Source organism: Crocodylus siamensis, chromosome 3 (assembly GCF_052110815.1).
Source record: "Crocodylus siamensis isolate JL-2025a chromosome 3, ASM5211081v1, whole genome shotgun sequence".
Taxonomy (NCBI): Eukaryota; Metazoa; Chordata; order Crocodylia; family Crocodylidae; genus Crocodylus; species Crocodylus siamensis.
In genome coordinates this window covers 115,834,759-115,978,477 of record NC_143397.1, presented here as the reverse complement: position 1 = coordinate 115,978,477, position 143,719 = coordinate 115,834,759, and the positions used below count along the sequence as shown (strand labels likewise).

Genomic DNA, 143,719 nt, shown 5'->3' with positions numbered 1-143,719 from the left:
CTCTCTGTTGAGATGCTCATCTTTATTTGTTTAGTTTGACAAGTTCACGCACTTGTTCTCTCATTAGCAAGTTCCAACTTGTACTTTTGTAGCTGCTGTTTTCATATGCTCTTTAATGTCTTTCTGCTCATTAATGTGTTTTTATTTTTTTAAGTATTTTACTGGGTCATCCAGCAGTCAGGAGGCCCCTTTCTCCCATCCTGCTTTTCAGCATTGTAGCTTAGCGTAGCTTAGCATGACTGGAATTCTTAGCTTGAGGTCATTTCTCCTAGTCCTGTCTCTTATAGCCACAGAGAAAAGCCAATCTTCTCTCTGTAATCACCCTTTGGGTATTTGAAGACTTATCAAATCCCTCCTCAGTCTTCTCTGCTTCAGACTAAATGATCTTAGTTCTTCCAGCCTCTCCTCATAAGTCTTGATTCCCATGCTCCTAATCATCCTTGTCACTTTACGTTGGGCTTTTGACAATCTGTCCACATCTTTCTTAAAGTTTGCAGCCCAAAACTGGACACAGTACTCTAGACAAGGCCTTACTAGTGCTGAATAGAGTGGCTGTTTTTTTTGCAACGAGTTTACCATTAGCTCATGTTCAGTTTCTGGTCTGTTGTAACCCTAAGGTCCTCCAACTCATGCCACACCCTAGCCAGTCATTCGCTAGTCTGTATTTGTGCCTGCAATTATTTTGTTCCAAGTGCAGAACTTCACATGTGTCCTTGTTGAATTCCATCTGCTTGATTGTGGACCACTTCTCCAATCCATCCAGGACATAGATCCTAGCCCAGAGCAGCTGTAACCCCACTCAACTTCTTGTTACCTACAAAGTTGCTAAGCATGCATTCAATCCCATCTTCCAATTCATTAATGAAGATGTTGAACAATACCAGACCTAGGACAGACTGCTAGGGAACTTCACTTGTTACTACCTCAAAACTAAACATTCAGCCACTGATGGCTGCTAGCTGAGTGCAATGATCCAGCAGCCAGTTAGGTACCCACCTTATTATATTTTCATTTAGTATGCATTTTCTTAACATGTTAATGACAGTTAACCAGTGCTGTGGTAGATGGTGTCAAAAGCCTTGCTAAAATCACAGTATATCACATTTACTGCACCCTACTCTGCCCCCAACAATCCACAGAGCCTGTCACCTGACCATAGAAGGAAATCAGGTTGATCAGACATGACTGCAGCAGCTGGAGCAGAGCGTGGAGCCCAGTTCCCCCTTCCCCACAGGTGGCATGGCTGGAGCAGAGCCTCTGGTGAGGGGTGGATCGGGGCTGCCTGCTGCAGGCTCAGGACTTCCCACCCTGCTGCCCTTCCCCTGGGAGTCTCCATGACCCAGCGGGCAGGACCCAGTGTGGCAGAGCAGAGAAGGGAGGCTTAGTGCTGCCACCAGGAACCCTGTGCTGCCATGGTGAGGTGCCCCCTGCCCACCCAGCGGCAGTGGGAGGCACAACTCCAGCCCACCACCCCCACTGCTGCTTGGTGGGCAGGAGATGCCTCACCATGGTGGTGCAGGGCCTGGCAGCAGCACTGAGCTTCTATATATACATATAATGGCATTTCATTTTAATCATGGAAAAAAATGCAGATTTGGGTTTTTAAATCAGAGAATTTGTGATTTTGAAACACAGAAAACCAGGATCCCTGCTCCTCAGAACCAAATATTCCACTGCTCAATAGATGACAAGTGGGAAACAGCCTTGCATTAACAGTAGATGCTTAAATCAGGAATGGGCAGTTATTTCACCAGATGGGCCTCTTAATGAGTTTTGGTGAGCTGTCAAGGTCTGCACACACAAAATCTTTCAGAAGATATCATTTTAACAAATTATAGCTAAAAAAAACACATCATATACTAAAAATCAAACATCTATTGTAACATTTAAATTTTATTAAAATAATATTTGTCTTGATGTATATTTTTGAGTAGTATATATACAGGTGATTGCATAATAGCTCATAATAAAGTCTTATATATTGGAGGTGGAGGAGTATAGGTGCATGTGGGGGGGTGTCGGGGGGTGGTTGTGCACATGTGTTGGAAGGGCTGACCACACATTAGGTTCCAGGAGTCAGCTGAGCATGGGAGGAGCAGGGGACATATGGAGCAGAGTTCACCTGTGCGGTGCAGGTGTGGTCCAATCCCCCCCACATCCCTCCTCCTTCCCACCTCAGCCTGCAGCTGCCTGCACAGCACTCTATATGGGGCTGAGTTCTGCCAGCTGCCATCCAGGGCAGCCCATGCCATGCTTCTGCCTGCATCCATGCCCACCAGTGGCACCATCCTGGCCCTGACCAGCGTGCACAGCTTCTTGGCAGGGGCTGCCTTCCACCCACTCCGCAGCTCGCAGGTGGCTGCTTATCATACTGGGCGGATGAAGTGAATGGAAGGCAGCTGAAGTTGGAGCTCTGCATGTTGGTGTAGGAGCCAGCCGGCTACATTCCTCCACCTGGCTGGATGTGTGGTGCCCAGCATGCACCTGCATGGCCACCACCACTTCCCTGTGCTACCCGCTGCTTAGAGCGGCACAGCAGCAGCAGGAGGAGCCACTTGAGGCAGGGGAGCTGAGCAGTACCTGAGTGGCTGCAGCAGCAGTGGCATCAGCCCTGCCCAGAAGCTGTGCTCGCTGGCCAGGGCCAGGGCCAGGGCCAGGGCTGGTTTGTAGGTGGGAGCGTGGTGGGGCTCAGCTCCATGCTGAGCACCATGGGGTTAACCACCAGTCAGATGCAGTCAATTGGCAGACCATATTTTACCCACCCCTGGCTTAAATTATTTCCTTATCTCCACTGCTACTGCATGCAGCACACCCTCCACAACAAAACCCTCAGAATCCATAGATCCTACATAAGCCTTTCCCAAAATGTAATATATCTGATCCAAAGAACTGGATGGCATAAAATGACAGACTGAAAAATGGTTGCAATGGAAAACAGAAGCGAAAATCTTCTGACTAGAGGACCTTGGGTGGGGAAAGGAAAAGGATGTTGTAAGCCTTTTTTGGCAAAACTGAGGAAAAGAAGGAAGGATCTGAAAGCCGTTAGAGCCAAAAATGAATTGGAATAGAAGAGAGCGTGAAAGTGTTGAAAGTGGCGGTGGGGTTTTATAAAGAGTTGTACAAAAGAAGAGGAGTGGATGAAAGAAAAATGAAGGTGTTCTTGAAGGGATAAAGATAGGAAAAGAAGATGGAAAGAACAAAAATTGGAGAAGTATGAGAGAGGTGGAGAACTGCTTAAAAGCTTGCAAGAGAGGGGAAGCACTGGGAAGGGAGAGACTTCCAGTGGAATGCTATGAAAAATGTTGGCAACGGCTGGGGACAGATATAATAAAGTTATACCAGGAAATAATGGAGGGTGGGGAAATAGGGGAGAATTTTGCAGAGGGTGTGGTCATTTTGATATTCAAGAAGGGAACAAAAGATGTGTTAGTCAACTGGAGGCCAATAACCTTTTTAAATGTAGACTGCAAATTGATAGCAAACATACTGGCTGAAAGAATCTTTAACAGATGTGATATAAGAAGAACAAACACGTGCCATTCCTGAGAGGAAGATATACCAAATCCTATGGTTAATGAGAAATGACATATTGGATGTGCAGGAGAGAAAAAGAAATACAATAATAATGAATTTAGACCTGGAAAAAGGTTATGATAGGGTTGAACATGATTTCATGTTTGAAATATTGTGGAGGATGGGGTTTCTGGTGAAGACGATTGGGTGATCAAAGTGCTATACAGTAAAGCAGGAAGTCGAGTACTAGTAAATGGTTATTTGAGCAAAGCATCCCCCATACAAACAGGGATAAGACAGGGATGTCAGCTGTCCCCCTATCTCTTTGTGCATATGATGGAGCCATTGGCACAGAGAATGTGTGATGATAAGTTGATAAGTGGTGTGAAGAAACCAGAAGTTAAATATATATTATACATGGATGATGTGAACATAGTGGCTCAGGACAACATATCAATCAAGAGGGTATTGAAGCATACTGAGGACTGCAGTGAAGTGTCAGGGGTGAAATTAAGTAAGATTAAAAGTACATTAATGGGTGTGAGGAATTGGGAGAATTTACATAAGTTCAGGCTGTGGGTGGTAGAGGGTCTAATCAAGATCTTGGGAATCCCAATGGACACCAAAGAGAAAGGAACAAAGGTGTGGGAGAAATTAGAGATAAGAGTGAGACAGATCTTGGCATTGTGGAGTGGTAGAACATTATCTTTCAAGGGTAAAGTGGATGCAATGAAAACAGTACTCTTGCTGATCATCCTTTACATGGGAGTAAACTGATCCACTATCATGGCAAGACATAAGAAGGCTACAGAGGCAGATATTCATTTTGAGGGGAGAAGTAAAAGAGAAAGTGTAGACAGAATGGAGCTATACAAAACCAGGGAATTAGGAGGATAGGGAATGCCAGATTTGGAAAACTTTGTGTATACTTACTTTGTAAATATGTTTTGTAAAGAGATAACAGAAGGGGTGGGAATGACTGTATGTATCTGCCATTACCAGGCAGGAAGAACATTAAGAAGACGTATGGGGGAGACTGGACAAAACTGAGTGTGGCAGCCACTGACCCTTTATCCAAAGATAGAGAGGTTTGCATGGGTAAATAAACCTGAGGAAGTGAGATTACAGTTTTTTAACTTCCTGCCTGCCATCTGACACATTCAGGGAAGCAGTTCTACCTGATCAACACATCAAAGAGCTACTCAACACAGCTCGCAAAGAGGGACAGCCTTCCATCAACTACTGCTTTCTCTGGAAGTGAGTTAATGCCTCTACCTGGTTCCAGGAGCTCCTCTTTGGGCTTCTGGCCTCAGGCTCCTTGCTCAGACCATCAGATCCCCAACTACTGTTACCTTATCTTTCTTATCATATTAATCACCTTATGGTCTTTCACACAAAAAAACTAGAACTCTTGGTTCCAAAATGATACATTTTATTAGACCAACTGGAAAATGGCAAGAAAGCTTTTCTGCAAGTTTTAGAGATCAAAGTCCCTTTGTCAGACTCTGGGAAAAGTATAGATGGTACAAGATGGTAAAAAGTCCCCATAGGTAGGAAGTAAACTTCATTTTTGCACAGAGGGAGCTGAAGATGGAAGAAAACTGAACTCCTGAATGAGTATTTTGCCTTGGTATTTCACCGGGCTGAGGGGAAAATCGTGCCAGGTTGGGTATAGAATGAGCAGGGTAACAATGACCACCTTCCTACTATTGCCACAGAATTGGTGTGTGATCAATTAAAAAATTATATATATAAGCCAGCAGAACTGGATGAACTTCATCTGAGCGAAGGAGCTGGCCGAAGTCATCACGGAACCCCTGGTGAAACTCTTCCACAACTTGTGGAGCTCTGGAGAGGTCCTTGAGGACTGTTAGAGGGCCAATGCTGTTCATCTACAAGAAGGGGAGGAGGGAGGACCCAGGTAACTAGAGGCCATTTAGCCTGACTTCTATCCCAGGGAAAATCCTGGAAAAGTTCATCAAGGAGTCTATCTGCAATAAGCTTGCAGAAGGTAGGATTCTGAATGACAGCCAGCATGGCTTCATCAGGGGCAGATCTTGTCTTACCAACCTCATCTCCTTTTATGCCCAGGTAACTCACCACCTGGACAAGAGAAAGGAGGTTGACATTGTATACCTTGACTTTCAAAAGCCTTTGATCCGGTATCCCACGACATCCTTGTGAGAACATTGGAGGATTGTGGGCTTAACTCTGAGACAGGTGGGTTGGAAACTGGCTGCGGGGTAGGACTCAGAGAATCCTAATGAATGGATCTGTGTTGTCCTGTCGAGAAGTGGCCATTGGCATCCCACGGGTTGGTGCTTGGTCCAGTACTTCTCAACATTTTTATCAATGATTTGGATGTGGCGGTGAAGAGCTCACTGGCCAAGTTCACAGATGACAAAGTTATGGGGAGCAATGTAAAGTGCTCCACCTTGGGGTGAACAAACCCCTACACACCAATAAGCTTGGTGGCACCAAACTGACCAGCACCACAAACGAAAGGGATCTGGGGGTAATAATAGACCATGGTATGAACATGAGCTGTCAGTGCGATGCTGTAGCCAGTAGGGCAAACAATACTCTGGCGTGCATCAACTGATGCATCTCAAGCAAAACTGAGGAAGTGAGTCTTCCGCTCTACTTGGCATTGGTGAGACCGCAGCTGGAGTACTGTATCCAGTTTTGGATGCCACACTTTAACAAGGACATGGAAAAGCTTGAGAGAGTTCAGAGACGAGCCACCTGTATGATCAGAAACTTGCACAGCAAGTCATATGAGGAAAAGCTGAGGGACCTGGGACTCTTCAGCCTGAAAAAGAGAAGGCTGAGAGGGGACTTGGTAGGAGCTTACTGCTACATTAGACGTGTACATCAAGGGTTTGGTGAACAACTGTTCACCAGGGCAACCTTTGGGGAAAACCAGGAGTAATGGCCACAAACTCCTGGCAGACTGTTTTAGACTCAACATTAGGAAAAAATTCTTCACAGTCAAGGTGTCTAGACTGTGGAATAAGCTCCCTCCAGGGGTGGTGCAATCGCCTACCCTGGAAATCTTCAAGAGGAGACTGGATGGTAGCTTTGCTGGGGTCACCCACCTGACTTTCCTGCTTGGTGCAGGGGGCTGGATCTGATGATGTCCTAAGGTTCCTTCCAGCCTTACAATCTATGAAAGAAAGACAGATGGCAAATGTGTGGAAAGAAGTGAAAGACAATGGCTGAAAGGAAAATATATAGATAGCATACAGATAATGATATGAAATATTCTTCCTGTGATGGGAATTCAGCGTAAATAGGCTTTAGTACAATCAGTGGCATGCCCAAGAGAGGGATGTGCGGTTGAAGAATCTGTACTGCATGTATTTTGGGACTGCCCTTTTGTGCAAGGGGTATGGGAGGGAGTGTGTTTTTTGAGATCAATATGAACTATGACTCATCTTATAAAATGGTGTTGTATGGGTTAATGTCCAAAGGATTAGAGACACAGAGACTGAGAACCATGCTACTTTATGTGACAGTAGCAACATGGAAGGTGAAAAACTTACTGTTGGTCAAGAAACTGTCTTTCATCAGAACAGACTGTCTGGAGTTGGCTATTTATGAATTAAAATACTATGTGGATCAAGATGTGAACAAGATGGGAAGGGAGAGTTACATTATAAAACCCCTGTGTGCCCTGATATGGATCATTGACATCTGGGCTCCACTCGTCTGCTTGTAACACTACTCGTGACCTCCAAGATCCTGTCCAGATATATTTGTCCCTTACTTTCTCTACTGACATTACGCTTTGGACATATTTTTCCATCCACCTTCCTATGTCTTCTGCTGCTAGTAAATCTGTGTATATTTGATCTATAATTACTCTTTCTCTCAACTTTTCCCCTGCTATGAACTTTATCTTGCATTCCTCTACATATTTCTTCCAAAAGTTCTGATACCCTTCTCCATCCCAGTAAATCATTTCCCCAGTCTCTCGGTTTGAGAAAGCAATCTGGTTGGTGAGATGCTCTGCTTATACCTCCAGAATCTCAAACAGTATCTTTTCCAGGAAATCATATCTGTTCAATGTCAATCCCATCTGCTACCTGTCCCTGGTTAAAGTTGTCTCTATCTGTAGCCTCCATGCCTCTGTAACCTCTCTGAGCCTCTTCCGTGTTTTCCCACCATGCCATTTACAGTCGGCCAACCTGCTGTTGTGTTCCCACTCTCCTCTTGCTTCTCACCTGACACACCTCCTCCGGCTGCTCCCACTCTCCTCTGCTCTTATCTTCCTTATAATGTCATCACTCCTATCATCGCTGCCTACACTGTTGCTCTTGCTGTCACCTTCTTTCTTCCTTTCTCCTCCACCTTCATCCATTCTCCATCTGTTTCCAGATCTTGAATTCCACGCTTCAACTCTCTTTCCACCTCATGCTTGCTTGCCACCACTACCACTTTTTGAGCTTTGGGTCTCCCTCATTCCCCTGTTCTGTCACCCAGAATTATACAATTGAAATCTCCTGCTATTATGCATGCTCTCCCTCTGACCATGTTAACCATTAGCCTTCTAAACAGCACATTCCTTCCCTCCCTCCGCCTGTGCATATACAGTGAAAATTTCTAATTCTGTTCCCCCAACTGACAGTATTGTTCTGCCACTGATGACTTCTTCTACCAGCTTTGCCCTCAGTTCTGGGTTCTTGAATAATATTGCTACCCCTTTTTTTCTCATTTCCCTGACCATCAAGATGGTTCCCATCTCCACCTTTTCTCAAAATGTTTATAATCCCTCTTCCCTGGTATCATCATTATTGGCTATCCCTCAATACAAGGATGATGTCTGCCGGGGGGGTGGGGGGATGTGTGGAGGGAAGATGACTTACTGGTGAGTTTAAGGTGGCTGAGGAGTCTAATCTGTCCTATGCAAGTTTTTCCACAGATATGACAAGTGGTGCTTTGTGGTGGGGGGAGGGGGAGGAAGGGCACAACTGTTGGCCAAGATATTGTGTGGTTTCTTTCCTCCTCTGCCATTTCTTGGCTTCCTGAGCAAGATGGTTCTCTTTGAAGTAGGCTGCAGCTTGATGTATGGTATAGTGCCATTGAGACCTGTTACCAGCCAGCACTTCCCAATTTTTAGGGTTAATGCCACCCTTCTTAACGTATGCTTTCAGGGTGTCCTTGTAGTGCTTCCTCTGTCATCTGTGGGTCCTCTTACCATGACTAAGTTGAAAGAAGGGTACTTGCTTCAGGAGACAAGTGTCAGCCAACTGTACACCGTGACTAGCCCAGCAAAGTTGATGTTTCATGATCTTTGCTTCAATGCTGGTTATGATAACTGCAGAGAGGATGATGGCATTGGTGCAGTGGTCTTCCCGTCTAATGCAAAGGATCTTCCTGAGGCCACATTGATTGAACCATTCTAGGTGTTTAAGATGGCTTCGATTTATCACCCACATCTCACACCCATAGCGGAGCATGGGGATAACCACTGCATTGTAGACCAGGATCTTAATTTCCATCTGCAGATCTCAGTCAGCAATGACATGGTGAAGCAGCTTTCCAAAGGATACACTGGCACAGCAAATCCTATGTTTGGTTTCTACATCAGGACTGACTGACTGGGAGAGGTGACTGCCAAGGCATGGGAAATGCTCAACGCTTTCTAGGGGTTCTTCACCAATGGTAATTTGTGAGGGGAGGGGGGCAGCTTGTTTTGGGGCAGGCTGATGGAGTACCTTCATCTTCCCAACGTTAAAGGATTTCATAGATTTCTAGGGTTGGAAGGGACAACATATGTAAAACATACAATTTTTAGTGTAAAACATGTAATTTTTAGTGATCACTGAATGCTGAATGTGGGAATGAGTCTTAGTAGGAGCCTCATGAAAGGGAAGGGACTGTGGAAGTAAATTGTATGGTTGTTAAAAGATGAAGAGATGTGTCAAGCGTACATGAGAGAGTATGAATGGGGTGAAGACTGTTAGAAAAAATATTTCATGAGTATTGGAGAATGGTAGGTCATGCATGCCGCATGCCCCTGGCAGCTGGTGGGGGGGGGCATGATGAGCTCCAGCAGACAGTGGTGGCACTGCCAGTGGTGGGAGCATGGTGGCGGTAAGCATGGAGCTCCCACAGGCAGCCATGGCGCTGGCAGCAGTTGGGGGAGGAGGAATGGCGAGTGCTCACCAATGGTTGGCAACCACCTGCAGACACCGATGGCAGCAGTGGCAATGGCCAACAGTGATCATGGACCACCTGCAAATGCCACCAGTGGTATCGGCAGTGCCTTTTCATAGGGGGTGCACCGCCACACTCAGGGGGTGCACATGTACCCACATGCACCCCCTATGCATCACCAATGTGGTAGATGATGATGTAGAAGAGGATGGGGGAATTCTTTAGGAAGGAAGTTCAAAGAACTATGGGGAAAGAAATGAAAGAGCTAAGATTGCTGCATAGAAAGATGCAGGAGCTGCTGAAGGAAGACAAGAAGAACTAGAATAAACAAGGCAAGAGTTAGAAACCTGGTTTAAAAGAAAGATGAGAGAGCAAATGTTCTTAGCACAAACACCCTGGGTGGGAGAAAACAAAGAGTGCTCCCAATACTTTTTGGCCAGAGTGAAGGAGACAAAAGGGAGCCTAAAGCAGTGCAGGAAGAAGGTGGCTATGAGACAGAAAAGCAGAAGGAGGTGCTGGAGGTGATGAGATTTTATGAAGAGGAAGAAGGAAACAGACAGGAAGAAGATGAAGGATTTGCTGAAAGAGATTGAAGAGAAAGTAGAGGAGGAGGAAACAAAGAGGACAGAAGAAAAGATAAGTTTAAAGGAAGTGGAAGAGTGTTTAAAAACCTTTAGAAGGGAAATCACAGGAGCAGACAGATTGCCTATGGAATTCTAAAAGAAGTTTTGGGCATGCATAGGGAGGGATATAGTGGAAGTGTTTGAGGAAATAGCAGAAACAGGAGAGTCAGGGAAAGATTTTACAAGAGGTGTGATCTTACCCTTCAAGAAAGGCCAGATGGAACTCCTGAAAAAATGGAGACCAATTACATTCCTTAATATGGACTATAACTTAATGGTCAAGACCACTGGCTTTGAGGATGAGAAAAAACTTCCAGAAGATAATACATGAAGAGCAAGAGTGTGCAGTACCAGGTAGAAGGATCTCTGTGGGCCCATCTACATAAGACCTTGTCTGTGTAGTAGCCGAAGTTACTGTGCAGTAGCGCCAGCAAATGCCTGTTAAGTGACGTTACTTCACAGTAGCATATTAGCACTGTCTGTGCTGTGATGCGCTATTGCGCAGAATTATTAGGCTACTGCACAGTTGATGCTTTGTGTAGATGTGTCCTGTTTCAGGTAATGATAACAGATGGGTCTGTAATTTTCAGCATTCCCACAGACTCACGTACTGTGCATAAAAACCTGTGGTTTATAAATATACTATACAGACTATCAGCAACATTAATCATACAAAAAGAGATTTTCCACAATAGACCAGAGGGATGCTTGGGTTTGGAGGGCTGATTCCTGGACCCTTTCTGAGCCCCTCATGTGTCCCTGTACCAGTTCCAGGAACTGGCAGTCCTGAACCACAGGAGTCTGCTAAAGAGTTCTCAGCAGCTCCCTAATCAGTCCTTCTGGTGCCCATGGGCAGAAAGCCAGCTCTCAGTGGTGGTGGCTCAGCATACAGATGACTCAATGAAGTCCTCCAGCATTTGACTGCAGAGGTTCTGCCATTTGCAGCTATGTGACATCCTCTGAGTGGGAGCGTTGTGTTGTTGCCATAGGGGTCTTTGAGCTTGCAGGTGATATCCCTGCAAGATATCCCCTCCTGCTTCCGTGAGCTTTCATGTCTGCCCATGCATTGGAGTCATGGAAGGGAACTACTTATGATGGCACTCCACTAAGGCTGGCAATTCTGTGGAACACGTTAGGCTCTGGAAAACTTCTTTCACCTGCGTTACAGCTTCCTAGCTCTACCAGACCTTCTAGCAGTAAAAGCAATGATTAACCATGCCCTGCACTAAAATTGCCCAACTCTCTTCCATGCGGCAGGCATCTTCCCCTCCTGCAAGCTCTCCCCTGAAGAATGATGCCCCATCCTGTGCCCTGCTTGAATGTTCTGAGCCTGCAGTTGCTGTGAGCCCAAGCTGAGAGGGGCACCTGGGAGCCTAAAAGGCAACACCTTTGACTACCAATAGTGAGTGTTTATGCATCCCTGTGCTGAGGGAGGTGGATATTGTCCCACACCCTGAAAGATGACAGCATCCCCTGGCATGTGTCCAGGTGAGGACAGATCCCAAGACAGTAGTGTATGGAACTGCCACTGGCAATACCAACAGTGCCTTTGCAGGGGTTGGAAGCTGGGGTCTCAGATGTGAGTACATAAAATCAAATACTTTTGATTGTAAATGTTTATATTTTTGTATGTTTACATCCCAAAAAGTTGTTCCATGGGTTGGACCCAGCCGTGCAGGTGGGAGCTCTACTGAACTAGCTCCTAGGCACTGGCAAGTGGAATTCACCTGGCAGTAACCTGGGGACAGTGGCTCCCTGAAACCCACTGATGCACCCAACATGCATGGGGCATCCACAGAGGAAGGGGCTGGGAGGGGCAGGCTAAGAGTGGCTGCTGCTAGGAAGGCCAGTTGGTAGATGGGACGGGGCAGGCCATGAGTGGCCATTGCTACATGGGGTGGTCAGGGGATGGGGCAGGCAGATCGGATTTCCACCTTGCACTTTACAGGAACTAATCAATCCACTAATCAACCTTTGAATAGGCCACTGAACACACTGTCCCAACCATTGAGTACCTTAACTGGCCCGTCACCTATAAGTGAGCCACTGAACCATGTACAATTGCCATGGACCAGGCATACGTGCGCTACCAATTAACATCTCCTCTGTATGGTGCAGAACCCAATGCCTCCATCCTTCTTATTAATTGCAGGCGTTGGTGAGGAGGGTGGCACAATCTGCACCTTGACCACAACCAGAGCCTTGAGTCAGCCCCAAGCCATGAGATGCCCCCAGAGGCCCAGACTCTGAACACACCACCATCAGTCACCCTTCTTCCCCCGCCTCCTCCTGAGTTGCTACAACTTACCGCAGTTGGTGCTGGGTTGTCTATTTTTACTTGTTTAATGTGGGTCTTGTCCGAGCTGTCTTCATTTTATACATCTGGGGCCTAGATTTGGGTCAGGGTCAGGGCCAGGCTGGGGTACAGGTCCATGGAACAGGCATCTGTGTGCTCCTCCATGGCCATTTCAATAGCAGGTGGCAGAGAGGTGATTCCATCATTGTTTTCAACATACTTGTCATCGTCACCGCCATCATCATTATCATTGTGCCGCACTGGGCCCATAAGTGTGCTGGGAGCGATGCCTTGGTTTGTCTTGAAGATCCTCAACAGCTCCTTGCAGTAGGAACCCACAGTCCTCACTGTGCCCAAGACCTTGTTGGCATCCCTGCCCTGAACATACTGTGACTTCAGGCACTTGATTTAAGTGCAGATCTGTAACCAGTTTCATTGGTTGTCCCAAGCCACCACCTAGGTGCAAAGTGTTTATAGACTGCTTGGTTTTGTTTGTTACCCTGTATGGCCTTGGCAGTGGTGACAATGGTTCTGTCTTTTCCCCAGATTGGGATGAGGCCCAGCATCTCATCATGAGTCCATTTCGAGGCCTACCTGATGGAGTTGTTGGAGGATGTGCTCTTGTTTGTTTGCGTTCACAAAGCTAGGTGATTGCTGTTTACACTGGAGAGCTTGAGCAGAAGTGGTGAACCATGAGCATGCTTGGGGTGTTGCAATGTGGACCAAGGTCACACCCAACCTGGAGGCAGGTGGGGATGTTGACTTGGGAGCCAGTACCACCCTGCTGGGCAGTAAAATGGAGCAGTGCATCCTGGGATGGTAGAGAGCTGCATATTGCCTGTATTATCTCCATGGAGCAGTCCAACATTAACTCAACACGATACTTAATATGATCTAGATATACACTTTGCCTGAAAAAGTCTAACTTTACTCTGATGCAAGTCTACTTAGGAGGTGTTGCTGTTTTCCTGCTTGAATGTGTAGACACCTCTATTTTAGGTGTGTTTAAGTGTAACATTTAAAGTATAAACACAGTGAGAAGGCCCTGAGAAAAGGTTGCAGAACAGGGAAAGAAAGACTGAAAGGGGATTTGATAATAGTCTTCAAATACAAATAGGACTGATATTAGGAGGATGATGATCTCTAGTCTACGCCAGATATTCCATTTCTCCCTTGATTAATGTGTTAATTATGTGATAAATTGTAACATACCACCCATTCAAGCAATTTATCATCCAATAATGTGCTCCAAAAATGGCTGTCTAGTATCAAAGATGTTATTTATAAAATGTAGAATATCTTTGCAGTGCATTTGTAACATGCTTTAATTTGAAATGTGACTTGTTAATTAGGGTGATAGTGCTTGGGCCTGGCAGCATCCCAAGTGGACTGTTCCTTTCCCCTCTTTCTGCAAGAGGATGGCATGTGACTTGTGATGACCTCTGCTGCTCCATGGCACAACAGCAAGAGATGTCATGACTCTCCACCCCCTCCTCCCTTTTTCCTACCAACCTTTAAGGTTGCCTCTTTAAGAAATCATTTAGCACCTCTCTGTATCTGCAAGCAGGACAACCTCCCCACCCCCCATTCACACAAAGTGCAGACAGAATTGCAGCTCCATGGTCTAACTTATGGCACTTCACAGAAAGTGCCATGCATTAGACTGATCCTCCTTCCCCAACAGGCATTAGCTGTTGGGTTGGGAGGGTAGGGGATTGAGCTCCCATTTGGAGCCAATCCAGAGAGAGCGCCTGCTTCTTTACAGCCTCTTCTCCTAGCCCTGCCCTTCTCTCCTGGCCCTCTGTGCTGTCTAAGGATAGGAGGGAAGGAGGCCTAGGAGCGAGCTCCATTCTGGGGTTTCCCCAACCTAGGTGGGGGCTCCAATCCACCTGCTCCACCCTCCAACAATGGCTTGGTATCCCCCAGAATGAGCTCCCTCCACTCCCTTTCCTGCCTCCTGTTCTGAAGATGGTGCCGGGAGCAGGGCTGGGCTGTCAGCTCAGCCCTGCTCCCAGCACATGCAGACGCAAGTTAATGAAGGCACTGCGCTTAGGAGCGCCTTCATCAGAACCCTCAAGTAATGATGGTTCAGATTGTTGCAGGACTGGGGCTTTTTAAAGCACTCTGTGGCTGAGCACTTGTGTTTGGTCACTGCTGTAGAGCACTTTCAGGGGCCAGATAGAAGTGACAGTTTTCACTCTATCTTCACTTACACGGATGGAGGGAGCAGCTCCTTCACCAAGGGGGAGCCAGATGACTTCCCAGCGCAGCTGAATGCAAGGATGCAGACCCTGCCAGCAGCTCTCCAGCTCCCCTTGCTAGCAACGACTGGCAAAGCAAATTCCCAAGATGCTTTTTCCCCCTCCGGACAACCTGCCCTGTGAACGTGAAGTGTCACATGGCATGATATTTCCATCAAGTGATATTACCTGTTGCTTGGTGGAAATGTCTGAACCTCAGTGTCCACAGGGAACAGGTCAAGGAGTGATGATCTACAATTACAATCAAGGAGATTTAGATTGGGTATTAGGAAGGCATATGAGGATGCCGAAACACAGGAACAGGTGCCTTGGGGACACTGTGGAACTTCCATCGTTGGAAGTTCTTGAATGATTTACACAGGGTTGATCCTACCTTGAGCAAGGGCTGGATTAGATGCAACTTCCTGAGGCCCCTTCTCACCCTGTTTTTTAATGATTTAATTATTGTTCAACTAAACCAAAGACTGTAAACTCAAAGCAGAAGCCACCGAGTGAAATGCTGTGGGCCCATGCTATGCAGGAGGTCAGATTCAACGATCCGGTGAAAATGCTATGTAATACAAGCAACTATGATAGGAGACGTGGCGGCTTCTTGCCACAAAAGAGGCACAAAGCTATCGCATCTTGGTTTTCCGGTGATTATTTTTCTGCTGGAAAAATTAAATGAGAAACTAACACATTCTGCAAGCTTAGCTCAGCAAGTCTGGCACCAATTTTCATCCAAGTTATCAAAAAAAGAGAAATCCCCAGGTTTTATTAAGAAAAAAAAAATAACTTGGCACAAAACTGAAATTCTTCTAGGTTCACTGAAAAGGAGCCAAATGCAAAATTCAAAAAAGACACATTAAATGAGCCAATCAGAAACCATTCTTTTACTCAATTTATCTTTATTAGAAAGGAAAGGATTTCTTAGGGTGGTATCTTTTATTGGACCGGCTGGGTAGTTGGGATAGAGTTAGACAAGCTTTCAAATGCAAAACATTCTTCCTCTTGAGTTCATTCTTATTAGAATTTCATTTTAAACTAATTAGGTTTTTCTTTTTCTCAAAAACTCAGTTTGGAGTTCTTCCTTTTCAATTTAAAAGAAGAACTATCTTCTGTTTAACAAATGTTCTGTAATTAGGCCAGTCCCTAAAGGTTTAAAAGGTCTGTCTTTCTTTTTATCCACCTATAGGTTTGCAGGCAGTTTGAAAAACAACAAAACTTTTCAACATCTCTGTGGAATCACTTTCAGATTTGGGAGCTGTAGAAGATTCATTTGCAAATGAGCTCAACTTTATAAGGCCTGTAGGAGGAGTTTATGATGTTAGCAGGTGGGTCAAGGTCACAAGTGTGTATATGTTGTGCAACTGGTATTGTTGTTCACCAGTGAGTGGCTACAGTGTCCAACTGATAAATAAGGATGATGGCTAGAGGTTTTTTGAGTTTCTCAAAGGTTTGGGGTTTTTTTCTCCCTGTTTTGCTGATAGGACACTAAAACAGAGATGTTAAACAACATGCACAAGATCATGCAGAAAGCCACCATTGGAGCAGAGGGAACACAGGGTGACCTTAATTCCAGGCCTCTGTTTTTTTATTACAGTGGTACCTAAAGGCCCTTGCAAATGGCAAGAAAGTAGCAGAGATGTCTGTTGGTAAAGTTTTAGATTTCACAGACATTAGGGCTGGAAGGGACCTCGGGAGATCATCTAGTCCAGCCTCCTGCCCAAAGGGCAGGAAGTCAGCTGGGCTCATAGGATCCCAGCAAGATAAGCATCCAATTTACTCTTGAAGGCAAATTTTTTACATGCAGCAGGCCAGGGAACATGCTTTCTCTTGGCTTGGAAGAGCTAAACTCTGACAAACTTCTCTGAGCAAAGCAGATCTGCAGATCCCAGGGTCTCCCCCTATTGCAATAGTCACCAACCAATGGATCTTGATCCACCAGTAGATCTTGGAGCCTCTTGGAGTCGATCCGAGTAGGGTGGGGGGCTGAGTGCCCATGTGCATGCTCCAGCCCAGCAGTTCAGTCTGTGGGGCAGGGAAGGGGCGGGGGCTAGATTGAGGCTGCCTGGTGAGGGACAGTGCTGCAGAGGCAGGAGCAGGGGTAAGATGAGTAAGGCCCCGGCCAGGTGGGACTTACCTCCTGGGGAGGCACGCCTCAAATAATTTTTTCTCGATCTGCCTCCCCACAGACTTACGTGCTTGGGGGGGGAGGGGGAGTGCATGGTTAAATGGCAAAAGTGATCTCTTACTTAAAAAGGTTGGAAACCACTGTCTTATTGGAACCAGCTACGAAACAACCAGAACCACCAGTGAAGGGCAGTAGTTGTTGCCAGCCTTGGCCATTTTCAAGGGTCCTAGGCCAAGTTGCAAAAGTATGACTAAGCCCCAAAGCCTATTTCTGAGTGACCTTAGAGTGAACCTTTGCAGACATGACAACTAACCTGGTCAGCAAAGTAAAGGAAGCCATCAGCATGTCTCACTAAGCCAGGAATGAGATAGAATTCAACAGAGCACCAAGCCTGAAAGCACACATTATAAGGGAAAACCACACATTAAATAGTCCAAATATACTATACCATAGCTTCAGATTCTAGCAACTGATGTAACCATATGTATTAAATGCTGTTTTGTTATAATAGATATATTACTGTTAAGTTTCTAGATATGTTGTAAAAAAGAAAAGTAAAAGAAAGAAAAAACAAAGCAGCTTTGTTTAGAGAAGACCATACATTTTGAAGGAAGAGAAAAACAGGAGGAGGGCAAACAGGATCCATAATGGTGAAGGAAAGAGGTAATAATCCTTCTCAAGAATTTTAATTTCCAGAGAAACATAAATCCAAGCTAAATGACACTCTTTGCATCCACAGGAAAACTAGTTTAGTCCCATTCCAAAGGTTTCAGTGAAACAAAGAAATTTAAAAAAAACCAACCAGAGGTCATTTATTAAAATATTAGAACCAGCCATCTATAAACACAGGGTATAAGCCGAAGAGAAATTTGGAAAACTCGGCAAATTCAAGGCAACCTGCTGCCAATCTGCATGCCACCCTCCTCTCACCTCCTGAGTCTCCCCAGCCAGGATAGATGAGAATCAATATTGTGTGGGCAGGGCAGCCTGATAAACATTTATCCCAAAGTCTGTTTTTGTGTTTTGAAGTACACGTTTGATTTTGTATTTTTGTGGTCCTTGCTTCTGGTCTGCATCTAGCATCTTCAGGAAAGGCTCCACCTGGCTGCCTGTACAGAGTAACAAACTAGTCAAAGCTGGCTGTTTAGACTATCCTGTAGTCCAGGGGAAATCCGTAGAAGGACTTTCTCTTCCCTGGCACTTATCAAGTCAAAGTACCTTGCTGCAGCTTCCTTGTGCACCCCATGGCTGTTTCACACAAGAGAAGAGGCAAAAAACCCCAAACTATGCTTGGGGCACTCTACCCACTTTAGCGTATGGGCAAGGACATTTGTATGCTCTACAGGATCTGCAGAGACCAGCTTTCTGCTGCAGTCCTGCTAACTCTGACTGTTATGTTGGGCAAGGGAGGTACTATCCCCTCCCCCTGGAACCCCACCAGATATGGTACAGGCCCAACAGGTGGCTGCAAGGATGATCAGATGACAGGAAAACTGAACCTAGGCTGATGGCCCCAGCTCACGCCAAGCTCATTTTCAACTCAAGCTCCCCCAACAGCCATTAAATGGCCAAAGAATTAATCCAAGGGAGGAGAGGACACTTTTGGAGAGTTCTTGTCTTCTAGTCTCTCTCTTCCATCCCTGACTCCCCACGGAAGATATTTAGCAAGTATCTTCTAAAACCACAGGATACTGTACCAAGAATTTCAAATTTGTGTGTGGAAGAAGCATTTTTTGGTGATTTGGCCACACAGTCCATTCGCCTAAAACATAATCATGTCTACTGTAGGCACCAAAACCAGTAACGGATTTTCATCCCTAATGCATGTAAGAGAGTATCTCCTCAGACATCACAAATACCTTTAGATTTTATTAATGTTGCAAATTTCTTGAGCAAATACAAGAGGGCACTGGGCGTGCACACTGTTAACAGGCAAGTGCTTTACACACATTTCACTTCTATCCTCAAAGGAGAGCTGGTGGCTCATGCACCAATCCAGCTAATTAAATTAGCAAGTACAAGCTTTATTTTAAAAGATGTGGTACCAGTCCTGTGCTTATGTGATGCCATCTTGATTGACAACCTGGAGATTGAACCCAGATGCTCCGAGCTAAAACTGAGTATTTGACCCCAGTATTCTTTCCTGCCATGGCAGGGGTTCGGACTAGATGATCTGCTCAGGTCCCTTCCAATCCTAGAAACTATTAAACTATGAAAACTGAGTCATAGTTTCATAGTAGCTAGAATCGGAAGGGACCTAGGAAGATCATCTAGTCCGACCCCCTGCCTTGGCAGGAAAGAGCACCGGGGTCAGATGACCCCGGCAAGGTGCTCATCTAACTTCCTTTTAAAAATCCCTAGGCTAGGACCCTGCACCACTTCCCCTGGAAGCCGGTTCCAGGCCCTAGCCGCCCTGACTGTGAAGTAGCGCCTCCTAATATCTAATCTAAACCTATCCTCCGCCAGCTTGTGACCGTTATTCCTGGTCACTCCTGGCAGCGCACGGGGGAACAGGGACTCCCCTCTGACCAGTTTGTAGCAGGCCACAAGGTCCCCCCTTAACCTTCTCTTGTGGAGGCTAAACAGGTTCAGGTCCCGTAGCCTCTCCTCATAAGGCCTGCCCTGCTGACCCCTGATCATACGAGTGGCCCTCCTCTGGGCTCTTCCCATATCGTCCACGTCCCTCTTGAAGTGTGGCGCCCAGAACTGGACGCAGTACTCCAGCTGCGGCCTGACCAGTGCCGCATAGAGGGGGAAGATCACCTCCCTGAACCTGCTCGAGATGCATCTGTGGATGCATGACAGGGTACGGTTGGCCTTCTTGACTGCCTCCCCACACTGCCGGCCCATGTTCATCGTGGAGTCAATGACGACTCCAAGATCCTTTTCCGTCTCCGTGCTGGCAAGAGGGGAGTTCCCCAACCTGTAAGTGTGGTGCCGGTTCTTCCTCCCCATGTGCAACACCTTGCACTTATCAGTGTTAAACCCCATCCTATTCTCATCCGCCCACCGTTGCAACCTGTCAAGGTCAGCTTGTAGCCTATTGCACCCTTCTAGTGCACCCACATCCCCCCACATCTTAGTGTCATCAGCAAACTTGAACAGGGTACTTTCTACCCCCTCATCCAAGTCACTGATGAAGATGTTGAACAGTGCGGGCCCGAGGACCGAGCCCTGCGGAACCCCACTGCCCACGTCCTTCCAGGTCGAGAAGAACCCATCCACTACCACCCTCTGGGTGCAGCCCTCCAACCAGTTGGCGACCCATTTGACCGTGTGGGCATCGACACCACAGTCTCCCAGCTTTTTGATGAGGACAGGGTGAGAGACAGTGTCGAAAGCCTTCCGGAAGTCCAGAAAGACTACATCCACAGCAACCCCTGCGTCTAATGATTTGGTGACCTGATCGTAAAAGGTCACCAGGTTGGTCTGACAAGACCTGCCACTGATGAACCCATGTTGGTTGCCCCTGAGCATGTATTCCCCCGCAGGGCCCTCCTGGATGTGTGCCAGGATGATTTTTTCAAAGCGCTTACCCGGGATTGAGGTAAGACTAACTGGCCTGTAATTTCCCGGGTCCTCTTTTTTTCCCTTTTTGAAGATAGGGACTACATTGGCCCTCTTCCAGTCCTCCGGCACCTCGCCAGAGCACCACGAGTGCTCATAGAGCCGCGCCAGGGGTCCCGCAATGACCTCGGCCAGTTCCTGTAGAACCCTAGGGTGAAAGATCGTCCGGACCAGCGGACTTGAACACGTCCAGCCTCTCCAGAAGTACCCTAACTAACTCCTCGCTAACCCCTGGCCCAGGCATGTCTCTCCCGGGGCCCGAGGGGGACCCAGCAGGGAGGTGACTGAACTGGTCCCTACTTAGGAAGACAGAGGCAAAGAAATCGTTAAATATGTTAGCTTTGTCATCTGGCGTGACGACTAAGTTGCCCATCGTGTCCTGCAGGGGCCCCACATTACCCAGGACCCTCTTTTTACCCCCTATGTATTTGAAGAAGGACTTCTTATTGTCCTTAATCCGGGAAGCTAGTCCTATCTCCATCTCTGCCTTGGCCTTCCTGACTGCCCCCCTACATCCTCGGGCGACTGTAACATAGTCCTTCTTGGTGATGACCCCATCCCTCCATTGGGTGTATGCCTCCCTTTTAGCAAGGAGACATTCCCGGATGCTCCTAGTGAGCCATGGGGGTTTATGTGCCCTCCTGCTCCCTTTGACCCTTGTTGGGATTACCTCCCTTTGGGCATGGAGGATCGTCTCCTTAAGGAGCAACCACTCACCTTGGACATCTGGCTCCCTTCCCCTCTGGGTCCTCAGCGCTTCCCCAACGATCCTCCTTAGCTTGTTGAAGTCAGCCCTCCTAAAGTCTAGGGCTGTTGCCTTGCTGCAGCCCTTTGCCACCTTACGCTGGATGGTGAATTCCAGCAAGCGATGATCACTGTCTCCCAGGTGGCCCATCACCCGCAGCCCCCTCACCAGGTCATCACCCGTGGCCAGCACCAGGTCCAACAAGGCGTCTCCCCTGGTGGGGCTGTGCACCTCCTGGGTTAGATGGAGGTCCTGCACTCTGGCTAAGAACTGACGTGAGCGATCAGACTTAGCTTACTGCTCTTCCCAGCAGATGTCTGGGAAGTTCAGGTCCCCCATGATGACCACATCCTTAGCCCTCACTACCTCTGTGAGCTGACCTAAGAATTCCTGGTCGAGCTCTTCTCCCTGGTTGGGAGGTCTATAGTAGACTCCCACCGTTAAGTCTCTATCCCCTGGACTGCCTTCTACTCTAACCCAGAGCACCTCAGAGTGTCCCCCCTCTACCCCCTTGCTAATTGCCGAGGAAGTATATTCCTCCTTGATGTAGAGTGCTACTCCTCCACCTTTCCTTCCTATCCTGTCCCTCCTGTATAGCCTATAGCCCTTGACACTCACCGCCCAGTCATGCGATGAGTCCTACCACGTTTCTGTGATCCCCACTATGTCAGGGCTGGTGACAGCTAGGAGGAGGGCGAGTTCCTCCTGCTTCTTCCACATACTTTGAGCATTCGTGTAGAGGCATTTGAAGCCTCCAACGGTTGTGCCCACTGACCCCCTAGTCTCAGCAATGCCCCGTCCCCCATCACTTACCTGTTTCTCCCTTTTGACCATTGGTCTGGGCTCGCTGGCTGTTGCTGGGCCTGGTAGTTCATCGTCTCCTCCGCCCTCATCTTCCCCCTCCCCCGACGAGCCTAGTTTAAAGCCTGCCGAAGGAGGTTCACCAACCTGGAAGAGAACACACGCTTACCTTTAGGGGAAAGGTGGAGCCCATCCCATCCCAGCATGTCTCTCATAACGATGTGCCGGTCATGGCTGAGGAAGCCAAAGCCCGCCTCGAAGCACCATTCCTGTAGCCTCCAGTTGGTCTCCGCTATGCACATCTCGTGACGTCTGCCTCGACCGCTCACTGGCAGGATGGAAGAGAAGACCGCCTGTGCGCCCATCTCCCTCAGCATGCCTCCCAGAGCATGGTAGTCCTCCATCAGGCGATCAGGGGCTCTCCTGGCCGCATCGTTAGTACCCACATGGACAAGGACCATGGGGTAATCGGTAGGCTGGATGATGGACTGGAGCATCCCCTTCACATCCTGAATCTTCGCTCCGGGCAGGCAGTAGACCTCACGTGCTGAGGGATCCTGGCGACAGATGGGGCCCTCCGTACCTCTCAGGATGGAGTCACCAATCACGATGACGCGACGCTTCCTCCTCTTAGGCCTCTTGACTCCCGCCGCCCGCACAGGACATTGTGTGCGCAGAGTCTCCTCCCTGGTATCTTCCACTGCTCCCTCCTCCTCCAGGGCTGCCAGGGCCTCATACCTGTTCTCCAGATGGACAGGAGGAACTGGTGCCGCAACATGGTTAATAGCCCTGGCACGGGAGACCGTCTGCCACTCAGCAGTGGAGGGCTCATCCCGGGCTGCCCTCTCCTCGTCACTGCAGCTTGAGTTAGATAGCCAGGTTCTTCAGGTGTGAGCTGTAACAAATCCATATTCCCTGCCCATTGGTCACAGAGTAGAACACCAGGGATCCGCATTTTCCGTTTCCCATGGAAGAACGGAGAAAACCATGGATTCCCTGTTTTTATCAGAGAAAACATGGATTTCCGCTTTTAGCAGAGAAATCTGCAGATGCTTCACTTTTGCAAAGAGCTCTTCTAGGCTGGTACAGCTCCAGCCTGCAAGAGCTGATTGCAGAAAGGGAGTGAAACCCCAAGCCCTGCCCAGACAGGGAGAGAAAGGGGGGAAAGGTGGGGCCTGAGCCTCTGAGTCAGGTAAGGCTGGGCTCAGGCTCAGGCTAAGACTCACCCTTCACCCTGGATCCTGGAGGTAAGTGGGGCTTGCACATGGCAGCCAACACCATTGCTGCTTGCCTGTGGAGCGGTGCTGCATGTGAGCCCCCCTGTCTGTGGGCCTGGCTCTGCAGACAAGCAGCAGCGGTGGTGTGAGGTGGTGGTGGCCACCATGTGTGAAACCTCCTGGCCCCCTGCTAGCCAGCTGGGCGGCATCCAGCCACCCCCACCCCACGTTGTCACTGCTGGTTTAAGGAGCCATGCCCACAGACGGGTGTGGGGCGGCTTGCACATGGCGGCCACAGCCACCACCACACTGCCACTGTCACTGTTACACACTTTTCCAGGGGCATCAGGAGGGCTGTGGAGGCTATGGGGGGGGAGTGTGGGACACCAGCAATGCTGGGGGGGCCTTTAATTTTTATCATGGATTTTGGGTTTTTAATCAGAGAATTTGTAATTTTTAAGCACAGAAAACTAGGATTCCTGATCACGACAGCCACTCTTGAAGTTATGAAAACTGTAGTGTTTTGCTAAACTAAAACCAGAAGTCATCCACTAATCATGCTCATTGTGTTTTTTTGGGATAGGCCCACTGGACCCAAAAGAGGGAGCATTTTTCCTGGATGCTCCATTTCCATCTACCTGGAGCTCTTCCATTTAACTGCTATGGACTGCACAATAACCATCATGCTTCCACATAGCCACCACAAGAGTTTCTTGTTACTCAAGCCTCGTTTAATATTTTCTTATTTTCAGGATGACACAGACATATAGATCTTTAGGGTTAAAACACGTCAGGAGCTGCTAAGTTTCTCCAGGTTACTTTGAAGTTATGACCTTGCTCAGCAGGTGATGCTATCTGGCTTTCCTTCATAAATGGAGTTCACTTGGCATGCTTTCCCCTTTCAAACCAGCCAGGAGGTTGTTGACAGCCAACACAGACATGGCGCTCCTAGTAGCATAGGTGGCACTTCCAATGTGAGGCAAAATCACTATACAGGGGAAAAGACAACAAATGAGACGGGTGCGCTTGTTACACTATCAGGTGCACTTTTGTTTTATGGTATTGTCGTGCTACCTCTATGTAACTCATCTCTGTGTGGGTGCGGTCTGGGAAGTACTACTGGCAAACCAACAATTTCCCATGTACTGGTTTCAAAGTCTGTGAAATGCAGAAGAGGCTGGGGACCTCACCCCAGTCAACGTTGATGAAAACTGAGTTAAACCGCGTACACCCCAGGGAATTATGCAATTATGCATGCGTGTAATTTTGTGCATAAAACGTATGACTGCACATAATCACATAATATCATGTAATTTCCCGGGGTGTAGCTGGTAAGTGGGAAGGGGAGCTTCTCCCTGCAGGAGGCAGGGGAAGGGAGGAATGGGCATGGGGTTTGTGACTTGGTGTGGCCCCCCCTGCCACATGCCCCCCACCTGCACAAACTCCCATACCCACACCTACCCAGAAACCTCACAACACCCCCATACCTCTTCACAACCCCCACAACACATGCAACACTCCCCCCAACCACATCCCACCCCCCAAGCACCTGCATACATTTCTAAAGAAAGTTCAAATAGCGTTATATTTAATTTGTTAAAAAATGTAATTAATTTTGCATAATTTTGAATTTTTCAGTACATAATTCCCTGGGGTGTAAACTGGAGTCAGTGAGTGTTTTGCTGTTGACTTCAACATGGCCAGGATTTCACCCCGTGTTTTCAGACTGACAATCTCCACACAGTGTGGTCTACGATTATTTCCACTCTAGCTACCTATGAAGTGAAGTGCAACACATCTCATAACAAGAGAATGAAAGACAACTTTCAAAACATCATTGTTCTGGCAGTCTCATAGCTACTTGCACGATAGGTCTGTCAGCAAAGTTGATAATACATATAAGGGAGATAGAGGGTGGAAAGTCATCAAACCCTTCTATGTAGTATAAAAGCCACCTCTTCAAAAAAACTGAAATTACAAATAGTAGGAACAAATCCTAATTTCATGTAAAGGACTAAATGTATACAATATAATTATAAACAATAATGTTAACATTTGAAGACGGAGAAGTGGGAGAGCTAGGTTCTAGTTCCTGCTCCAGTAACTGCTTACAGTAATTAGAACACTATCAACTGGAGAGACCAACAGCTCCTGCTGTCCCAGGATGTCCTACAATCTGGTAGTTAGGTACTCCCCTAAGAGGATAGGGTGTGGGTTCAAATCCCTTCAGGCAGAGAGGGGAGCTAAATATAGATTTCCCACATCCTGCCAAAATGCTCTAGCCACAGAGCTATAGTGAAGAAGGGAAAACAATGACCTCTTCCTCCTCTTCTGCTCTTCTGTCATGATTTGGCCTCATTTTTCCCCCCAGCTGAAGCTTTTCAGTGAATTAGGAGCTGAATTTGTAAGTGATTTCAGTAGGACTGAAACTACACTTTTTTGGCCAATTTACTTTGCACTGAAAACGTTTCACTCAGCTCTATTCAGAGGCAGCAAACACTCTGAAGTCCCTGAGGTCTTTTTGAAAATCCCACCCATTGTGATCATTTAAGAACTTTACTAAAAATGAGGCACGTCTTGATTTGATTAAAAAAAAGCCCAAGAAAAAGATGGTTAAAAAGATGATTTACAATAATGCTAACATTGCATTTTTATATCACAGAGATACAATAATGTGCAGAGAATTTTCATCTTGCAGTTCTAAGAGGTATTTTTGTTATACAGATTTTTCTTCTAAGGAAATGTACTTTCTTTAAAGGGGACAGGCAGATTTTGGACAACTTGTTTATACTGACAATAGTTGGGGGAGACAAGGATTTTGGCAAAAGAAACGGGCATACAGTATAAGCAAATCAAAATATATTTGTAAAATTTCAAAAGAGCAAAATATACTGGTATTTGAGAATGGAAAGTACTAAAGTTGCCAGCTCAAATGCATCATTTCAAGTGCTAGAAAGAATACTCCGGTAGATCAGAAATAGTATTTAGGGGAGGAAAATGCAGTTTCACATTTTAATGATTAACAAGGATTGGAGTAATAAATAATCACACCAAGTTACCTTTTAACTAGAAGCCAACATTTCATTACCTCCTTTTATATAGGACACGTTTCTTGCTGTTTTTCTCTCTCTCTTTCTCTGACACTGTATTATCTATAATAGCTCTCATCACCATTGTATCTAGGCACATTACTATCATTAGTGGATTTAATGCTCATGGCTCTCTGTCCCATAAGGGAGGGCAGAGCTATTGTTTCCTTTTACAGATGTAGAACTGAGATATAGAACTGTTTAAGTGACTTGTCTGAAGTCACACAGGAAGTCACAGTGTATGAGAACACTAACCAAACCTGGCCCACCTGGTTCAGCAAGGACAGGGGCAACTTTTCCAGCTCTGGGATGGAATGACTCACTCCAGGTCAGAAGCAGGTGGAAGCACAGGCACTAGGACCCAACCACCACTAGTGCTTGTCCCCAGGGCAGCTTGGGGAGAACACCTGCAGCTCAAGCACCCCAACACCAAATGCTGCCAAAGCTTAGGCTGTGAACATGGCCAGTGACTGATTGATTGCACTGATCAGTGCAAATGATGGACCTAGGAAATGCATGAGTTATTACAATACGTGCTTAAGCTGGTATACAATCAATAAGGTTGCATTTAAATCTTAAGTAGTAGCCTGGGGAAGTATAATAAAAATCTGTTTATCAAACCATTAATATTATACTAGGCCAAGAATGAATGGCTGCTTTTTGGAAAAGTGTGTAACAACAACTAAAAGTAATAACTGATTTTTTGATAACAACTGAGTTGTACATAGTCAGCTACAATTCAATACAATAATAATGTGTCTTTGTTAACCTGTCATCAGCTTTGGGCACTTTCAAGAAACTTATGCTAAACTGCAGACATGTGGCTAAAAAGCAGGCCACAAAGCCTGTTTCAGACTGAACTTTTCCAGATGTTACAAATGGCTGAGTCAGCAAAGTAAAATAAACAGTACACAGCAAGTAGTATTCCCAGATAGTGAGGGAGAGAGAAGTCCTCTCTCCCAGACTTGTACTTTTCCCAAGGACACAGGCCACAGCTTACTAGCATCTTCCAAGTCCTACAAAAAACTGGTTCAGTCCAGTTCCCAAAGTCTCAGTGAAATAAGAAATGTGAATGACACCAATCAGAATATTTATTAAAATAAGCTACGTATAACTATTGGCTGCAAAAAAAGGGAAATTTGGGGAAGGCCTCAGTAAATTCAAGACAAGCTTCTGCAAGCCTGCACCCCAACTTCCTCTTCCCTCCTGTGTCTCCCCCCAGCTGGTATAGGGTGCAAATCTGTATTGCTCTGTTGTAGACAGCTAGATAGGCACAAAGTCTTATTCTTATGCTTTCGGGTGTACTCAATACAAGGTTAGAGTACAGACCTGTCTCTTGCCTCTTTATCAGACATGGATGGTAGTAATACCTTACCTGTTTAAGAGGGAATGGATAATCACTGGGAAATGCGATTGCATCTTGATTTGGTGTATAAAAGGGTAGTCAGTAAAGGAGTTGAAACTGTCCCTGAATTCTGTGTCTGAGATTGCAAAGAAGTCCTGATCAAAGATAGGCTGGAGTCTTGTATCTTGCACAGCACCGAGCTTTTGGTAACAAAACCCCATGTCTGCAGGCCATATCCAATGGCTCTGTGGGCTGTTGAGCACCCTTGCCCACAGCATATTAATAAAGCTTCTAGTTTCTTTTTAATTAGAGAGAAATGGGCCTTATATTATGGAATGATGCACTACGCAGCCTGCACTCCCTTTTCAAAAGCAAAAGTTTATATACTGGGGGATTTTGGCACTCAAAGGGTTGGGCAGTAGCTGAGCAGGGATTCGAGGGTCTCAATTTCAGATTGCAATGCTTACGGGTATGAAGGCCCCTTTGTGAATCTTGCTAAGTTCTCAGTTGATGAAATACAGACTGATCATGGAGATGTTTCAAAATGAGCCACTAAAATCCAAATTATGTAAAGTCAGTGCAGAGGTTGATTCTCATTGATGACAAGGCTTCCCCTCCTCATTGATCTTTGTAGCACATGATGGCTCAGTGCACAGAGCACCTCGCTTTTCCCTTTCCTGTAACTTTTACCCCTCATCTGAAACCATTGCTAGCCACCACCCTGCATATCCAGAGGCACATAGATCCCTGGCCCTAACCACTGAAAGCCCACAAAAAGTGAGATATGTGGGAAGGTGAAAAGAAGCACCTGCTCTCCTAAGATAAACAGTTGCCTGTAAACACAGGAGGTCTCTGTGGATCAAAAAAGGTCTTGCAACCCTATTTTCCTAAGGCAGTAGCTTACCACAGTTCTTCAGGGAAAGAAGAGGGTGTTCTGTAGGCAGCGGCTCCGGGGTTGTGACATCCAGACCAGCAGCTGCAATCTGGCCACTGACCAAGGCTTGGTACAGGTCATCCTGATTCACCACAGCTCCCCTGAAAAAGCATGGGTTACAAACACCAGTTCCCAGTCTGCAGACACTGGCAAACATCCTTAAACTTGAAGATGTGCAGTCCCTTTAGCTTCAATGGAACTAAACTGGCAGGGAAAGGCCCTTAGGGATCTAAGCACTGTATGTCACTTGTTAGTCTTGTTTAAGAATCAACACAATTGTCTGTTTTGGTTTTTTTTTTTTAAAACAGCTGCAACATATAAGTGAAACATTTCCCGTAAACAGGTATGAACTCAGATATTGTCTTCTTGGCTGGCAGTAGCATTTAAATTCTGTTTGGCCACAAACGAATTTTAACAGTGGCTGATGACCAGTTAACACATCTGTAGCCTCAAGAGAGCTATGACGTAGTCTCTGGCCAATGCCCACACCGTTCAGGGTGGCTCTTGTAATGATGGGGCCATGTTCACCCTATGAGGGGCTGGGGGCAACCCCTCAGAGAGAAGACTGTGGTTCCACAGCTAAGCAGCACTGCTTAGTGGCTCAGCTGTGCCCACCACCCCCTGCCCACAGCTTGCTCTCTGCCACCGAGCTAGCATGCTGCTCATGCTAGAGGTCACTAGACTATGTACAGGCTATTGGCTAACTGTTTAACTACTGTAACTGGAAGAGGTTAGAAGACAGTACTTCAAACAATATTTACATCCCTAGCTGCAGCAGGCCAGGGGGTGGGGAAGGACGTTAGGAGTGAGGGGCACCAGCATATCACGGCTGCTCAGTACCACAAAGCAGCACTGGGGTGGGGAAGAGGAAGACGACAATGACAGCCGCAGCCGCAGCCACATCCTGGTGAGCAAAGGGAGCAGGGGGAGCGCTTATTTTCCATGATTAAAAAACCAAAATCAAATGTCAAAATATATAGGTATTTAGAATTTATTATTATGATTGAGGCACCAGTATGCTTCCAAATTGTTTTAAAATTATAAATATATCTGTGACAAACTGGCACCACAGACTTCCTAGTGCCACATTTCTTGAACTCTCTATGTTTCCTGAAGGACTTACTGTATGTCGCAGTCAGCTAAGACTCTGGAACAATCTTTTTTTCTACATTTTTCTACATTCTGACCACCAAAAAAGGTGTGTGTTTTACCTGGGGGTGTATGTGAAAAAATACAGTAATATGAATGTCATTTGGGCTTCTTTTAGAATCAGCTTTTAACTGAGGAGAGAATCCCAAAGGGCAGCCACTCTTCAACTTTCAAAAACGGTCATAACCTGATCACATTAACCTTCCTGCTTCTCATTGAGAAAAAGTGCGTTTTCTTTTTTTAACTCCCATCTAACAAGAAAATGGCAGACAGCCATGCTACAAAGCCAAAAAACAGCCCCCAAGAGCTTCTGCTCTGAGCCAACATATATACTCATGGTCAAGACAATTACAAAAGAAACCCTTGAAATCCATAACGCCTGGATGTCTGCATTATCTCTATGACTCTTTTCACTTGCTATTTAGGTTCACTTGAGTGACAGAGTAGCACATTCACCTGCTTGTGTTGATGAACACCGATGTTTTCTTCATTTTGCTGAAGAAATCCTTGTTGCACAATCCTGCTGTATCAGGAGTTAGGGAACAGGTCACAACAACAAAGTCCGACTCCTCTGCTAGCCTAGCGAGCGGAACTGAATGGAAAACACAAGCATCATGAGTTCACTTAGAGGTTTCACTACTCTGAGATCTATCCCACTTGCATCAAACAATCATCAGTGAGTTACTATTGCCTAAGAAGATCTCATTAATCCCACCCCAGTAACCAGAAGAAATCAGGTTGACAGCTGAGTGCAAAAACAACATCTGGACAAGGTACTATGTTTGCATGGGCACCACTTCTTTGCTTTTAAAGAATTTAATTGATAAAGTTTCCTCAATTAAGAAAATAAATTTACCAATTCTTGCCAGTTTGCCAATTCTTGCCATCCCGGAAGTGGCTATAGTATATATTTCAGGTGTAGCATACATAGCAAAACATCACCTTTATATTTTAAATGAACAGTTAAAAGTTTTGTAAGCACTGAAGATGAATTTAATAGATTTTACAACTTTCACCAAAGGATGGGATGAGGAATATGCAGATTACATTGGATTTGCAAAGAAAAGAACTAACCCCAACAGTAACTGCTATTTTTGTAATTGTTTATTTTTCACAGAGGTATATCAGAGCCAGGCAACACTGCAGGATGATGAAAGGAAAAGTCTGTCCAAAAAGTCTGTGCATTATACTGAGTGCATGCATTACTGCTGATCAGAAAATAAAGACCCGATATCAAAATTAAGTAATCTGGGGTAAAATCTTGGCCCTGCTTGAAATCAACAAGGCCAAGATTACACTCTTGCCATTGTCAGCACTTTTGGCCAATGAGATATGGACTGTGGTTTGCTCAATGCCTGGACAATGTCATCCCTGCATCATCTCCTTTATTTTGTTTGCTGTTCTGCAGGCATGAAGAAAGGTCTGGAAAGAGATTATTTGCTCTTCCAACTCGATTGGCGTTTCTTACCAAATTCAGCTTCAAACTCGGCAGCACCCTCTGGTTTCGGATGACGTCCAGCATATAGAAATCTCTTGACCCCAAACGGCTTTAGACGGTGTGCTACTGCCTGTCCTAGAAACAGGAGGTCATCTTTCTGTAAGCTTGGGATAGCCCCAGCAGAGCCTGCCTTCCCCAGCACATGGGTAATCAAACACCTCAGCAGCATTTCAAAGCAACCCATCTCCTCAGCTCTCTATCAGATCTCTGTTGCTCCAGCATCTTTGGACAAGACCACAGGATGCATTCCACTGTTCACTCAAGTACAATGAAACTAATCACTTCTTGAGAGATTATTTTAAGTGCCCCAGCTGGAGGCTGCTGTACCCTTCCTGCCAAAGTTTCACATTTGTTAAGAAGATAAAGTGCTCTCATTAGTTCCAGGGGAAAGTGAACATGTTTGTAGCAAAGGTAATCATGGGCCATTAAATCTGAAGTTACATTAGAGAGCAAATTTTAGGGAAGAAAACGATTCCATGACCAACTCCACAAGCTAATGGACAAACCGGTCCTCCTCTCTACCATGGACTTTGGGATGTTTACTTAACTGAAACACAGTTCTGTGGTCTTGTCCAATGGGAAGAGTCCAGTTTGTCTGGTTTCTGATAAAATGAAATACACAGAGCTCTTGGAGTTTAAGATCTAAACTTGAGTGCAGTCAAATCACTGTTGGTAAAATGGAGTCTTTTTTAATCTCCTCTTATTCACCCTCTGCATGTTAGGGCAGAGGCAAGTGGGAGCAATCCATCAGTTTTGGGGTTAAATGTCTTTCTCTAGCAGTTCTTGTCCAATGCACTCCTATTTTTTATTTACTTTGTTGTTTCTACAAATGCCCTGGCATTGCTATCACAAAGTTAAATATAAATGTATTAGTATAACAAGACATGAACTCCTATGGGTTAAAGCATAGATATACTCAGAGCAAAACTCAGAGTAACCACATGGGCTAAAGATTACAATGAAAAATTGTCAGAGTAATGAGAAAGAGAACTCTACAGGCAAGGATTCTTCCTTCAGAGCAAGAAGCAGCAGACAAAAAAACCCTCAATGACAGAAGAAAGTTTTAACAGGGATAAAGAACTGAGTGGACTATTAAAACTACAGACAGATTTAGACTTATCTTTCACTAAAATAAGTAGACTTATTTTTACTGATCACCAAATTAGGTATTTTAATCAAACACCAAACTGAACCCTCCTCCATCACTAAGAGAGATATACTAAGACACAGTTACCTATTCTTCCCAGCCCTATGATCCCGACAGTGCTATCAGACAACCCATATCCACACATCCAGAAGGGCTTCCATGTTGTCCAGCCACCACTATGACAGGAAATAACATAAGAGCAGAGGTGAGACAAGAGCACAAGAAGATTCCACCTTATGTACTGGCTTGGGGTCTAGATATGAATGACACGACAAACTGTGAATGGCATAAATGCAGTACGGATAGTAACCTGTGTGTCATAAGCATGCAAATGGAGATGTTTTAGGGGCCTAGAAACATGAAAATGAATAAATGTGAGTGACTCTAATGAGCAGAAACACGAATGTCTGCATGGTTCCTGCTTAAAGCTACCTTTGCACTCCCTTTCAGGGGCCTCGGTATAGATTAGATAGACTTCAGGCCTGATCTAACTTGTGCACTGTTACTGAAGCCTTCTGGGAGCAGCTGCACTTCAGTGACCTCTGGTCATAGGCTCAATGCACTTCCTACAGTAGGGACTAGGAACAGGGCTGCTTGTTTTCTTCTGACCATGGAGACAGCCTACATAATACAAGGGGACTCTTAGGGAGGCAAGTCCAACCACCTTTAAGGCTTCTTTGCACTACTAGATACTCTCTATCTGCATCCCTGCATTAGAACAGAAATTTAGACCTTACAGTTTATGCCTAGACATAAACAGACCTAACTAACTGGGATCACAAGATTTCAGCTACTGTAGTGTAAATCCAAAGTGAGTGTAACATGCATGGCCTCTTCTGTATCTATTTGACCTCATTCATGCATAGAGTGCTTTTACAGGGGTATACTGTTCAGCACTACACTCGTAACTCATTCCAGGGGGTTGTTCCAGATTCACAGTGAACTTCACAGGACTCAGAGCCCAGTGCTAAACTGCAAATACTCACTTCTTCACTTCCTCCACTGATTCTGGCAGCCTGCGACACGTGGCTAAGAGCAAAGCTACTGTAAGCTCAGCAGTAGCATCTGTCAGTATGTCCGGGATGTATCCCACACGGATCCCACTGCAATCCAAAGACAGCACTGTGTTGTGCAAGGGACAACTCACAGCAATCCAATTGCCTAGCTTATTTACATCTTGATCAAAACCTGTTTGTGCTGTGTCTAACTCTTTCAGGTATTTCTTCTACAAAGGTGCTTACATGCTTCCCACCCTATCACCACATTATTGGAGCATCTCACAAACAACAATGAATTTATCCTCACAAGCCCCTTGAGAGGGAGGGAAATGTATCACGCCCATTTTACAGATGGAAAACTGCCACACAGCAAAATTAAGGTCAGATCCTAAAGGTATGTAGGTTCCTAACTCCCAGTGACATAGTCTTTCAGGATTGGGACCGGATTGGGACCTAAGTGACTTGTCCAAAATCTGTGCAGAACCAGGGAATAGAACCAAAATCTTTTGGAGTTCCAACTCAAGACTTAAACTAAAAACTAGTCTTCCTCCTTTTGAGTTTGGTTTCACTGAACTCATGACTACTTAATTCATCAGATGACAGGGTAGACACAGAACACATCAGAAGAAAGTAAATTCCATATTTAACAGCTGCTACAAGAAAAGTGAACTTTACCGCTTCTTAATTTCTTCCAGAGCAAGATGGTCAAATCCTGCAGACATTGTGCTGATGACTTTTAGGTTGGACCCTGCAAAATACAAAGATAGCCCTCTCAAAATTGACAGCTCAAAAACAAAGAAGCCTGTTTAAAGAACACCAAAACAATGAAAGCACAGACCTAGGTGACAGGTAGCAACCTGTGGATTCAAGTTTGCACATTTTTAACTTTCTATAGTTACCAGCAATACCTAGGAGGGCTGAACTGAAATAAGTTAATAACAAGGAAAGATACCTCTGTGTCGGGTAGTTCACCATACATACTTGGTGGCATTTTGTGCACAATCAGTTTAACTCTCCCCTTTATAGTCAACCTGTTTTCTCCTGTGCCAAGATTCAGTCTTATGATAATCTACTTTGTTAAACAGGCAAAAGAATCATGTGAGCCTTACGACTTCTGTCCAAGCCAGAAAAGATTTTTGGGTGAGATACCGTGAGACTTAAAAAAAAAATCTCAGAGAATTTAATACAAAATCAGACTCTTCTACCTGGAGTCAGAAGCTGAGCCTGGACATCTTCTGGAAGCACTAAGATGTTCTTATCTGAGCAGGCATTTAGGAAGCAAGGCTAACTTGGGATACCACTTCAGGTGCTGTTTTATATCTCATTTTAATACTCTACCTGAATTTGTAAATTAATCTTCTTCTTATCAGAAGCTGCCTTGAACCTTTGCTTGGAAAGGAATTATATATATCTAATAAATAAATTAAAATGCTTTTAAAAAATACTTATAAGACTTTTACCAAAAAATTGATATTTTTGAAGAGTTATGAGAATTGGCAGCACCCTTAACTAGGGAAGATCCAGGGCTGGTCCTTTATTAAGAGATTTCATCTCCATTCCTAACTCTGCTTACATCTTTGAGCCCTATAATCTTATTTGAGCAGAATGAGGAAAAGTGGTTATTTAGTGGCTATTCTTCTGGGGAAATCATTTTTGGATAGGGAAGGTATTAATGTAAAAGGAAAAGGACAGAATTTGGAGGACACTGGGATAGTGGCCAAGGCCAACTTCACATCTTACCATCCTCACATATGTGATCGAGGAACAGGGTAAGATCAGTAATACTGAGCTTAAGGAGTTGTATCAAAGCATGGTAGCAATGGGGAACACAGCTAGCCAGCAACAGGCTGAGACCTGGGTGTCATGGATACCCTTCAGTACCGCAGTACATTCTCAACTACCAAAGCCATTGGAGCCTCTCTTTCTGAGCATCGACATACCCACCTGCTGCATCCAGGACTTCTTTGTCTATCCTGTCTGACAGAAGACAGAGCAGCCCATGTTTTCCAGCTACCCTGGCCAGCAGTTCTGACTGTGGGATAGGTTCATCTGAGTCCCATTGTTGGATGGTGCAGCTACAAAGGACACAGAAAAGTCACAATCGTGTTAACACAAAAGACAAAGGTTTCCTGCCATTGCAGTGCCCTGTTCCAGGTGGTTTTACTGCATTTAGCAAAGGGTGGGATGGAAAGCAGAAAAACAGAGGGAAAAACACTATTTTAAGGCAAGAACACTGGGGTCCTTCCTTTCTTGCCCTGATGATTTCTCTTTCCCAGGTTGGTACTAGGGCTTAATTACAAAAACACACCCAGAAGGGCTGTGCAAAATGGCTATGTTTTGTTTCTGTTTTGGATTTGGCCGTTTTGGAGGATAGTGATTTGTTTCGGCATTTTCGATCACTGTTCTGTTTTGATCTGGCCAGCTGCTGTGTAAGTGCCAGGTGGGGCATGGGGGCAATCCCCACTGCACCCACTGCATGGGGGGGAGGGCGTGCTGTGCCACAGGACCTCAGAGGCCCTGATCACCACTGCTACAGCTGGTGAGTGCAGGGTTTTTTTTCTTTTTTAAGTGCTGGGAGGCTGGAGTCGGGTGGCAAATGGGGCCGGGCAGGGCAGCTGTAGGGGCTTCTCTTGTGTGTCCTCCAGCTGTGCCTGCTTCTGCCTCGGCCGGGGAAGCCGCGGGAAAAGCCCCCATGGCTGCCCTGCCCAGTCCCATTCCCTGCCTGGTCCCAGCCTCCCAGCACTTTAAAAGGAGGGCTGCGGGACTGTGCTGGACTCTTCCCGGATGGGCCCCTAGATCTGCGTGCAGAATGACAGCAGGCTGCCATCCTCCCCCAGACCACTGGGAATGGAAGGGACCTCAGGGACAGATCGCAGACACTGGCCAGCTACAGGTGTCAGTATCAGAGCAGTCCTTCCCCTACACTTTTGAATTTCTGTTTCCCTCCAAGCCCACCTCTGAAACATTTCCGAAACGTTTCAGATGGTTTGGTTTTGTTTCAGAGATGTTTCAGAGCCTTCTGTTTCATTTTAGATTTTCTGTTTCGAGTGCCAAAACACCTCTGAAACGAAATGGCTGCTGAAATTTCGCACAGCCCTAATACCTAGGGTACAACGGGGCTCTCTCTAATACATACGCACCAACTGCAAGCTGATCTAAAAATGATACAACAAGTTCTTTTAGAGCTGACTAAAGTTCAAGCTTTAAAAAAGAAAAGGAAAAAAACTTAGATTTTTATTTAAGTTGTTTTTCTGTTGTTTCTTTACAAAATGAAACTGAATATAATCAAATTGCATTAAGGCCTATACTTATAACCTCTCATAACAATTAAATAAAAAATGTTTTATTTAAAGCCTCTGTCAAATGCTTTGTATTGTAAGTTGTGTGCTTTTCTCCATGAAGGAAGAATCAAGAAAAAAAATCTAGTTTTTATAGACTACTTCTTGTCTTTGATTACATTTCAGCTAACATCCCAATGCAGTTGCTTGATCCAAATTGTAAACAAATCTAATAAAAAAGCAACACATCGTTTTCTAACTTAGTAACATAAAATTATTAAGAACCTGAAAATATTAAGCTATATGTTTGCTTAAAATGTATATAATTATAGTGTAGCTTCCTAAGGCAGCAAAAAGATGCACCAAATCTAGTAGAATGGTTCTATTTTGTCATAAATCTACATGCTTTGATGGTTGTCAGCCAATGCGAATTAACCTTTCTTTAGGAAAAAAACCTGAAATACAGATGGAAAAGGCAGTTAAAATTGATGATTTAAACTGAGGCTTTCCACTTCACAATTTAAATCATGATTTACGCCAGAGACTTAAGCCAGTCCACTCTGCCTTCTTTCAATGACCACAGCAGTCAGCTGAAGGAGAAAGACGGATAGTGGGATTTCTTAGTGCTTACAGCTAAGAACATTTATCCTGTGACATCCTGGCAGCACATGCTCATGTGAGCACTAAATTAACCCCTGGAACATGCTCTGAGCTGAGCCTCCAGCACCTGGCTGCTACTTCACTTTCAGCTCATTCATATTTCTTCTGCAGCAAGTCTGGAGTGACTGTGACCATATGATATTTGTCCTGCATCCTTTTCATTGGCTATCTATAAATTGGGAGAGCAATGCTGGAAATAGCAGTTGCAGTGTGCCTGATATTAAGTATGCATCCAGAGCTTTGCTGGGGTCCCACAGAAAAAAATATTCTTGTCAGTTTTGCTTATGTCACTAGGATGTTAATATTACAGAACAGCTACAGTGGCTCCCAGGATTTCTGGCTCTCCAGTGTCACAGACTCCAGGAACACCTTCTAGGACTTCCAAGCTGCTTGTCCCAGCTGTATGGCAGTCTGCAAGTTCTGAGAGCTGGGGTTGCAGCCAGGGTGCTCAGAGCTTTCCAAAACCCTGATGCAGAGGCAGGAGCTAAACCCAGGTTAGAACTGGGGCCTGAGATCCACCACAGAGAGCCTGCAAGCTCTGGCTGCACCTTCTGGAATCCGCAAAATCCCCAGCCCTGGGACAGTCCATGTGCTGGGCTTGCCCCCGAGCTGTGGTTCTTTGTACTTTCAGAGTTTCTGGTCCAGGCCCTCGTGGACATACCCTGGCATGAAGGCCAAGGAAATGCTATGTCCTTGGCCATGGATCAGTCTGCTAGGAATCTAGGCTACAACACAAGAGAACCTTGCTTTGGACTTGGCAACCATTCACTGAACAAGAGCTACTTCACAGCCCCAATGTGTCAGCATTTGTCAAAGCAACTTTCTTTCTTATCAGCTGTTACCTCCTAAGCCTCAACCTTTAAGGTGTTCTGACATGACCCAGTTTCTGGGTTCTCACCATCAAGACTGAGTCAACAGCCCCTTGCTGTGGAGGGCACTCGGGTGTGGAACTGGTCCTCCCTTAGTACCAATCCAGTCCATTCTTCTGTTCTTTTAAATAGTATCTTACATTTTCTTCTGGTAGCCTGCCGGGCATGTGGGAGCAACCTTCCTTAGTTCTTACATTCCCCCTATCCACTGCTGGCACCACTTAATGGTGAATTTATCTTTGTGACCCACACCCCTCTCCACCCTGTGCAGTACAGAAATCCCATCTTTTCCACTGTCGAGAGGAATAAGAGAACCAAGTGGTGCGGCCAATGTCACACACAGAATGTATGGCAGAGATGGGAACAGAACACAAATCTTCTGCAACCCTGCCCAGTATCTTCATCCACAAACCATACATTCTCCATTCACAACCACATGAGAATCTCATTCTGGACCCTGCCCGATTTGCAGTTTTCAACAGGGTGGGATATGCTGCTTGTGGGAAGAATTCTGAGTCCGTCTGCTGTTCAGAACAGTGTCGACAGAACACAGGATGGGCAGGGGACTTCTGCATCATCAAGTCCAGTGCCCTCATCCACAGGCAACCATTTATCCAAAGAATCCCACATCCAGTAGTCTAGGGATACAAAGTGCAATTATTGTGACGTACTCTAACAGCCTGAAACTTCTGCAAAAGATCTGTAAGGCTACATGCAATTTAAAGAAAGAGACTGCATAACCACTTGACTCATGTGTGCAGCCCACTAGTTTTGCAACACTTCATAATTAAAGGAGAAGCCCATGCAATGAAACATTAAAAATAATCTGATATTAAATGTCTGCTGCACAGTGTGAAAGTAGTCCAGGTTTTGACACTGAACTATCAGCACTTGTGCCACTGAAGAATGCTATTCAAACAACAGCAACAGCACAGTGATGGGTATAGACATCTTTAAAACTATGGGTTTTTCCTTGTTTGTAAACATAACATTATGGAGGGGGAACCCCCTCCCCAAGAGCTGTATTTAGGAAAGCTGAGATGTCTAGCTTCTGATAAAAGTTTGTCTTGCTTCTGAAAGGTTTTGCCTGGAAAGCACTAGATAGGAGAGGCAGTCAAAATGCTGCACATCTCAGGTTCTTCTCTAAGGGCCCTGCTACTTGCTCAAATTAAAGCTGGGTACAAACCAGCTGTAGCGCTCACTTTGTAGCTGGTTGGCTCTTTTTATAGCTGGAGTCATTTTTATGATGTGATCATTACTATGCATGTGTGGCTGGTCTACATTTATTGCAGTTAATTGTGTAATATATGTAACGGGTAGCAAGGGCCTAACTGTCAAAGCAAAGTTAACAAAAAAACCCAAATCAATCAAGTAACCCCTGGCCAAGGAAAGAAAGAAAAATGCCAACTGGCAGCTGCTTTCTACCGGCAACTGAAATGAATGCTCAAACTCTCACTGATTTCAGCTGTATGAAATGTGGACTCTGATCCTAAGAGCCGTGCTAAGGGGTGAATCTAGTGGAAGTTACACAATCACACGGCACTTTTACACTTGCGGGGGGAGGTGACACTTTAAGTAGAGCGGCTCTAAATGAAAGCACCGCGGTGTCTCCTGCATCAGCGTCCCCACGCTTAAGAATGGCACCGGGGCGACTGAATTACAACTCCTTCCACGAGCTTCAGTTCAAGCACCCCCACTGGTAGTTTTAAGCACGGGGGACACTGATATGCAAGATGAATCGAGGACTAACCGAGTCTGCTCCAACACACTGGAGCAGCCTTGGCGCTGGTGTACAGACGCCCAGAGGCCTGGGGCGGGCGGCTAGTAGGGGTCTAGTCCAGCATTTCTCCACCCCTGCAGTGCGGTGCAAAAGTGGGCCACAAGGACGTACTGCAAGAACGGCGAGCAAGCTTTAAAAATGGATTGTCCTTGAAAAGGAGAGAAGCGCGGGGGACCCTGGCTTTTCCCTTCCAGGCTGGCAGCGCCAGGGAGCCCCACACATGCCCCCGCCCACACGCGCTTGGCGCGGCCTCCCCGCAGCCTGCCGCCCCTCCACAGCACAGCACCGCCCGGCCCGGGCCCGCCCCCACAGCACCGAGGGGACGCCCGGCCCAGACCCGGGCCCGCCCGCGCCCCCTTACGCGCCAGCGCGGGCCAGGGCCGCGAGCCCCTCCGGCGGGAGCCGCCGCGTCACGAGCGCCTGCATCAGCCCGCGCCGCCGCCGACTCTGGCCCGCGGCCCGGCCGGGCCCGCCCCGGGGGAGGGGCGGCGCGTTGGCTCCGGGCCTGCACCCTGCCCGGGGAAGGAGCCTGCCTACCAGGTGGAAGCGAAAACAAGTCACTTGTAGCACAGATGTGCTCGATCCCGGACAAAAAGACACTCACTTAGGCACAGCAGCAAAAACCAACAGAGGAGCCAAGTGCGCCCGACTGTCATTACAACGGAAAGCAGCTCCCTTGCAGCTGGGCGAGCTGGATCTAGCACCTGTTGCTTGGCCGGAAGGGATTTCCCCACCCGAGTCCCTGCTCGCCGCGTCCACACCTCAGTCAGGACGCGTAGCCGGAGCGGCAGGCCGTCTGCGCCGCAGGGCTGTGGGGCCAGGAGCAGACCCGCAGAAGAAAGGCCGGCTGGATGAGTGCGACAACCTGTAGGCCATCGGAAAGGAGAGAGGGTCCCTCTCTCGCACTGGTGGACGGAAGAGTTTAGAAGGGATCGGGCAGGTTGTAATGAGCTGCACTGTCAGTTGACTCCCTCGTTTCTACCTGAATAAAAAATGCTGCTGCTCCCAGGCAGCTGGTTTTAAACTTGGAGTAGACCAACCCTCGAAGTGGGGCATCACCGCAATCCCCGTGGGTGACTGGTGCTTCCTGAGACTTGGTGGGGGCCCAGGTTGTGAGCAGCATCAGTGGCAAGTGGCGACCACCTGCAGAAGCTGGCAGTGGTGGCCAATCTCAGGGAGGGCACGTGCCCCCTGCCATGCCTCCCTTACCAGTTGCCTATGGTAGTCCCAGAACCACCTCTGCTTCTCCCTGTTTTCAGACTAACATGGTTAACTACCTCTCCATCTCCCACCTTGTTCCTCTGCTTTAATGCACTCCCTAGCAAGCCACGAGTGCAGTCACTAACTCCACTTCCTGTACATTCACTACAATGGGGTCTGCCCTAGGAAGGCGAGGGCACCAGGCAGGCCCTCATTGCAGCACCTGGTCTGGCATGTTTTGTGAAAGGCCTAAGGTACATGTCCGGGGTGTCCAGGCATGCAGGTGAAAGGAGGATACCCAGTGGCATGTCTGGTGGGGAAAGAATCCCACCTTCTTTCAGCTCAGCTCTGCTTGAAACAGTAAAAATAAGACACCCTGAAAATCTGCAGTTTTATTCAGTAGCGGAACTGAGGTGGGGAGACCAGGATAGTAGCGTTGGTGCTAAGTTATGTGGGAAGAGCAGGAAAATAGCTGCTGCTGCCATGCCAAGAGCACCAGCAACCAGCAAGTCAAAGCTGCTCATGTGTTGATGGTGCCTTGGGCATCAGCTGCGCTGTTAGGTCTCTGGTATCATGGTGAGTGGATGGTGCTCAGTGACTTGAGTACCACCGTGATATCTAAACTGACAGCAGTAGGTAGCTGCAAACCCTACTGTACAGCCACTGGCCATTGTTTTGCCGGTACCCCGCCCACCCCACCCAGCATATATTTAATGTCATCCTCTATTCAGCAGAGTGACTCAACTCCCACCTTTGCTGGGAACTTTGCAGTCCCAATTCTCCTTGCCCCTCTGCTTCCTTTGTGGCAACAATTACCCCCCCGCTCCCATTCCTGGTTCCCCCCCTCCCTCTCACCCTAATGAGAACCCTTCTCCTGCCAAACTGTCCCAGCCTGCCTGAGGCTCCGCCATGTTTCTTTCCCTGGGGGCTCTGCATAGTCTTGGCCTGGCCCAGCAGACTGCTGTTAATCCTCCTCCATGCCTAAGGGTATTAAGTGTTCAGCAGTGATAGCTGGGTGTGTATGGATGAGGGAGGCCTATGCTAATGTTGAAGGTTTGTTTTCATGTCTGTGCTCAAGCCTGAACATCCAAGCCTTATAGCTTACAATAGTTTGTCCCCAACACAGTCCTAACTCCCCTACACTTTGGCTTATCATCTTAATGCTGTTCCCTCTCCCTACGTGGCCTTACCACCTGCTTGTTGTCAGTACCACCATAACCTATTCTCATTAGGGTTTAGGAAGTGAATCTGCTCCATGCAGGTGCACTAGGATTAGGTTGTGGCCCATGTCATGTGGTTCTTAAGTCTGGGGGACTCCCAGCTTGGGTTGGAGTGCTTTAAGAAGGAGCGTGCAGTAGGAAGAGGCAAGTTTATTGGATAATATGTTGGCCACTGAGCAATGGGCTACTAGAAGCTTCCATTGGTAGCCTAGTCCCTAGTGCATGGATGCTCAACCTCCAGTCCATGGAGCCATGAGGTCTGGCCTGTGGGGATCCTTATGGGTCAAAAAAAAAATTGGCAGTTCAGGAGCAGGGGCAGCTCCATGCGGCCAGCCCTAGCCCTGCCTGGGCTGTTGCGGCACAGTGGGGTCAGGGCTTTGCCTGCCCCCAGCATGTTTGGATCAGGTCAGGCTGTTCCTGGCCCCCTCCAAGCATCCAGATAGGAGCTGTTCCACCATGCCCAACCCCTCCCCACATCTGGATCAGGGCTGGGCTGTTCCTCATCTGCTTTGCACGTTTGGATTGGGGCTGCTCCCCCAAGCTCTGCCTGCCCCCATAAGTGTCCTGATCAGGGCCACTCTGCCCCACCCCATCCTGCACTGCCCGACTTGATGTGTCAAGATCAGGGCTGGGCTGCTTCCTTTGCAACCCTGGCTCATGCTGATTGGGACCACTCTGCTCCTCCCCTCTTCGTCCTCCCCAGCACATCTGGTTCAGGCCCAAGCTGCTCCCCACAACTGCCCCTGGCATGTCTGGATCACGATCCTCTACTGCACAGTTAGCTAGTACCTGTTAATATAGGTCCTTAAGTGATTACACATGTTGTCCATCCTTAAGGCCAGCTCTGATTGAAGGTAAGTAGGAGAGTTGGGGTTTTCCTCCCTTGCCTGCTAGGGCATAGAAGAGAAAGGTCTGGTTGGAAAAGCCTCTCTTCTGACCAAAAGTCCAAGGGGCTTGTATTAGGACTTTTGGAGACAGAGCATTTCAGCTGGATTCACCTTGGCAGACTGGCTCAGGGCAGATGTCATGTCACAAGAGGATGCAGAAAACAAAATCAAGACCAATCAAAGCCATCACCGTGGTGCTTGAGCCCAGGTGAATGTGCACTTTATTGTCACCATTCAAGCCCAACTTGCTGAGTCAGACCAACCTCATTTCATCTTTTCCCCTATCATTGATTCTACAGCATCCCTTTCTGACAGACATTTGGTGGTCTCTCTGCATACTAGCTGGCTTTGTATGCGGAGAGATCTACTGACAAGCTATGGTCGAAACTGCACCCTCACCTACAAAAAGGCATCCCACTCGTCTTCACTGTCCAATGCAGCAATGGTGGAATAGTCTATGGAGACTGGAAGAGGGTGTGACTTCAGAGAGCATTAAATGGAGATGTTTAATCATTTCAGGGCCAGTGAAACTGCAAAATGCTCAGAAGGCTCTCAAATTTCCTAAAGCTGCCAGCATTGCCCTGGTGAGATTATCTCAGACAGTCAGGAAGGTTCACTTCAGAATAAAATGACTGTAAATGGGTCCACCAGTCAGTTGGACTGAATAGGCTATCTTCCCTTCAAAAAAACTGGCATATCTGAAATGTAGATTTATGCCATATGAAAATTCTCCCCTTCATCTTAATATATTGACATAATGTAAATGTTCAGTACAGAATATGTCTTTTCCTGATTCCTACTAAAAACAATCATTAAATGTACACCTGCCTTGAACCATTATTTCAGGTGACAGCATATATTCACAACAGTACTAAACAAATTACTCCCCCCAACTAATTTATTTGATGGATTCTCTTTCTGTTTGCGGGCTCCATATCTATAAAGGAATTACAGTTTCTGCAGACGTGTGTATTATTCATAATTATTACACAATTATTTTTAAAATTATTTTGGCTCTATAGATTTTTTTTCAGAGTGGTTCTTGACAAACATTGCTATTGCCTACTTGTGAATATGTCAGTTAATTGGGATTGGTCAGATTAGTCACATGGCATTCTTTCTATTCACTGGTTGGTTTTGTACAAACATATCTGTTGCAAATGGTAATGCCCATTTCCTTTTTGCAAACATTTGTGCATGTAACTTGCACATTCCATTCCTGTGCAATGAACAGAAGGTCTGCATAATAATGAAAGCAACTGTAATAAGATTCTGGTTTAGAGCCCTAACAAAATAGAGATACAAATTGGTATGGTATAGTACGGTATGGTATGGTATGACTTCTTGTGGCTTAAGATGCTCATTCAAGATAAATATACTGGGCAAAATAAAGCAGGGAATGGAGACTGGAATTACATTACCTAGAAACACAGGTTAGAAGATAACTATGTTTAAAGCATCCCCTTCTTCAGCCCAAAGTCAGAACTGTCAGCAGGTGAATTACTAAATGTACTAAGTTAACCACTAGATGTCTCCATTGCCCCCACCCCAATCACTCAGCAATGTGTCTAGCTGTGTGCATGAATCTTGCAATATGCCAGGAACCCCTGGCATAAAACAGTAGCATTGAATGTACTGAGGATATGTGGAAAGTGATGAAAGCAGCCAAGGCAAGTGAATAATACGTCGCTTTGCCAGTAGGCACTAAAACATAGGGTAATTATTATCAGCCTGCCTTTGCCAGGGGGAAAAACTGATGAAGTGCTCCCTTAGTAGCACAAGGTGATGAGCCAAATCATGTGCTGATTTGTATAAAGGTATGTCAGAAAGCATAAACCAGTACAGAATCAGTTTTTAGGTCGCTTCAAATGTGGCTGGATAATGAACTGTCAATTGAGCTGTTGAGAAAAGTACTCCTTTTCTGGCCGTGCTTTGGGTGGTTCAGTAGCTAAGCAGAGGGCATGGGACAACTTGGAGCAAATCCTATTCTGCCTCGTAGGTATCTAAGTGGATATTGGCATCTGCCCAAAAGCTTGTCTAACCTCTCCCCCAACTAGACAGTGGTCCAATAAAATAATGTCACCACCAAAAACCCCCCCTTGTTTCTCACCGATTTCTTAGACTGTTGTTGTCTATTATGGCTACAACAACACTCTAGCCTTTAGTTTGAGTCACAAAAAAGCATCAAGGTGGAGGACCCACCCATAGATTCATAGATGCTAGGGTCGGAGGGGACCTCAACAGATCATTAAGTCCAACTCCCTGTCCTGGGCAGGAAAGAGTGCTGGGGTCGGATGACCCCCGCCAGATGCCTATCCAGCCTTCTCTTAAAGACCCTCCAGGTAGGGGAGAGCACAGCCTCCCTTGGAAGCCCATTCCAAATTTTGGCCACTTACCTTTGCATGAACTGTTTTTCAGAGGATTAATCTGCCAGGGTAGAATAGGATTGCATTTAGGCACCTAATCTATTTACAGGCCTAATTGGTGGAATAAAATCAGGCCCTTTCGGTACCTGTGTATGCGTGGGATGCCTGCTCTGACACATTATAATCAGAACTCGTCACAGGAGACTTGAAATGAGCCTTCTCGAGTGTTCTAATTAGAACACCCCAGCAGCCTCGCTGCCATGTGTATTCAGTGCCCCCATATTTCAAAAGGGCTGTGGGGATGCTTTAATTAAAGTTCATCAAGTGAGCTTTAGTTAAAGCACGCCCGCCACTATTTTGAAGTGTGGGATGCTGAGTACACAAGATACTTAGGGCATCTTAAATTAGACCGGTGCTTGGGAGCTGTTCTAAGTAAAATGCCCCTCCCTGAGCACATGTATAGACACCCCTCGTGTTTAAGTCCCAGCTCTGGGAAGACTTTGAGGAGGTCACTTAAACCCAGCCTTTTGAAAATACAGATAGGTGCTGTTTCCGAAGTTAGGCTCCTAGGCACACTGAAAATCTGACTGGGTGCCTAACTTCAGGGTTAACTGCAGAGTCACCTCTTTGAAATCTGACACAGGCAACAGGGGGCTGGAGCCTGGCTGTGGGCAGCATGGAGCTGGGGCCAGGGCCTGCTGGCAGCACGGAGCTGGGCCCCGCAGAAGCATGGGGCTGGGGCTGCGGCCGGGCTGTCGTAGCACTGGGCTGAGGCTGGGGCTGTGCAGGGCTGGGGCCTGTGGCGGTGGTGGTGCTGGGCCTGCACAGGGCTGGGGCTCACTGGCAGCATGTGGCCGCAGCTGGGCCTGGGCCCAGCTCAGCCCCAGCTAGCTGCTGGGGCTGTCAACAGCGCTGGTGCCTGTGCAGGTCCCAGCCCCATCCTGACACTGCCGACAGCCTGGGCCCGGCAGCGGCACTGGGCTGGGGCCAGCGGCGAGGGCTGAGGCCAGGCCCGCTGGCAGCTTGGGCCAAGGCCAGCAGCAGCACACGGCCAGAATGGTCCGGATGGGGTTGGGGCCTCCACAGCCCCGGCCCCGGCCCTGGCCCTGGCCCGGCATCGGCACTGGGCTGGGGCCAGCAGCGGCAGTCTTAAGGGCTGGGGCCAGACCCGCCAGCAGCACGTGGCTGGGGCCAGCACCATCTGTAGCACCAAGATGGGGCCAGGGCCCGCACATGTCCAGCACTGCAGATGGCCCTGGCCCAGCAGTGGTGCTGGGCTGGGGTAGGCAGTGGTGGTGCCCGGTCCGCTGGCAGCACATGGCCAGGACCAGGCCTGCCGGCGGTGCCGAGATGGGGCCAGGGGCCGTACACCTCCATGGGCCCAGGCCCCAGCCTCATACTGGCACTGCAGATGGCCCTGGCCCAGCAGTAGTGCTGGGCTGGGGCAGGCAGCGGTGGTGGAGGTGCTGGCCGGGGCCAGGCGCACCGGCAGCACGTGGCCAGACCCGCTGGCAGCGCAGGGATGGGGCCAGGGCCCAAGCAGGCCCGCAGGCCTGGGCCCCAGCTTCATCCCAGTGCTGCTGACTGCCCTGCCCTGGCAGCGGCAATGGTGCTGGCCAGGGCCAGGGCTGGGGCCAGGCCTGCCAGCAACATGTGGTTGGGGCTGTCTGTAGTGCCGGGATGGGGCCAGGGCCCTTTCAGGTCCGCGGCTCCAGCCCCATCCCAACTCTGCCCCTGGTCCCAACCCTAGCGCTGGCACTGGGCTGGGGCCCACAATGGCAGTGATGCCGACTGGGGCCTGCTGGCAGCATGTGGCCAACATCACGGGGTTAGGGCTGGGGCCATCAGGGCACTGATATGGCCTGTTGCCTGTGGGCCTCAGCCCCAGCACCATGCTGCTGGGTGGCCCTGGCCCCACAGCCCCAGCCCCTCACTGCCAGTGGGCCCAGGCCCCAGCCCCATGCTGCCCACGGCCCTGGCCTCACTGGGTGCAGTGCCGGCACCTGCCGTCTTCCTACAGCCTGGGGCTGGGAGACAGCCAAGGCTGGGATGGGGAGGCAGCAGTTGTTTGCCGCCTCCCCGCTGCAGCTGGCCCAGGTTCATGGTGGCTGCTAACACCCATGGAGTCTGTCTGGGCTGCTCCCAGCAGCCGGCTGGGAGGATGGAAGCCCTGCTGCAAGCAGCCTGGGCTCCTCGGCTATCAGCAGCTACCCAGAACCTGGGCCGACTGCAGCTGGGAGGCTACAAACAGCTGCTGCCTCCCAGCCCCAGATCTAGCCTTGGGCTCAAGGGAGGCAGCAGATACAGGCGATGCTCCCCGCTGTGCTGTCTTTGCCACCGCTTTTGCAGAGCAGCATGTGAAACCTGGCACGGCAGGCACAGCGGTGGGTGCAGAAAGTTGCCTGTTGGTCGGAGGTCCCCGTTGCCCTGGACGCGCTTACCCTGCAGGTGGGGGCAGCAGCGAGGAGATCAACCCTGTGTTCTGCCCATGCTGCTCCCGTGCACATAGGGGAAGTGTGACCTGGGCAGTGCAGAGCTTGCAGCAATAGGCAGCTTCCCTGTGCAGTTCCTCTGTGCGCTGCCTCTCTGGGTCGCACACACTGCACTCGGGAGGGCCCAGGGGAGGGCAGCTGGGCTGAGAGTGCAGCGTGTGTGAGGACAGCGCAGTGGGGAGCATCGCTGGTATCTGCTGCCTCCCTGGAGGCTGGGGCAGGGTCTGGAAGGCAGCTAGTGCCAGGGCTGGGGCGGGGAGGCAGCAGCTGTTTGCAGCCTGCTGACTGCAGCTGGTCCAGGGTCTGGGTAGCTGCTGATAGCCACGGAGCCTGGGCTGGGGGACAAGGGGCAGCAGGCCTGAGGGGCAGGGGCAGCAGGGGTATGAGTGGGACTGGGGGGGCAGGGGCTTTGGGTTGGGAGCAAGGGGCACAAGCAGGGCATCCTGTCATGTGGCCCCTGACCTCATTTTGTTTTTCTGGCATGCTGGCACTCCGGCACCTTCCAATGTGGGTTTTTTGGCACTTCAGCCAAAAAACGTTGCCTACCCCTGGTATAGCATTTCTGCCCTCAAGTCCTCCTGGAGCTCCTTCATTGTCAAGGATATCAAAGGCCCCTTAATGTTGAATCCTGGCCACTTTTTTCCCCTGAGCAGTTCTGCTGAAGTCAGTAGGGACTTCTTCAAGTTAGCAAAACAAGCGAGAGTTCAGTGGAAGCTGAAGAATTTAGGCAACTGATTCAGTGTTAATGGAGTCTGAGCTCTTTGGGGCAGATTTCCATAGTTATTTTAGGCATCTAATTCCTGTTGAGATGCCTAAACTCCCACTGATTTTAAGATAGGAGTCAGCACCTTTTGGGATTTCCCTTAAACTCTGTTGAAAATCCCAATCTGCACAAGGGTCCTGCAGCTAATGATTATTCAATTGTACATTTTTATTACTATCTATGTTACAAGAGCATCTTCAGGATCCATCCAAAATGTTGGCTCAGTTCTACTGGGCACTGTACATGGATATAGTGGGATCAAGTTCCTACCTTGAAGAGCCTATCGTCTAAGTGGAGAAGCATTATCATTCTTATTTTGCAGACATGTTTGATAGATTGGTATTGTTTGCAATATTCCAGAGTTAAATGTGTTTATGCTACAGTAATATTTTGTGGTTCAGTTTCCCTGACTAGCTTGTACATGGGATAGGAAGAAGTTAACCATGTTTTGGGGCACACTTATGGGAGCCTGCCTGTGTACTTTATCAGTGGGGAATAGGACATCAAGAGAATGATAGACAATTTGCATAATACCACTGAATTCAGGCATTAGCACCTGGAGACTCTGTGCTGTTTCCGGTGCCAATTAAGGACTTCAAAGCCTTAGTGGAAGAGACAGTCTTGGAAAAAAGGACTCCTGAGACCAGGCAGAGAAGAAGAAAGGCAAAATGAGAGAAGCCTGAGAGGCTTGGGAGAAAACAGCAGGGGCTGTTACAAAACAAAGATTACTAAGGAGTTAGCCTGGGCTTCAGGTCCCAAGGACTCTGCGTGCTTTAAAGTCTAGTAGAGGCATAGCTGTGTCATCCACTTTGTGCACACACTTGAATGCCAAAATAGTATGTGTCAGCATTCCACATCCATTTCCATCATGTCACTCTTTCCACCTATTTTCCCATTCGCTTATGTTCCATATGCAAGGTATACCAGTTCCTTTTTTATTGTTGAATTGTTCCTTGGGAGGTATGTGTGTGCACATCTCCCACAAACAACATCATTTCAGTTTCTCTACACTCAGTTCCTAGAAAAAAAAAAGGCTTACAAGCAGCTTCCAATTAGGCAATGCTGAATATCATCTACTGTTGAGAAACTGAAAAAAGTGCACATGGTGTTAGAGGCAAATGAAGCATATTATATGAACCAAACAATCCACTCATTCTGGTGAGAGAAAGCCATGCTATTCTTAACACAATGGCTGTAACATAAGGCACTAAAAAAATATGAGAGAGTAGGAGAGGTAGATGTAAAGGTACCCCTTTTTGGTTAATTAAGAACTTCAAGGACTGTGAGGTTTGCCACACTCCTTTGTTAATGCAATGGAAATGGAAGTCTTTACATGTCTTTAATGTGCACTAGCTTTTAAAGGTTCCTATGTAAGAAAGAGAACATAACCTGAATTCACAAAGCAAATGAAACTACAAAAAAGTGCCAAGGTTGATAAAAATGTTATAGGTTTTATTTCTGGGAATGTGCCCATTCTATAAATGCAAATTTACTAGAGATCTTCCCTGTCGATTGTATAATGCACAATAAGAATACAGATAATTTTAATGAACCTCTCCCCCTTAGCAAATGCCAAGTTAGCTTAAAAAAGGTCACATTCTAAAAAGATTGCTTATCTGTCTGTGACATTCACCTCCAACAATGAGCAGAACACCAGCAGTAACATCGCTTCTAATGTCAGGATATGTGTCTCTGGGCTCTGCAGCATCACTAAGAGCTGTATAGGGGCATAGAGCCATATGTAATACATGGGGGCAGCGGGGGTAGCAGGTAGATGGGGTGCTAATCACAAGGGGTTAATACTATCTGATGGTCATGAAGCACTTCCATTCTGAGAGATGATGAGAATTGACCCATTCTTTCTCTAAATTAAGAAAGTAATGGTGCTTTAACACTACAACGGGTCTAAAAGCTTGTATTTAAAGTATAATATAACTGAACACACAGCTATAGGTGCTAAATCTTCCACATTCAGAGTGTGTCACAGGACCTCTGTGGTTAAAATGGTTCCTGACAATGAGTGGCTGTTTTCATATAGGTTAGTGGTGTGTTAGAAGGAGGGTGAGTGAGAAGAGAGCCTTGCAGTTTTTTTCTCAAAGTGGCACCTCTTTTTCCATTGCTTCACCCCGGAGACCTGCCAGCAAGTTGTTTGCTGCTAAGGCAGCCATGGCATTGCGTGTACTGATCGTGGCACTGGCAATATGGGGCAGGACAACTGAAACAGAAAAAAAAACCAAAGCCCAGAGGTTACTTCTTTGATACTGAGTTATGCTGTAGGAATTTGAGGGCCTGAGCTATCTGGATGCCTCCAAATGTTACCCTATCACCTCTATTCATCACCTGGTCTTCATACAGCAGGGGTCCTCTGAAAGCCTTTGCACAATCCTGCAATCTGATCCTCAGCCAGAGCCTCTTAAAAAAGCAACAGATTCCCATGGATTTTGGATACTCTTGTTGTATAGCTCACCTATGGGCCTGCACCTTGCTTAGGACTCTGTGAGGAAGGGATGCTGCTGAGTTAGCATACTTAAGGGCAGGAGGCTTAGACTGTGTGTTGGAGCTGTGGAAATGGGTTCTTCACAGAGGCCTTTTGGACTCCCAGTTGCTTGACTGCTGGAGGTTGCAAAAGCTGAGGATGGCAAGGGTACCGTTAAGCCACAGTGGGGCTAAGAAGAGACCTACCAGCTGCCTTTTGACTTGGGGATGTCTGCATGCAAGTCACACCTGTCTCCGATCTGCCTGCCTGCTCTGTTCGTGTGAGCTGGCAGGGGATTGAAATTTACAAGAATCCTGCAGGGTTTTAAAAGGATTTCCAAAGTTAAGATGATGTTTTAGTCAAATCCTGCTGGATTCTTAAAAATGTCAATCCCCTGCTGGCTTGCAAGAGCAGAACACGCAAACAGCAGGGGCAGATGGCACTACACACACACAAAACATCCCTCTGCTGAGTGTTGCACACACATGTGGCCCTAGATCAGCCTTGCTCTGGGGCTTAGAAGGAGAGGAAGAGGGAGGAGGTGATGCATGTGCATGCTTATTATTAGTGCTAGTGTCAGATGACACCTTGGGGAAATTAATTCCCCCACCTGCTTACTGAAATGCCCTTCCACTTGATGTTCTCTCCTCAGATGGGGAGAGAGCAAGGTGTCTTCCATGGTCCAACTAGAATGTGATGTTGCTTCTGGCACTGCCAGGGAGGCTGCCACCATTTACAGCTAACCAGATGTAGACATCTGGCTGCTGGCCACTGTGCTCATTCCATATTGGCCACCAATCTGCCAGCCTGTGGTAATAACGGCCTGTCTGGGCTGATTTGTAGCAATCAGCTACAAACACGGTTCTGGTTGAAACAGCACCTGTCAACACATTTTAGACATAACCTCCTGTTTAGTGTAAATACAGTTCAGCCCCCTTTAAAGACAGGTCAGTGATGATCTGTTTATGCTAACTGTCAAACATGCCCTCTTTCCCTTGCCTATACAGGTTCCTGGGCTCTGGGCTGCATAGCTGTCCAGATGCCAAACCCCTAAATTCTATACACAAACCACCACATTTTGCAGTTGAATTAGTAGTTAAATGTTTCATGCTCTGATTTACCCCTGAAGGTCTCTCAGTTCTGTTGGCTGAAAAGAAAAAATACAGAATATAGCACCCTAACACTGGCCAGATAATTAATACATACTTTACCATAGACTATCTATGGGCCAGAGGCTAGCTCTTGCAGTTCAGCTCAGATGAGGTTCAGACCCTACAGCAATACTGATGCCCTCACCCTGTATAACAACAAACTTAATGTACATAGAAAAAGAATGGAGAAAATGCTGAGATACTTCACACATACACGAGGCAGTAGAAGCCATTTGTATGACATTGGACATTTCAGAATTAATATGCAATCAGGTCATTTGAGCTTGTTTTAATGCCTGCACACCAAAGGGCAGAGTTAAAGGGGTGCATTTAACCTTACAACCTTAACATTTTATGAACTGAATTGATTATAGATTTTTAGGCAAGCACAGCCCTGCTGGGCACTGAAATTTATTTCCAAGATTGCTCCTATTCCCTGGCTTAGAAAAGCTGCTAGTTATTCAGGACACATTAAATGGTTCATGGCTTCAGGTGATATATATTGGTATAGCTCTACTGACTCCAGGGGTGGCATACAGATTGATACCTGCTGAGGGTCTGATCTACTGTTTTTTTAGTCTAGTTTGCACTGGGGCAAATCTCAACGGTATTTCTTCATTGGAAACAGGGACACCTGCCAAAAGAGGATTTTTAAGACTACAAATATGACTGGAGAAGCAAATGCACTGAGACAAACCCATGCCTGGTGATGACTAGAGCTAGAGGAAAACTTCCTCTATAGGAAATTGCAGTATTTTGGAGTTCCTTTCATTTTGAATTGAAATGAAAATTCAAAAGTTCAAAATGTACCACAGAACAAAAAGCCCAGAAAAAATACTGACTTGGAAACACTGAAATGTTCCAGTCCAAAAACATCAAACTGTTTTGATAATGCCAAAGCGTTACAAATAGAGCACACAATAGTGAATATTAAATTAATAGAAATGTAAGATAAATTATATTTGAATATAAATGTAAAAATGAACCGTTTCAGCATTACCAAAATGAAATGAGAAAGGCAATATGATTCATTTGGCTTTTCTCCCATCAGAAATTCTCTCAAAATAAACACATTCCCTGAAAGTGTTTAATTTCAACAGAAAGGCTTTTTCCAGTGGATATTATTTCACTGCACATTCTCCAAGCAGCTTTTGTAAAAACTGTGTGTTGTAGAAACAAGGCCAAAGCTTGTAATTCCCAAACCACCTTTTCAGCTGCTGCTCTTCAGAAGACAGGAGCTGCTTTCAACACACACTCACCACAGTTTTTAAGTTTAAAAAGAGGATGATCTATAGGCAGAGGCTCAGGCTCTGTGACATCCAGACCAGCAGCTGCAATCTGACCATTGACCAATGCCTGGTACAGGTCATCCTGGTTCACTACGCCACCCCTGTTGGGAACAGAAGAACAAAGTATCAATCAGTTCCTGGGCATCTTCTGTGTGTTGCTGCTCTAGCAGCTAAGAGCCTTAGTTATCTGGTGAAGGTTTTAACAACAGGATTGGATAGACTTGAAGGCAGCTTTATAATAAACTCTGAGGCCGAGGGCTTACAGTACTGTTCTCTGGCATGAATCATACTGTATTATGTGTGGGATCAGCTTATCTAATGAGACTGAATCCTATTGATGGGATTTTCCTTTATCGTGATGCATCTCTTCCCTTGCCATCAGCATGTTGTCAGATTACACCAGCGTAAGCCTTTTATTTTTAATAATTGCGTTAAAGTTGATTTGATATTATTGAGCTGGGATGTCATTAGAGCCAGGAGTATAAATCTTATCTCCCTCTCTGATCATGTAAGGATTTGTGTCAGGAGTGTATGTTCTCCAGTGTGACATCTCTGTGTTTATCTTGCTGAGTACTGGCTGGAAAACATTTATTTTCTCTCCCAGCCTCTCTCACCTGCTGGTGTTGACAAATATGGCAGTATCTTTCATTTGGGAGAAAAGACTTTTGCTGCAGATACCCTGGGTTTCAGGAGTTAAAGCACAACACACAACAATGAAGTCCGAAAGCCTTGCCAGCTCATCCATGGTCACTGTGAAGAACAAAACAGAGAACCTCCAGAGATTTCAAACAAAACCACATATAATGTTGGACAAAGCCTCAGATTTTTCTTGGCACTGAGCTGACCCGAATCCACAAATATTAGACAATTTGTTCCCTAATGCTGGCTCATTTAAACTTCTTGTATGCGCATGTAAACAATTTCCCCAAATAAAGCTATGTAGTTTGGCATAATGCAGCTTTTCTCAGCTCTTTCATTCCACAGGCTCTTCTACAGGAAGCATGTGCTGCTTGCATTAAGCATATGCGCCTTTTGCTTATAATTTCATGTGCAGTCACTGCCTGGGGGTGGGAGCTCAAAATAAGAAAAAGAAATCTGCAGCTCTGACTCCAACCCCAAGTCTGGGACAGAGCCAGAGCCGGAGCCGGAGCCAGAGCCGGAGCTGGAGCTGGAGCTGGAGCTGCAGTAGTTGCCTACCCCCTGCCTGGTACTCAAATCCAAGATGAGGGTCTTGGATTTGCCCCCATGTTGAATGGGAGAAAACTCTCATCTCAGAGGATGTGGATGCAGGTGGACAGCCCCAGGTGCCTGGGTCTAGCAGAGCTGCTGGGAAATGGAATCCGGGTGCTGCACTGCCTCAGCCCCGCTGCGCGTGTGGCAGGATCTGCTGCATGCGGCATGGCCCATGCTGCTCCCAGCACCTAGGCTGGGTGGGACTGAGGGACCTGCTGCGTGATAGACAAAATCCCTTGGCGGGCCGGACCTGGCCTGTGGGCTGTATTTTGTCCATCCCTGGCTTAGAGCTTTCATTGGGATGGGCTGCTCTAGCCTGTACTTTCCACTGCCTGAGCGTGTTCTGGGCCACAGCACCTTTCCACCTTACCAAAGTCTGCTGGGATGCTGGTTGCCACTTCAGGCCTGGCACTCATGTCAGTGTAGAGGAATCTCTTGACTCCAAATGGCTTTAAACGTGTTGCAACAGCAACCCCTGTAAAGCAGAATTTATAACCCTGAGTTCCTTCTCTTCTGTGCTCATCTGCACTTCTGATCCGCTCTTCCGCAGAAGGGCAGGTCTATTGGGAATGGGAAGCTCAGAGATTTCACTGGATGAGTTTTCTTCAAATGATCAGTCAGTAAAGGAGGGGCTGTTGTGCCTGATGGGAGAAATAGGTATCCAGCCTCCTGAGCCTATTGGCATCTCCGAGGCCACTTGGGTCTCAGGACAGCCCCCGTGGCCTAGTATTCAGGGCAAGTTGCCACATACCTACCCCTCAGCCTATGCTCTGAGCAGGTTTGCTAGGTGGGAGGGAGGGGGGGAATGGGGGGAGTCATTATCCATCAGAGTGATAGAGCCGATTCATTGAACCAGTTTTGACAAGCTCTAATTCATGTTGCTATGTTTTGTCTTTTTTTTTTGTCAATTTGGTTTTTCACCAAAGTATCAAAATGCAAAAATTTTTGGCCGGTTGTATATGAAAGCTGTACAGAAATGTCTCTGGGGATATTGCAACTCACCTATTCTTCCCAGTCCGAGAATTCCCACAGTGCTGTCTGTCAGGCCATGTCCACACATCCAGAGCGGTTTCCAGGTCCCCCAGCCACCGCTTAAGAATGACATGTGAAGCTACTTCAGGTGCATGTTAGATGTTGTACAACACTAGCACTTTGGAAAGTGGAGACTGTTCCTGTTTAGCTCAGGTTAATCATTTTATAGCAGAGGTTCCCAACCACAGGGCCACAAAGGCTTGGCTGCCAGGTCGTAGCATAAACCCCTCACTCAGGCCCCTGTCTGTCCGCCTGGGCAAGCGGCTTCCATCGCTGGCAGTCACATGCAGGGTTAAAGCTGTGCATTCCCACTTGCTCCAGCCCAGGCCCCGGCCCCGACCCCGGCCCTGGACTCAGGCACTGCGCACCCCCTTGGCTGGGCAGTGCCTCTGGCCGCAGCTGCCAACTGTGCCCCACTCCCTCCCTCACTGAACAGGTTTGGCACAAGCAGCTGCTGCCACTGCCTCAATCACCCCAGAAGTGGTGAGCCCCACTGTGCCCCTCCACATGTTGCCTATGCCCTCTCTGCTCTCAGTTGCATTGCTTATACCCCTCCCCCTGCACAGACTTACCTGCAGGCAGCTGTGTCTCCACCATGCTGCCTAGCTGTATTGCCAGTTTTTCCACAGGAAATGGAAAATCCAGATCCCTGATTATATGTCATTGTTGATATCTCCTTTTATTTGTCTCCCTCGGAGGAAAGCTGACAGCCTTTCCTCAGTCTTCAGAACCCATTGTCCTAATTGTTGTTGTTCTCCAATCTGCACCACCCCCTTAATTCTGGTATAGGCTTCCTTACATGAACTGAGTGCAGAATTCAGGTAAGGCCTTAACCAGGACTAATTTTGGTACGATGGTATTTTACATTCTGTAATTGGTTCTCCTTCTCCATCTCTGGGGTGCTGTAGTAGCACCAGGTAGGTGGCCCCTTCAGGCAACAGCACATCCACTTTCAGCTACATCCATCCTAAGGACTATGGGAGTTTATACATGTGCTCCGGGACAGTGTGTGTGTGTGTGTGTGTGTGGGGGGGGTGCTTTAATTAGAGGGGCTCTGACAGTCTCTTTAATTAAAGTGCCTGGAGTGTCTCAACGTGTAAAAATGGTGGTGGGGTGCTTTAACTAAAGTTCATCAAATGAGCTTTAGTTAAAATGCCCCTGCCACCATTTTTTAGCATGGGCATGCTGATATATGAGATGCTGGAGTCTGCTGGAACGTGGTAATTATCACGCTCCAGCAGACTCAATCAAGCTTGCTCCAGTGTGCTGTAATTATAACGCACTGGAGCAGATTTGATGCTCATGTATAGGTGCCTTATAATAGCAGGTGAGTGGGAAGTAAAAGTCAGTGCAGTCTGACCAAGCAAGGGGTCAAGTTTCCAGTTGGAGAGCCCAGTGGTGAACGACTCTCAGCAGGGTGCCAGACAGTCTGCTGGGACAGGGATTTTGCTGGAGCAGAGCCTTGGAGGTCTGCAAAGCATGGCAGAGGGACCAAGAGGAGGTGGGACTGAGACAGCAGACTGACATGGTACAAGCTGGAGAACCAGCCATCAGCCCTCACATCCTGTTTGCAATCATGTCAAGGTCAATAGCCTGAGTGGGTATAGCTAATGAAACCCGGTTAGATGTGCAAGAAGTCCAAACTATTTCTCCTTTGATGTATTAATTTGAATTTAATCTGTGGCCTATTTGCCTGCCTTGGTTAGGTCCTTTTGAAGTTTACTCACTGTTCTCCACCAGACTGTCATAAGCAGGGATCTGAGTTTTCCATTCACCATGGAAAAACCTGGATTTTCTCTTCTTAAAGGGTTGAGGAGTGAGAGGCACCAGGGTGGATGGGGGCGCTGCAGTAGGGCTGGAGGAATGAGGGTCTGTTGGTGGGGAGTGAGGGGTAGCGGCACGCTCAAGAGACTGTGGGTTAGGAGTGAGGGGCATCTGCAGGGCTGGGGGGGCTGTCACTTGGGAGTGAGGGGCAATGGCATGGGCAGGGGCAGGGCACCGGCATATCCAGGCTGCTCAGCACCAGAGAAATAGTGAGGGTGCGGGGGTGGATGGGAAGGCAGCCTCAGCTGGACCCATGTCCTGGTGAATGAAGCGGGTAGGGGGAGCTCTGATTTTCTATCATAAAAAACCCAAAATCAAACACCAAAATATATAGGTATTTAGGATTTATTTTATTATAATGATTGAGGCACTGGTAGGCTTTCAAATTGTTTTAAAATTCTCTCTATATAAATAACACATTGTGTTCAACTGATACCTATATATATTATGGCATTTCATTTTAATTGTGGAAAAATGTGTGGTTTGGGTTTTTAAATCAGAGAATTTGGGATTTTTTCTTAAATCAGAGAATTTATGATTGCTAAACAGAGAAAACCAGGTTCCCTGCTCATAAGTCATTGTATATCATTTCCAGCGGTTGCCACTTTACTGCCTGTAGTCACCCTCCAGATCAAATAAATAAATCAAATGTTTGTTCTCAACAAAATCTGTTGTTATTGTTACACAACAATGAAAAGTATAAAATCCTTTTATTTTTGCTTTTCTGTCTCCTTGCCAGTTACTAATCCCAATCAGTGGTTTGCCTTTTAACCCAAGACTACTTCATTTTTTTAGGCCCCCTCTACACGTCACAGGCATTGCACAATTATCTGGTTATTACTTGGAGTCGAGCTATATATGCAAAGTAGGGACCACACAATGAAAAGCTTCAACCAGCTATAAAGTTAGACCTCAAAAATGTATACTGACTTTATAGCTGCTTGCTATTGAGCTTTAGTTTAAGTGTGTAACAGGCTCTCTCCTGCTGCTGGGAGCCATGCTGGCTGATGGGGCTCCCAGGCACAGGGGTGTACCATGACCAGTGAAAAACCCCCAAACCCTAGGAGTCATGACAGATGTGATTCCCAAGGTCTGGGGGCTTCACGCACCCCCAGGTGGGGAGATCACCTCAGCATGGATCCTCCAGCCCTGGGGGTGCGTGGGGAGTCCTCATGGCTGGGAGCCCCTCAACTGGAGTGTGTGGGACTCGCAGCTGTGGGGGCTTGTGTCTTGCCACTGCAGGGGGAACCCGGGATGCAAAGGCTGCTTCTGCACCAGCAATAAGGTATGATGGGATCTAATGCACAATTCCACAGTCACGTTGTAGCAAGCTGCCCACAGGCCACATGCCTCTGGGGCTGTTGCGCAGCCACAGGCAGTAAGCAAGTGATTGCAAGCTTGTTCTGCAAGACTGAACCAGTTGATGACAATAACTGGCTGGCTCCACAGGAACTGAGCGGATACGGGAGAGGTAAGCAGAGGAGACAAGAGCTTGTGGGGCTGGAGGTGGAGGCCTGAGCCAGGCATTCTGCCTGCATCCATGAGAGCATGTGCGGAGGAACTGATCAGAGAGACTGTTTGGACAAGAGGCTGGAAGTGCTGGAGTGACACTGACCGAGAGGGAGAGAGCAGGCAAGCGGTGGCATAACCCCATCTGAAAACTCTCTTGGCGTCTGGCAAAAGACCCCCTGGGTATGTGTGTTTGTTTCACTAATGATCCATTTGTGTTAACTCCCGCTGGGAGGGAGTTCGCCCCTTCTCATACATGTGGTGTGCCAGGAAGTGCGACTGTGTCGGATCACACATTAGATCCCATCGTGCCTTCATCTACGTGTGTAGAGAGGGCCTAAATTAGTCACTTCTTGTGAAGGACTTCAGCAAAGGCTTTTTGAAAGGTCAAATGCACTATTTTGATTTATCCTTTCACTTCTTTATTGACACACTCAGGTTTTTCATAAGTCTATGACACTGGATTTCTTTTTGGCAGAGATGGGGCAAGGAGCTGGCTTTTGCTTTCCTTTACTTCTCGTTCATCTTGTGTTTTTTCTTAGACTGTGTGTCTTGTTCAGTGCAAGGGAGGGGAACTCTCATCTCCTGCCCGTTGACACGATAACATCTTCCTCAAGCACTTCTTCAAATCTACATTTTTTTTTCTTACTCGTTTATTCAACAGCACATTAATCTCTCACTGTCTACCAGTGGACTCACCCTAAACAGTTTTTGCTGGCTAGAATAGAGAAAGGTTTAAAAAAAATTACGTCTTAGCTTTCTCCGCAGCCTCTAACAGTCGACGAGATGTTGCCAGAAGAAGTGCGACTGTGAGTTCAGCAACTGCTTCTGTCAAGACATCCGGAGTGTATCCTAATCTGATTCCTCTGTATCAAGACAAAAATATTCAGATGCATCATTAGCAGGGTTTCCACAATGCACGAGTGACTGAACTAAAGCTATCCCTGGACCATCTCCACCTGAAAACTATCCTATTCCACCTATTATGGACATAAATAGACTTAAGCATGAGTAGAATATAGTCTCAAAGCTTATCTTCTCCTTGGCTGCCCTGGTAGGGCTGTCAAAAAGGGTGGTTATGGCAGTGAATGAAGTCAGGGACAGATCCAGAGGCAGGTGCAGTAGCATGGTCACACACCCATTTCAGACCGCACTGTGGAAGCAGCAGACAGGAACTTTTAAATCCAGGATCAGGTAAGAATTCCCTCTCCTGCTCTTCCCCTCCATGCTCAGTGGCACATCCCTTCCCATATTAATCCTTTTTGCCACCTGCCATTGCCCTGTCCCTCATGGTGCTCCCTGCCAGCCCAAGAGCAGAGTTGGGGAGGGTGAACTCACCTGCTGGTGCTGCTACTGCTGCTGTTGTCCCTGCCTGAGCCTGGCTTCCTGCACAGCCCAGCTGGGGTACAGCATTCCCCTCTCCTCCCAACCCTGAGTCAGCTGGGGATAGTTGCAGTAGCTGGGCGGGTAAGCGGGGTGGGAATGGAAGTGGAGCTGCAGCTGAGCACAGAGGAAAAGGAAGGGGTGCCAAGAGCTGCAGGGGTGGGATTCTTACCTGATTCAGGGACTTAAAAAAGACCAAAAACAAACTCTGGCCGCTCCTTCTGCAATGTGGCCTGTCCATCACAGTGAGGTGAGGGAGCTGCATGTGGGAGTGTAGCCACCCCTGCAGTGTGGGTCACTGCTCCTATGCCTCCTTTTATGAAGTCCTGGATTTGCCCATGGAAGAAGCTAGTGCTGGCTAAAGCTTCTCAGATCTCTGCTATATCCTTTTTCTTCCCCAGGGGCACACAATGCTTCTCACAATGCAGAGAGAACAGGGCTACACCTATGCTGTAAACTCACCTTCCCCAGTAGCCAGCTGTGACCTCCAACACATGGTAGTGCTATGTGCCAGCTGGTCTCTAGCTATATAGCCCCATCTGCACAGAGCTAGAAATGGGCTAGTGTGGGTGTGGGCTAACTGGCACAGTCACTCAGCATGGCTAATTAGCCTACCCAAAGTTGTATGAGCCTGGCAGCAGTAAGTTTATTGTGCAGACCTTGCCTCGAGCTCCATTACAGCAGCTGGGAGCTCCATTGCCTGGCAAGAGACACAGCTTTTACAGTATCCCCATTCTTCAGCCCTTAAGGAGAAAGGGGAAGGGTTTCCTGCATTTGTAGACCTTGTGGTTAAAGGCAGCAGCTTTCCTTACCTCTTCTTCAGTTCCTGCAGAGAAATGTGGTCATATCCCACGGACATAGTGCTAACCACTTTCAGACTGGGCCCTGTCATTTGCAGAGAAAACAAGCTGTCATAACTCACATACTGAAGGCCTCACCTAAACAGGGGCTGCTTTATGCTGATGGGGATCAGGACTGATAGGCGATGGCACATACCTAGCTACTTTCAATTGCTCTTTCTGGAAATGTCCAGTACTGAACTGTCACTAATCCCATACCCTCTGTCTGCTCGATGCTCTGCAGATGGATACTTTCTCCCCTTCCCTTCTTGTCACATGTGCAGGGTGAACATCAGTGTGTGAATCCCATTTCCCTCAGTGACTTCAGAATCCATTATAATCTTCCGGATATTTGCTAACCCTTGCACTTCATGGGTGATAATGACCTATTTAGCAAGCCTTTTGTCCATATTCTATTTGACTTTGCTGTGTGGGCTTCTGTCTCAGAGGCCTAAAGAAGGGTATTAAAAAAGTGGCAGCAGGCTAGCATACCGACCTATGACTGTGAGATATGGGGGCTAGGGAAGTGGAGGACATCTTACTTTCTGCTGGTTCTTCCAGCCCAGCAGTACTAAAGTACCTCCAAAATATCCACTTTCATACCAGCTGCATCCAAGACTTCAGCATCTATCTTCTCTGTCAGGAGACAGTACAAGCCCTGGATCCCAGCAACCTTCTTGAGAAGTTCTGAGCGTGGCACCGGGTCTTCTGAATCCCATTGCTCAATGTGGCATCTGCAAGAGGTACGATAGTGGAGTGGATCAAGGTCAGCATTGTGAGGTGGTGGGGGGTAAGCAATAAGAGCCAACTCATTTCTTTAGGCAGCAAAGTCTGCTTTGTTCAGGGTCAGAGTAAAATGAAAAAAAAACCAGTTTGAATGTGAAATTGCAGGATGAGAAATCATCCACAAATTGGACTGTGTAAAGTACAGTTTAAGCAGGGTTATAGATTCTTATCTCATTACCTGGATTAGCTTTTTTCACCTCCTTTGTTCCTACCGGTTTACTGCTCACTTGCTTTTTTTACCTAGCACTGCCCCACCTCCCTCCTATCTTGCTCTCTCCCATGCTTTGTCTTTTGTATTCTAATTTCTCTTTCTTTATACTTTGCTTTCTGTACATCCTTTTACAGAATCTAATGAAGAGCCTATTTTATTCAGTTAGTCTATAAGGGTGCGTACACTGCCTTCTGACTGACTTCAGACTAACATGGCTGACTACCTCCCACAGTGTCAGACTAGCTATTGTGTGGGAAGAATCAGGGCTAATCTCCTAATACCACCCCCTTAAGCAAGGAGGTGGCCGGGCAGGGGGTTGGCACAGACCTGGCTACTCCTCTTTATGTGACTGCTAGAGCAGCTCCCTGGGGACATGGGGTGGAAGAAATGGGGTGTAAGCAGCTCCATGAAATGGGGTAACCCCCCTCGTCCCCTGATTCAGGGGGGTTCACAGGGGAGGAAATAATTGGGCATGTCTACACTGCCTCCACAGGGAGCCTGAGAGCACTGTTGAGAAACAGTCAGTCCTGCCCAGAATGCACCAAAGCAGCATAGCCAAAGAGCACAGCCCTAAGCACACGCCCAAAGACCTGTTCAGGCTCTTTCTCAGGCATCCCTGGCAGCATATACTTGGGGCTGGGCCAAACTAGTGGACTACCTGATTTCTGGGCTTCATCGTGAGTGGGAGTGAGCAATAGGTGTGCTTTGCAGTGTTGCTCCTTGCCTCACCCCATGGCAGCATGAATATACTCTTGAGCCCTAGTTTTTCCTTCAGGCAGCTCTTGGGACAGGGCCATTGGGCTGCAAAGTTAGGATGTAGCCCTTAGAGAATATAAAGCACTGTGAATGCTCAGTAGCTATTCATTGTATGGTATTTGCGAGTCACTTCTATTCCTCTGTTGAGCGGCAGATCCAGGGCAGGTGTATTGGTGCAGTCACGCCCCCTTTAATTCCTGGTCCACCCAAAGTTTAAAAGCAACTTCCTGGCACAGCAGCAGCATTTCTAGTTAAGCAGCAGTGAGGGACTTGGTTGACTTCATGGCTTATAATAAGCTGCCTGATTCCTTCTAAACTCTTCCTTCCATAGGTGCTAAGGAACCTTTTAAGGAAGTTTTAATGTTCCTGTAATTAAGCTATTCTTTCTTCAGCAGTTCTGTTATTTTCTAGTTGCTCTTGGTAATGTAACTAATTCCTATTTCACCCCCCTGCAGACTGTTTTTAATGCCAGTGTGAAGAAATGTTGACTAATGCCGGAGGGATCAAGAACAAGGGAGTGACAGAAGCGGTGAAGAAAGAACACCACTTCCGCAGCAGGTGTCTCTTTAAGATAGTATGGCTGAGAGGAGGGCGCGGCAGCGTGTTTACCCAGTCTCCAGGGATAAAAAAAAGAGGATGGAAAGAAGCCTGCAGGGGTGAAAAAGACACCTGAAGACCAATCCTATGAGCAATAAGTAGCTTGACTGAGCCACATTGAGCCGGGAGTGGATGGAGAAGAAGTTTCATCTCCAGGAAGAGGCTCGGAGTGGTGTGGGAATGTCAGCTGAGGCAGCAGTGAGATAAAAGAGGGCAGTTACCTTCCAGGATATACACAAAAGAGTGTTTATTGTTTTCTTGTTTGTGTTGGGACATTTTGTAAAGTTGATCAGAGTTTTAGAGAACTTCATGATTGAGAGAGACTGAGTGATGGTTACTCCATCACCATGAAGAAGCAGAACTACCTGGAGAAATCTGGTAAGATAAGATCTCTCCTGGAGACAGTGTGTCCTGTACAAAGAAAAGAAAAGGAATGAATAATTTTTATTATTTATTTTAACTGTTAAGTTTCAGTTAATTTATACTGTATATTATGTAACAGTGGAGTGAGCCAACTGAAGATTTACAAAGTCAAAAGTTAAGATACACCCAAAAAGCATACAATAACCACAGTGTGTTTAACTGTGAGTTGGTTAAATGTAAAAAGAAAATAAAGAAAAGTGATTAACCCAAAGCAAACTGTGCTTCCATAATTGTCTTTAATCTCAGGTGTTGTTAAGAAGAGATTCGATAGAGACTGTGAACCAGTAAATCCATATGTAGATTGTTGTTGCATGGCTGCGGTAGAAAATAAATAACACCTCCTGACTAATAACATCAAGAATAATCAAGATATGGCAGGAGAGAGTCAGAATATATCGCAAAGGTTCAAACTTTGGCAATCACAAAAAAAAGAGCTAAAAAGCAAACATAAGCAGAATCTCCACAGCTGGCTAGAAACATTAACTCAGATGTGGAAAGTTTAACTCGGGTGAACATTAACTCAGGTGTAGAAATAACTTTCAGTGAAGCATTGGATGCACTGTCAAGATGCTCAAGGAGGGTAGATTTTGTTTTATGAATCGGAATGGTGTACATTTAATTCTAATGACTACAGGACTAAAGAAACAATAACTTCTGAGTATTTTTGCCTAGTTTATTGTGGTTTTAATACATAATATAGCAAACTATATATAGCAAATAAATGCACATTCCAATAAAGTAATATCTATTTTTGCTTCAATCTTAAACTGAATAACATAACTGTAAGTCCTTAGCATATTAGTAAAGCTTCTAGTTTCTTTTTACCTGAAGAAAAACATGTTATGTTATATACAGTGATGCACAACACCATTTGCACCCCACTTTTCAAAACTCTAGATCTGCCTGTCTTGATTCATAAAGGATCACAATATTCTGTGGTGTTTAACACCGAAAAATGCAAGGTTCTCCACCTTGGGAGGAAAAACCTGCAGCTTCCTTATAGGCTCGGCAGTGCTACGTTGGTTAGCACTACAGAAGAAAAAGACTTGGGGGTCATCATTGACCACAAGATGAACATGAGCCTCCAATGCGATGCTGCGGCTAGTAAAGCGACCAAAATGCTGGCGTGCATCCATAGATGCTTCTCGAGCAAATCCCGGGACGTCATTCTCCCCTTGTACTCGGCCTTGGTGAGGCCGCAGCTGGAGTACTGCGTCCAGTTTTGGGCTCCACAATTCAAAAAGGATGTGGAGAAGCTTGAGAGAGTCCAGAGGAGAGCCACGCGCATGATCAGAGGTCAGGAAAACAGATCTTACGATGACAGGCTGAGAGCCACAGGAGTCTTTAGCCTGGAAAAGCGCAGGCTCAGGGGTGATCTGATGGCCACCTATAAGTTTATCAGGGGTGACCACCAGGATCTGGGGGAACATCTGTTCACCAGAGCGCCCCAAGGGATGACGAGCTCGAACGGTCACAAACTCCTGCAAGACCGTTTCAGGCTGGACATAAGGATGAATTTCTTTACTGTCCGAGCCCCCAAGGTCTGGAACAGTCTGCCATTGGAGGTGGTTCAAGCACCTACATTGAACACCTTCAAGAGTAAATTGGATGCTTATCTTGCTGGGATCCTATGACCCCAGCTGACTTCCTGCCCTTTGGGCAGGGGGCTGGACTCGATGATCTCCTGAGGTCCCTTCCAGCCCTAATGTCTATGAAATCTATGAAATCTAATGTCTATGAAATTTTCATACACAAATTCAAACATAAACATATGGATTTATTTTAGGTCTGAACCACAAATGAGGCAACTTTTGAAGAGTTGGCATGACCACTACACTGTCTGCTGTCAAATCTTGAATGGATCTCAACCAGTGTGCTTCCTAATGTTCATCTGTAAGCAATCCCACAGTCATTCTGGGTCGGCTATTTTCAGATACACGGGTGTGAATACAGAATAAATCCACTGATTGTCTTTCCAGATTACTCAGTGAGCACGTCTACACATGCATTTGATCCAAGATCAGTTTACTTGCAAGTTAACACTCCCAGGCAGGCAGCTACACATACAGAGACTTGGCAGCAGATTTGCTGCTCTTAGCAGCAAACTGGTGCCACTTCCTGCAGCCCTGCAATGGGCCCCTGCCCCCACTGAAGGGATCTCCAGGCTCCAGCTGCAGCTGCCAGCAGCTGGCAGCCCTCTAGCCACTTTTCTGGCCAGCAGCAGCATTACAGTGCAAGACAGCATGCTGCAACTCTTTCTTCACCATCTCTGCCTCCATACGCTATGGCTGCTCCATAGCAGCCAGCACCCTGGGCTCCTGCTGGCCACTGTGCTGGCCCACCACAGCCATCTGGGTCCTCCCAGCTCCCCCCAGGCACATTGACTGCCTACCTGGCCACAGTGCACCATCCCAGGGATGCTGCTGTGGTGCACCTGCTGCCTGTATCCTGTCTGGCTGAAGAAGAGAAGTGGCTGGAGGCATTCAGGATGAGTTAGGCCACCTTCCAGGACCTACTGGAGCAGCTTCAGCCATATCTGGAGTGACAGGATACTGCCATGTGGCTGCCCATCCCTTTAGACACCTGGTTGGCCCTCACCCTGCTCACACTGGCCATGCCTGCCAGCCTCTGCTATGTGGGTCACCTTTTTGGGGTGGGCAAGGCCACTGCCAGAGAGGCCATCCTGGAGGTGTGCAGTGCTCTCCAGGACAAGCTTGGGCACATGGTGCTCTTTGTGCATGACCCCCTGGTAGTGGTGGTAGGGTTCTGTGCCCTGGGATTCCCCCAGTGCATTGAGGCCCTGGACAGGACTCACATCCCCATCACCTACTACAGGTGGAGGGGCTTTCAATCCATGGTGCTGCAGACTGTTGAAATGATGGCTATTTCCTTTCCCTGCAGGGCCAAGGAAGAAGCACCCCGGGAGGTGTCCTCCATTGCAGAGTGGCAGATGGTCACCTCTAGAACCAGGGCTGCTCGCACCAAAGCAGTACCAGTTCCTGCAGTTTGGCTGGAGAACAGGTACGAGGCCCTGACGACACTTGAGGAGAAGGAAGGAGAGGAGGCAACCGAAGAGGAGGCAACTCCACACTCTCCATGCTTCGAACAGGCCGAAGGAGCTAAGCAGCCCCAGAGGAGGAAATGTCGAGTGATTGTCATAGGTGACTCCATCCTGAGAGGTATGGAGGGCCCCATTTGTCACCAGGACCCCTCAACACACAAAGTCTACTGCCTGCCCAGTGCAAAGATTCAGGACATGACACGGATGATCCAGGCCATGATCCAGCCCACCAATTACTACCCTATGGTCCTAATCTCTATGGGTACTAATGATGTGGCCAGGAGAAGCCCTGATCACCTGATGGCAGACTACCACGCTCTGTGGGGACATGCTGAGGGAGATAGATGCACAGGTGATATTCTCTTCTGTCCTACCAGTGAGCGACATGGAAGACGACATGAGACCTGCATCACAGAGACCAACTGGTGGCTTCAGGAATGGTGTCTTGAGGCAGGCTTCAACTTCCTAGACAACGACCCGTACATCGTGATGACAGACATGCTCAGGTGGGATGGACTTCACCTTTTCCCCAAAGGTAAGCATGTGTTCTCTTCTAGGTTGGCGGATCTCCTCCAGTTGGCTTTAACTAGGCTTGTTGGGGGAAGGGGAAGATGAGGGTGGAGGAAGTCTTGGACCACTAAACCAAGCGGCACCCACAAGTACAGCCCAGCCTAGACCAACGAGCAGAACAAATACCCAGGTAAGCAACAAGGCCCAAGGCAATACTGAGATTAGGGGGTCAGTGCACATCTTCAGGAGGCCTCAAATGCCTCTCCACAAACACTCGTAGTATGGGGAACAACCTATGGAGTTCCTATGGAGGAACTTACCCTCCTGCTAGCTGACATCAACCCAGACATAGTGGGGCTCACAGAAATGTGGTGGGACCCAACACACAACTGGGCGGTGAATATCACGGACTATAGGCTGTACAGGAGGGACAGGATAGGAAGGAAAGGTGGGGGCGTGGCACTCTACATCAAGGAGGAATACACATCCTCTTCAAGTAGCACAAGGTCAGAGGAGGGGCAGACTGGTTAGAAGTGCTCTGGGTTAGAATACAAGGCAGTCAAGGGGAAAGGGACTTAATGGTAGGGGTCTACTACAGACCACCCAACCAAGACGAAAAGCTAGACTGGGAATTTTTAAGTCAGCTCACGGAGGTAGTTAGGTCAAAAGACGTGGTCATCATGGGGGACCTGAACTTCCCAGACATCTGCTGGGACGAGCAGTCAGCCAGGTCTGACCGCTCACGTAGGTTCCTAGCCGAAATGCAGGACCTCAGTCTAACCCAGGAGGTACACCGCCCCACCAGGGGAGATGCCCTGTTGGACCTGGTGCTGGCCACAGGCGATGACCTAGTGAGGGGGCTGTGGGTGCTCGACCACTAGGGTGACAGCAATCATTGCCTGCTGGAATTCACCATCCAGCGCAAGGTGGCAAAGGCCTACACCAAGGCAGCAACCCTAGATTTCAGGAGGGCAGATTTCAATGAGGTAGGGAGAATAGTCAGGGAGGCACTGAGGTCCCAGAGGGGAGGGGAGCCAGGTGTCCAAGAACAGTGGTCGCTCCTTAAGGAGAAAATCCTCCAAGCCCAAAGGGAGGTAATCCCAACATGGATCAAAGGGGGCAGGAGGGCACAAAAGCCCCCATGGCTCACCAAAAGCATCTGGGAGTGTCTCCTAACTAAAAGGCAGGCGTACACCCAATGGAAGGGAGGGGCCATCACCAGGGAGAACTGTACTGTGGTTGCTTGGGGCTGCAAGGGGGTGGTCAGGAAAGCCAAGGTGGAGATGGAACTGGGACTAGCTTCCTGGATCAAGGACAACAAGAAGTCCTTTTTTAAATACATAGAGGGCAAAAAGAAGGTACCGGGTAACGTGCCCCTGCAAGACACGCTAGGAAATCTGGTCATCACACCAGACGACAAAGCTAACCTATTTAACAATTTCTTTGCCTCCATTTTCCTGAGCAGGGACTGGATCAGCCCCAGCCCCACCAGGACCCCCGCAGGTTCCCATCAGGGTTCCCCACAGGGCCTCCACATGGCTGTCCCTGTGCTGTCTGGCCTGGGAAGATGCCTGCAGTGCTCAGCCCAGGCCAAGGGTCAGTGAGGATCTAGTCAGGGCACTCCTGGAGGGACTTAACATATTTAAATCAGCTGGTCCTGACGATCTCCACCCCAGGGTGCTGAGGGAATTAGCTGAGGTTATTGAGGGACCCCTGGCACAGCTTTACGAGCACTTGTACGTGGTTCCCACCTTCAAAAAAGGGAGGAAGGAGGACCCAGGAAACTATAGGCCAGTTAGTCTTACCTTGATCCTGGGTAAGCTTTTTGAGGGAATTATCACGGCTCATGTCCATGAGGGGCCTGCGGGTGAGGTTATGCTTAGGGACAACCAACACGAGTTCATTAGAGGCAGATCTTGTCAGACCAACCTGGTGGCCTTCTATGACCAGGTCACAAAATCCTTAGACGCAGGGTTAGCAGTGGACATAGTCTTTCTGGACTTTAGGAAGGCCTTTGACACTGTCTCTCACCCCGTTCTCATTAAGAAACTGGGGGGCTGTGGTGTTGACACCTACACAGTCAAATGGGTTGCTAACTGGCTGGTGGCTGTACCCAGAGAGTGGTGGTGGACGGGTCATTTTCAACCTGGAGGGATGTGGGCAGTGGGGTCCCCCAGGACTCGGTCCTCAGACCTGCACCGTTCAAGATCTTCTTCAGTGACTTGGAAGAGGGGGTAAAAAGTACGTTGTTCAAATTTCCTGATGACATTAAGATGTGGGGGGAAGTGGGCACGCTAGATGGGAGGAATAGGTTGCAATCAGATCTAGACATTACAGGGGCGGGCGGATGAGAACAGGATGGGTTTCAACACTGACAAGTGCAAGGTGATGCACCTGGGGAGGAAAAACCAACAGCAAACCTATAGGCTGGGGAACTCCCTTCTCGTCAGTGCAGAGGCAGAAAAGGATCTTGGGATCACTATTGACGCCAAGATGAACATGGGCCGACAGTGTGCGGATGCAGTCAGAAAGGCCAACCTTATCTTTCCACAGATGCATCTCGAGCAGATCCAAGGAGGTGATCCTCCCCCTCTATGCGAGACTGGTCAGGCTGCAGCTGGAGTACTGCATCCAGTTCTGGGCACCGCACTTCAAGAGGGGTGTGGACAACATGGAGAGGGTCCAGAGGAGGGCCACTTGCATGATCGGGGGGCAGCAGGGCAGGCCCTACCAGGAGAGGCTATGGGACCTGAACCTGTTCAGCCTCCACAAGAGAAGGCTGAGGGGGGATCTAGTGGCCATTTACAAACTAGTCAGAGGGGACCAGCAGGCATTGGGGGGTTCCTGTTCCCCCAAGCACTACCAGGAGTGACTAGAAATAATGGTCACGAGCTGGCAGAGGGTAGATTCAGAGTAGACATCAGGAGGTGCTGCTTCATGGTCAGGGTGGCTAGGATCTGGAACCAACTTCCAAGCAAAGTGGTGCTGGCTCCTACCCTGGGGGTCTTTAAGAGGAGGCTGGATGAACACCTTGCTGGGGTCGTTTGACCCCAGTACTTTTTCCTGCCGTGACAGGGGGTTAGACTTGATGATCTGCTCAGATCCTTTCCGACGTTACCAACTATGAAACTACCATGGTGCTTTCATGCACATGAGTGCTGGGTGGGTGGGCAAGGGGCCGTTTCCCCCCCACCCCTGCACTCAACACCAGCTTGTAACCCACCCCCGCTTCCAGCCTGGGCCCCATGCCAGCTCCGGACTCGCCCGTGGAGCTGTGTGTGGTGGCAGCAGCTGCGGTCCCCACCCCTGCTGCTTTTTGCGCTGGGCAGTGTTTGCCACCACCCCCTCTGGGCTGCTCAGCGCGCGAACTCCGGGCAGGCAGCAGCATCAAACACTGCATGACGCGGCAAGTGGAGCAGCCGCAGCTACTGCTGCCATGTGCAGCCCCAACGGGCAAGCCCGGAGCTGGTGCGGGGCCCAGGCTGGCAGTGGGGGCAGGTTACAAGCTGGTACTGAGTGCAGGGGGTGAGGGGAAGTGGCCCCTCGCTCACCCCATGGCTGGTGCCGCACACTACAACTGCTTGCAGCCCACTTGGGGCTGCCTGTGCCTGCTCAGGACAGCCTCATGTGGGCTGCAAGTGCCTACAGCAGGGAGTGCTGGCCACAGGATGGGGGAGGGGCTGCTTGTTCCCGTGCTCAGCTTTTCCCTGGGCTCCTTCCCTGCTGGCAAGCATGGGTTCGGGGCTGCCCCCCACGTGTACTGTGGGGCTGGGGGGGCACTGGGAGCCAGCAGGAGCATGGGGCCTGCACCAGTATGTCCCGGGACCAGTGCCGGTGCGGCCTAGAGCAGGGTGGCAGGGGTACAGGATCCTGGCTGTCAGGGGCTCTATGCAGCCGGGTGAGTCCCCCCCCACTGGTGCAGCTCAACCCAACTCCACAGACCCCTGCCAGCTTGCACCCTGCTCTGGCCCCACTGGTGCTGGCCCTGGGACATTGGTCCCAAGACTTTGGGACACTGGTTTCAAGATGGTGACCAGGGGGCGGGGCACATGTCAAGGGGCAGGGCACATGTCAAGGGGTGGGGCTACGCATGCAGCCCTCAAGAGCTTGCCAAAACTGGGCAAACGGCTCTCTGCCCAAAATAATTACCTGCCCCTGGCCTAGGTACTGGCAGGCCTGGCTGCAGCCTGCAACACCCTGTAGCACACTGCAGTACCCTGAAGGCCTGGATGGTGCAGGGCTGGCAGCAAGGTAGCACTGTGGTACCAGGCAGTGGTGCCAGGGGTGCAGGCATGCTGGCAAAGTTAGGCTAAGACCTGCCCAGGTGGACACAGGGGCCTGGAGTGCCCTCATGCTCCCTGCATGTGTGCCCTGGGCTCAAAATGCCTGCAGCCTTTTAAAGGGCCTGAGGCAGGGGCTGGCATAGAGGCAGCCCAGCTCTGGAGCAGGAGAGGCTCCTAGCCCAGAGCCCTGGGGCTAGCTTCAGGCTGGCCCCCTAGTGGCAGGGCTGACTGGGAGCAAATTTGCTCCTGGTTGACATCTACATGGACATTACTGTGCAGTAACTAATTGTGAGTAAATTTGCTACCTTCATTTTGCAGATAGCAAATTTACTCTCAAGTAGTGTCATTTATTGTGTAGCAAGCATGTGCATATGTAGATGTGCATGCTTACTGCACAGTAAATTACACTACTGTGCAGTTAAGCATCTCATGTAGACATGCCTAGTACCATTAAAGGTAGAGTTGTCCTCTTTAGGCTGAAAAAAAGGATTCATTCAAGTGGAAAGGGTGTGAGGACAGCCATGTCTCTTGCAGATCTAACACTTCCAGCACCTGTTTATCTGGAGCTACCTGTCCTTGCCTTATCCAGGTGCTGTGGAAGATCTCACATTAATGTATACACCAGTTATAGTAATGTCTTGACCAGATAATTTCAAAATACTTTACAGAAGTGAGTTGGAGCTATGCCCCGGAAAATGCTAAAGCAGGGGTGGACAATTTTATTTCATCTGGAGGACCACTTAACAAGTTTTGGGGAGTTATCGAGGGCCACAAGGGTAGCCCCAACCCTTGATGGGTGCCCTGCACCCTGGTCGCCATTTTGGGTCTGAAAGTCCCACCCCTGACCTTTGCCATCAGAAGTCCCTCCATTTGCCCCTGGATGTACTCCTTTTGGGAGAGGGGAGGGGGGAGGGGCACTTACCATTTTGGAACCAGAAAAAAAATCATATACTAAAACTTAGACATCTATGACATACTTTAATTTTATTTCCAAAAATATTTTTGTCCTGATTTATGTGTAATTGCATAGTGTATATAGAGGTGATTACATAATAGCTCAAAATAAAGTCTTACACTTCTTTATTGTGTATGTAGGGTGTGGCTGGGGAGTGGGTGTGTATGTGTGTGTTGGGGTGTGGGTGTGAATGCACCTGGGTGTGGAGTTTGCTGGGGTGTGTGGAGGGCTATCGGTGAGGGTGTGGGTGTGTGTGTAAGGTTTATGGGGGGTGTGGATGTGTGCGCAGGAGGGTGTATGGGGCGTGTGGGGACTGTGGAGGGGGGTGTGGGTGTGTATAAGGTTTTTGGGGGATGTGTGTGAGGATGGTGTGTGTGTGTGTGGCAGGGTGTAGGGTGTAGGGTGTGTGTGTGGTTTGTGGGGTTGTATGTGGGTGGGTATGGGGTTTAAATCATAAAAATTGTAGAAAATGAGGGTTGGAAGGGACCTCAGGAGGTCATCTAGTTCAACCCCCTGCTCAAAGCGGGACCATCCCCAACTAGATCATCTCAACCAAAGCTTTGTCTAGCTGAGTCTTGAAAACCTCCAAGGATGGAGATTCTACCACCTCTCTGTTCCAGGGTTTTACTACCCTCCTCGTGAGAAAATTCTTTCTAATATCAATGCAGCCCAGTATGCTATTAGCCTTCTTGGCAACAAAGGCATGCTGCTGGCTCATATTCAGCTTATTGTCCATTGTAACCCCCAGGTCCTTTTCTGCAGAGTTGCTGCCCACCCAGTCAGCCCCCAGCCTATACCAGTGCAGGACTTTGCATGTGTCCTTGTTGAACTTCACGATATTCCTTTTGGACCAATCCTCCAATTTGTCCAGGTTACTCTGAATCCTAGCCTACCCTCCAGCATATCTACTACTCCTCACAGCTTGGTGTTATCTGCAAACTTGCTGAGCGTGCACTCTATCCCATCTTCCAGGTTGCTGATGAAGACATTGGACAAAACCAGCCCCAGGACCAACCCCTGGGGCACTCCACTTGATATCGGCTGCCAAATAGATATCGAGCCATTCATAGATTTCATGGACACTAGGGCTGGAAGGGACCCTGGAGGATCAGAGTCCAGCGCTCTGCCCCAGGGGCAGGAAGTCAGCAGGGGTCATAGGATCCCAGCAAGATAAACATCCAAATGTCTCTTGAAGGTGTTCAAAGTGGGTGCTTGAACCACCTCCAGCGGCAGTCTATTCCAAACCGTGGGGGCTTGGACAGTAAAGAAGTTCTTTCTTATGTCCAGCCTGAAATGGTCATAGAGGAGTTTGTGACCAATGGACCTTGTCATCCCTTGGGGTGCTCTGGTGAACAAATGTTCCCCCAGATCCTGATGAGCACCCCTGATAAATTTGTAGGTGGCCATCAGATAACCCCTGAGCCTGTGCTTTTCCAGGCTGAAGAGTCCCACGGCTCTCAGCTTCTCACCATAAGGTCTGTTTTCCTGACCTCTGATCATGTGCATGGCTCTTCTCTGCTCTTCTCTCAAGCTTCTCCACATCCTTTTTGAATTGCAGAGCCCAAAACTGGACTCAGTATGCCAGTTATGGCCTCACCAAGGATGAGTACAATGGGATGTCCTGGGATTTGCTTGAGAAGCATCTATGGATGGAAGCCAGCATTTTGCTCACTTTGGTAGCTCCAGCATCACATTGAAGGCTCACATTCATCTTGTGGTCAATCATGACCCCCAAGTCCCTTTCGTCTGTAGTGCTAACCAGCATAGCACTGCCGAACCTATAAGCATGTTGCAGGTTTTTCCTCCTAAGGTGGAGAACCTTGCATTTTTCAGTGTTAAACACCATCAGGGTCTCGTCCACCCATTTCATGAGCCTGTCAAGGTCAGCCTGGATCACCCTCCTGTCCTCAGGTGTGGATGCTTTACCCTAGAGTTTGGTGTCATCGGCGAACTTGGCCAGTCCACTTCTGATGCCAATGTCTACATCATTAATGAAGATGTTAAAAAGTATAGGCCCTAGGACAGAGCCTCGAGGGACCCCACTGGTCACAGCGTACCAAGACGATTGACTTCTGTCAACCACCACCCTCTAGGTCCTACCACAGAGCCAACAGATCATGGTGTGGTCGAGGCCGCAGCTAGCCAGCTTTGCCAAGAGGTGATCATGGGATACCAGATCGAAGGCTTTTTTAAAGTCAAGATATATGACATCAATCTCTTCCCCCTTGTTCAGGTGATAGGTCACCTGGTTGTAAAAGGAAATGAAATTGGTCGAGCAAGAACTACCCACAACAAACCTGTGCTGGCTATCCCTCAGGATGTTGCTGTCAGCTAGTTTGTTAAGGATGGCCTCCTTGATAATCTTTTCCAAGACATTCCCCAGGATTGAGGTCAGGTTGATGGGCCTATATTTAGCTGGATCCACTTTCCTCCCTTTCTTGAAGACAGGCACCACATAGGCCTTCTTCCAGTCTTCAGGCATTTCACTAGAGTGCCAGGAGTTCTTGAAGATCCGTGCCAGGGGCTGAGCTATGATGCTTGCCAGCTCCTTGAGTACCCTTGGGTGTAAAATATCAGGGACATCGAACTTGAAGGAATCCAGCCTGTCAGATTGTTCCTTCATGAGATCAGCAGTAATGGAAGGTAAGGAATCTCCCTCACCCAGGCCTCCCTGTCCCGTAGTGGGCAGGGGCGTCCCATGGGACTGGCGAAAAACTGATGTAAAGTACCCATTTATCAAGTTTGCTTTTTCTTGGGCATCGGTTGTCAGTTGTCCCATCTGGTTTAGCAGGGGTCCAACGTTGCCCTTGCTTTTCCTCTGGCTCCCCACATATCTATCCTTGATATTTGTAGCTAGCTGGAGTTCCATCACAGCCTTGGCTTTCCTGGTTCGCTCTTTGCAGGTCCAGATCAGTGCAGAGTATTCCTCCTTGGTGGTGGTTCCAGTCCTCCATCCTTTGTAGGCCTTCCTTTTAAGATGCAGGAGGTCCGGTAGTTCCCTGGAGAGCCAAGGGGGCTGCTGTGCTCTTTTGCTGCCTTTCCTCTGAGACAGGATAGACTTTGCTTGTGCATCCAGGATTGCTCCCTTGAGGAGCAACCACTTGTCCTGAACTCCCCTCCCCTTTGGGTTGTGGCCCTTTAGGGCCTCACTGACAAGCGTCCTTAGCTTGTCGAAGTCAGCTTTCCTGAAGTCAAGGACTTCTGTATTACTGACTGACTTGCCAGCTTTACGATGGATGGTGACGGCAATCAGCTCGTGGTTACTGTCACCCAGCTTCCATTCGATCATTAAGGCACTGATTAGGTCGTCCCCCGTAGCCAGTACCAGGTCGAGCAGTGCTTTACCTCTTGTTGGCCCACAGACTTCCTGCATCAGATAGAGGTCATCCATGCACAAGAGAAAGCTTTGCAACTACTTAGAAAAGCTGGATGTGTACAAGTCCACAGGGCAGGCAATTGCTTGGATTTGACTGAGTGCTCTTCCCACAAGATGTCTGGGTAGTTGAAGTCTCCCATGACAACCATACACCGGGAGCGTGTGGCCTCAGCCAATCCCCTGGCAAACTCCTGGTCAAGGTCTTGACCCTGGGTAGGGGGTCTGTAGGTCTGTAGTAGACTCCCACTCCCCTGTGCCATGTTCCCTGCAGATTTTAACCCAGAGGGTCTCAAGTCATCCACCATGGGTGCCAATGTTGGCTTGCAGGGATGCGTAGCTTTCCTTCATATAGAGAGCTACACCCCCGCCCCTTTTGTCCACTCGATCCCTCCTGTACAGGGTATCCATCTATACCTGTGGTCCAGTCATGGGTGGAGTCCCACTAGGTCTCCGTCCATTGATTACTACTCTCTGAGCCCAATGCTCCAGCCAGTTTTCTATTCACCTTACCACCCATTCATTCAGCCCATACTTCCTTAGCTTCTCTGTGAGGAAGCTGTGGGAGACCTATCAAAAGCCTTGCTAAAATCAAGGTACACCACATCCACTGGCCTCCTCACATTCACAGGGCTACCTCATCATAGAAGGCAATCAGGTTGGTCAGACATGATTTGCCCTTGATGAATCCATGCTGACTGTTTCTAATCACCTTTTTCTCCTCTAAGTGCTTAGAAATAGATTCCTTGAGGATCTGCTTCATGATTTTTCCAGGGACTGAGGTTAGGCTGACTGGTCTGTAGTTCTCTGGAACCTTTTCTCCTTTCTTAGATATGGGCACTATGTTTCCCCTTTACATCCAGGACCTCTCCTGATTGCCATGAGTTTTCAAAGATGATGGCCAGTGGCTCTGCAATCACATCAGCCAACTCCCTTAGCACCCTCGGGTGCATCCCATCCTGCCCTGTGGACTTGTACACATCCAGCTTTTCTAAGTAGTCCTTAACCATTCTTTGTGGGGAGCATGGGGGTGTATGTGGGGTTTGTGGAGTGGGGGGAGGTATGTGTGTGGGGTTTGTGGAGAGGTGTGGGTTTCGGTTTGAAGGAGTGTGCAGGTCCTTCCCTCGTGGTGCACAGCCCCTGTCACAAACAGCGGTAGCAGGTGGTGGGCCTTTGGAGAGCTCATGGTCCATGGCAGGCAGAGTCCCCCAGTGGCATTTGGCTCCAGCCAAGTCCCAGGAGCTACACGTGGTGGTAGGGAGTGGGGCCAGGCTGGCCCAGCTCTGTTGCACAGGGCTTCATGCATTTCATATCAAGCTCCTGGGACTTGGCCAGAGCCACGCGCTACTGCTGGGAGCCTTGAATGATGGAGCTGCTGGTCTGACCTTGCTCCCTGCTGCCACCTGCAGCTCTCAGGACTTGGCTAGGGTGGCAGGGAGTGGGGCCAAGCTGGGCTGGATCCATCACGTGGGGCTCCCCACCACTCCTGGTCAAATCCCGGGAGCTGCATGTGGTGGCAGGGAGCAGGACCAGGCTGCCAACTCCAACACACGTGTCTCCCAGCTGAGTCCCACTGGCCCCAGCACTGACCCCTTACACCTGCTCAGCTGCAGCTTCCCAACCTGCTGCCCAGAATGCTGCAGCAGGGACAGGAGGAGGAACTACAAAGATCAGGGGAGGCAAGCAGGTCCCTGGGTAGCTGCAGCAGCGGTAGCAGCCGCCCTGCCCAGAAGCTGCGCGCTAGCCAGAGCTGTGGCCCTTCTGTGGGTAAGGATGAGAGCACAGCACGCTGCCCCGACAGGAGTGGGAGGGGCTTAGCCGCATGCAGAGTGCAGCCAGGCAGCTGTGGCCTGGGCTGGTTACAATTTATTGATGGGCACTCACCCACAGGCCAGGTGAAATCACCTGGCAGGCCAGATCTGGCTCGTGGGCCATATTTTGCCTGCCCCTGTGCTAAAGCCTAAAGAAACAAAGTCAAACTTTGCAGTTGTTAGTCAGGCGAAGGGCCCAGCACCCATCGGAGTGAGCTCGTGACCAATGCTTTTAGTTCCACCGTTCCACCGCACCTTTCATGTGCCAGCTACTCTGAAATCAGTGAAAGTTTGGCTCCACAAAGGCCCACAGAGCTTGCTTTTAGGTCATCTTCCAGAGGTCATGAGTCAGAATCAGAGCTGAATCTAACACTTAGACCTCTTGGCACCCACTCTGCTGCTTTCTCTATTTGCCCATGCTGCCTTAATTTTTCTTCTGCTTAATTTGTATTGAAATCTATGCAGAGACCAAACCCCTCTCTCCCTATGAGAGGCCACATTCACAGTCATCACATTGACTGTGAGAGGCCCACACAGTCAAATGGGTCGCCAACTGGCTGGAGGGCCGCACCCAGAGGGTGGTGGTGGATGGGTCCTTCTCAGCCTGGAGGGATGTGGGCAGTGGGGTCCCCCAGGGCTCGGTCCTCGGGCCCGCACTGTTCAACATCTTCATCAGTGATTTGGATGAGGGGGTAGAAAGCACCCTGTTCAAATTTGCTGATGACACTAAGATTTGGGGGACGTGGGCACATTGGAAGGATGCAACAGGCTACAATCAGACCTAGACAGGTTACAAAGGTGGGCGGACGAGAATAGGATGGGTTTCAACACAGACAAGTGCAAGGTGATGCACCTGGGGAGGAACAACCAGCACCATACCTACAGGTTAGGGAACTCCCCTCTTGTCAGCATGGAGGCGGAAAGGGATCTGGGGGTCATCATTGACTCCAAGATGAACATGGGCCGGCAGTGTGGGGATGCAGTCAGGAAGGCCAACCGCACCTTGGCATGCATCCACAGATGCATCTCGAGCAGGTCCAAAGAGGTGATCCTCCCCTCTATGTGGCACTGGTCAGGCTGCAGCTGGAGTACTGCGTCCAGTTCTGGGCACTGCACTTCAAGAGGGATGTGGACAGCATGGAGAGGGTCCAGAGGAGGGCCACTCGTATGATCAGGGGACAGCAGGATAGGCCCTACAAGGGGAGGCTGCGGGACCTGAACCTGTTCAGCCTCCAAAAGAGAAGGCTGAGGGAGGATCTTGTGGCCTGTTATAAACTAGTCAGGGGGGACCAGCAGGCATTGGGGGAGTCACCGTTCCCCCGAGCACCTCCAGGAGTGACCAGGAATAACGGTCACAAGCTGGCAGAGGGTAGGTTTAGGTTAGATATCAGGAGGCGCTACTTCACGGTCAGGGTGGCTGGGGTCTGGAACCAGCTTCCAGGAGAAGTGGTGCAGGCTCCTACCCTGGGGGTGTTTAAGAGGAGGCTAGATGACCACCTTGCTGGGGTCGTTTGAGCCCAGCACTCTTTCCTGCCATGGCAGGGGGTTGGACTAGATGATCTACTCAGGTCCCTTCCGACCCTAGAAACTATGAAACTACTAGCGTGACTCCACAGAAGCTGGCACCCTTTCTCTGGGGATAAATTTGCCCCTTAATCCCTGCAATGCTCTAAGGCCCCTCTAGCACTAGAAGCAAGAATCTGGAACCCTGGTTTTGTAGACAGAAGCACATCACCCACTGGCTAGGTCACTGGGCTACCCAGAGGCTAGACTTTTAATTTAATTTTGCGTTAAGAGTTTGGTTCCAGTGATCAGTTTCAGCATCATCTTGCTCATTGCTCAGGCATCTATAGCTCCTCACACAGCACACACGGCAGCGATTTCTCTTTCTTTTATAGTCTGCAGTGCCAAAGATTTTGCATACGGATCAAAAATCTGGCACCATTGTTTCCGATTTTGTGACATTCAGAAGTCTATTAACCAGATGAAAGTCTGTGCTCACTGGAGGGCAAATACACATATTTAAGCTGTTAGACTATTACTGCAAGATTATTTTTATAAGATTTCTAAGGTTTCCTGTGGGGAAGAAAAACATATTGTCTCCATTAGGGATTTTAACCAGACCAGTTTATTTAATCCTTCTTAAGGCATAACTGGGATTTTGTAATTAGCTAGTTGCAACCAAAATCTTGGGACAATTATGTTCTAAGGAACAGTGTTTTAATTTTCCTTTAGAAGAGACAACTGCCATTTTTTAAAAAGAGGCTTTAAGCTCTGATGGGAGGAATTTCATGCCAGACCCAATAGCAGGGCAACACTAAAACAATTGCATAGTATACTGTTACTTGTCTTGAAGTTGGAAACTCATCCAGGCCCAGGCCCTCATCCTCTTAGGTTTTATATAAACATAGAATAAAAAGATGGTGCAGGTTTCATGTCCCTCATCTATTATGTGTCTGCTCCCATGGAAGATGCTCCCTGTTGGTTTCTTTCCTTACTCCTCCTTCAAAGCTGCATATTCATGATTCCAATAAACTGGTGTCTTATTCGGCAATGCAAAAAAATTGGCTTTGGCAATAAAAGGAGCCAAAACCTTTTTTTGTACATGGGAGATAGCATTGAGGGATGCGTCTGAGAGGCAGAGCAAATACAAACATCATTGAATGGTTAAAACTCAATCTTAAGCCAATGGAACTGTACTGAGAACAAGGGGCCTACCCAAAATAGTGGGTCCTTATCACAACTGTGCTATAATAACAAAAGAAGTGCCATCCTGAATCAGACCAATGGTCCATCTAGCCCAATAGTGCAGAAATGGATGTTCTAGAGGGAGAAAAGTCAATGGGATCTATCTAGAGTTATCAATCCTCTATTCAATATCCTCCCTGGCACCCAGCAATATTGGTTTAGAGATGCCAGAGGAAATGTCTCCAACCATTCTATTGCTTAGCCATTAACAGATGTATCATCCATGAATTTATCCAGTCCTTTTTTAAACCTGGCTATGCTATCTGCTTCCACCGCTTCCTGTGTCAATTATTTCCATGAGTTAACTACACATTGCATAAAAAGTATTTTTTCTTGCTAGCTTTCAAATGCGTCATCTGCTAATTTCCGCAGGTGACTTTTAGTTGTAGTATTCTGGGAACTGATTAACAATAGTTCCCTGTTCACTTGGTCCACAGCCTTCATGATTTTATAGATCTCTATCATATCCCCCCATAGCCTTCTCCTTTCCAAACTGAAGAGGCCCAGCCTTTTTAGTCTTTCCTGGTATGGCAACTGCTTGATGCCCTTGATTATGTTAGTTGCTCTTCTCTGTGCCTTTTCTAATTCTACTACATCCCTTTTGAGATGTGGGGACCAGAACTGTACACAGTATTAAAGATATGTGCACACCATGGATTTGTATAATGACATGATGATGTTCTCTGTTTTGTTTTCAGTCTCCTTCTTAATGATGCCCAACATTTAATTGGCTCTTTTGGTCACTGCTGCACACTGAGCTGATACTTTAAAAGAACTGTCTCCAGTGACTTCAAGGTCTCTTTCTTGAGCCATAACAGCTAACTTAAAACCCAGCATTATGTACGCATAATTGAGGTTATTTTTCTCCAGGCGCGTTACCTCGAACTTGTTGATGTTGATATTTCTCTGCCATTTTTTTGCTCACTTATTTAGCTTGATGGGATCTTTCTGCAGCTCCTCTCTATCAGCTTGGGACTTGACTACCCAGAATAATTTGGTATTATCTTCAAACTTGCAGATTTCACTGTGCACCTCATATGCAAGCTACTGTTAAACTAGCCTGCATGTGAAGCTGGGTAAATGCTCAGGTGTTTAGCTGGCACTAAACTCTGTGCTACCAAAGCTAAACTGCTAGCAGTGCCCAAACTAGCTAGTCTAAAGTTAGTTGGGATCTGTGTATATGAACTAGTCACATCAATGCAGTATAGACAGACCCTTCATGTTGTTTCCCTATTAATGCCTTACTATAGCACTCAAGGGATGCACTCTGATTCATGAGGCTATGTTTTGCCTGGTATAACCTACCATTATTCTGGTATTAACAAAAGAGATGACGCATGCTATAAAGCCCTATACCAGTGTAACCTAGTAGAATCTGGGTAGAATTACCTCCAGAAAAGTCAGAGCTAAACACTTTGCTGGAGTAATATACACTGATATAGGTGTCCTGTGTATCTGCTTAATATTTCTTACTGCTTACTAACAGGGAATAGTCTTCCAAAATAGGGTTTCTTTCAAACATTTTTATGGTTGGAAAATAATGAATTTTGCAAGTATGGAGGAAAAAAAATCACAAATTTGAAATGAAAACACATCCCTCCCCCCACCCAAATGTTTTACTTTGAAATATTAATCTAAAAATTTTTTTTCTTTTCAAAATATAGTTTCTGAGGTAACCATATTTTCTATGAAAAACCAGTTCAATCAGCAAGGAGAAGGGTCTTTCCCAAAGTTGACTTGGGTTTGACAGGGGTGTGGCGTTTCTCTCCATCCCACACAGTCTGGCAACACAGCGAGCCTGTACTCAGGAGAGGGCCGATCCTGGCACAGACATATTACCACTGGGTCCTGCATGAAGAGCACTGGCAGACCCTGTGTGTTTGAGATGGCACAATGCCTTCTCTTATTATGCCGATGTCTTGCCAGTGTAATTAGGCTCTCGCTTTCTGAAGCAATGTGAAATTGCTACATTTATGCAAATGTTACAAAAATCATAGCAATCCCCTGAGGTGAAATCAGGAGCTGTGGACAAGCAATGCCACAGAGCCAGTGGACATTGGTGTCAACCACCCAGCTCAGAAATTCATTCTTCTAGCAGAGCGGTCTTCACATGGCATTCCTGTTAGTAAGATAAGGGAATGCATTCTAGATGGAAAGCCTGTAACCTGGATTCATAACTGGATCATTGTGCTCAAAAAGTAGTCATCAATGGCTCAATGTCTAATTGGGAGGAGGTATCAAGTGGGGTTTTCCACGGGTCTGTCCAATTGTTTAATATTTTCATTATTGATTTGAATGAGGGGATTGAGTGCACATTTAGCAAATTTGCAGATTACACCAATCTGGATGGAGCTACAGATACTCTGAAGGGTAGGGCCAGGATTCAGAATGACCCTGATAAACTAGAGAAATAGTCCTAAAGTCACTTAATTAAGTTTAACGAGCAAGCTGAAAACCCTACACTTGGGATGGAATAATCCCATGCACAAATTCAGATTGAGGAATGACTGGCTAGGCTGTAGTACTGCAGAGAAGGACCTGGAGATTATAGTGAACCATAAAGTGAATGTGAGCAAACTGTCTGTGCTTGTTACAAAACAAGCCAACAGCATACTGGGTTGTATTAAGAGGAGCAATACTGAAAAACAAGGGAAGTGATCCTTCTTCTCTATTCAGCACTGGTGAGGCCTTGGGGTGGTGTTATTTTGGCCCTGTCTTTAAATTGGCACCTGCAGCTGCTGCCCCTCTTGCCCCCCCTTGGTTACATTACTGCTTCCAGACCTACTTGTCTATGATTTTGTGAACTACCATTAGGTAACATCTGGAGTGCCACAACTCCACTATTTATCCTGCAACAGCAAATTAGACAGAAGCTAATCGCTTCCAGAAATAAGGTATTGGAGAAAATATAACAGGTAAATCAATTTCTTCCCTTGGTTCTGGCTTTGGATTTGCTAACTTGGGTTAAGAACACAACCTTTTGCGATGAGCCAAGATCCTGGTAGGGCAGACCCAGTTCCAGGCCCAGCTGGAAGTTCTCAGGGAGTCAGGCTGAGTCATTCTTAAGGAAGAATCCTGCCCACACTGGCTTAGACCAGAGAGCGGAGACCTGGCTGGGCAACCGACTGTGGCTCTGGACTGCTTAGAGCTCATAAACCTGACTTCATGCTGTGACCCTCTGGTGGCTGACTCCGTGCTCTGAACCTCTGGCTTGGACCCTCCCACCTGTTCCTGCTTGCTCCTGTTCCCATTTCTGTCTTGGACTTTGTGTCCTAGAACAACTGCATGCCTTGACCATGGTCTTGTCTCACCCTTCAGCTTGCTATCTTGGACTGGAACTTGTACCCAGCTTGGCCTTGGCTTCCACCTCAGTAACCCCCTGACCTAGCTTGCTTCACTTGGATGAACTGCCTATGCCCTCAGTCAGGGGCAGATCCAGGGGGGTGCACTTGCACTGCCACCCCCTTGATTTCTGCTTCATGCAAAATTTCAAGACAACTGCCTGGTATTGGCAGCAACATTTCTAGTCAGTGCTGGGGGAGTCAATTAACTTTCAAACTCTTCATTCCACAGGTGAAAATGACCCTCTCTTTTCTTTTTAATGGTCTTGATGTTCCACCAGTCAAGATATCCTTTGTTCTTCCATTCTGCTGTCTGTTTGCTGTTCCTAGTAATGTAGCTCTTATTTCACAGCCCTGCAGGTTGTTTTTAACTCATTCCAAGGGAGTTATATTTGTTCTTGCTTCAATCTCAAACTGAATAATACATCCCTAAACCCCTAGCACATTAGTAAAACTTTTAGTTTATTTTTATCTGGAGAAAAATGTGTGTTGTGTTATGTGTGATGATGCACCTCACCATCTGCACCCCCTTTTCAAAATCCTGTTTTGCTCATGCCCTCCATCAACACTGACACCTTTCTCCTCGTGAAGAAAGAGACTCAGGGTGCAGACGGAAGTTACATTTGTTGTGTGATCAGCCCCTTGAAAGCACTCCACAGCCATGCCCTGACAGAAATGCATGGTTGAAAAGCCCATTAAAAGTGCCTGATCGTGAGACAAATTAACCCATATTACATGAGGGTTTAAATGAAAATGCTCCAAAGTGGAGTGCTTTCATTAACTTCTGATTGATCAGGGCTGGGCTGATGCAGCTCAGCCCTGCCCCTGGTGCAGCCTGTACAATGGGATAGGGGAGAAGGGAAGGGAGGGAGCTCTAGTTGGGGTTTGCCCAGCCTAGGCTGGACAGGGGGTGGGTGGATTGGAGCTCCCCACCTCAGGGGGGGGACTCCAGTCCACCTACCCCCACTCCAGCGCAGGCTGGGCAAACCCCAGCTTGAGCTCCTTCCCCTCCCTCCCCGCCAATCCTGTCATGCAGACGGTACTGGAGTTGGGGGTGTTGGGAAGGATGGCTAGGAGAGAGAAGCTGCATACCGGCAGCTTCTCTGCTGGATTAGTTCTAAAGTGGAGCTCAATCTCTCATCCTCCCAACCCAACAATGAACATTTGTTGGGTCAGGAGTGCCAATTTCACTCATGGCACTTTCTGTGAAGTGCCATGAGTTAGAGAGGGGGAGCAGAACATTGTCAGCACCCTCAGAGTGTGTTCCTTCTCCTTCCATTCGGCCATCTTCCATTCCTTTCCTGTTCTTGTGTTTACCCCTTTCAGTCTGAATCCAGCTTGTACCCCTGGCCCTGCTTCTCTTGTTTATGCTTAACTAGATCTCTCCAACTCTGCAATTCTACATTTTTTTTGCTTGTAAATCATTCAACAATGAAGCTGTCCTGGCTACATATCCCAGTGACTTGCAGTGGAATTTATGCTTCTACCTCCCTTTGAAGCCCACCTTGGCCACTAACCTATTCTTTGGATACACGGAAGCTATCCCTCCATCTGTCCTTTCCTTTCTGTCTCCATGTAAACTGTGCCCATGGACTCTCCATGGATGTGAGATGTTTGGCTGCCAAAATGACCTCCGTAAGGCTCAGTTAGTGACATGCTTGTTCACACGTTCATCGTAAAATACTTTACCTTGCCTTCTGCCAGTAGAGCTGGCCCAATAACAATGGCCAAGGATTTTATTTTTATTTAAAGGTATAAAATGTTTTCCTCTAAACTTTAAATTTACCAAGCACTTTGTCCAGCACTTCTGTCAGACCAAAGAAGTCAGAACTATTTGGGATGTCACCCCAACTCCAGAGGTTCCAACCCAATTTGGGTTCCAATATCTCATGTGTTTGTCTGGAGACCACCCTGCTTGAGTTCCTGAAAATCCATGACTGAACTACTTTTGTAGCACACCATCATCTGACTCTTAAGACTGAACCATAAAAAGCAGCAAGGAAGAGGAGGATCCATTGTTTTTGAAGTTGGAATGCTAACTCTTTTTCGGGGTCTCAAGCAGGCTGGAATAGAGCTCATGCCCTAGACACTTAGGAGCCTATGTCCACTTACATATCTACTTACTGTGCATAGAATCTGGTCTATACTTCTGCTTACACAGAGTCCACTTCCACTTATACGGGATCTAATCCATTCTATACCCTTGGCCCTCTGGGTACTGACACCACTGAAGGTTGAGTATCTGGACAGAGTTCAAAACTAACTCTTTGACTTGTTATTGTTTAACTTTCACCCATTAATCACTCAACTCATTCACCCATTCAGCAGCTAATTCCCATTTGAATCAAACTGCCTTTAATTAAGACTCACTACTTTCTCTGCCCTCATTTCACTTGGCTTCTCAAAGCTCAGTATTTTGTTTTAGAAAATCCACACAATATCTATGTTTTTAGGGATTTATCACATAAAATTGGGATGCGGCTGGTTCCAAATATGAAATGTGTATTTGGCTAGAATATTAAAATTATGTTCACGGTGATTTGGAATACTGTGATGTTTACATTATAAAGAGCCAAAGAGAGCTTTATAAATGCCTTAGCCTTTCATTGCCCTAAATATAAGGCACTTCAGTGAAATCTTGCATTCTGTAATTTTTCCAGCAGTTCTAACAAAATAGCAGTAATCATACATTTGGGGACATGAGTAAGCTGTAGCAGACACCCAGAGCCAAAGCCACTACTAAAATGTACAGTAAAATTCTCATTGAATTCTCTTTTAATGGAACCTTAAAATAGAGGTAAACCACTGTCAAAGCAAAATGGATTCATGATATCCTCAAGGCTGCAGTCCCCTTTCACTATGAAGTCCATAATTTCACATACATTTAGCCCACTGACCAGCTGTCCAATTCCCACAGTAATTTCATGGATTCATAACAACCATCTGTTTCACTTGGGGTCAAATCCTGCCCTTCCTGCCTCAAATGGATCCGGATTTACATTGTGGACCCTATGCTCCAAGCTAGTGAGTGGAGCTGGACAAAGAGTAGATGCAATCCCAAGCATCAGAGAAACGCCCCATGGTCTGGATGGAAATGATCACTTTCCGGTTTCCAGAAAGGTAATGATTTGCAGCCGTTAACTCAAGAGGACTGACATTAACATTTGAGGGCATAGATTTCCTTTCAGTTTAGCCCAGATTTATATCACAAGCTGCAATGAATTTATGCCTGCTATACAACAGTGTAAGAGGAGTTGGCTGATATTTCTCCCACCCAGGGGAAGATGTTGAAGTAAGAGGCATACTCACAGCTTTGACTGATGCAGAATCTTCATCCCATCAGGAGGAATCTGCCTGGTGACATAGATTCTAGGTATCTGCTTCCCAGTGGTGTTTGTTGCCTGTAATTTCCACCAGGTATGGAAATCTGACACCAGGGTCTTCTTCAGCCACCTCAAATGACAGAGGGTCCCCATGGCAAACTGAAGGCACTGACACACTCTGAAAGGGGAACTTTGGCTGGGATGTTTTTGTGCCAGCTCAATGAGCCTGGCATTATGCCCTGAGTGGGAGGGAGCCTGTGTGAAAAGATCCCTTTGACCAATGAGTGCAGAATTCAGGTTCTTTCCCTCTGTGCTGACCTGTTACATGTTGTGCACTGGAACAGAGAGCCAGAGGCTTCTGTTACTTCAAGGGGAAAGTGCAGCAGGCCAACATCACAGTGTGGGCAGGCAGCTGAGCAAAGGCTAGCTGCGCTGCAATAAACAGCTAAGGGGCAGACCTCTAGGCAGCCAGGCAGCAATCTTGCTGTTTGGAGCTGCAGCAAAGGAGTACAGGCTCACCATTAAGCAGCAAGGAAACCCCCATGGGTGGTTGGAGAACAGGAAACAGACCTACAGGCATTCAAGCTACCTGCGAAAGCTTGAAGGAGAGAGCTAAAGGAAAAGTACGGTTGGTGGTGTTGCACTGACCCAGAGTGGGGAAGAATTTTAGTTTGGAAGTGCTCTTCTTGTATTTGCATTGTGTCTGAGTTTAAAACTGGAGGACCAAGTTATGGCTATGGGGGTGGTATGGGGACCACAAGGGCACTCACCTGACTGGGGACCCCAAGGCTAAGTACAGACAGCCAAAAAGCTGGAGTATGAATCAATTCAGTTTTTTCAGGTTAGTCTAAACTGCAGAGATTAAACTGACTAACAAGTGAACAGACATTTACTTTGCAGCCACATGCATGCAGTGACTCAGGCCAGAAGCCAGGGGGTGCTAAAGCATGGCTCTCTGGCATGTAGCCAGCATGAGCTGTGTGTTTGCTTCCTCTTTCTGCTGCCCCTGAGGTCTCTGGGATTTGCAGTCCAGAATCACAGCAGGAGGACTCTCCAGGGTTCCTCATCACTTCCTCTTCCTGCTTCCAGGTGCCTTTAGGATTTGTAGTCCACAGTGGCAGCTAGCAATACATTTAGTAGGGCAGGGCAGCTTTGTACTCAGGGGAAGGGGAGTTTAACCATCCCTCCCTGGCCCCAGACTCCAGCTAGGGTTTGCTTAGCGGAAGCATTTCCTGCTTCCCTGCCCCCCCAAGTCCTTCTTTGCAGGAGCAGAGAACATAGCCCAGCCCAGGACTGCAAAGCATTCTGGGATGCTGAGGACTGTGATTTAACTTGAACCAGGAAGAGATCTGGGACAGAAGTTCCATAAACTGGTTTGACCCAAATCAGTTAAGTCTGATACTACATTCAACCACATTTATCTTAAATCAGTTTCAGCCATTTTGAAACTGGTTTATGTGCACTGAACTTCTGTTCTGTTACAGGTTTAAACCAGTTTCTGATGACCTAAACCAGTTTATGTGTAACTTCTGTCCTTAGCCCAGGAGGCTGTCACAGAGAAAGGGTCAGGGGCCCAGAGCACAAGAGCAAGACAAGACTAGAGGCTCTGGGAATGAGACCGGGCCACAGGCCCAGAACATGGGAGTGCAAGGCAGGGCTGGGGCCCAGGAGCCAAGGCGCAAGGCAATGGACCTGGGCTTAAGGGCACAGCCAGAATGGCAGGGCCAAGAGCAGGAAAGCTGAAGCCCAGACAGAGGTTTGAGGCCTGAGGGGTTAAGTGTTGCACTGGGGCCGGGGGGTCCCCTCTGAATTAATACTGAGTAATATCTGTGAGGCATTGTTGTGGATACAGGGGTGGCAGAAGGCCATGAGTATCACCCTTCAGGCATGGATAGTACCAGAAGGGCCATAATTTCATGTGGGCACATGAAACACTGGACCCCTGTGGGGCTGAGGCTCTCTCTGGGGCAGCCCCCCTGAATATTATAAAATCCACCAAGGCATGGCAGGTGAGGTAGAAAAGGGAGGGTACCCTGAGGAGCTGGAGTGGGGCAGGAGTTGTTTGGCCACCAGGGGGCATCATGGGCATGGTTGGGGTCTGGTTTTGCTACACACATTCTGCTTAATCTAGCAGTCTAAACATGGCAAGGCCCAGGAAAAGGCAAAGCCTAGTCAAAAAGCAAATATGTTTGTGCCTTGGGGAAGCATAGCTGTAAATGAATTTGAGCAGAATGGCTCTTTTATTTTTCATGTTATATTCAACCCTGTTTTTGAAGTTTTCTTCTTCGATATTGTAAGTTTGTACCCCATCAGCCTTTCAAAAACTATTAGCTTTTGGATTTTGAAATAACAACATTTGGGATTCTGGGGTAACAAATACGTAGGTGAAAGCATTTCAAACAGCAGAACAGAAGTTTCAAAATGTCTTGGGCCCAATTCACTCCTGCATTGCTTCAGTTTGAGGGAAAAAGTGATGTCAAACTGGAAATATGCACTGGGGAATCAGGCCTAGTAGGGGAAAAAAGATTAAAAGCATTAAAGCACACTGTCAAAGTGTGTACCTGTGAGGTGGAGGATGCTGAGAAATCAGAAAGGCTGAATCCCTGTTGTTCTTTTTCAGGCAAAACTCACTAGGGGCATGTCCCCACGAGCGTGCACATGTGGTTTGCGGCATATCAAAGCTGAGGTGCTGCAAAACACACATGGTGCACAGCTAATCTGCAGCACTAATTTTTTTTTGACATTGGGACATCCCTGTGTCAAAAAACCCGCCACTAAAAAACAGCATGTGGCAGCGGCATGCGTCACCAAAACCCAGAGCCGCTGGACAAAGCCATGCTCTGGCTGTAGCGGGCTTAGTGCCACTGCTGTCCCGAGAGGTCCCCAGGACCCCAGGTAAGGCTGCTGGGGTCAGTGCAGGTACTGGCCCCAGCCTGCCCTACCCCACCCAGGTCCCTTTCCTGCACGCCAGAGCACACCTTCAGGAGTGTGCCTAGGGACAGATAGCAGTGGTATAAATATGTGTCTCTGCTATTTGTCCCATGGGAAATGCACACCTCTTCACATGTATGCTCATGGGGATGTACCCTAGGATTTTTACCAGGGTGATACCCTTTGGAACAAAATTATTTATAAATAAAAAAATATTTATTTCCCAGCCAGCTCTTGATTTTAAAACAAAAACAAAAAAATCCCCCCTTCACTGCCTATGATGTGAATAAAGAATCTCTTCCTGCCAAAAATGATGCAAGTCTTCATTTTTATTGGACTCGGTAGAGCTATGCTGATTTGCAACAGATGCACATCTCCCTGAGAATATGGCTCTACCAGTTGAATGCACTTCCTGCTGATGTCCTGGGTAGTAAACACTTTGCAGTAGAAGTGTCTTTTTGCTCTGGGTTTGTACAGTGACCAGCACAATGGAGTCTTATTCCATCACTTATTCCATCTAGGCCCCGCTGAACCATTGACAACAATCCTATGCCCACCTCTACCCTTCCTGGAATATAATTACTATTTATTTGTCTAGCAATAGCATATGCAGGCTTCAGGCAAGATCAGGACACTTTTTTGCTGGGCTCTGTCCATTGTAGTGTGAGAGGCAGCCCTTGGTCCAAAGAGCTTTCTCTCCAAAGACGAGGTAGACTGGGAAGCAGAGACATGATATGTTCTTTCCTAAAGTCTCCCTGTGGTAGAACTAGGAACAGAAGCCATGACTCCTCATTCCTGGTTACTGCTTTCTGTTGCTAGACTTCCAAGCAAACTGAACTGATTCCTAAAAGCAAAAGGTGACCAATGTGATGCATAACTGAGCCCAAAACAACTGCACGTGCAAATTTGTTACAAGGAAAAAAAAATACCTGAACATCTGTAAAAATAGTGCTCAGGGTTTAAATTGCTTCTTTTGCCTGTAGAGGGCAGACGCTAACCAAGGCAGTTACAGATTACTAGTCATTGAATTGCAGTGTCACGGAGAGGCCCTACCCCATTGTGCCATATCATACGACAAACACCATCTTCACATACTGTGAAATACCCAGCATCAAACCTTTCCTGCTGCGTTTTCCCTCCTGTAACATGCCCTGCCTTCTCTTTGATTGAAATCTCCCTGCCCTAAGCCAAAATGGCTAATGGCCAAAAAGCACATAATCAGAGCTGGAAGTGGGGCTCCCCTCTGCCAGAGAGTGCTTGATGGGAGGGGGTTTCTTTTCCTTGGAAGTAAAGGCATCACGTGCTGTGATGAACTAGAACTGTATCTCCTGTCACCTCGGGGGGACTAGAGGAAACGCCCAGGCTAGCTCTTGAAAAGCAGTCACGGCAAGTGGAAGTCAAAGAAAGGGCCAGAATCTATTACTCTGCAGAGTCTTGGATATGGAGGTCAGGGCTAAGACCCAGTGGAGCCTATGGCAAAACCCATTTGGTTTCTGTGGGGCTAGGACCCGACTCAGATTTACTCTTCTTAATCATGTATAATATGAATATGGTTTGATTGGCAGGAGCAGGGGAAAAGAGCCCAGGTTCCTTGCAGTGGAAGGGAGTTTCTTTGCTCAGTGACTCAGGGCCAGCCTGGGAACAGAAAACCCCAGCTCTGTTTCCTGTTATAGACTCCCTTGTATCACAACCTGATGCAAATACTCTCATGATAGGGCAGGGCTGCGGACTGGGAGGTGATCTCATTGTAAAAGCCAGAAAGTGCACATCAGTCCCTAGAGATATTTTCTTACCACAGACTGTTTGCTGTGCGTTGCTCCCTGAACTGTTCCATGTTTGGGGACAGGGTGGGGTGGGGGATGGAGTTCAGCCTTCAAAGGCGGAGAGTCTCTTCCATTCAGTTTAACTGCCCCCTGGGGATTTATTTACCTTTTTGCTGCATCCCCCTGTTCCCATTCTCAAGGCTGTAAACTACACTCACCCCGGTGCTGGTGGGATGAGGATTAAAAGAGGAGGAGCTGTTGCTACAGGTGCCAGGGATTTCGGGTTTTTTGCCTTCCTTGGAAGTGATGGATGTTGGCTAAAGGCAAGGCTGGGGATTTTGACAGGGATGTGCCAGTGCTCCTCCTGGGACTAAAACCCAGAGGTGCCTGGTTAGATGGTTTTGCTCTTCTGCTCAGGGTCCTACCAACTGCCACACTGGGAATCAGGAAGGAATTTTACCTCCCAGTCAGATTGGCATGCGCTGTGATGGGTTTTGCCTTGCAGTTGTGCAGCAAGGTTGTTTGTGTGGTTGGAGAAAGAGGTTTGACAAACACTTTTATGGGATCAGATCAGGATGATCCTGCCTTGAGTAAGAGGTTAGGCTGAAAGACATCTTGAGGTCGCTTCCAGCCCTACTGTTCTACGATTCTACAATTCTAGATCAGAAGTTAAAATGGCTCCTTTGTCAAAGTGAGCTATGCTGACTTTCCAAGTGATTTTGCAAGTGATTCAGTGGACACCGATCTTTTCCAGGCTTGTTCTCTGATCCAACTTTGTGTTCATAGATTCATAGATATTTGGCTCGGAAGGGACCTCAGTAGGACATCAAGTCCAACCCCCTGCCCTGGGCAGGAAAGAGCGCTGGGGTTGGATGACCCCAGCCAGGTGCATGTCTAGTATGTCTTCATATGGCACTTTGTTAGCACTGAGATGTTGTCTTTTATACTTACTGTATTGGATCTGATTTAGATATCACGCTAGATTTCATCTTCCTTTGTGTATATGTCACACTGGTGCAGGAGCTGGAATGAAATCACTTAAAGTAGCCCAGGTCAGAATGAGCTTCAAAAAGGACGTGATCTGGCAGGCTCCTGTGCAGAAGGGCACAGAGGAGAGAAGCAAAGCTGCAGAGCTGTGCAAGCACTGGGTGTATCTACATGAGATGTTTTACTGTGAAGTTGCATAGTTTGCTGCACAGTAAACATATGCATCTACATGTGCACAAGCTTCCTGCGCAGTAAACCTCACTAATCACAAGTAAATTTGCTACCTGCAAATGCAATTAGCAAATTTACTCACAATTAGTTATTGTGCAGTAGCGCTTGTGTACCTGACCAGGAGCAAATCTGCTCCCAGTCAATGAGCCACCAGGGGGTGGGAGACTACTCGAAGCCCCCCTGCTCCAAGTTCATGAATGGGGAGTGGGGTTGGGACATCCTTATCTCCCAGTGTTGGCCCCAAGGCGGGGTTGGGGAGCCTGTTCCCTGCCCAGCTCACAGAACTGGATGGGGAACAGCTGGGAAGCTTGTTCCCTGCTCAGCTGCACAAATGCGGAGCTGCATGGGGAACAGGCTCCCCAGGCCTGGGCAGGTCCCAGTCAAGGGCAGGTCCCAGCCCCACACTCTGATCAGGTGATCAAGGCATGGGGCCTGGAAAGAGCTGCAGGGGAGGGACAGGTCCCAGCCCCCTGCCCCATCCACCTGTGGGGCAACTAGTAGAGAGCCCCAAGTGGGTGGGGAATCTGTATCCAGCCAGGGTCTTGCTACTAGCTGCCCCACTGGTGGATCGGGGCAGGGGGCTGGGACCTGTCTCTCCCCTGCAGCTCTTTCCAAGTACCCTCCCCTGATCAGGGAGCTGGGGCTGGGAACTCCCTGCTGCCCCATCAGCAGGCAGCCCCTTGGGGACAGGGAGTAGTATCCCAGCCTTGGCCAGGAGACAGCTGTCTCCTGGTCCCTGCCAGCCCCTGGGTTAGTATTTAGTGGGAGCCTAGACCTCCCCCTGGTGGTCACAGGGGCCCACTGCAAAGCTGCAGGAAATGGAAGCATTTTGCTGCCAGGATCCACAAATCTGCTTCCTGGTCTCTGCATGTGTAGACGCCTGCCTGGGACCGTTTACTTTTGGGCAGTTACTTGCAAGTAAACTGTTCCCAATTCAAATGTGTGTGCAGACACACCCACTAAGTAGGGTTCATCAAGTTTGTCCTGGTGTGCCTAGTCCCTTCTGGGTGGACTCACAGTCCTCCAAGGTGGCAACTTGGGAGTGGGCAATTACATTCTGCAGCTGTGTGAACTACACCTCAAGTGGAGCAGCTTTTGCCTGTCCCACCCAGGCCAAAACTTGCCTTTCAAAGTATTTTTGGAACAAAAAGTAGGTTTTTGATAAAATCATGAGTCGGCCCTTTTCTTAGGTGCAGGGCAGGGTGTAGGGGAAGGGCGGGGATGTCTTGGGGGTTGGAGAGCGTCTCCTTGTCTAGAAAATTTTGATTTTGCCTCAAAAAGTGAAAACTGAACGTTTGGAACAAAAGCAAAAAAACCCTTTTTCAGCATTTTGTATGAAAAGTTAAACAGTTCCACACAGGGAGAAGGTCCCCCGTTTTTCTGACCCACCCTCATGATAAATAAGGGCATCAGTTCACACAGGTGTGTACTGAGGTATGTCCGACTCGACAGCAGTTCGATAGTCCATCCACAGGTCAGAACAAAAGACCACCCTCACGGCCAGCTTTGTTTGCAGGTGTCTTGCTGTGTAACTAAAACAGCACAAAGCTGCAATGTCTGTGGCCAGCTGCCCTGCATGTGGCTTGTGGGTGCTCAGCAGATGGGCAGATCAGCATCCCTGTAAGAGATGAACACTGATTTATACCTACAAAGGATTCTGCCCTACTTGCATATCAGCTCCAGCCAGACAATGAGAACCCCAGGCAACCTCAACAGGGCAGCTCTTGTGTCTCCAGAGCTCCCTCTTCTGGCTTTTCATCAGCAAGCTCCTGTCAGTTAGTTTTCCTGAGAGGCAGGCAGATGCTTCTTTTGACTAAGCTGCACAGGCTGCCCGTAGCATGAGTTAGCAGCTAAGATTTAACTCTAAAATCTCCATGCCACTCACAGGGCCTCCCCACAGGGGGTCCCCTTGGATGGGCAGCTCTGATTTTGGTGGTCCTAGCCAGGGGGTACCACAGGAACTCTGTACCTGATTCCCTCCCTAGACAACTATGCCGGACCAAGTTACAGTGATGCTTTCTTTATTCCCAGGGATTGAAAAAATCATCTGTAAAGAAATGTACTGAAGGATGAAATGCAGGACGGATGTTCTTAGTTTCATGTTTTTTTCTAAAATAAATCTTGGGCGTCTAACATTTCTAGGACATGCAGAAATCCTCAAATCTTCCTTGCTGTCTTGTCATTCCACTACAGTAAATTTTCTCTGCCTTTGCATAGACAACATGGTTCTTGTTCAGGGCTCCAACCTCTCTCTGAAGGAAGGTAACATTAACCTTGTACAGATAGGGGTACATGAAGCACAGAAAGGGAGGAACAGTCTTGTTCAGGGTCTTACAGAGTTGGGACACAAACACACACCAGGGAGTCTGACTTCCAGACCCATGTTATGTCCGCTAGACCATGCTAGGCTACCTTTAAAACTAAAACCATATGTGCCACTGCTATTTGTTCCTAGACATATCCCTGCATGTGCTCTCTGGTGCATGGCAAAGGGATCTGGGTGGGGTAGGGGAGGCTGGGGCCAGCACCTGTGCTGGCCCCAGGAGCCTTACCTGAGGTCCTGGAGTCCTCTGGCTTCTGGCTGGCCAGGCTTTAGTTTTTTGTGACATGCTGCTGCCACATGCACTATGCCGCTTTTTTTAGTAGTGTTTTTTTTTTTACACTGGGATCTGCCAGCATCAAAAATTGTGGCACACAGGTGTACTTGCACTGCATGTGCTTCAAATGACTTTGAGGCGCTGCAAACTGCACACGGATGCTCGTGGGGACGTGCTCATTGTGTAATGGAAAAGAACTCTGACCTTTCTCTTCTCCAGCATCTGGATTCGGTCCATAAGACAAAAGGTCAAGGTCAGAGATCGAAGCGTCTCAACCAGCTAGTCTGATCCAGGCATGCCAGTGTCTGTCACCAAGAGCACACAAGGGACTGATGTGGTTGGTATTACATCTAGTTACCTTTGACTGTGCAGCCTCAGTGAGTTGCTATCCATGTACAGCCAAATAATCTGCAGAGAAGGCTCAAACTCATGCCTCTTGAGCCATTTTGAGATGTTTTAATTGCTCCATTCAGGAGTTACTAGGCCTGTGCTAAAAGCTCACTATAGGTGATCATCTACAAACTAGTTCAGATCATGGTAGTTTACAGCTCCAGTTTTCAAAGCTGGAAAAGAATGAGCAGGAATTTAGCCTCTAAAAACCAACAAAGGAATAAAATACCTCTGCAACTTGGCTAAGTGCTGTTTACTATGTAACATTGCCAGTGACAAAAGCAAGCATCCCTACTTTTAATGCATTTTCAATAAAAATGTAATGGTGTGCGCTGTGTAACCGCCTCCAGTAGGATGACAGAAGTAGAGGGAATGAACGCAGCAGAAGAAAATAAGCCACAGTTAACAATGGAGCATTTGAAGAAAAGAGAAAAAGGAAGGCAGATGGCATGAATATTAGTGCATGAAAATGACTAACACTTTGAGAATTTCCCAGTGTACTTCTCACTTGTTTTGGCTTGCTTCTATAATTAATTTATGGAAAGCACCTAAATTGGGAATAAACACAATCTCACAAATCCCTTCTAATCTCTGCCTGTATTTTTGAAATGATACCCTCAAGGTATAGTTTCTTACAATGATTAAACTGTTTTCTTTTTAAGAATTAAAAAGGTCTCTTTTTATTTTTTTATGCAATTGCACAGAGCATTAGTGGTCAGGCTGAACTCAAAACTAGTTTAGATGCAATCTATTGTTGTCAGCTGCCTTGATGTGGGCATTTATGTGCTATGGCGCCTTATGCTGGATGTGCCACTATTTTTGTTTGGGGTTCACAGACTTTGAAGCAAAACATGACACAATATGATCTAATAGCACAGAATCATTCAGTGGGTGTTCTGTATTTGGAAGCTGCTTCATTAAAAAAATATGTATTTTTCATTAGGTAGCTTCTTCCATTTGAAAAATAAAAGCAGAAGGGCTCCCAGGAGTCAGCAAAACGGGAGTCTCTTGTTTTGGAGGGTTATGAGGAAATAGTACAGGGAAGGCTATACAGGAAGAACAATGGGAGGTTTGAATGTGCCCCCAGTGATAGTATTCTGGCAAGGAAGTTGCAGCAAGCCATTGAGTGGAGCTGTGAACAGTAGGCAAAGTCTATAAAAAATATAGGCTTAACCCAGCATTCAGCTGTTACATTTGCAGCTGGCTTGTTTTGTTCCTTGCAGTTTATCTGAATACCTCAGTTGAGTGCTTGCCGGGACACGGCGGCTGCTGCCACAGAGTTATATGTTCCCCTGTAGAGGGGACCACTAGAAGGGACAGATAAACATCAAGAGCCCTGATCCAAAGCTAACTGAAAAACTTCCACTGAATCCAGTACGTTTTGGATCCTACAGGTTGGTGCTACACAGCTTGCCACCCACTCCCCAGGGGAATAAAGCTACAGCAAGCACTAAACAGCTTGAAGAGGGCACTGCAGTCCACAGCCCTGTGTTGGGGAGATGTATGACAGTAAGCATCTTCACACAGGGCATCACATGGCTGGGATCAGGCCTTCCTTTGCTCTTGCTCTTCCTAGGACTATATCCCTGTAATTGGCATTCACAAATCTTTTGTATGGGACCATCTCAGTGTCACTTGGCACAATTGCAAACCACATCGGAGATTTTGGCTGATCCTTGGGCTCTTCGGGAAAGATTCGTGTAACCTCCCAGATCTGAACTTCACTGTGATCCAAGGGGATCGTATAGCTCCTAGACTGCTGAGAGATGTGTGGTCTGCTTAGCAAGGAACTGCCATCACAAAGCATCAGCACTGACCATGGATGGAGTTTGTCTATGAATCCTTTTTTTCATGGCTGAAAAATAGGTTTGGAGGCTGGATCCTACTGCTAGGAGCAGGACGCAAAGGCAAAGACATGGGACTTTTATTACTCATCTCAGTGTGGTTTGACATGAAAATCAAGGTAAGAATTAGTGAATGGCACAACTGGTCCCTTTGTTTTATCCCCTGTAGGTCACTCATGCATAAGAGAAACCTTTGCCTTTTTTCCTCCTCTTGTAATGGCTAATGGAAAAATATCACTGCAGTGAAAGATTCGCTCTCCCCTCTTAACAACAGTGACAGAGCTAAGTGAGCCATCTGCACAGTACACCAGCAAAGCATTTGGGCTGCTGTTTCAGATGAATGCTTTCCATTTTGTTGGCTGCTTGCTTGTGTTTTATGAAGTTCAAGAGCAATTCAGGCAGCTCACTGTGCTTTGCAAGGAGAGAGTGTTGCTTTCATCATAACGTCTAGTTGTCCCTGAATTTGTGCTTGCTAGAAAAAAGCTGTGTCACCAAGGCAGAGAGGATCAATGCATATATATACTCCCTCCTGGTTTAAGAGTCAAATGAAATAGTGAGTGCCCTGATCCAAACAGCCACTGCTACCCCAACCATCAAGAGATCATTAAGATGGAGGGCTGTTCTGTATGGTTGGATTTTGGGGCACCCAACTAACCCCAGCAGAATCCATGGTTCAAAATTCCCATTTCAAGACTGCCTGAACCCTCCCCCCCCCCCCGATTACTGCCATCTTTGTTTTTTAGAATATTGCTGCAGTAATTAAAACACTGTAGAAGATAGTCTGTTCCCTTAAGTAATAAATAGTTTTGAATGTTTTACTCAATTAATTACACTATTAGTTAAATATGTATTTTTATAACATGCATATTCACTCAACTACTTACTCTAACAGTTAAATGCATATTTAAATATGCATTATACACTGTAATGCATATTAATTATTTGGTGAGGGAGAGAAGACTCATTCTGAAGTACTCCCTTGCAGGGAATAGATGTTTATGTACCAAGCAGAGACCAGAGTGGCTTCAGAGTTCCTGTAGCTTGTTGTGTGTAACAGATTCAGATTTTGTTGTTGGTTGTGGAGCTCTGTAACCCTCCATGAGATGTTTACTGGATGCACCTACATGAGATGCTTAACAGTGCATTAGCATAGTTTACTGTGAAGTAAGCACATGTCTGCATGTGCACGTTTACTATGCAGTAAACCTCCCTAATCCCGAGTAAATTTGCTACCTGCAAATGTAAGTATCAAATTTAGTTGAGATTAATAATGACACAGTAGCGCTTGTGTAGACACCTGATTGGGAGCAAAATGTGCTGCGCTCGTGGAGCTCAGTGTGGAACAAGCTTCTCAGCCTGTCCCCCTCCCCAGCTCCAGGCTCGCGAGCTCAGCTGGGAACAAGCTGCCCATCCTCCACCTGGCATGAGGATGGGGGCTGGGAACTGTCCTGGTCAGTGTCACTAGGCGTCACTAGGCAACCATGCCGGGACACTACTGTGCAGTATTGCCACTTACTGCATAGTCATTTAGTACTTGGTTATACAAATACTAAATGACTGTGCAGTAACAACTAAGCAGTAGGTGTCTCATGTAGACAAGCCCAGAGGGTAACAAATGTTGCTTGTCTTGAAGAAAGTGCAAAGGTGGCTCTACAATTTACAGACTAATGAGCTTTCCTCAGCGGCGACACATAGGGGGTGTATGGGGGTGCATGTGCACCCCCTGAGAGCACCAGTGCACCCCTTGATGGCCCCGCTTGCCACTTAGGTGACTGCTGGGGGGGGGCAGGCGGGAGTACCAGTGCCCCCCCTGCAAGCTCTGGCTGGGGAGTGAAGTGATCAGCGGTGGGGGGACACCCCGTGGTTGGTGGGATCAGTGCGGGGGGGGACTCCCCCCATCAGCGAGATTGGTCATGTGGGGACTCCCCCCTCCAGTCGTTGACTGGTTGCTAGTGGGGCATGTGCCCCCCCAACTAAGATGGCACCAGTTGCCCATGGCTTTCCTTCTAATACCAAGTAAAGGGATTGAAACAAAAGCAAGAATTACATAAACCGTAGATGAACTTGATGTGATTGGTACCAACAATATCAGCTTGTGCAAAGGAAAAATCATATCTCTCTAATTTGTTAGACTCCTTTGAACATGGCAACAAAATAGTTCATAGACATTGATATAATTTACCTGGCATTTCCAAGAGCTTTTGAAAAAGGCAAGTTAGCTCACCTGAGGCAATCCAAATACTACTCTCAGGCAAATAGCTGCAGATCAGAGTCTAATAAGAGGAAGAAAGCAAAAGACAGGAATAAAAGCTTAGCACTGAAGGTGGTTATGTTGAGGAGACTTGGGCCTCTGTGCTAAGACTAGTATGGCTTAAATCACCAATTATTTGATAAAACTGCTAAGCAGTAGGATGGCAACATTTGAAAATGACAAAATGATTTGGGGGCGTCAAAATTTAAGAGGTCTGTGGAGAAGCCATGCAAAGTTAGGTGAAGATGGCTCCTGAAATTCCCCTCTTCAGGTTTGTTAAACGTGTAGACTCCAGGACCGTTTATCGTGCTGGCTAGAGTTGGCACGATAAAGGGACTGTGCTCACAGCTGCCTGCCTCGTGAAGCTCAAGAGAGCTGGTGAGGAGATTCTGGAGTGGTGGATCTTTAAGAGGGTAGCATGCATCCGACTGGGTGTAGTCACTTGGGCCCTTCTTTCCAGCAGTGACTCTTCTGGCATCCACTGCTGCAGTGTCTTGCTTCCTGGACCTGAAGAGGTCTCCATGTCATCATCCATCAGACTCGTGCTTCTTACTAAGCCTGCCTCTGGTTTTCCTTCTGCCCTGGTCCTGCCATTGCCACCCAGCACCTGAGTCAGAGGAGGCTTCTTTCAAGTCCCATGTGCTGCTTCTCTGTCATTTTCCCCATGGAATGCACCGCAAAGACATAATTGCATCAGGCCAGGGAGCCAGCTGGGGGAAACGTGTGTGCAGGTAAATGCCCAACAGATGTGCATGTATCTGTGGGTCTATGTATGCTTGTATGTGGGTTGGGGAGGTTCAATGGGGAGTTAAAAAAAAACTTCTAAACAAAACCTAGCCACCAATTTCTCCTGATGTTGCAAGTTCACTGCTGGAGCTTAGGTTTGAATTCAGTTCTCATTTTAGCTGTCTCTCTCCAGGCACCAGAAAAGGTGTCTTGCCAAGATGTGGCCGGTGCTGAGAAGACCTCAGCGTTCTGAGGAAGCTGAGTGGCCATGTTGCATACTACACAAGGGCCAGAGGCCATGGGAGCCATCTCTGTAACAAAGACACTAAAAGAAAAATGTCTAGAGAAACCAACCAGATTCCCATGCTTGGCCTCCTTCCAAGGTATTCACAGCCCAGGCCTTAAAAAATGAGGAGCTACATGGAGGATCCTTGATCCTGAGTTAAGCTCCTAATTAAGTGGCTTGACCTTCAAAGTGGCTGCTCCCATCAAAACCATCATGGGGAGGTGGATTGGCAGTGTTTGTGCTCACTGGGAAGTTTTTCTAGCAAAACAGTTGATCATGACTATTTGGCAAGAGGGCTAACCGTTGGTTTAGAGGGGACACATTGCTGATTGAACATGCTTCTGTCAGGGGGTAACCTAGCCATCTCAGGATGGGCTCTGAGACCCACAGTCTGATTCACTGTGGGAAGCTGCTGCATAGGGTAGTAGTAACCTGTGGGAGTAACTTGTTCCCTCTGCTGTTGTTTCTTTCCACTGAAGCTTACCTGGTTTGCTGAGTAGGTTTAGCTGTGCTGTCTGGTTGACAGCTGCAGTTGCCATATGGATTCAGACTAATGGTCCTCTGCTCCTGTGATTTGTCTGATGGTGGCCAGCACTAGGGATTTACAGAAGACATTTCTTCCTAATACTAGGTAATTAAAAATTTGATTTAAAGCTCAAGGTGTGAAGACTTATAACATTATAAAGTACCTTTGGATGACTTTTATTCATAGACGTGTCTCATTCATAGACATGCATTCCTCTAAATCAGGTGACAGGTTCTGATTACCATTGATTGGCTATAAACTGTGCATATGGTTAGTCTGTGCCATAATAAACTACTTTCGTCAACCTGACTTCCCTTGCTTCCATTTTCTATCAGTTATATCTTGTCTTTTTGACATTTCTATAATGTTCACTGCAACAACCTCTGGTTGATATCTTTTGGCACTCTCAAAATATAAATGCTTAATAATAACTTGCTTAACACATGCCCTCCATAATGTCTTGTGGCTTTCAGTTATATAGGTTTAGGGCTTTACAAATCCACATACAGTACCAAGAGAAAATGGATAATTTCCCTGGGAAGTGACTGGCTTTCTCCTTTGAGACTCTTGCATCCAATGAAGTTGCATGTCTTGCTTTGACTAGAGGAATCAGAACTCACAGTAGAGGTGATGGTTTATCTTTTATTAGAGGTTTAGCTTTTATTAGAGCAACTAGATTTTTGCAAAACCAATCTTTAATTGCAGGCTTTTAGGTATAAGAGCCTTTACTGAAAGTAGTGAGTCCCAGATGTGTGCACACTCTAGTTGGAATACAGCCTCACTCAGTCTAATGTGTCTGTGGTAGAGGTAGGTCCCGCTGGTGGCAAGTAGTCCATGCCATAAAAATAGTACCATAGAGATTTGTCATAGCTGGCCCTTTTAATTTGTTAAAGATTGAGACCAGATTGTTACTTATTCCTAAAAGAGTGTCTATTAAGATGCTGTCTTGACTTGCCATCCTCTTCCTGGGACCCCTGAGTTGCACAAGCCAAGCCCTGCCTGCACATTTGCATGCAGGCATTGCTGGTATTTTTAACAATGGATCTGCCTGCAATCATTTTTGAAACAAAGCACTTTTACTGTACAGTATGAGATTGTACATCAAAACTATTATTTCCAACATCTCTGGCTTAATTGTAAAACTATAATACAAATGACATTGGGGGTTTGCTGGAGTTAAATTTTAATAGCAAGCCAGTGCCCTTTTAATGGCATTTTATACATTTAAATTGGGCACGATCCCTTTGGGAACAGTAATTTTATTCATGGAGATTATGTCTAATTTGAATATAAAAAATACTGCTAAAAGATATTGAATTTGCTATTTTTCACTTGCAGGAACCCTAGTGTCCAATCTCCCCAACTGATTGGGCTTCAGTGGATTTAAAAAAAAAGAAAGAAAACTTTCATCAAGCCAAGCACACTATAGAAATCTGTGTGCTCATCAACGTACCCCCAAACGTTTGAATTTGGTCCCTAAGCATTCTGGGTATGGCATGCAAATGAGAATATTTCGCTGCGGAGATGTGTCCCATCTAGCATACCCATCACATGTAGCTTTGAACATTATTGCATGAGAAGGAACAAGAAAATAACCAAAAGCAGGAAGCATCAGTGGCACTTTAAATATATAGAGCAAGTTCTTTAGCTGGTGTGAATGACAGTGTCTCTTTTGGAAACACTGTAGCTATGCTGATTTACATCAGCTGAGTGCCTAGCTCCATTTTTTGTACTATCCCCTACCTTGGGCAAGGCTCTCTGCTTTTTATTAGACCTGATGGGAGGAGGAGGAGACCACTTGGGAGCAACGTTTTTGAAATTTATTTTAGATCCAGATCAGCATGAAAACAAAACTCTGCCTATTCAGAAGATAGCAAATATAGTTGTGCTGCACTCTATACTCTGGTGCTGGGCATGGTCAAAGAAGGAGTTTCATTGTAAGTCACTCAAGTGCAGGATGAGCCCGGGCTTGAATCAGTCTCTCATAGCCCAAGACTCTCTCCACCCGAGCGCAGAGCTTCTCCCTCTTTTTCTGCCCATGCAAAGTTTCCCAGGGACATTTCACAGAAATTAATACAACTCGGCTGATTCCCATGTTTTCAAACCATGCATTTCAGCCTCCCAAGGCTAGAATATGCTCTTCTTGCTTGTTTGCTTATTTATCAAGTATGGTCTTTATGCTCGATGTGGAACAGAACTCAGGAAACCACGGGCGCCTATACATGTGCAGTGAGGCTGCTTTGACATCCTGTAATTACAGTGTGTTGAAGCAGACTTGATTAATAGAGTCTGCCGGGGCATGGTAATTACTATGCTCCAGCAAACTCTGGTGTCTCGTGTATCAGTGTCCCCATGCTGAAAAATGGCAGTGCGGGTGATGAACTTTAGTTAAAGTGCCCCGTCTGTCATTTTTCAGCATGGGGACCCTGATACACAAGACGCTGGAGTCTGCTGGAGCATAGTACTTACCATGCTTCAGCAGTCTCGATTAATCAAGTCTGCTTTGATGCACTGCAATTACAGCACATTGGTGCAGCCTTGCTGCACATGTATAGTTGCCCATGATTTCCTGAGTTCTGTTCCATCCCTCTTTCCCCCAGCTCCTAGAGCATGTGTATAAACATCCTGTGGTGCTGCCATGTGTAGCTTATAACTTAGGGTCTAGATCATGGGTTGGCAACTTTTTTGGGCAGAGTGCAAAAAAACACCCTCAACCTCTACTTGGAAGATGTTGGTGTGTCAGGGGCAGACGGCAAGGGAGCCGCGAGGGACCTGATTCTGGTTGTGGCTCCTTCTCTGCTGTCTGCCCAGAGGCACACCTGCCATTAGAAACGAGCTGGGCCAGGGCTTCGTGGACCCTGGTGTAGCTGCTTGTAACCTCCCTGCTGTCTGCTGCAAGCAGCCCAAGCTCCATGGCAGGCTGCCCAGTACCCAAGCCAGCTGTGGTAGGCAGCTGGGAGGCTGCAAGTACCTGCATCAGGGTCCACAGCTCATTGCTGGCAGTGGGTGCATGCATGCCTTGGGGCATATGGTGGATAAACACAGTTGCTATGTGCTTTTCTATATTTTGTTGCATGTTGGTGCTACTTGGTAAGTATCCTTTGTAAAATTTCACTCATACTTATGACTGGGTGGCCTGTTGTAACTTACTGAATCAAGTGTCTGACACATAAAGAGAATATGCAGAGTGAAATAAATGCAAAATATACTTTGGTCCGTTATTTTATCAATTTCTGTTTAGTTTAATTATGATGATGCACAGGATAGGGATGGTTGTCTTATAATGCATTTTGTACAAAAAGTAAAATCTTAGTGTTGAAAGCCCCCCAACACTATATGAACCATTAGATCTATGCTAAGTGTTGGAGAAAGCAGTAAGTTTTTGTGTGACTCATGAAGTGGTAGCCTAGTGAACAGAACATTTGCTAGGTATAATCTCATCAGTATACTACCTTTCAGCTGCCAACCTTTTTTCCCTACAGTTCAGTATCTGTTGCATGTTATGAAAGTCAGTCCTATTGCTCATGATAAGTATGGTGGTTGCTTGTATGCAGTTACTAGGGGCCTGCACCTGCTTGGCATGCATGCATATAAATGCATCCACACAGACGTCTGGTTTGCAGGTGTACATAGATAGCTAGATAGATCAGTGAGTGAACTTTAAACCACAGGCATTTGTAACTGAGCTTTTATATACACACAATGTATGTACAAAGTCAACATTCATACAATTACTTACAGAAAATGAGGTCCCATGAGCACTATGTCGCCTTGCCATGAGGTAGGTAGTGTGAATACCGTTTGGTTGTTTGGTTGTTTGCATTCTGATCATTTATTATTTTTAAATTATTCAGCAAAGCTGAAAGACCCTATGGGGCCACATTGTGGTGGGTGCTGAATGTGTCACAGAAAGAAGTTGTACTAATCTAACTAAATAATACCACGGCTATTATTCCTAATGTCTCAGATCCCCATCAGTAAACAGAAAGATTAAGCTCCTGCTCGTGTTGCAACTGAAATCAATCAGAGTTTTGATATTGTCTTAAGTGAGAATAAGATCAGACTTGGCTACAGTAACGTGGTGAGTCTGTGACCGGAACTGAGTCCAGATTTCTTGAGCCCAAGCCTTGGTGCCTTCTCTACACAGTCTTTCCTCTCATTAGAAAATGTTGCTTTAGCATTCATACCAGGGTGGATGATTTATTTATTTTGAGAAAACTGCAATTTTTCTTTCAGTTTACTATTTTTGCTTATAAGCTGCTGTTAGCAAGGCACAAACTGAAATCTTCCCTGCCTTTTGGCATCCAAATCTTTTGCCATTCAAATTGTACAATGGGTAGCTTTTACCCTCCACTCTCTTTTACTGAAAAACCTTTCCCATGATGTATTAACTGTATACCAGTCCCACTCCATTTAGAGATATAGCTGGCCCAAGCAGGAGGAGGTAACTGGATTTCTTAGTTACATTTTTGACATAGCTTAGCTCCCATTTAGAAATCCACATGAAATGGATGCCATTTCAATAATGCCAATTACCTAACACTACTGAAAACTAAGGAAAATTTCCATGTGCAACTTTGAACTATGGGAGCTGCTGGCAATTGAAAATCTGGTCCCTTTATTTCTAGGCTTTGAAACAGCAGCCACTAATGATGACTTGTACTCAGCATTGATTCCAGTGTTTTGGCCACTTTAAAGGTGGTGGAGGTGAGCTGTGTTAGCATGTGGGTCTCCTTTCCCGCCCCCCCCCATGGTCTCCCCATCACAGTGTTGTGCTCTCCAGCACGATAATGGTAACAGTGCTGTTATATCCCTTCACAAAGCAGTAGCCTTGTTTCCTAGTTAGGATAAACTATTTGGCCTTTGGACAAGATTAGTTCTGTATGGAACAGGATTGTTATCACTTAATTGAAAATAATTATCCAATGCAAATTAGCTTCAAGTTCACTAGCTGGGTTGAAAGCACAGAGCACTGCAGAGCAGTTTGGAGGGGGTCTAGGCAGGGGTTAAGTATATGTAACCATAGAGATAAAAGCTGTTTTTTTATAAGCTCACAGTGCCACTGTGGAAGACATCGGCGTGGAAACAAATATGTTCAAGTGAGCACTGGAATAACCGCGCACTCCGCAGGCTCATTAGAGAGAAGGAAGAAGTAGCAGCTCCGAGTAACCAGGATGTATCACAATCAAAAGGATTTCAGGAACATCCTTCCTCACAGATGCCAGGCTTCTGTGGTCTAGATCTTTATCACAGCCCTGTCATACAAATTTCGGTCTCTTGATAGTGCATGATGCATAGAGTCCCTGCCTGTGATTCAGATTGGGATGTGTGATGAAGGGAGAGCTGCTGGCTAGAGAAAGTGCTCAAACAGGTTCAGGTATCCAGGTTGTAGCCGTATCGGTCTAGAGGAAAAGGCAATCAGGACTCGTAGTAGAGATGATATCTTTTATTAGACCAACAAGATTTTTGCCAAAAAAATCTTTAATTGCAAGCTTTTGGGCACTAACACCCTTCATCAGGCATGGGAGAAAAGATTGTGAAAGTTATCCTGGGCTATGAACTGACTGCCCAGAGAAGTTTTCCATCTATTGACTCCTCTGTGAAATCCTATGAAATACAAACTTTCATTTCTACCCAGGAGAACTTTTACAATCTTTTCTCCCATGCCTGATGAAGGGTGTTAGTGCCCGAAAGCTTGCAATTAAATAATTTTTTTTGCAAAAATCTTGTTGGTCTAATAAAAGATATCATCTCTACTATGAGTCCCAATTGCCTCAAACAGGCTCATTTCCTTTTGTCCATCCCTTCTAGGCCCACCAGGAGACAATGAGGAGCTGGTCTACTAATTGGAGCTGCATGCCTAGCAAGGTGCTTTTCCTTACTTGCTAACTCCCCATTCTGTAGTTTACAATCCCAGTTGACAAAACAAATGCCAGGGGATGGAAAGGGCTGCTATCCCTAATGTGCAGATGGAGAACTGGATTGGAAATGACTTGTCATGCAAGAAGACCACAGTAGAGCCCAGAACTAAACCCAGATTCTTCATCCAGAGCATCTCTGTTCGTAGGCTGCGGCAGAGCTCTCTTTTTAAGTTGCCATGAGCCCCCAGTTAGAATATTCACTATGGCAGCTTTCCCATTAGGACTAACCAGAATATTTACATGCATAAAGTAACAGGAGGCTTCAATTATTTACCATCTCTGCGAGGGCAGGAAGATGAGACTGAGGGACAGCTGCTGCGATCAGTGTAATTCCACTGATGTAAATGGAACTACCTTGATTTGCATCCGCTGAGGATCTGGCCAGTAGACTAGTTCAGGGCCATTTGTTCTCGGTGACCATCATCTCTCTGGGAGTCTCTCTCTTTTTTTCTGCCTGAATGGCTTTGGATTAGATGAGTCCTCCTTGAAATGTACACAGCATCTCTGCCAATGTATTTATCCACATGTACACCAGAGAATTCTGAGTTTCAGCAACTTTTTTATTTTAATTTGCCAGACTAGTATTAGGTTAATTTCTATTTTAAAAATGGTTTAAATACAGTTTCATCAGAATAAATGTAAAATGCTTTAGCAAAGAATCTCTGTCGGTACTTTAAAGAGATAGCATGCTTTACATGGCAAAGGACAATTAGACACAGTCAAATATTGTCCTGGTTAAAGGCTATTAATTTTCCTCACATTTGTCATGAATTAATTTTTCCTGGCTATATCAACAATATTTCCTTTATAAATACAACCAGCTCCTCCACATTGAAAAATTAAATTTGCTTTGATAATGAACTGAGGTACTAATAATCATTTTGCAATGCAAAAAAGCTCAATTACTGATTGTCACACAGCACAGTGTTACACTTGGCTGTAATTGTTTGAAAGCGTGTTTTAGATGTGGGAGAGCAAACCAGGATGTTGCCTCCAGGAGTACTGGGTGGGGTCTCTGGAAAAACAGACCCAGATGGAAGCTGTGGACAGCATCTCGGGGTTTGTAAATGTCTCCCTTTGCTGGCAGGTGTCATTAAAAACTACCAATATCCTGAGCGGCAGTAGAGTCCAGACAGCTTGGTCCCCACCTCTGCAGCACTCACAAGCACCTGGTGTCCTTTGGCACAGCTGATCGTGCAGAGAGGTTGCTGTCCAGCCAATTTTTCTCATCCACAAGGGTCTTCAGCCTTGCTTTGGTTCTGTCAGAGGCTGAGATTTGTCTTGGTCATTTTTCTATTTTACTCGCATTTAAATGCACTCACAGGAGCTCTGAGCTCTCCCTGACACATTTTCACCAATGTGTCTCCTCCAATGTTCTTAGTCAGCTGTTTGTTGACACCCATTACGTTGTTGTTTGGGCAGTCCTGCTCCTGGTGTCTTGTCCCACGTGCGTGGCATTTCAGTAGTCAAAAAGTTCTTCCTGGTGCAGCTCCTTAGCAAAAGCAGCCAAGCTTTAGTAACAAAGAACTATTGAATCCTAAGGAAAATGCTGGTGGGGCAGCCTGACAAGCCTGATGGAGTTTTTTCAGCTATCTCTGCCTTTGCCATAGACACACAATGTGCAGAATATGCAACACAGTTTCAGAGAGAAAGGGCACATGAGAAGCAATTCTGGGAAGACCCAGCATTGCTGTAAAAAAAGCCTTGATCCATTCGACAAAGGGCAGCTGTAGTCCCTCTCCCATACCTAGTGGTCTAATGAGCATCATGATACATGAAATCAGGTAAGTCCAGATCTTAGATTTGGTGGGGGGCTAGACCAATGCAGTACCTTCCCCAGGCTAGCGTCACTTTACTTGGATGACATCTTTTTGCCATCATTCAACCCCAGCTGGCAGCTATGGATGGACTTCCCCCAGAGGGGTAAATAATTCCCTCGTCTTCCAGACTAGGGGTCAACAAAAAACTCTTCTATGGGAGAAACCAAAAAGGTTTCCACCTCAGAATCATAGAAAATGAGGGTTGGAAGGGACCTCAGGAGGTCATCTAGTCCAACCTCCTGCTCAAAGCAGGATCATCCATCCCCAACTAGATCATCCCAGACAAGGCTTTGTCTAGTCTGATCTTAAAAACCTCCAAGGATGGAGATAGGACAACCTCTCTGGGTAGTTCGCTTCAGTGCTTTACTATCTTCCTAGTGAGAAAGTTTTTCCTGATATCTAACCTAAACTTCCCTTGCTTTAAACCTTCCTTTATTTTCCCCAGTTGTGGATGCTGTTAGCTTCTATTTGGCTTGTGTCTTACTGAGCCAGCCCATTCTCCAGCAACTCCACTGAGGCTGAGACTCAGGGCCTGATCTCCAGCCCATCAAAGCCAGTAGGATACTTTTCACTGAGTTACTTCCACTGGGGCAAGGCAAACAGAGGGGCAGGGCCTGTTGCTGAAATCTGGAGTATGGAGCCCGGTTGGGGATGTGTGTTTTTGGTGGGGGGTGAGCAATGGCCATGTTAACCTCTGTGGCTCCCTGATGCTGCTCAACCCAATGGAGCCACTGCCACTTGCCCCACAACTGCCATGTCCAGATCTGGCCCAGAGGTCTTGGTGAAGTTGACTGTCCTGGTCTAAGGCATTGCACAATACAGGTTTGTCCTGAGTCAGTTGTTCACCACAGAAGAATTGGCTTCCCTGTAGCCTTATATTTAAAAAATATTTTGTGGTGTAACCTGGGCCCTTTAAGCCTATATAACAGATTGTGTGGCCATCTCCTTAATGTATAAAGAGTGTAAGTGCTGATAGTACAGTAATGTATTATCCTGAACAGCAGGAAAGGAAAGGAAACAGAATTTTCTATTGAATGTGGTTTCATGTCTAAAATATATATGTATTTGCTAATATAGGCAGGTTTTACACCAGCCATGGATATTGATGAACTCTGACAGATTCTTCCTAAGAGAAAAGGCCAGTAATAGTTGCAAGAATTATCTGATGTATACCTCTGGACAGCACTGTATAATGCTGATTTCCCTTAGTCAGGAAGGAAGGGAAGGAATATAAAAGCTCTTTATTTTATGAGAAACAATTGTTAGAGTAGAGCAATAAAGTAGAAAAAAAATCATATCATGAAAGTTTGTGTATCAAATTAGTTCAACCCTCCCTCTATAGATTATCTGTTGTGGTAAATAAAGATACATCTGGGAAAGATACAAAAAGCTTGTATTGTTTTTGTCAAGAATAAGTCACATCTGTAGTATAGTGATAAAAAATAAAATTTAGAGATGGTCCCTAATTTAGAAGAGCTGGGAATTGTAAGATGAGTTAGGAAGCAGCTAATTAGTAAGAGACAAATGTTCTGCAGAGGCTTGTCTACTGGTCCACAGTAAAAGTTGTTGTTTAGTTTTAATTTTTTTGTAAATGCTTGACTGTCTTTATTGAACCAGCTAATAGCTACATGGTGTACTGGTGTTCACAACCACAGCAGTGGCGAATTAGAAACAACCTGAAAGAAGAATTTGGAAAAAGAAGAATTGGAAAACTGAGAGCAAGTAGAGCAGTGCAGCCATGGGGAAGTACAAGGGCCTCTATAAGTGCTTGTTTAGGTAGTAGGACACTGTGATGGCAGTATTACAACCTCTGCCTGCCCTGCTCTTGTTGGGCAATATAGCAGAGAACCAGAAGGACGTTCAGACAAAAGTTTGAGTGGTGCCTAGCAGCCATAGGGACAGAAGAGAAAAATGATAAAGTGAAATCATAAATCTTTTTGAATACTGTGGGGGAGGAAGCCCTGGCTGTTTATAACAACTTTAATTTTGTAGAAGGCCAAACTACACACTTAAGCGCGTTAAGCATCACAACCCTCCACCCGTGAGCCAGTGCTACTATGCAGTAACTTCAGTTACTGCGCATTTAGTTAGTATTTCATTTAGCAAGTACTAAACTAAACGTGCAGTAATTAGTGTGCATTAATGAATGCTTAGACATGCCCATACTGTCCCAATCTGAGGAGCACTGCATACCAAAAAAGAATGTGAGCCTTGAAAGATACAGGTTTTTTTTATGAGCAAATGAACAACAGGAAAAAATCTAGATCAATATGCTGCTGAACTAAAGACATTAACTAAGAACTGTGCTTTTGGGAACTATTAGAATCATAGAAAATTAAGCTGTCTAGCTGGGTCCTAAAAACCAGCAAAGGATGGAGATTCCACAACCTCTCTGTATAGCCTGCTCCAGTGTTTTACTACCCTCCTAATGAGAGAGTTTTTCCTAACATCTAACCTAAACTTCCCTTGGTGCAACTTGAGACCATTGCTCCTTGCTCTGTCAACAGCCATCACTGAGAACAGTTCAGCTCCATCCTCTTTGTAACCCCTGTTCAGATAGTTGAAGGCTGCTACTTAAATCCCCCGAGTCTTCTCTTCTCCAAACTAAATAAGCCCAGTTCCCTTAGCTTCTCCACATAAATCATGTACCCCAGCCCCCTCACCATTTTCATTGTCCTCTGATTCTGTCCAATTTGTCCACATCCTTTCTGTAGTGGAGGTCCCAAAACTGGAAACCACACTTCAAATGTGGCCTTACCAGTGCTGAATAGAAAGGAAGAATCACTTTCCTTGACTGGCTGGCAATGCTTCTGTTAATGCAACCCAGTATGACATTAACCTTCTTCGCAACAAAGGCATACTGGTGGTCCAGATTCAGCTTATTGTTCACTGTAACCCCCAGGTCCTTTTCTGCAGAGCTGCTGCTTAGCCAGTCAGGCCCCAGTCTGTGCAGAGGATTGTTCCATCCTAAGTGTAGGGCTTTGCATGTGTCCTTATTGAACTTCATGGCTGCGTCCAGACAAATACGGATGTTTGGTTCCCCGGGGAACTGCACCACAGTTATTTGTCCCTGAGGAATGTCTGTGCCACATGTGCTTTGACACGTGGCAAGTTACTTTGGGGGCAGTAGGGGAGGCTACAGCCAGCACTGGGCTGGCTCCAGCACCCTTATCTGGGGTCCTGGGGGCCTGCCAGGGTAGCTGCAGTGGCGATCCTGCCAGGCAGAGCCTGGCTTGCAGCTGCAGTACGGTTTCGGATGGCCTGGCTCCGCTTTTCAGCAGTGCGTGCTGCCCATATGTGCGCTGCTCTGCCTTTTTTCCCCACAGGTTTTTTTTGACCCCTGGATCTGCAGGCAAAAAACCCCAGGAGCAGCACACACACAGGCAGCGTGGCCTTACAGTGTGGAGAACACTTGACTGTGTGATATGTGGTGCTGCAGCTGTGTTTGTGGCACCAGATACTGTAGGGCTGCACTCATCTAAATGTGCCCCATGAGATTTCATTTGGTCCAATTCTCCAGTTTCTCAAGGTTTCTCTGAATCCTAGCCCGATCCTCCAGCATAACTTACTACTCCACCCAGCTTGGTGTCATCTTCAGACTTGCTGAGGGTGCATTGCTCCCATCTTCCAGAAGATATTGACTAAATCTAGCTCAGGACTGACTCCTGGGGGACTCCAGTTGATACTGGCTGCAAACTAGATATTGAGCCATTGACTACTATCCTTTGAGCCTGATAATCCAGCCAGTTTTCTATCCACCTTACAGTCCATTCATCCAACTTGTACTTGTTTAGCTTGCTTGTGAGAATGTTGTGGGAGACCATATCAAAAGCCTTGCTAAAGTCAAGGTATAGCTCTTGCAGAATCTCTGATTATTTGTGGTACTGCAAACACTGCATTACAAGAACAGCTATTGTGTAAGGGAGATTTATCCCTAGATAAGACTATACAAATTTGCTAAGTGACAGGAACCATGAAGGCTCAGGCTGTAGAGCTGAATGCACCAAAAGAGATCATCCATTCATTAGTCATGAAAGAGCATGGCCAGAAGATGCCACATCACAGGGCAAAATTTTCTGCCAGTAAGAAGCCACCTCACATTTCTGTTGGCAAGGAGAATGCTCAGAGAGAGAGAGAGAGAAAAGGCAGGAAGGCAGCAGCTGTTGTAACTGTGGTAAGAGGAACCATTTTATCAGCTGCTGCAGATCCCAAACATGGAAACTTCAAATGCATACAGTTAAGCATATCCTGGAGGAGTTTTTCTGGACATAGTAGAAGCAAGCAAAACCAATGAGAGGGATTGTGTTTTTCCAGTGGAATTACAGAAAACAATGAGAGAAACCATTTTGCCAAGTACTGAGGATCCCAAACACAAAACTTCAGGTTTATTTAGTGATGAGTACCAGCTTTTCTCGCATAAGCCTCCCTCCCTCCACCAAATAAGACACCTACTTTGTTTTTGGGAAGGCAAAATGAAGGAACACAATTTTTTTCCAAAGTTATGGCTGTATAGTGCAGCTCACTCTTCCTCCCTTTCTTGCTCATCCAGAAGCATAAACCGTAGTTGTTGTTGAAGACTGGTCTCCATGGGCAGAGCTAAAAAGAGATTTGGAAAGAGCTAAAGAGAGGCTGTAAGGCTGTGAAATAGTAGAAGAGAGACCAGGAGTAGCCAGAAGACAGAAAAATTGCCATATGAAAGGTTATCTTGATCAAAACCATTAAAAAGAGAGAAGTCCATTAACATCTGTGGAGTAAAGAACAATGAGCCATTAAATCCAATGAGTACCTCAGCTGCCTGAATAGAAATGCCACTTCTGCTACCAAGCAGCTGGTTTTAAACTTGGAATGGAGAAGGAATCAAAATGGGGAGCTTCTAGTCTGGGAAGAAAACCACCTTCCCCACTTATGGCTAATTTATGGAGAACAGGTGTATGTGATATGCAATTCAATATGGCATACCAGAGACATTTTATATAGATATGGTATAATCGAGTAAAACCAATGAGAGGTACTGTATTTTCCCAGTGGAAGTGCAAAGAACAATGTTTTCCTTTAAACTGGACACTGGCACTCATGTTAATATTTTACCAGAATATGAAAACAGAAGAGTCAAATTGAGATCAGAAGCAAGTCCAACGAATGTAAAAATAACTAGATATTTAGGAACAAGTATACCAGTATATTGCTTGAATCCAATACAAAAGCAGAGTATATCAACTCCTATTTACTGCTAAGGAGGTGACACAAATTTTGGGTCTGGCAGCTTATGAGAAACTGAATCTTGTTAGAAGTGAGCTTGCAATACAAGAAGACTCAGAAGTCATGCCTGCTGATGATCAACTTTCCCATCATGGCCCAAGTCTGGACCACCTTCTTAGGAAAAAAACCTTAGTTGTTTCAGAACACAAGAAACAACCATGTCCTTATGGGAAAAAAACCATACCTACAGACACAAATGCAAATGCTATCATTCAGAAAGAGGAAATCAGCCTCACTAGTTTGTAGCTGATGAAAAGTGGACCATGGCCAGAAGTTGCCAAAACTACAGGTGAAGGCAGAGTGGTAAAGAAAAAAACCCCCCAAACCAACTGTGTTCCATGGAGCACGAAGAACAATAGCACTTCTGATCTCAAACATATTGCTCCAAAGCGGTCATGGGATTCTAGTACAGGACTCAAGTTTATCAAGACTTGGAGGAAAAAGTTCCCACCAAAATTGTAAAATGGGTCTGATACTTCATTGGTCTGAAAAGGAAGTGAAACCTCCTGAAAGACTCACAGGGTGCGTCCAGACAAGCGTGCATGTGTGGTTTGTGACACCACAGATCCATCTGTTGGACTGCAAACCACATACACTACACATGCAGGTGTTTGCCATGCTGCAAATTAGCAACATGGTGGTGGGGGGGGGGTTGACACTGGGAGATCCCAGTGTCAAAAAAACTCATGCCAGAAAAAAATGGAGTGGCATACATGGCGGCAGCATAGGCCACCCAAAACTGGAGCGTGTTGGGGCAGAGCCACAGTCCGGCTGCTGGCTAGATTCTGTGTGCCCAGATCTCTGCTGCTGGAGCCCAGGAAGGCCCCCAGGACCTCAGGTAAGGCTGCTAGGGCAGCCCAGGTGCTGGCCCCAGCCTTCCCTGAGCTGCCCGGGGCACTTTGCCGCATGTGCAGGGGGATTCCCCAGGGACAACTAGCAGGGGTACAAATATGTGGCACTGCTATTTGTCCTTGAAGAACACATGTTGCTGCTTGTGGGAATGTGCCCATTGAGCTTTGCTAAAGGAGCTGAAGAAAGGTGTTATTTTTGCTCAAATCAGCCAGATGGTTTGTACTGCTTACTTTAAGGAATTCTTTCCCCTGTCCACCCTGAGTTTTTAGCATTATTGTGTCCTGTAAATATGTAAATAGAAAGTGCTATTTTTATAAATTAAAGGATAGCCTTGTAATAGAAGTGTGTGCTTGCAAAGCAAATGCACCAAACAAGTGTCAAGCTTCAGTACAATCCCATAACTCATATCCCTCTGATTTAGTCTTGACTCTCAGGTACAGTTGAACATAGGATTGGGTCCATTTTGGAGGCATTAGGATTGATACTTTCTGATATCAAAATACCCTTTTCCTATCAGAAAAGATGCAGGTTATACATTAATCTAAATTCTCTCCTTTTCATAGTGTTGCCATGCAGGGTATAATGGCTGGATATCAGATCAGCAAGCCAGCTGGAAGAATATGGATGTCTGACTAATTTACACAGTGCATGAAGTTTAGGTGGAATTTTCTAAGTTCAATTAAAGCAGAATTTCTGCTGAAGTTAATTTAAAATTTTAAAAAGCCCAGTGTGCTGTGTGGACTTTTTTTTATTATTATTTTAAAGCTTGGTGGTTACTTTGGTCTTTTGTTAAAAGTTAGTCATTAAAGTAAAAATTAAAAGACAAAATGAAAAACCACTGTGCATAGAAAATCCACCAAGAGCTCAATAGAACCTCTTCAGACACAAGCTGAATGGAGGAGGAGGAGGAGAGAGATTTAGTTTGGCTGCTCAGTAAGTGGTGAATTTTCTATGCACCGGGGTTCTGGGAGCTTACGTTCTGCTTAAGCCCTAAAGAACAGGATAAAGATGTCTTTTTACGTGAGCACTGCAACATATGCACAGCGATTAGGATGGCGTAATGTTGGAGCTTCGCTTTCACCTTGCTGTTAGTCCTCATCAACATTGCTTTAAAAGTACACTCAATGAGATTTTGAGTAATAACAGTCCATGGAGCAGTCTCTTCATCATGCTGCTTTAGTGACTAATTTTGTCACAGGTGGACATGTGGCTTTTATTTTTTTCCTAAGGAAGGTACACATTCTCACTCTGCAACCTGCATGAAGACCTCCTTTGGGGAGCCTCTTAGGTCAGCTCTGCTAAGCAAGCAGCCATTACGTGAATCACAAGAGCTTTCTTTAGACTTGTTGGTTGTAGCCATGTTGGACTAAGGATACAGGCAGAAAAGGTTCTTTGGGGTAGATGTGATATCTTTTATTAGATCAACTAAATAGTTGGAAAAATTGTTCTTTGCAAGCTTGCAGACACAAACCCCCTTCTTCAGGCATAGAAAGAGCTTTCCTTGGCAGGGAAAAGGGGCAAATGTTTATTCTGACTTAGTACTTCAGCCTGTCTCTACAATTAATTTTCGAGTAGACCTATGTATTAGAGGCCTGATGGTAAACTCACTGATGTCAGCAGGGTGTCTCTCCATTGCCTCCAGTTGTCTTTTGACTGGACTATATCTGAATGCCATGTATCCATTGAACAACTATAGTAGTGAGCTGCATGGGGGAGTATTTTTGACAAATTATGTGGCTATGTATGGGGAAAGAAGGTGTATGCAAAAACCATTCTACTCTGCAGGAGGTGGACAAGTGTTAGACAAGTACTTGCTTAGATAGATGTGATCCTGTCTTGTGAGGACCCTTCCAGGCCTACTTTTCTGTGATTCTGTGACATGGTTATTCTTTAGTGCTTTCATATTGATTTTGATGCTCAGTTTTGTTTTAAATCTGCTGAAAGAATATTATGCTGTAAAAGGCACTTCTACTCCAGAAGGTGTCTGTGTAAACATATCTTCTTCCTACTGCGCCAGACTGATTCCTGCATGTATGTACACTACAGGCCTGTCGGCTGCTCTATGCAATAAAACCTGTTCACTATTTTTTGTATCTATTAGGTCCGTGGGAGGGAATATGACTCTAAGGGAGAGAGCTGTATTCAATTCCCTCTTTGTCTTCAGAATTGTTCACTTCATTTCAATCAGAAACACATTTGCCACCCTCATTGGAGAAGTCTGTACAGGAGTCTCTGGGGGTGCAACCTGGCCTACAGAACCTTTATTGCTGATGATAGTAGGTATAGGGACAAGCCTGAACTGACCCCCAAATCTCTGCTTGTATTTATGGGGATGGCCTGTTATAAACTAGTCAGGGGGCATCAGCAGGCATTGGGGGAGTCACTGTTCCCCCGAGCACTGCCAGGAGTGACCAGGAATAACGGTCACAAGCTAGCAGAGGGTAGGTTTAGGTTAGACATCAGGAGGCGCTACTTCACAGTCAGGGCAACTAGGGCCTGGAACCAACTTCCAAGGGATGTGGTGCAGGCTCCTACCCTGGGGGTTTTTAAGAGGAGGTTAGATGAACACCTTGCTGGGGTCGTTTGACCCCAGTACTCTTTCCTGCCATGGCAGGAGGTCAGACTAGATGATCTGTTCAGGTCCCTTCCGATCCTAGAAACTATGAAACTAAGTGTCCCTTCCTTTGTACCTGTTTGATCTCAAGTCACTGATGCACAAATGACCATGGCTTTTCTCTTCTAGTTGCTTTTCTGAGTTAGAACTAAACAGAAACCTCTAGAAAAGGCAATTCATTTCAGGTTTGAACATCTGGTAGGTAGGCACTACAGAAGTGACAATTTTCACCCAATCTGGCCCCTGAAAGTGTTCTACAGCTGTGACCAAACACAAGTGCATGGATGCAGAGTGCTATAAAAGGGCCTTATCCCATGATAATCTGAACCCTCATTGCATGAGCGTTCAGATGAAGACACTCCAGAACAAACCACTTTCATTAACATCTGTCTGCACGCATTGGGGAGCAGGGCTGGGCTGAGGCAGCTCAGTGCTGCTCCGGGTGTTGTCTTCAGAATGGGAGGGGGAGAAGGGAGTGGAGGGAGTTTGGTTTGGGGTTTTGTCAGCTGGCAGTGGAGGGTGAGGCAGGTAGATTGGAGCTCCTCTGCGCAGTGTTCCCTCTAAGCTGTGCAGCGTGTGCGGCCGCGCAGGTGCACTCATGCTGCGCTGCTGGGCATGCCTGAAAGGCATGTGCCCCCAGTGGCTGGTGAGGCACAGCTGCACCGGCGGCAGTGGGAGTGCAGTGGTGGGAGCCCAGTGGCAGTGAGTGGTGAGCTCCTGTAGACACCGCTGGCGCTGTCGGCAGCGGAGGTGGGGGGTAGGTGGTGAGCGCTGACCAGGGGTCAGTGACCACCTGCAGTGCCGCCGGCAGCATTGGCGGTGGTCGGGGTGATTGTGGACCGCCCACAGATGCCGCTGGTAGTGTTGGCAGCAGGGTGTTAAGTGGTGACAGCCTGCAAGTGCCACCGACAGTGTTCGCAGCACCTTTTTGCAAGGGGTGCAGTGCCACATGCAGGGGGTGCACGTGCACCCATGTGCACCCCCTATGCGTCGCCCCATAGATTAGAGGGAATGCTGCCCCCAAGCTTGCCAGTTTGCCAGCCTGGGGCTGCTTCTCCCAGAGAAGCGTGAGGGAGCTTCAGCGCAGGGCAGTGCCCCAGCCAACCCCAGTACTTGTATTTACAACTGCTATCCTGCTGCAGAGTAATTTAGTTTACTGCAGCCCAATAGGGACACATGTGTAGATACCAAAACACTTACTGAGAAGCTAATTAGTCAACTGTGCAATAAATGTGTAGACATGGCCACTGTGAGTAAATAGTAGTAGCATAAAGATGTGAATTTAAGCCTGTGCAGCAGGAGTTGACATCTGCTGTTTCAAAGGGCAGTCATTTTGATCCAAAATTTGGCCTTCTCTACCACAATATTTTCATGGTTTGATACCTTCTGGACTGACTTATATGGGTTCTCTTCACAGTTAATCCATCACAAAAATGAGGCGCTAATTTGCTTTTCCCTGGGGCAAGCTTATTTTCTGCTGCTGTTCATAGTTTGTGCAAAGTTTACTCATTGCATCATTCCTTTTAACCAAACAAGCTTTGTATAAATGTTTCTCTTCTCCCAGATGGATGCTTTAGTCTGTTCATGCAGATCCAAGATGCCCTCTAACTGAATCCCCGATCCAATGAAAACACGTGTTCTGCAGTTTGAATCTGTCCCTGATTTATGGTGAGAAAATCTGCACTCATGGTATCAGACTTATATTAGTTATTAAGATTCTCTCTCTATTGATCATGTTATCAGGCTTTCTTCATAATGCAATGCTCATATTAATTATCTCAGTTACTAAGAACATGGTCCTCATTGCAATTCCCATGCCTTTGCTATACATCAGGGGTAGGCAACCTCTAGCACAGGTGCCAGAGCATGGCACACACAGGCATTTTGTTTGGCACATGCACCTCAGGGCAGACAGTGGGAAGGGGCTTGGGCTGTGCTGCCACAACAGGGACTGGGACTTTGCAGCTCTCCTGCCATCTGCCCTTGCCATGTCAACATCTTACAAGTCAAGGTTGCAGGTGTTTTTAGCACTGTGCCCCAAAACATTGCCAGCCCCTGCTATACATATTACTTTCACCATAGGGAGGAGAGAATGAGACAGGTTATGTGATGACACTACTACCAGACAACTGAAAAAATAAAGGAAAAAACGTAAGTGAATGGGAATTTTGTTCTCAACTTCAGTGGGGTGAGGATTTAACCCCAATGGGCAGTATGGATCAACACTAAAGGACTAACATTAAAGGAGTGTTCCCCCTATACAGTATATTCCATACAGATTCCTTGCTTTCCTTCTCACAAATAAGCATAGACTCTCTCACCGAGGAACAGACTCAAACTGTAGAATACATTATTTCATTAGATCAGGGATTCAGTTAACTACAAGTGGGGAACAGGACCCTTTAAGGCAGGGGTGGGCAATTATTTGTGCTGAAGGACCACTTAGGGAATTTTGATGAGCTGTTGTGGGCTGGGTTAGCACCCCCTCCCCTTCCCCACTGGCAACAGCTCACCAAAACCTCCAGTGACTTTGTCCCAGGGCTTGGTCCCATGCTGTCACCACCCAGCGATCCTGCCCCTGGGGTTTCCATGAAGACTATCCCAGGATCCTCACAAGCAGGGTGTGCTTGGCTGTATGAATAGGTTGGGAACCTACCTGCTCAGTCCATCTGTCACCCTTGGTGGTGGGTACGTGATGGATGGGCCAGGGTGCCCAGGCAGTGGGGCTGGGGCTGGCAGGAATGGTGACACCAGTGCGGCAGCTGGATGGAGCCACCACTGCTGGGGTTGCCAGGAAATGGAGTCCAGATGTCGTGCTGCCCCAGCCTGGGGGGTGCATGCCCAGGGTGGCCGGACCGGTTGCACACACCACGGCCTGGACTGCCCCATGCCTGGGCTGGACGGGTCCAAGAGGCCTGCCACGGGCCGGATAAAATTGGTTGGTGGGCTGGATCCAGCCTGTGGGCTGTATTTTGCTCACACCTACTTTAAGGCATACTGATCCCCACTGGAGGACCCTGTAATTTCTCAAAAGAATGAATGGGCCCACTGCTCAGCACAGACTTCATCATCTTGGATATCCATGCAGCTAGTGCCAAATTACCAGGCTGTCCTCCACACTATGAGTGATTTTCAGGCCCAGAGTGGATGCTAGGGACATAACAATTCCTTTTCAGTCAAATACCTCCCTCTCCACCTGAGGGTAGTGGGGTGTCAAAGCTGATCTGCTGTAGATACTTTTGAACCACTTATGCACACTGATGAGAAGAGAACAGCATAGTCGTGTGGCCCAGGGCCTGGGAAGCCAAGGGACCAGAACTGTCATATGATGGCAACTACTACTGTTAGCCACTCCCTACTTCATATGACCTTCCCACAGCACACTTCTGCAAAAAGGCACAGGCAGAAGAAAATAGTGCTATTGGGAAAACCCTGCTGCGAAGGTACCCACGTAAGCACAGAGGCTCCTTGCCAAGAGGCCCATCTCCTTTCTGGCCCCTAAATTTGTGCAATCTCAGCTGGCAGAGTTATGACACTTAGTGAGCTGGTCTCCTGGCACATCACAACCTGCACCCCAGCACCAAGCACCAGCTGCAGTGAGGAGACCCTTTCCACCATCACAGAAGGAATCAGCCAGCTCTGAAAGGAACTTGCTGAGGCTGAAAACTCTGGCTGAAATAGCTTTGATTCCCCTGGCCTTCCTGGTCCCATCATACCCATTGCATGCCCAGAAAAATATACCTGGCTGCTAAGTAGGTCGACAATGAGGGTTAGTCACAGATATTCCATCTGGACTGCTTTTCAGCAGAAAGGTATGCTTTGGCAGGATTTTCCAGTTTTCATGAATGCCACCAACCAAAGCTGGTTTGATTTGGACATGCTGTTGCAGAGGTCCCCTATGAAGCTGTGTGCTTTCATCAGCTGGGTCCCACATAATCCCCTTGTAGGCCAGTTTCCTTTGCTAGGTTACATCTCCTACATGGAGAGATCAACAATTTTGAAAGGGAGTGGGGTGCAGATGGTGTGATGCATCATCACATATAACACCATACATATTTTTTCTCCAGTTAAAAAGAAACTAGACACTTTACTAATATGCTAGACACCTAAGACTATATTATTCAATTTAAGATAGAAGCAACAACAAATACAACTTTATTGGAATGGAATGTGCATTCATTTACTATGTCATATATCATGTATACAAAACAACAAACTAGGCAAAAGAATCAAAAGATATTGTATCATTAGTCTTGTAGTCATTAGAATTAAATGCATATCTCTTTTTCAGACTCATAAAACAAAATTTAGTCTTCTTTAGCATCCTGACTGTATACTCAATGCTTCACTGAAAGTTATTTTCACATCTGAATTAATGTTCACTTGAATGAACATTTCCACATGTGAGTTAATGTTTTTATCTACAGTTAAAAACACTCTTCAGGGCTGTGAAATAGGAACTATATTATCAGGAGCAGCAAACAGACAGCAGAATAAAGAACAGCTTGATTAGTGGAACATCAAGGCTGTTAAAAAGAAGTGATGGTTGTTAATACTTGTGGAATGAAGAGTTTAGAAGGAATTAAGTAGATTATAATAAAGTCAATTGACTCCCTCAGTGATGCCTGAATAGAAACGCTGCTGCCACTGTCAGGTGGCTTTAACCTTTGGGTGGAGTAGGAATCAAAGAGGGGCGGGGGTACAGCTACATCACTACACCTGCCATGGATCCAGCCTATTCACACAGGGTTTTGCTTCCCTATGATGCCCAGTCTGGTGTGGTCAGGGTGGAGACTGTGGTGTACCACAGAGATGTGGCTCATGGGAAAAGTTTGGCAGTTGTGGAAACTGCATTTTCCATCATTCTTATTGTTGACATGGAAGCGTCCCAGCCTGCTCTGGAAACTGTCAGTGCTTCCTCCTAAGACATGAATCTGATATGGGGAAATGCATTTCTTCAACCCCCCTCATCCCCATCCCAAAATGCCCCTCCCTGTGGCACCAAAAACTCAATGCAGACAACTTCACCAGCTTTGCTCCAGCCTCCCATTCTTCACCAGAATGGTTGAGAAGGCAGTGACTTCCCTTCTCTCCATGCCCATGTCACATGCCAGTCAGCTTCCCAGACACTCTGCAGCAGAGCACTCAACAATGCCACAGTCCCAAGAGCACAAAACAATTAAACTGTTACTCTAGAAGAGTGGTCTCCAAAGTGGGGTGCATGCACCCGAGGGGGTACACAAGACAATTCATTGGGTGCAGGAAGAAAATATTAGAACTTCTATTCATATTTATATAAATATACATATATTGGGGGTGCGTGCTCAAAAATGTTTTACTGATAGGGGTGCGCAAATATAAATATACATATATTGGGGGGGGTGTGCTCAAAAATTTTTTACTGATAGGGGTGAGCGATCAAAAAAGTTTGGAGACCACTGCTCTAGAAGACTAGAAAAACACATTGCTTTGAGCCCTGCATTGGCTCCTAGGCCATTCCCATTATTGGTACAACCCAGTAAAGATACAGGTGCCAGTTAAGTAATGGTGTGGACAGACTCAGGGTTTCTGAGGACCATAACTTCATTCTGGATAGTAGAGTCCATTGGAGTCTTCACATGGCTCAAGGAACAGCTTAGCTGGTGGTCACTCTAGGAGGATTTAAAAGCTTTGGCCAAGTTTGGGTTCATAAGGACCAGCCTGGGGCAACTTTATTCCTGATGGGAGAGGCTTTCTTTTTTTTTCTTTTGCTCATTCTGGTTTGGAGTACTGCCATGCACCTTCTGGAAGCTGTAGCCACAGCTGTGATGAGAATGCACACCCTTTCAAGGCACTGCTGTAAAGCCTGTTCATTGAAGCAGCAGCCAGGCTGGCTCAGACCAATGGCCCACTCTAGCCCAGGAGCCTAACTCTGACCTAGGATAGTGCCAGCCACTTCTGAGACAGGCACAAGGATCCCTTCTGTAGTTTGTGGTAACTCATCCTATGGAGGGAGAGCTGCTCCAGTCCTGAGACAACGTGGTTTATCCCTTGTCTGACAGTCCCCGTAAGTTGCATTGCTCTACAGTGTGTTCCTTGTCAGAAATGCCCCTTTCCATCCTCTAATAAGTTCTTGGCTACAAGGAATCCTGGCTGAGTACTTTTGTAGGCTGGTCCACGGGAAGCACAGTGCCTGCAAGGGAAGTGCAGACCCAGGGGCTGAGGAGGTGCATCACTTAATCGCATTGACCTGCAGACACCATGCAGATAGTTACTTTCATGACCAACTTGGAAGTCATTCTACTGGGCAGGCAGTTTTCTCCACAACCCCTGACAGTCCAGCAGCCCTGACTGCGAGGGGGGAAGACACCTTCTCTCATCTCCCTGCCACGCGCTGCCCAGTGTGACAGACTTGTCCACTCTGGCACATCAGGTCCGTGCTCGGATGAGTAAGCCAGATGCATCTGGGGTACCCATGCAGCAGGACCCCTGCATTTGGCAGTGTCTGATGGAGGATTTTGAAGTCTGATCCTACAGTCCCTTTCTTGTAAACCAGCTTCACAGGAGTCAGTGGGGACACCTATGTGAGTACGGCTTGCTCAGATGACTGGTGATCACAGGTTGGATGAAAAGCATGCTGGGAATAGGGGAAGGTAGGGGTGCGTGTGTGTGTGTGTGTGTGTGTGTGTGTGTGTGTGCGCACATGCATGCATGCACGCTCTGTGTCGAACAGAGATCAAGAGTCATTGTTTTTCAGCTGGGAGGAGGGCTGCTGTCTTGAAAGGAAAAGAGCTGTCAGTCAGACAAATTAGCATTAGGATTTCTGATCTGTAGGGGAAAGCCAGTGGGGACCTGCAAGCTCTGTTTAATTTAGAAGACCAAAGGCAAAGAGCTCCATTGCAAAGCATGGCAAATCCCAGTAATGCTATGCAAATCGCTAGCAGAAAGCGACTGCTTTTTGGCAAGAATCTCAAACTTAAAACTGCATTTGCTCTGCCAAGCCCAAAGCTGCTAGCGATGGAGCAGTAGCTGTAGGTCTTCAGGGAGGAAGGATGGTTTTAAGGGCAAAATGCTGGACTGGCATGCATGTCTGGATTCAATTCCTCTACAACAGACTCCCAGCATGGGCTGAGGTAGGTTACTTGGCAGCACTGCACCTTGGATCCCCATCTGGAAGACCAGGTGTTACCCCTGGGGTCTCTTCAGATGGTGAGCCCTTGGTGTGCCCCTGTGCAGTGACCAGCACAGTGAGACTTAGATATTGGCTAGGGCCTTAGGGTGCTGCTGTGCACCTCAGACTAATAGACTAACCCTTCACTGTGGCGTGTCAGGGTGCTGTGTGCATCTCCCCTCCCAAGAAACAGAATGCATTACACTAGGCTGAGCCTGAACATGAAGCTCAACGTGGATGTGGTTTCAGCCAAGACACTTACACTCCAAAGGATCTTTTGATCAGGGGTAGCTTTGGCAGGATGAGCACTGACTGAGCTGACTCTCTGCTCTGGGCACAAAGCCCTGAAGGAACTAGAAGTGAGTAGGTATAAATTGGCAGTTCTTCCCTGCTCTGAGACTTCAGGCCTAGATTCCCCCAAGGCATTAAGGTGGCAAACTCCCATAGGCCTTTAGGCAGGAGGTGCTTCCCAGGAGTGGACTGAGGGGTGCCTGGTTTCTGATGAAGTAGATTTCCCCTGCAGGAGTGAGCTTTGGGGAGATGGCCAGGGGTCGACATGGAGCAGTGCCCAATAAGGAAGAGGGAGCTGAAGAAGCATACACCATACTCCTCCACCTCATCCTTTTCCTGCTTTTGGGGTATATGCCTGACCTAAGTGCAGGGCCTGCAATTTGACCTTGCCCTGCAGGGACCATGCTGGGAAGAGGCCTTATCATGCCTCTGCCTGACCACTGGACACAGTGCCCCTACATGGCTGCCTGGCCCCTGGCAACTGGATGGGCGCCAAAGGGCCAACCAGATGGGTAAGGTGCTTGAGGTGTCACGTGACCCCTACAGTGCCATCTTAGGGAGAGAAACCCCCAAGGCCACCCCGGACGGGCGGGGGGCAAATCAGGGCGACCACCCCAGGCCCTGAGCTTTGGGGGCCCCCCCACAACCAGTTCTGCACAGGCCCCACCATGACCCTACCTCCACCGGTTTCTGCGCGTGATCACCACTTCCCTCACCAGCTTCTGTGGATGGTTGTCAGCCCCCCACCATCCCCGCCATTGCTTCTGCCACCTTCTGTGGGCGGTCACCACCCCCACCCCCCTCACAGGCTCATATGCCCTGGACTCCGCACACCCCTAGGGACAGCTCTGGGAACCCCAATGGTATGAACTGTCCTTGTCTGTATCCTGCTCTGCCCCTCCTTACAGCCGAGGCCCAACCCCTCACACCTGGGGTACCACTGCAGCCCCTCAGCCTTTGACCCAGACTAGACCCAGGGTCCCCTCAGTTTAATCCCCTCTGTCCCTAGGTGACATAGGGAAGTATAAGCGGCCCCCTGTTGCAGAAATCCAGAGGCTGTCTCCTAGAGCCTTTCACCAAATGATTTGCCAAGGGTATACAGTACTGCAGTGGAAAGGTGAGGCCAGAATATGGGTATCCTCCATTCCCTGGCAGCGCCCTAACCATCCAGCCACACTCTCTCATTTACAGCCTCTTCTGACATCCACTTGAGTCGCGTGGGGCAGGCATTGGAGCCAAGTAGCTAAACTGTTCTGTCTGGTCTGGGAGGCAAAGCTGAGTCAGCAGCAAAGGGAGCGTAATGCTACTCGGTTGTGAGATAGAGGGCCTGTGGAACTAGCCCAGTGGCATTGTGTCAGTCTCACGTGTCTAGTCCAGGGACTGGCAAAATACAGCCTGTGGGTGGATCCAGCCTGCCAGACAAATTTCATGTGGCCCACACATGCGCACCAACCAACTGTACCCCACGCCCAGCCTGTGCGCCGTGCTCCCTTGTGCATGGGAGAGCATGGTCTGGCCAGCATGCAGTTTCTGGGTGGGGATGCTGCTGCTGCAGCTGCCAAGGGAACTGCTTGGCTTCCCCAGCATCTAGTGCAGGGGTGGGGAATTATTTTGAGTGGAGGGCCACTTACTGAGTTTTGGCAAGCCATCGAGGGCCACATGACAGGCAGCCAGGGGCAGATAAATACTAATTTTCTAAGATTTTAGGGGCCCACAGGCCAGATAGAATGGCCTGGTGGGCTGCAATTTGCCCACCCCTGGTCTAGTGGCTCCTCCTTGTCTCCCTGCTGCAGCACTCACTTTGGGCAGCAAGTAGGGAAGTAGCAGGGGTGGGGGCAGGGGAGCTGCAGCTAGGTGAGAGCATGCAGCATGGGGCTGGCGGGAGCACGGACTTGCTGTGCAGGTCCTGGGACTCCACTGGGAACCAGGGGCAGGGCTCCCCTTCACTTCCAGTGGAGTCCCAGGCCCTGCACAGCAGGGGGTGGGGAAGGTAGCTGGGTTTATCACATGGGGCTTCTCCCAGTGGCGTGAGTGCTGGGTGCTGCACATGCACTGTGGGGAGCCATGTGTGATAGAGGCGGGTGGGCCTGGCTGCATGCGCAGCACTGGCTGGAGCCATGTGCCACTGGGCAGAAGCACTTGCGTAGGCTGCTGGCATCCCAAGTGCCCACCGCCTGCTGCTGCTGTTGCCAGCAATGGGGGCTGTGCACCATGGGGGGGAATGTGTGGAAGTCCCCACACTCCCCCTTACATCTCACAACCCCCTACATACACCCTCCCCAAAATACCCTATGCTCCCACACACAGCTACACCCCCTCACAAGCCCCCCACACATACACCCCATCATAAATCTCCCCCAGACAACATACACGAGTAAGATTTTATTTTTAAGTTGTTATGCAAACACCTCTATACACACTACGCAAACACAAATCACGACAAAAATATATTTTTGTAATAAATTAAAATGTTATAGTAGGTGTTTGTTTTAGTATATTATTTGGTTTTTTTCTCATTCCACCTGCAGGCACCACCTGCACATAACACCGCCTCCTACTCCCTGCCAAGGACAGTGCCGGTGGCATCTGTGGGAGCCCCGCACTTACTGTCAATGCCAGTGCAGCCGTGCCCCCCCAGCTGCTGGGGGCATGTGTCGTTCAGTCTCAGGTAGTTCTTTACTATACAACTTCACTTCCCTCCCTTCTCAGTTCCTCTGGCAATGTCTTGACTTACTCCATTTTCAGGCCTGCCTGATTTTTTGGTGGATTGCAGCAAGCAGTCAACTCTACACAGAACCTCTGCTGTACCTGTTGCTCTGGAGAAGAGAGCACATCCATCGCACACTACTCCCTTATGGCTGGGGATCGTGCGTGCATGCATCAATTAAACACAATGTTTTATTGATATATTTACAATTTTAAAGCAATCTGGAAACCCACCAGGGCCTCAGTCATTACAATAAATAAATTCTAAGTACCTATACATTTTCATATTTGATTTGGGGTTTTTTTATCATGCCAAAATCAGAGCTCAGCCTTCCCCCTTTGCTCACCAGGATGCAAGTCCAGGCCCTTCACTCCCCACCCACACCCCCGAGCCCTGCCAGTGCCCCTGACTTTTCACTAACAGCTCCCAACCCCCCAGCCACCAAGGATATGGGGCCAGAGACCCAGGTCTGCAGCCCCCTCCTGCCTGTGGGAGACAACGACTCCTGCAGCTGAGTGGGACCTAGAGCCCGGCTCCCCCTTCCCCAGGGGTGAGGTGAGGCTGGAGTGGAAACTGTCATGGGGCAGGTGCGGGCCATCTTCTGAAAACTTGGGCTGCCTGCCCTGCTGCCCTCGCACTAGGACCTCTGTAGCGCAGCAGGTGGGACCCAGCGTGGCAGAGCAGAGTTGTGTGGAGCAGGGCTGGGTGAGGAAGCTCCTTGCTGCTGCAAGCTCCCCATTGCCCAGGTGAGGTGCCTTCTGCCTGCTTGGCAGCAGCAAGGGGCACAACTGTGCCATCGCCCCTGCTGCTGCTGGGTGGGTAGGGGGTGTCTTGCCAGGCGGCTTGCAGCAGCAAGGAGCTTCCCTGCCCAGCCCTGCTGTGCTGGGTCCAATCTGCTGGACTGCAGAGGGCCCAGAGAGGAGGCGGCAGCAGGGCCAGGAGCCCAAGCCTGTAGGGGGCAGCCTGCCCCACCCTGCACACATCTGGGCAGCACATGCCATCTGCCAGAAGTGCAGTGGTGGAGAGTCAGCTCCACTACCCCTCCGCCCCCAGAAAAGCTGCCCACGGCCCCATCCTGCTCCCTTCTGGGGCCCTGAGACCACGCATTCCAGCCCCAGGCCCCAGCTCTGCCCAACTCCCTGCCTCTCTATGGGGGCCCTCAATCCCCCCTCCCCCTCCACCAGACTTACCTGTGGGAGCTGCTCTCTAGCCACGTGCATGTGTGAGTGCACACATGCACATTGTGCCCCCTGCCTTACTGCCCTTTTTCCCACTCCCCCCAGACCCTTGCAGGGTGGCACTCTGCCAGCTTGCAGAGACCTCTTTGCAAAAGTGGAAAATTCGTGCATTTCTCCACTAAAATAAAAACCCATGTTTTTCTCAGTTAAAAGGAAAATCCATGCTTTTTTTGTTTTTCCATAGGAAACAGAAAACCCAGATCCCTGCTTACGATGTATTACAGGCACCTCGTTTAATTCCTTTGGATGTACCAGGTAGCGAGTACAGAGCTGCAGGTTTCCCTCATCATCAGCTCTGCACCAATTACAGTGTAGTAGCTGTAGCAAATGAGACTGAGCACTATCTCCTTCCTCTCCCACTCCTGGGGCACCTGCCCACATTACTCAGTAAGGCTCTGACCCTCCCACCTCCCCCCCACACAGAGCTGCACTGAAGCCCTTTATTTATTCACAGAGTGTAGGCTTCCTCATGCTGCTTCACCAATGCACATCAACTGTGACCTTGAGACACCATCCTCTCCTGGGATGAGCATGTTTTTCAGTCCCAGGCATCTCTGGAGTGAAGACTGACAGTTCTTTAAAAGGGGAAAAAATAGCAAGTGGGAGGAATGACAGTCTGAAGAACACTTTGGTTTAATGGGATAAAACTGCACGTGGTGAAACTTACCCCAGTTGGCAGGTCCCTGGCCTCAAAGAGGGGTCTTACAGTGACCCTACCCTTTAACAAGGGATTGAGGTAATTGGTCTTTTTGCCAGTGGAGGATGAGCTAAACAATTCCACTAGCATGGCTTATTATTTGAAATCTCTTTGTTCCCTTCCTGCCCTGTCTCCTCTGTCTCATGTAAAAGTGCTTTCCACATTATGATGATTGCAATTGCTTCCATAAAACTCTTTAGTATTCTGAGCTGGAGTGAGAACTTATTTTCAACTACAAGTGGCTTTGATTACCAGTGTGATCACAATACCACTGAATGCCATTGATTCAATTCTATGGAACTGAAAAAGGGTGGGGTTGGTGTCAGGGACCTGCAAAATGCCCTGGGAGAAGAGGGTACAATCCCTCACCTCACCCTGATAAGTGCAGAAAATACATTTCTGCTCAAATTGTAGGCTCTTTGGGGCAGGGACTGTCTGCTACTGTATGTATATATGGTACCTAGCGCAAGAGGGTCCTGATCTCATTTAGGATCTCTTTGATGCTCCAGGTACACACTCCTAGGTAAAGAACTGGGGCTGGGACTTAGAAGACCTGGCTCTGCCACTGGCCAGCTGAGTCAGCTAGTCAAGTGTCCTCCCATCAGTAAATAAGAGTGGTGATAACAATTGTGCTCTTTCTTCAGTGTGGAGAAATTGACAATTGTGCTCAAATCACAGTTGACCATTGTGCTCTTTCTTCAGTGTGATCATGATTACAATAGAAATTATTGGTATAGCTGCACTGATGAAACACCCCTACTTGGGCTGGGCTGGAATAGCTTTGACAGATATTAGAAGAAAACTTGACCTTAAGCCACTGTTCATGGTTTTAGTTTGTGTCTGTTTACATCAAAATAATACCTTCCAGATGAATTAAAATGGAACAAACATGATCATTATCCTACAAGGCAGAAATTTGAGGCCACACAGCCAGCCTCATCTCTGAGAGAGAGGTGTTCACATAACTTCGGTGCAGTTTGCATGTTACCTCAGGCTAGCTGCTGCAAGGAAAAAACAGCTTGAGCTACTTTACCTGCTAATGATCACTGATAGGCTCAACACAGTTCAAATGACATCCCCTTTCCTTCTGCCCCCCCCCCCGTTAGTAAGTGCCAATGTAATGAACAGTGCTGTTCCCCAGGAGTTACTTTGGGCCAGGTTCTTAATGGTACTTTGGGCACATAAAGATGCAGATCAGATGTGGTTGGATTTTCAAAAGGCATATGAACCCTGATCTTTAAAGATATTTAGGTGCCCAACTCCTATGGGCTAACAGTGGGAAAAATACCAATAGGAGGCTGTTTAGATATTCTGACTCCCTTAACTTTCTGATCTTTTGTGCCTAACAACTGTGGCAAAGCATATCAGAGGCTGCGGCATATGCCCATGGGGCTAAAATGTGCCAGAAATGAATAGATAAAAAGGAACATTTTAGAACATATGTAGTTACTGAATGTCCCAAGTAGAAAGAGGCAGCTTTCCTGGGAGTAATACCAAAAGCCAGAGAAAGGAACAGCCCACATAAGCTGTATCCCAAAGGGTTTTCTAGCTGTACCCTGGAGCCAAAGGCGATGACAATGGGACATGTCAAAGTCTTGTCTACTTTCCCTGGTCTTCCTGTTCAGTTTCATCTTGTGTCATGTACAGTCATGACAGCAAAGCCAGTCTCCAACTTCCCTCCTAACTCAGACTGTGAATATTTCTTTCAGATCCTAGAATACCCAGATCCTGGGTTTGCACAAAGGTGACTACACTATGGCTCTTACCCAAACTGGTTCACCAAAGGAAGCAAGAAGCTTTGCAAACCCTACAGCCAGTGGATCTCTCCCTGCACTGAGTGAACAACATGGGCTATCACTGTGGAAAAGGCTGATGTGCAGAACCTGCCAAATACCAGTGCTGTGAAAGATGTGCAGGGAGACATGCGGTGGGACCCAGACCCAGGATCATTCTGAAGGAAGACCTCGATGGTGATGAAAATCACTACAATTCTTTGAGCTTCATGCCAACCACAAATAGACTGGGGAAGAAGGAGAGCCTATGATTGTTTCTGTACTGTAGATAAGAAACAGAAAGGGCTACACAATGACCTGCTTGAGAGACAAGGTGCATGATTCTGTGGATGTTTTCCACTTTTTTCCTCTCGCATTTAATTTGGCTTTTGGATATCCCTTGAGGAAGAATTCTTGCTAAGGTGCAATTCTTCCTCTCAAGTCTCTGTTGGGAGAGACATACATACCATCTGGTTTCCTCCACGCACTTTTGCTATGCCTGGGTTCAAATTTCCAGAAAACAACTTTATCTCAATTTCCTGGATTGCCCATGACCTGCAGAAAGGCAGCCAGCCCTGCATGAACAAATGTATTTATTGTGTTTACAAATTCAAGGAGCCAACAGGGTGCAGGCCTGAGGAATGGATATGGTCAGGCTCTTTGTGTAGATGGGCACTTGGAATGCACTGAATTGGGTGTTGCATCCTGGACTTTGGGCTGGGACTGCAGCATGACAAAAGAACAGATCATGGTGCATAGTGCCAGGAAAGACGACCAGCTCCTCTGGTATCTGGTTTCATGCTGGGCTGGCTGCCTAGCCACATCAGTAAACTGATGAGACAAAACAGGGTCTGGGGAGCTGGCTGAGAGAGTTGAACAAAAGCTCGGGTACAGATTAATGTTCTCATTGGGCTACCTGATGAAAAGTAAGGAGGAATATGAGCCATGACAGATGGGGAGTAAGGCTTAGACTGGGCATCAGGGAAACCCTTTCCAAGAGTGCAATTAAAACCACTAGAAACTTGCCATTGAATGACACAGAGTTAAACAAAACTCTCTTGGAACCACGAGCCAGGACAACTCTTGCAAAGTAGAAGTAGGGCTTCTGGCATAAGAATACTATGCTTATTTCTGCTCCAAGTAATTTCAGCATAGCAGCACTGGTAAACTGTGTCAGCATATGTATGTGGGTAAAAGTCCCCCTGTGGGAACTCATCCCAGAGTACAGTGGATTTTACTGATATAATTATACCTGTAGGATTTTCCCAACGTAGCCATTTCCCCATGTAGATAGGTCACTACTTACTCACCACACAGTTTTTCAAGTCCGGCAGTCTTTAAAGACCTACATGAGAACTACCCATGAAGTCAATATTGCCAGTTAGTAGTTCTAGCAGGCTGGGAAAGGTGGGCATCACATACATCATATACTGTCCTATAACAGCTTTCTGGTCAGAACTGACACAGTTTCACCTCATTAATGAAAACCAGGTTATTGTTTTCTTCATCAAAAATATACATCTGATGCATTTCTTCATGTGCCCCCAAGTAAACATTTATTAGATAAGCCTTTTAATACAGCATTTATTCTTACAAAGTTTTTGACAACTTGTTTCATTCCTGGAGTACAAAAATAACAACTTCTTAAAAAAATGAAATTAGGAAAACTTTAGCCCTGTATTTTTGGAAGCAGGCAAATTGTTTTTGTTTTATATCTTATGTAGTTCTGTCTGTTAAAAGCAAGACTCCCACACTGTGGAAGACTGTAAAACATTTAATTCAAGATGAAAACCCAACTGCTTGCTTGTTATAAGTCATTAACAGATGTCCCTGCCATATACTTTAGGCAGCAGATACAGATTATGTAACAACGCTCAACTCCTTTATCTGTGCCTGCCACTTCATCTTCCAGTGACATGATGATGATTTGTGACCTCACAAGAGTTTGTATGATAGAAGACTGTCATGTCATAAGCACAAGACAATAACCTCCCTGCAGACTCCACTTGGGAGAACAGGAAGAAAATGATTCTCTGTGCCCTAGAGAAGATGACTTAACCAAGCAGACTGTTTTTGTATCATAGTTTTTTTCCTCTTCCCTGTCCTTCCTCAGCCTCTCCACCAAACAATGTGACAGCTTCTCTTTAAAGTCAGGAGGCAAGGGAACTATAGGCCCCATGCTGAGGAATATAGGACCCTTTCCCCCAACACTGACAACTAAAAAACCTGCCAGGCCAAACAAACCAACAAAAAATAATCAACTTTTCGTTAACTTATAGACTAACGCAGACTACCAAAATTACAGTATGATTTCACTTAGATGCTCACCAGATGGAACTGTTGAAGAACAGAGGGAGGCAAAATACTTTCTCCAAGGAACAGTGTCACAGGCTTTGTGCTCCTTGTCTTTACACATCCTGGTTTGACATCTTACATTAAATTCTTAGCAGAGGGTCAAAAAATACCATGGCAAAGTAGTGATGAGTGAAGCCCTACTCCCCACACCCAGGTTTGTTGTTACCAGATTAGTATCTGGATTTCTGTTTGGATTTTTTGTTCCTTTGTTTTATAAGGAATAAACTCTCATGAGTGGTGGGGTTCCAGTCTCTATCATTTTGCTGTTTTTTTTTCTTCTTTTTAACTGCCTCTACAAGTTCCTGGGTATTTCTCATTTTGTCACTATGTGGCTGGAAGACAGAGCGACGATACTTTTTGCTAGCTTTAGGCACATGTGCTTTGCATCCTCTAGGAAAGTCCTCCTCTCCATCTTGATTCTTTTGGATACCTTTCCTCTGCTTCTTGTCTTTGTGTTTGTCTGCCTGTGACTTTTTCTTGGGTTTTTTGTGATGTTTTTCTTTTTTACTAGGCTTGTCATGCTCTTTCCAAAGCTTTTTCTTTTTCTTATGGCAATGCCTCATGTGCTCTTCCTCCATGTATGGTCTCTTGAATTGTATTGGCAGAAGGCCTACTTCCTGCAGTTCTGTAAAATAACAACAGGTTATTTTTAAGAGATATAAGCTATAATGCCTGAAAATCAAAGTTGTTTGGCATTCCTGATTCCTAACCGCATATGTGGACCCTTGCATGCTGGATAGAGAACTGGAGAATTTAAGAAAACTCTTGTAAAATTTTTGATGAAAATTAATTGAGGCAGAAGTTTATTGGATCATTTTAAAGTTCAGCAAAAACCAAAAAAGTTACAGTAAAAATTTGCCGGGAGATTCCACAGTAATTTTCTTCATATTGAATATGCTCTATTTAAAAAAGATGATCATTTGCCAGCCTGCTTATGCAGGCTAAGATTCTGAAAGTTAAACTGTCTTTTCTTTCTTTGATATTTCCAGCAGTATTGGCACAGATAAAAGGAAAATTGACGTTACTGGCAATCAGCCTTTTTTGCCTGAACAGCCGATAATGTCACTGATAAATGCTGTGTGCATGCGCACAGCTGCAATATGCACATGGCCAGCCCAGAAGCTTGGAGAGAAGCATCTTGCTGGTAAATCTGTTGGTGGGGAAGGGGCAGGGCAGATCAAGGCCCCCGTGGTGAGGGAGGAGGGGAGCTGGGCCTGGGGCAGGTGCTGTCTAGCTGGAGTAGAGTACGGGATGGAGCTGCAAGCAGCTCATCTGTGTGCACCCCCAGGGGAGGCATGGGGGTGGTGGTGTGCCCTCTGCATCTGTGTGCAGGGCAAGTGCGGGCTGCTGCTGTGGGCTGGGCCTGGGAGTGGCACTGGCCTCTTCCTGCAGGGAGAGGGGGAGGGGTTGGGCCAGGGCTGCACTTGGGGCGGGCGGCAGTGCTGGGAGGGGGGGCTACAGTGAATTCTGGGGTGGCCACAACCCACCACACAGCCTCCCTTCCCAATGCCACTGCCCACAGCCCTAGCCCAACCCCCTGCTGGGAAGATCCTAGAGCTGTCCCTGGCCCCAGCCCACAGCAGCAGCCCATAGTCAGATGGGTCGCCAATTGGCTGGAGGGTTGCACCCAGAGAGTGGTGGTGGATGGGTCATTTTCAACCTGGAGGGATATAGGCAGTGGGGTCCCCCAGGGCTCGGTCCTCGGGCCCGCACCGTTCAACATGTTCATCAGTGACTTTGAACAAGGTGCTTTTCACCCCCGCATCCAATTTGCAGATAGCACTAAGATGTGGGAAGAAGCGCACACGCTAGAAGGGAGGGACAGGCTGCAGTTGGACCTGGACAGGTTACAGGGGTGGGCAGATGAGAATAAGATGGGATTTAATACTGACAAGTGCGGGGTACTGCACCTAGGGAGAAAGAACCAGCAACAGACCTACAGGCTGGGGAACTCCCTTCTCATCAGCACAGAGGCAGAAAAGGATCTTGGAGTCATTAGAGACTCCAAGATGAACATGGGCCGCCAATGTGGGGACGCAGTCAGGAAGGCTAACCGCACCTTGTCATGCATCCACAGATGCATCACAAGCAGGTCCAAGGAGGTGATCCTCACCCTCTTTGCGACACTGGTCAGGCCGCAGTTGGAGTACTGCGTCCAGCTCTGGGCACTGCACTTCAGGAGGGATGTGGACAGCATCAAGAGGGTCCAGAGAAGGCTCACTTGCATGATCAGGGGGCAGCAGCACAGGCCCTACGAGGAGAGGCTACTATGGGTCCTTAACCTGTTCAGCCTCCACAAGAGGAGGCTGAGGGGGGATCTGGTGGCCATCTATAAACTGGCCAAGGGAGACCAGGAGGCAATGGGAGAGTCCCAGTTCCCCCAAGCACTACTGGGAGTAACAAGGAATAACAGCCATAAGTTGACAAAGAGTAGATTCAGGAGGCATCTGAACATCAGGAGGTGCTACTTCACTGTCAGGGTGGCTAGGATCTGGAATCAACTTCCAAGGGAAGTGGTGCTTGTTCCTACCCTGAGGGTCTTCAAAAGGAGGCTAGACAATCACCTAGCTGGGGTTGTTTGACCCCAGTCCTCTTTTCCTGCCCATGGCAGGGGGTCAGACTGCATGATCTGCTCAGGTCCCTTCTGACCCTACCAACTATGAAACTATTTGCCCTGTGCACAGATCCAGGGTGGGGTGGGGGAGGCACACCCACCCTATGGCTCCCGTAGGGGTGTGTGGAGCAGCAGGAGCTGCCACACACTCCCTGCGCCCTCACGGAGGAGCTGCTTGTGGCTCCATCCCGCACCCTGCCCTGGCTGGACAGTGCCTGCCTCAGCCCCAGCCCCCTTCTTCCCTCACTGTGGGGGCCTTGATCTGTATCCCCCACCTTCTCTCCCAACAGACTTACCAGCTGGATGCTGCTCTCCAAGCTGCCAGGCTGCATATCGCCAATCAGATTGGTATTGGCTGATACGGCTTGATAATAATTGGCCATTGGTATCAGCCCCAAAAATCTTTATCAGTGCACCCCTCCTTTCTTCCATAACAGGTCTTTTTGAAGGGAGTGGCCACTTATTGGTCATTGCTTTTTTCCCCATGTCGATTGGCTTTGGCAACAGATAACAGGATTTCTACTTTCTTCTTATTTAATAACTATTTTAAGGTCAATGAGTGTTTGAGAGTAAAGTACTTGCTGGTGTCCCTTTGGAGGGTTTGAAATGAATTTTAAAAACAGACAAGGATTAATAGACTTATTACTCTTGCCCTACTTCTTGGTTGAGATCATGCCAAATTCCAATCATCATCACCCAAAACATGAAGAAACTCCAAATTACAAAGTTAACCATTTTTTAATGAAAACGCATAAAAAAGCAGCAAGTATAAAAGCATAAAAAAGAAGCAAATATAACAATGCACATGGATAATGACCATTTAATAAAAGGTGAGATATGGGCAAGAAGTATCTCACAAAATATACTCTACCTTCAACCTTTCTCTTTAGCCTCTTAGCTCTGCTTTTGATGTCATACTCATTGTCGTAGTAGTAGATGAATGGAGATGAGGGGAATACTCCACCGTACATCCGTCTCTCTGAGCATTCCTGTAATTCACATTTCAGGATCATTACAGGCTGTTGCATCTTGTTAAAACATTTGATTCTGGATATAAGAAGTCAAGGAAATAAACCAAATTCTTTAGGCTAGCTCACTGGCTGGTGTGAATTAAGTTTATTCCCTTGAAGCCAATGGATCTATACTGATTCACGACAAATGACCATCTGACCCCCAGTTCTTTAAACAGGGATGATTTTATTGGTTTTCAAGAGCTGTGCCTATGACTGTATCACAATTGTTCCAAAAAAGGAAGCTCAGATTACTGTGTTACAATCTTTTGCTAGCTAGGAGTACAGCTGGATACCCACGCCCCCATTTATATATCCCAAACCTGTTCTGGTAATGTAGTTTTCACAGATACTCTAATACCCACAAAGGTGAAGGATTAGAATCAGACACACCGTGGGAAAATGTAGTAGAAGCAATAAATCAGTGGACTGAGAGGATCCGAGAGAAATTCACTTCCGGAACCAAATTCAGTTTTGAAAAGAGGTTTTGCCAGGCAAACCCACAAGACCAGGAGTGCCAAGGACACCAACTAGTGAGGAGGCAGTGGGAGAGGTGGTCTTATAGCCTCATTGGCATCTGGGCGTTACACTTAAGATGAGAAGAAATAGTTAACCTTGTTTTAAGGTGTAAATTGACCACAAATTCAGGAGATTAATGGCACAATTTAATGGAAACCCAGCTACAAAGTCACTACACAAAATACTTGTAATAACTTTGTAGCTGTTTTCCATTGCACCTTAAATTGAATGTGTTGCAGGGACCACCATTGGGCTTGAGCCTTGGGATAGCCCTAAGTAGGACTGGAATTGTCCTGGGGCTTCAGGTTCTAGGTGGTCCTGATAACTGGCTGGCAGGGACTGTCCTGGAGTCTGAATCCCTCGGGTGGTCCCTGCCAGCTGATGGCAGGTCAGGATGACCCCAGGGCTTGAACCCAGGGCAGTCCTGATCCTGCCCAGAATGAGCTGATTGGGGGGGGGGGGAGGGTCAAACCCAGGGGTGGTCCTGGGTTTGATTGTTTGGCAGGGATCACCCATGGGGCTCAAATCCCAGTGTGATCCCTGCCAGGCAATGGCAGATTGAGATAGCCCTGGGACAGTCCTAATCCTGCTGACAAACAGTAAAGGTCTACTCAATTTGCAATTTCATGGATTTCACAGAAACGGCAAAATCTGGGATTGTCCGTGAAGTCAACTTAAAAAAAACCAACTTAATGGAAATAAAATGCTGGCTCCTCAGTGGGAACCAGTGTTCATCACAGCCTGCCTGGGGTGGGGTGAAGGCACTGGCTAGCTCAGGGATGGGCAAAGTCTGGCCTGCAGGCTGCATCCAGTCGGCTGTGGACTCCGTTACCCAGCCACCCCTGCCCACATGGCTTGGGCTGGTCTCCATGGAGACCCCAGCCGCATCTGCTGGGAAAGCTCAGGCTGGGGTTGCCATAGAGACCAGCTGCAGCCATGCTGACAGCTTGTGTGGCAGAGTAGTGCAAGGGGCTGCTCCAGAGCCTCTGGGAACTTGTGATAGGGGCAGTTTGCTCCAGAGCCAGTGCAGAGTTGCGATCTGTAGCCTGCACACTCTGGGTAGGGGTGTGCAGGCAGGGGATTGTGGCTCTGCTCTGGCTCCAGACCAGGCTGTCGTAACTGCAAGAAGCAAGCTGTCCCCAACCCCAGCCTTGAGTTTTCTCACACAGCTGCTGCTGGGGTCTCCATGGAGACTGGCCCCCAGCCACAAGGGCAGGGATAACTGGGAAACAGAGTCCAGCTGCTGGCCAGATCAGCCATTTAGCCCACCTCTGGGCTAGCTGGAAGGCATGAAGGACAGCAGACAAGACGGCAGCTGCCTCCCTTGGTCCTTCTCCCCCTACCCCGCCAGGAACTCTGCACATCAGTGCTGAGGGGCAGGGTTGCTGGAGCACATCAGGAAATATCTGTGGAATTTGCTATTTATGCCGTGACCAACCTGCAAAAATTGTTTAGTTTGTCTGCTATTTAAGTAGGCACCTAACAATCACCTGTTTCAGACAGGTCTGGGGACCACACGAGGGCTCAAACTGGCCCTGTGGGTCCCCCAAGCTAGCTGACTGTTGGGCACCCAGCCATCATGATCCAGGGCTCCCCCCAGCACTGGCAATATGGTGCAATTGATCCTCAATTCCACAATCGTGCCTCCTGCCATGCATGTTTAGCATGGCAGGAGGCTAGATTTTTGGGATCATGGATCAGACTGCATTGCACCTTCAAGTAAATGCCTGTCAGGCCTAAACAACACACACTGAGAAACATTCACAGTGCTACAAATTAAATGTTATCATTGACTTGAATGCTAGCCTGGCTAAATTTCTACTGCTTTGTACGAACTTCTCAGTCCTATGACACTAATTGCTGTGTTGTTTTGCTTGTAAACTGTTTGCTAACAGCAGTGCTTGGCAATGTGATTTTTCTACTCTTTGGACACTGCCCAAATTTAATAAAGTCTATGTCTTGTAGTTCTCGTGAATATGTTGGGGGCTTTCACTCTCCCCGAGGCCTCCACCAGATGCTGAGTGGCTGGTTTTCAAGCATTTGCCACTTTAGTGCCTCTAAGTCCCTTTCCCTACATGTTTTCCTCTCCATATTTTTTGGTATCTTTTAGCACTAAAACACACCAGAAATTCACTCAGGCAGCAGTTAGCATTTTATGGGAGTTCCAATCAAGATTAAATGTAACATCAGTTTAGCAACTGATGTGTCCTCCAAAAGGGCATAATATCCTGAACTGAAAGAGCGAGGGACCTAATAACTGAATGCATTCTTTCCATCTCCTGTTACTATAGACCCAAAGAGCTTGGCTACTGTGAAGTTAAGGTTCAAAGAATGTTTCAATAAGTTAACAGTGCAAACCCTTAAAAATCCATTGCAGCAAGCAAAAAAAAGTTAGATAAACCTGTTATGAAGCCATTCACTTTACTTTCACGTTGTCACCTCAACGATCACCATTGCCAACGCTACTTTTCTTTATTCCTTTTTAAAGATGGTTTTTAAGTTGTACTGGTTTGAGGACTTTTTCCTCAGCTCTTAGTTGCTAGGTCAGGGAAGCTCAATGTCTGGCCCACAGGCCAAATGGAGCCTGTGGAGCCATAGGCTTCTGGCCCACAGGGCTCCCCATGCATCAAAAAATGTGGTAGCAGGGGAGTGGTGGCAATAAATATGGCCACCCACCCCGATGCCAAATTCCCGAGCGCTGTGCAGCAGGTTCAGGCCAGATCGCACCCCCACCCCTGCGGCTGGATGAGGCCAGGCCAGGCCCCTCCTCCCAGACTAGATAGGGCTGGGCCATGCCCCCTTTCCCCTGTAAGTTCGGCTTGAGCCCCCTTCTCTTCCCCTGCAGGACAGGGTCAAACCCCCTCCCTCTGTGGGGCTGGGTTCGGGCTGGGCCATACCCCCTTTACCCTACGGGACTGGGTCATGCCCCCCTCCCCCCCATGGGGCCAGGCTGGGGCTGGGCCATGACCCCTCCTTCCCCACTGTGGGGCCAGGTTGGAGCCAGGATGCCCCCTGCCACATGGCTGGATGGGGCCTTGCTGTAACTGCCCTAAGCTGGTTTGGAACTATCAGCCGGATCTGGCCCACAGATATACTGTGTACTCCCCATCTGGCTCGCCACCCAAAAAGGTTGAGCACCACTGATGTAGGTAAAACTTTACATGTTCTTAATGTTTCGTTAGGAAGAAATGCCCCTAGGATGGGACCCTGCACAAAACCCATGGAAAACATGGAAGGCCAGGCACTGCACAACTAGCTGGATGCAGGTACCAAACACAGTTATATTTAGCTTTCTTAATTTTTCAAAGTGAGCAAATCAAAATGCTTATATTGTCACACATTCAGCAATGGCCTAGAAAGCATTTTGCACAGGGAGCATAAACACTAGTATTTCCTTCCTACTGCATAATATTTTCTAAATGGATAGGGTCCCTAAATGTTTGCTACTGCTGACATTAGATGAAGACACAAAAAACTAATTGTAACAAGGCAGGAGCTGATGAATCAAGTAACAAACAAAGAAAGCCTACAAAATTTAGTGTTATGTTCCTTCTGCTCAAGGTTATTTGTAGTATTCAGGGACTCCTGAAAGAGAAGACTGGACATACTGCATTCAAGACTGTTTGGAAAGAAGTGCGTGCCATTAAATTCAGCCTCCAAAATCTGACTGAGACTACTGCTGTATCTTGTTCTAAGAGCAGGGCAATGGACAAAAATGGGAACTATTTAAAATGTGGCGCTATCATTGCATAGTATAAACATCATGAAAAGACATACAAACCAGAACACAGGATTTGCCACAGCAGATAAGGCAGATTTACTGGTCCAAAAATTATGCCAGGATGGTACTTAGCATGTCAAAGGATGTTTAGTTACTTCTTAGTAAATATAAAAGAATTCTGGGATTTAGCTATCTATATAGAAAGCTACCTTTAAAACAGGGCTCTGCAAGAAGTGGGAGGACAGGCAGACAAGGACAGATGAAAGCCTACAGTCAAATTAGAACTGCTTATAAGCCTTACAGATTTTTTTAAGGGATTCAAAACCTTATTTCTCTTGAAAGAGGAGGAAGGTTCTGGTTTTCTGGTCTCAAACTCTACCTTGTTTTTGCCATCCACTATACATTCTGCAAAAGATTAAAGCAATGCAATGACTTGTGTCTTTTATTATGTTATTTAAGTATAAAATTCCACTTTTGGTCTTATTCTGGTCTCTCCTAGGGTAATCTCATACTTATTACATTCTTGTGAATAATGGCAAGTGTAAGGCAGATCCTCAGCAAAGGGGATAAAAGCATTCTTTCCAAGGTTTAGCAGCTCCTTCTCTTCCATTCAGGTCTGCTTGGCAAAAGCATGGTATCATGAATTGTTAAGATGCAGGAAGGAATAAACCACCTTATACATTTGAATGGCTTGAGTTAGCTAATATAAATCAGGGTAGAGCTAAATGCTGGGATCACAGAGTTTGAGTCTTCATAGTAC

At 47.1% G+C, this 143,719-nt stretch overlaps 3 protein-coding genes across 4 annotated transcripts in view; all 3 read right to left on the bottom strand.

Annotated features, from left to right (window-relative positions):
- Positions 1–24,007: 24,007 nt before the first annotated feature.
- On the bottom strand, positions 24,008–40,549 carry LOC149868710 (glyoxylate reductase/hydroxypyruvate reductase-like). Its single transcript, XM_090039060.1, has 9 exons — positions 40,407–40,549; positions 35,403–35,533; positions 34,134–34,206; positions 33,447–33,563; positions 32,548–32,636; positions 31,284–31,388; positions 30,272–30,407; positions 28,637–28,767; positions 24,008–24,286 (listed from the first exon to the last, which is right to left on the bottom strand). The coding sequence occupies exons 1-9, from the start codon at positions 40,469–40,471 to the stop codon at positions 24,165–24,167; spliced, it is 969 nt and encodes a 322-aa protein (XP_089895186.1). The 5' UTR covers positions 40,472–40,549; the 3' UTR covers positions 24,008–24,164.
- A 9,855-nt stretch (positions 40,550–50,404) lies between these two features.
- LOC149868709 (glyoxylate reductase/hydroxypyruvate reductase-like) lies at positions 50,405–88,094 on the bottom strand. The gene is made up of 9 exons (XM_090039059.1): positions 87,874–88,094; positions 62,313–62,443; positions 61,683–61,755; positions 60,237–60,353; positions 56,125–56,213; positions 55,493–55,597; positions 54,504–54,639; positions 53,860–53,990; positions 50,405–51,188 (listed from the first exon to the last, which is right to left on the bottom strand). The coding sequence occupies exons 1-9, from the start codon at positions 88,038–88,040 to the stop codon at positions 51,067–51,069; spliced, it is 1,071 nt and encodes a 356-aa protein (XP_089895185.1). The 5' UTR covers positions 88,041–88,094; the 3' UTR covers positions 50,405–51,066.
- A 46,255-nt stretch (positions 88,095–134,349) lies between these two features.
- ZCCHC7 (zinc finger CCHC-type containing 7) overlaps positions 134,350–143,719 on the bottom strand; it is a 194,276-nt gene continuing 184,906 nt past the window's right edge. For both annotated transcript variants that reach the window (XM_090039057.1, XM_090039058.1), the window contains exons 8-9: positions 138,581–138,698; positions 134,350–135,720 (exon numbers count right to left, since the gene is read on the bottom strand). In XM_090039057.1, coding sequence (XP_089895183.1) covers positions 135,266–135,720; positions 138,581–138,698 — 573 coding nt within the window. In that variant the 3' untranslated portion in view covers positions 134,350–135,265. The remainder of the gene's footprint in view (positions 135,721–138,580; positions 138,699–143,719) is intronic.

Excerpts from the sequence above, each read along its gene's own strand:
- LOC149868709 (XM_090039059.1), bottom strand. The coding sequence starts at position 88,040 with ATGGGGACCCTCTGTCATTTGAGGTGGCTGAAGAAGACCCTGGTGTCA. Across the intron at positions 60,354-61,682 it reads CTGCAGGAACTGAAGAAGAG|AGGAATCAGATTAGGATACA; the intron begins GTAAGGAAAGCT and ends GTCTTGATACAG. Across the intron at positions 51,189-53,859 it reads TTTTAAACTTAAAAACTGTG|TTGTCCTGCCCCATATTGCC; the intron begins GTGAGTGTGTGT and ends TTTCTGTTTCAG.
- LOC149868710 (XM_090039060.1), bottom strand. The coding sequence starts at position 40,471 with ATGCAGGCGCTCGTGACGCGGCGGCTCCCGCCGGAGGGGCTCGCGGCC. Across the intron at positions 35,534-40,406 it reads GCCCTGGCCCGCGCTGGCGC|CTGCACCATCCAACAATGGG; the intron begins GTAAGGGGGCGC and ends TGTCCTTTGTAG. Across the intron at positions 30,408-31,283 it reads CGAGTTTGAAGCTGAATTTG|TTCCGCTCGCTAGGCTAGCA; the intron begins GTAAGAAACGCC and ends TTTTCCATTCAG.